General features: G+C 43.5%; 1 protein-coding gene, 3 long non-coding RNA genes and 2 pseudogenes across 9 annotated transcripts; 2 read left to right on the plus strand and 4 right to left on the minus strand.

Moving 5' to 3' along the window:
- Positions 1 to 10,161: 10,161 nt before the first annotated feature.
- On the minus strand, positions 10,162 to 18,793 carry LOC123485050. Its single transcript, XR_006658838.1, has 3 exons — positions 18,742 to 18,793; positions 18,553 to 18,652; positions 10,162 to 10,235 (listed from the first exon to the last, which is right to left on the minus strand). It is a non-coding gene; the product is annotated as an uncharacterized LOC123485050 (long non-coding RNA).
- A 3,861-nt stretch (positions 18,794 to 22,654) lies between these two features.
- Positions 22,655 to 30,687, plus strand: LOC123485042 (annotated as a pseudogene).
- Positions 30,688 to 33,843: 3,156 nt separating this feature from the next.
- LOC123485049 lies at positions 33,844 to 34,532 on the plus strand. The gene is made up of 3 exons (XR_006658837.1): positions 33,844 to 33,923; positions 34,147 to 34,215; positions 34,505 to 34,532. It is a non-coding gene; the product is annotated as an uncharacterized LOC123485049 (long non-coding RNA).
- Positions 34,533 to 50,693: 16,161 nt separating this feature from the next.
- On the minus strand, positions 50,694 to 93,350 carry LOC123485043 (annotated as a pseudogene).
- A 12,118-nt stretch (positions 93,351 to 105,468) lies between these two features.
- On the minus strand, positions 105,469 to 111,813 carry LOC123485044. 6 transcript variants are annotated; one of them, XR_006658832.1, is made up of 7 exons: positions 111,752 to 111,813; positions 111,430 to 111,527; positions 111,057 to 111,140; positions 110,873 to 110,935; positions 110,671 to 110,745; positions 110,457 to 110,517; positions 105,469 to 106,331 (listed from the first exon to the last, which is right to left on the minus strand). It is a non-coding gene; the product is annotated as an uncharacterized LOC123485044 (long non-coding RNA). The 6 variants fall into 6 exon arrangements; XR_006658831.1 differs by lacking the exon at positions 105,469 to 106,331 and adding an exon at positions 107,227 to 107,267 and having other exon boundaries at positions 110,671 to 110,742; XR_006658829.1 differs by lacking the exon at positions 105,469 to 106,331 and adding an exon at positions 107,227 to 107,267.
- A 1,924-nt stretch (positions 111,814 to 113,737) lies between these two features.
- On the minus strand, positions 113,738 to 116,799 carry LOC121555276 (piggyBac transposable element-derived protein 4-like). Its single transcript, XM_045215895.1, has 4 exons — positions 116,574 to 116,799; positions 115,666 to 116,151; positions 114,350 to 115,420; positions 113,738 to 113,754 (listed from the first exon to the last, which is right to left on the minus strand). Exons 1-4 carry the CDS (start codon positions 116,797 to 116,799, stop codon positions 113,738 to 113,740), a joined length of 1,800 nt encoding a protein of 599 aa, XP_045071830.1.
- Positions 116,800 to 144,179: the final 27,380 nt, after the last annotated feature.

Genomic DNA, 144,179 nt, shown 5'->3' on the forward strand with positions numbered 1-144,179 from the left:
TTGTATGCCCTTGTAATAGTGGATAGCATTTAGTGAGTAACTGCGCACGAGCATCTATTTTCCGCTGTGAGAATGTGCTGTCCACAAGTCTGGTGACTGGTGCTCACTAGAGATAGTAGCTGGCTTTTCAGCATTGCTTTGAATTAGCCTTGACAGGCATGAGCTAGCTCATTAAATGCCTCGTGGCTAATGGCTAGCTGAAGTAAGCAGTGTTTATGAACGCTATAGCCATTTACATTTTATTCATTTAGCAGACGCTCTTATCCAGAGTGACTTACAGTTAGTGAGTGCATACAGTGGGGGGAAAAAGTATTTAGTCAGCCACCAATTGTGCAAGTTCTCCCACTTCAAAAGATGAGAGAGGCCTGTAATTTTCATCATAGGTACAGGTCAACTATGACAGACAAAATGAGGAAATTCCAGAAAAAACAGACAAAAATTCCAGAAAATCACATTGTAGGATTTTTAATGAAATTATTAGCAAATTATTGTGGAAAATAAGTATTTGGTCAATAAAAAAAGTTTCTCAATACTTTGTTGTATACCCTTTGTTGGCAATGACACAGGTCAAACATTTTCTGTAAGTCTTCACAAGGTTTTCACACACTGTTGCTGGTATTTTGGCCCATTCCTCCATGCAGATCTCCTCTAGAGCAGTGATGTTTTGGGGCTGTTGCTGGGCAACACGGACTTTCAACTCCCTCCAAAGATGTTCTATGGGGTTGAGATCTGGAGACTGGCTAGGCCACTCCAGGACCTTGAAATGCTTCTTACGAAGCCACTCCTTTGTTGCCCGGGCGGTGTGTTTGGGATCATTGTCATGCTGAAAGACCCAGCCACATTTCATCTTCAATGCCCTTGCTGATGGAAAGAGGTTTTCACTAAAAATCTCACAATACATAGCCCCATTCATTTTTTCCTTTACACGGATCAGTCGTCCTGGTCCCTTTGCAGAAAAACAGCCCCAAAGCATGATGTTTCCACCCCCATGCTTCACAGTAGGTATGGTGTTCTTTGGATGCAACTCAGCATTCTTTGTCCTCCAAACACGACGAGTTGAGTTTTTACCAAAAAGTTCTATTTTGGTTTCATCTGACCATATGACATTCTCCCAATTCTCTTCTGGATCATCCAAATGCACTCTAGCAAACTTCAGACGGGCCTGGACATGTACTGGCTTAAACAGGGGGACACGTCTGGCACTGCAGGATTTGAATCCCTGGCGGCGTAGTGTGTTACTGATTTCTCCTGGCGGCGTAGTGTGTTACTGATTTCTCTTTGATACTTTGTGTTACTGATACTGTTACTTTGATACTTTGTGTTATTGATTTCGCTTTGATACTTTGGTCCCAGCTCTCTGCAGGTCATTCACTAGGTCCCCCCGTGTGGTTCTGGGATTTTTGCTCACCGTTCTTGTGATCATTTTGACCCCACGGGGTGAGATCTTGCGTGGAGCCCCAGATCGAGGGAGATTATCTGTGGTCTTGTATGTCTTCCATTTCCTAATAATTGCTCCCACAGTTGATTTCTTCATACCAAGCTGCTTACCTATTGCAGATTCAGTCTTCCCAGCCTGGTGCAGGTCTACAATTTTGTTTCTGGTGTCCTTTGACATCTCTTTGGTCTTGGCCATAGTGGAGTTTGGAGTGTGACTGTTTGAGGTTGTGGACAGGTGTCTTTTATACTGATAACAAGTTCAAACAGGTGCCATTAATACAGGTAACGAGTGGAGGACAGAGGAGCCTCTTAAAGAAGAAGTTATAGGTCAGTGAGAGCCAGAAATCTTGGTTGCTTGTAGGTGACCAAATACTTATTTTCCACCATAATTTGCAAATAAATTCATAAAAAATCCTACAATGTGATTTTCTTCCTCAATTTGTCTGTCATAGTTGACGTGTACCTATGATGAAATTTACAGGCCTCTATCATCTTTTTAAGTGGGAGAACTTGCACAATTGGTGGCTGACTAAATACTTTTTTCCCCCACTGTACATGATTATTATTATTATTATTGTTATTTATTTATTTTCATACTGGCCCCCCGTGGGAATCGAACCCACAACCCTGGCGTTGCAAACGCCATGCTCTACATCCCTGCTGGCCATTCCCTCCCCTACCCTGGACAACGCTGGGCCAATTGTGCGCCGCCCCATGGGTCTCCCAGTCACGGCCGGCTACGACAGAGCCTGGATTCGAACCAGGATCTCTAGTGACACAGCTAGCACTGCGATGCAGTGCCTTAGACCACTGCTTCACTCGGGAGGACAGCCGTGAGGCTAGTGTAAGCGTTAGCTAGCTATCAGCCACCTCGTGAGGGTAAGGATAAGCTATAGCTAGCAGAATGCTAGCCGAAGGGAACAGCGTGGGTGCAGTGTTCAAATTCGGACTCAAAATCTCAGATGACTGTAATGTCATGAGGGTAAACCGGTCAGGCTAGTCATCACAAACAAGTGAATGTAAGTTGTACTAAACGAGAGAAGGGAGCTAGCAATACTACTGTCTGGGCAGATAGGGAACTCGTTTCCGATGTATCTAGCCATGCTAATGCAACTGTATAGTAACATGTAAGCTGGTAAGCACCTTAGGTATGCTGAAGCTTCTGAGGAGAGAACAGCTCATAATAAATGGAATGACATGAAACAACTGGAAGCCATGTGTTTGATGTATTTGATACCATTCCACTGATTCCGCTCCAGTCATTACCACGAGCCCATTCTCCTCCAATTAATGTGCCACCAACCTGCGGTGGCTGTAGCTAGCATGGTGCTAGCTGAAGGGAACCGCATGGGGGCAGTTCAATTTCGGGTAGGTATTCTCACACAATCACGGAGCCGTGAGGGTAGCCAGTCAATATAAAAATACACACAAATAAGCGTAGGTTAACTAGACGAGAGAAGGGAGCTAACAATATTACTGTCTAGCAGGTAGTAATGCTGGTGTGGTTAGTTTGTCTTGGGCGTTAGCTAGCTAGCTAGCAGCTACCTCGTGGTGAAGGTGGTAGCTTGCTCGGCTAGCTCAGTGCTGGCTGAAGGAAACCGTGTGGGGGCAGAGTTAGCCTTTAGATAGTGTGCTCCCGCGACAGAAAGAGCCGTAAGGCTGAGATGGTCAGTCTAGTAAATTCTTAAGAGTTGATTGACGCACGCTTCTATATCATTAACACATGAACATTTTAGTCATTTATCAGACACTCTTATCCAGAGCGACTTACAAGAGCAATTAGGGTTACATGCTAAAATGACATATGGAATAGTTTTAAGATGCTCATACCATTTATCATTTAGTGATTTGATTTTGAATTTTAGGCCCCTTTAGTTATCATATGTCAACAACTTTTTGGGGGGATAAAATATTGATTTTGGCCTTTATTACTAAAGCTCAGTGCCGAGTCCCGTGACAATTGTTGGGGTCGTAGAGCAAAACGGAGAACACCACCGTGTTCATGAGAGTTTCCCCTTTCCATAGTGGTCATACGCTACAGATGTTTATGTGAGAAGACCAATGTTCGGTCTCTAGCTCTGACGCCTTTCATCGCAGATGCGGAAGTGTGACACTGGCGGATGCAATGGATTGAGACGCATCCAATGCAAACAAACCCCAGATTTATCTAGCTTAAATTGACAGATTTTGATCTGGATATTTTTGTTATGTAACTTAGATTGACGCACCGGTGAGTCAATCGACTCTAGGGGATTGCAGGAAACAGGGATCCAGTCAATCTGAGGAGAGCTTGAGAGTAATACTCTTTGTGAGGAAAAGTGAGAACACTCAGAGGGAGGGAGATTGGCTCCTTTTATGGAGTTGAGTGACTCACCTCACTCGCCACTCCACCTGTCTGTCTCCAATAGACCCTTGATAGGTTCTTCTGAGAGTAGGTTTTCCTATGAATTCCCATTTACAGATACCGAAACAAATAATTGAAAGAGAACCCAAAATATATGGTTATTTTATTACAATTATTGTAAACATCTTAGATGAATGAATTTCCCTAGCCCCATGCCTCAGCCGTATACCACAACAAGTGGCAGGGTGACGGTTTTGTGATAGTTTGAATTACGGACTGAAGCTTTAGTAAATGTGCACTGACTTCCCATTTTCAGCACAAAGAGTACAGAGACAAAAAACACCAAAACAACACTCATTAATCTCTTGGCACGGTTTACAATAACTGTAGCAAAGGAACTCTCAGCCATTTACAATATTTATAACTTTATACTACGACACATCCAAAAAATATTTCATTTCGCATTCAACGCTACTCTTTAGTTCCTGAGTGGTGACCTAGTTAAATGCACACCACCACACTAACCAGAGGGGTATACTACAAAGTAGGATCAATGAGTTAGCCAGATAACTTTGCTTAACAACCAGAAATAACTATTGATTTTAGTTCATTAAGAAAGCTAAACTTAGATATGTGCTTTTGCCTTTTAAGTCAATTAGACCATTCCCATTTCAGCTGAATCTTTCTGGAAAAATGGTATGTTACTTCAGAATATTTAGTCAAGTAAACTGGCTAACTAGTTGATCTTGCTTTGTAGAATGCCCCTCTGGTCTGCATGGCATCTGTCACGATCGTTCAAGGAAGTGACGGACCAAGGCGCAGCGTGGTAAGCGTACATTTTATTTAATTAACGTACTTAACACACACAAACAAAAACAACAAACCAAACGATACCTGAAGTCCTAGGTTAACACCAAAACAAACCATACGGAACAAGATCCCACAATGACTAGTGCCAAACATGCTGCCTAAGTATGGTCCCCAATCAGAGACAACGAGAAACAGCTGGCTCTGATTGGGAACCACCCTGGCCAACATAGATCTACACGATCTAGATCAACAACATAGAAAATACAACATAGACACTACACACCCTGGCTCAACATTGTGTGTCAGGGTAATTGTTCATTAATTTTGCATGTGTGTGTGTGCGTGCCTGTGTGTGTTGTGTTGTGTGTGTGTGTTGTGTTGTGTGGTTGTGTGTGTGTGTGTGTGTGTGTGTGTGTGTGTGTGTGTGTGTGTGTGTGTGTGTGTGTGTGTGTGTGTGTGTACGTCAGAGGCATACACATGCATTACCACAGACCAGAGATGGGACAGGTTTCAAGGCCAAGGTAGGGGAGGGTTCGTTTCCCACAGGGGGCCGTATGGAAAAAACAAAAACATGTATGCATTCACTAACTGTAAGTTGCTCTGGATAAGAGCGTCTTCTAAATGACTAAAATGTAAATGTACCTGGGTGAATGAACCTAAATATTTAAGCATTTTCCATTTTTTCCCAACAATTTACCTTTAAATATATGAAAGTGTATTTGTGTACAGTGTAGAGTTTGTGACACACGTGTAACATGTGAAGGAGCAAACATAAATAGAGAGAGAAAGGTTAGAGGGAAAAGCAGTCAGACTTCACCCTTTTGTGGGTATAGTCTGGTAAACATTTGGGGTTTCTTATCGCCCCCCTTCAGGGACAGGCCTGTAACTACTCCACATTCTAGTGGATCACAACATAGAAACTAATATGGTCATTGGTCACATAGCAACACCATAAGCCCTCAGTCTACTGGGTCTGCCCTCTTATTCCTTCCTCTCTCTATCTCATCATAATAGTACAGACATGGAACACTTCTGTATGGGTTCATATCAGTAGAAGTCAAATCTGAATGTGATTTACAGAAGACTGACAGCACTATGGTGCATAGAGATTTTGTTAGAAAGTGTTGCTTTACATAATAAGAAATGTATAGAAACATTCAAGATGTAAATGCATTGTTTCAACTCAGAAATACAGAGAGTAAAATGAATACATCCTTAAATCAAGTTATATTTCAAAGCAATACAATTATGTGGTGAATAATCACTTTTTATTTGATATGAGAATTAATACAAAATACAACACACCTTCTCCATTTTAAGATCCATAGTGGAACACTCATCTGGCTCCTTTAACAACAACTGAAACCATTTTACAAGAGACTTACATGTTGAAAATATATATCTGCTGTCAAATTTAAACAGTATAGAAAAAATGAATATAACTAAAAAGTAAGGAGTTTAAACGTAGACTCAGCGATATGACGTAGATGTAGAAAGTAAACTGCACAGTGGTTCAATTTCCACAACATCTAAGATTGTTGAAGCATGAGGCTCAACTTCTCATCTGTTTTGGTCTTGTGGCTACCACACTGTGAACAGAGTGAAGTGAACCCCTACATATGCACAGATACTGTGTGGGACTGTGTGAGAGTGAAGTATTACATCTCACTCATCTCAATATCTGTGGTGCTACTCGTGGCAACGTCATTTCTCTGAGTCTACCTTTAATATAAAAATAAGCATTAAAGCTGCATTATGTATATATACATTTTTTTTAAACAAACTATAGCTATGTGTTCCATCTTAACTGTTATAGTTGGTCTGCCAACAAAGTATAAACACATCTTTAGTATTTTAAATTAGAATTAAAAATTGAAAAGATTCACATACTGTATATAGCCACCAAAACAGGCACTACACTATTGTTTAACAAACTGAAATAAAGACAGGTAAGTGTAATATTTCAAGAAAAATCAACATCAATCAACAATTACAAAGGAAAACATACAAGCCAGCAAAAGCTGAAAACGTCAACTTACAAAATCAGTTGTAAAATTCTATTCAATGATATTAAACTGAGTAAACACTCATATATAAATGGTAAAAACTTTACAATCATAAAAATGGTTATTCAGCTTACAGTTCATACTGTAATGTTCACACTGATGATTTGTTCTGTTCGATGACATCATCACATCGTATCTGGTCTTGAGGAGATTTGACTGTTGAACACAAACCTACAGGAATATAACGGATGGAAAGTAGCATTAGAGTTAAACTGATCCAACTGCTCTTTCAACTGTACACAGCTATAACATGTACTCCATCAGAGAGTATTACATAAAGAAGGTGATTATCAAGCTGGATAAACTGATTGTAAATACACTGAAAGAAAGTTCTCACCTCGAGCCCTGCAGCATTTCACCATCATCACTATGGACACCAGTAGAAAGGGAGACACCACCAGTAGACCACACAGCAGCCTGGGCAGAGAGATGGAGACAATGGAACCTGGAGGGACTAGCAAAACACGTGTTTTACCATCAAGACACTTGAACATTTACATTTACATTTACATTTTAGTCATTTAGCAGACGCTCTTATCCAGAGCGACTTACAGGAGCAATTAGGGTTAAGTGCCTTGCTCAAGGGCACATTTACGTCATTTAGCAGACGCTCTTATCCAGAGCGACTTACAAATTGGTGCATTCACCCTATTGCCAGTGGGAAAACCACTTTACACTTTTTGAACACACACTGCTCTTCTGACCTCTAGCTGTTGAACCCCATCGAAGTAGAAGAAGACTTTGAACTGCACTGTATGAGCGGTCGCAAGTAGATGAGCTTGATTTGAGCTCAAAGAGAGAGCTGAATGTAGCAAAGTCTACACATTTGTTCATATTCTTTGCTAGTTAGTGAGTTATTAGCCCAGTTACAGCTAATTTCGAGTCAACAATGGGGGAGGGGTTGCTTCCTACAACAGCACAACATGTGTACATTTCTAGCCATCTTTGAAAGGGAGTCAGATAAAGAGCTTTTTTTAGGTCTTAAAGGGGCAGTGTTGTATTTTGAGACAGTCTTGAATAAGCTTAGTAGCCAATAAGCAGAGCGTACCATAACTTGTTGGTTAATAATGGTATGGGAATAATAATGAATTTTTTTGGTAAAGTGGTTTCTTGAATTAAACAACACAACATTTTCAGTCACCTCCTTGTCTGAAGGACAAGTGGATAAACAGGTTAATGTCAAGCCCTGCATGTTTTTTTCCTCAACATTTACTGGGATGTAGGCTCACATTGAACACCACATATTGGCTGCTACTGTAGGCTGAATTATAGGTTTTTGGTATTTTATTAGGATCCCCATTAGCTGTTGCAAAAGCAGCAGCATCTCTTCCTGGGGTCCACACAAAACATGAAACATTACATAATACAGAACATTAATATACACGAACAGCTCAAGGACAGAACTACATCAAAATAATGTTAAAGGCACACGTAGCCTACATATCAATACATACACACAAACTATCTAGAACAGATATGTCCATATTAACATGTTATGGGATGCATTTTTCTCCATTATTTGCCACAGTAGCCTACTTGGCCACTGTTAATACTGTAACTCAAAGTGGGTACAGTCTCAGTGTTCACAGTAAACGCGCACGGAAGTTGAACAGAATTTCCACAATGTTCAAGTTTGCGCTCAGCAAATATGAAATTTGCTCAGTGCCCCAAAACATTTTAGGGAACATTGCACACAGACCATGTCTACATACACTCAGTGTACAAAACATTAGGAATACCTGCTCTTTCCATGACATAGACTGACCAGGTGAAAGCTATGATCCCTTATTGATGTCACTTGTTAAATCCACTTCAATCCGTGTAGATTAAGGGGAGGAGACAGGTTAAAGAATGATTTTTAAACCTTGAGACAATTGAGACATGTATTGTGTATGTTTGCCATTCAGAGGGTGAATGGACAAGAACAAATATTTAAGTGCCTTTGAACGGGGTCTGGTAGTAGGTTGCAGGCACAGCGGTTTGAGTGTGTCAAGAACTGCAACACTGCTGGTTGTTATTTATGCAGACTTGAAATTGGCTCAGTGCTGAAAGAAATTGAAGGAACATTGCACACAGACCATGTCTACATACACTGAGTGTACAAAACATTAGGAACACCTGCTCTTTCCAGGATTAGACTGACCAGGTGAATGCTATTATCCCTTATTTATGTCACTTGTTAAATCCACTTCAATCAGTGTAGATGAAGGGGAGGAGACAGGTTAAAGAAGGATTTTTAAACTTTGAGACATGGATTGTGTATGTTTGCCATTCAGATGGTGAATGTGCAAGACAAGATTTAAGTGCATTTCAACGGGGTATGGTATTAGGTTCCAGGTGCACCAGTTTGAGTGTATCAAGAACTGCAACACTGCTGGGTTTTTCACACTCAACAATTTCCTGTGTGCATCAACAATGGTGCACCACCCAAAGGACATCCAGCCAACTTGACACATCTGTGGGAAGCTTTGGAGTCAACATGGATCAGAATCCTTGTGGAATGCTTTGGAAACCTTGTAGAGTCCATGCCCTGATGAATTGAGGCTGTTCTGAGGGTAAAAGGGGGTGCAACTCAATATTAGGAATGCATTCCTAATGTTTTGTACACTCAGTGTCTATATAATATGATATAAATAGTGTCCATCTCTAAGACAACAAAACAGACAAAGTAACTCACCATTCAGGGTGATGGTGACAGGATCACTGATGATTGATGATATGGATCTGGACCAGATCTCTCCCTGACACCAGTAGAGACCCTGGTCAGACTCAGCAACACTACTGATGGTGAGGGTGTCTCCTGTTATAGTGTGTCTGACAGACTGGGATACTACATTATCATTCCTGTCTTTGTACCACTGATAGCTCCAGCTACTGTCAGACCCTACTGAACACGTCAGAGTAACTGTCTCTCCAGTGTATGCAGGGTTTGGCTTCACAGTCAGTGTAGCTTTGGGCAGAGCTGAGAAAATACGGATTAGACATATTACCTAAACTGGATACATGGTTATCAATTTTTAAAAAATTCAAAAAGAATTATGGAACATCCAGTTAGTGATGGAGCATCAATAGTGAACTCACCAGTGACAGTGATGAAGAGGAAGTCACTAGGTTGTGACCTCTTGGGTCGACGTGCCGACCTTCCCTCACATCTATACGGACCAGCCAGACCAGTCAGAGTGATGGGGATGGTTATTTTGATTGCTTTACTCATCACATTGGGAAGCTGTTTGTTGTTTTTGAACCAGTGGTACGTCCAGTATGCGTAGTATTGTATGACACACTGCAGAGTGACTGTCTCTCCAGGGTAGAGGAGACCCTGTGGAGAGATACTCACTGAGGCTCTGGGCAGAGCTGTAGAAACACAGTTAAATGAAGACAAATACTCAATCATTCTTAAATTATTACATTAAGTGAGAATGACAAAATGGAGGAATCCTGGAAAGACATCAGGCTTTACTTACTGTTTATTTGAACCAAGTGTGTTTGTATCGGGTTAGAGTGATGAAATGCAGACAAATATGTATTGATTACTTACTCACCTTTAGTGTGTCCACAGATGAATAATGCACTCAGCACTGAGAGAGAGAGAGAGAGAGAGAGAGAGAGAGAGAGAGAGAGAGAGAGAGAGAGAGAGAGAGAGAGAGAGAGAGAGAGAGAGAGAGAGAGAGAGAGAGAGAGAGAGAGAGAGAGAGAGAGAGAGAGAGAGAGAGAGAGAGAGAGAGAGAGAGAGAGAGAGAGAGAGAGAGAGAGAGAGAGAGAGAGAGAGAGAGAGAGAGAGAGAGAGAAAGACTGCTTTAACACAGGATCTATTTTGCCAGTACAATAAATCTGCCCCTTTAAAAACAGGCCCATTTTTACCACATTCTTGACTTCATACACCTTATATACCACCCGTTCGCATGTCGGCATGCCTGTGAGGAGTGGTAGTAGTGCTGTGCAGATATGGGAATATACACCATCAATAATAAATTCATTCTTAATTCATTTAGACAGGTGTAATAAATGTATTTTAAAACCAATAGAATGGCATATTTAGAATTGAATTATGTTAGGTCCATTATTTTGTTCACTAAGCATACAAGACACACCTACCCTGATCAGTCAACACCCATATATTTTGTAGTATGATTATAATGAAATTTAACTTGTGTCACAGGAACATTTGGAACCGCTGTCATATAAAAAAAAGTGATATTTTGCATGCATGCTTAATGTTTCTGATCAGGTGATAGATGAGCAAACGAACAGATGAGCTATACCACCTTCCCTTATTTGTCCAGCCAGAAACCAATTAACCAAATAGCCATACAGATGGAGATTCAGTGAAACAAAATCACGTTGATTGAGACAAGTCAGTGAAGTCACAGGCTTTTGGTCGGGACTAGGAGTAGGGTACACTTGTTAAACTACATAACATGCTGGCAAAATGTTCTAATAAATGAGCCAACTAGACAAGATGATCATGGGCAGCTCTCACCTCGACTTAATTGTAGCCTAACCAATATCCAAATGGAGATTCAGTGAAAACAAAAATCTGACATTGATAGATTTAGCAGTGCGATGGTGCTGTCCCAATCAAAACGGTGTTGAAATGACCACACTAATTGCCCAGCCAGAAACCAATCCAATCTAATTGACCACACACGGGTAGGCTATTGCTTCACATGTATTACAATGATTGGATGACTTTAGAAGTTTCAGTAAGCAACAGTTGGATACATGCCTTCTATTGCATTAGCCTACTTTAGTCCAATGTTTTCCTATTTATTCTCACAGTAATTCTTTACAGATCCATCCAGTTGTGGTTAAAAAAACAGTGCATGCTTAGTGGCAGGCTATGTGAAGAGATGAAAGAAGTGACATGTCTCGCATAGTTTAGAGCTGGCAGGAGGATGGTTACCTGGAGCTGTCTAGCAGCCATCAAAGGTGTACAGTGCCTTCAGAAAGTAGTCATACCCCTTGACTTATTCCACTTTTTGATGTGTTACATTCAAAATGGATGACTTTTTTTTCTCACACATCTACACACAGTGCCCTATAATGTCAAAGTGAACATATGTTTTTAGAAATGTTTGAAACATTATTGAAAATGAAATACAGAAATATCTCATTGACATGTATGCACACTCCTGAGTAAATACTTTGTAGAAGCACCGTTGGCAGCGATTACAGCTGTGAGTCTTTCTAGGTAAGTCTCTAAGAGTTTCCACACCTGGATTGTGCAACATTTTAGGTTATTGTCCTGCTGAAAGGTGAATTCATCTCCCAGTGTCTGGTGAAAAGCAGACTCAACCAGGTTTTTCTCTAGGATTCTGCCTTTGCTTAGCTCCATTCCGTTTCTTTTTTATCCTGAAAAACTCCCCAGTCCTTAACCACTATGCTTGAAAATATGGAGAGTGGTACTCAGTAATGTGTTGTATTGTATTTGCCCAAAACATAACACTTGGTATTCAGGACAAAAAGTAAATTGCTTTGCCACATGTTTTGCAGTATTACTTTAGTGCCTTCTAGCAAAGAGGATGTATGTTTTGGAATATTTTTTTTCCGTACAGGCGTCCTTCTTTTCACTCTGTCAATTAGGTTAGTATTGTGGAGTAACTACAATGTTGTTCATCCATCCTCAGTTTTCTCCTTCAAAGCCATTAAACTCTGTAGCTGTTTTAAAGTCACCATTGGCCTCATGGTGAAATCCCTGAGCGGTTTCTTTCCTGTCCGGCAACTGAGATAGGAAGGACGCCTGTATCTCTGTTGTGACTAGGTGTATTGATACACCATCCAAAGTGTTATTAATAACTTCACCATGCCCAAAGGGATATTCAATATCAGCTTTTTTTATTTGTACCTATCTACAAATAGGTGCCCTTCAATGCGAGGCATTGATTAACCTCCCTGGTCTTTGTGGTTGAATCTGTGTTTGAAATTCACTGCTCAACTGAGGGGCCTTACAGATAATTGTATGTGTGGGTTACAGAGATGAAGTAGTCATTCAGAAATCATGTTAACTACATGTCCATGCATTTCTAGGGGGGTAGATTAGCTTTAATATTGTAGATAGATTGTAGCTTCCATTAATGTAATTGTCTGTGTCATTTCCAATCCCATAAATATTTTTTTGTTAATATACACTACTGGTCCAAAGTATTAGAACACCTACTCATTCAAGGGTTTTTCTTTATTTGTTTTACTATTTTCTACATTGTAGAATAATAGTGAAGATATAAAAACTATGAAATAACACATGGAATCATGTAGTAACCAAAAAAACATTTTATTTTTGAGATTCTTCAAAGAAGCCACCCTTTGCCTTGATGACAGCTTTGCACACTCTTGGCATTCTCTCAACCAGCTTCATGAGGTAGTCACCTGGAATGCATTTCAATCAACAGGTGTGCCTTGTTAAAAGTGAATTTGTTGAATTTCTTTCCTTCTTAATGCGTTTGAGCCAATCAGTTGAGTTGTGACAAGGTAGGGGTGGTATACAGAAGATAGCCCTATTTGGTAAAAGACCAAGACCATATTATGGCAAGAACAGCTCAAATATGCAAAGAGAAACGACAGTCCATCATGACTTTAAGACATGAAAGTCAGTCAATACAAGAACTTTGAACGTTTCTTCAAGTGCAGTCGCAAAAACCATCAAGCGCTATGATGAAACTGGCTCTCATAAGGACCGCCACAGGAATGGAAGTCCCAGAGTTACCTCTGCTGCAGAGGATACGTTCATTAGAGTTACCAGCTTCAGAAATTGCAGGCCAAATAAATGCTTCATAGAGTTCAAGTAACAGACACATCTCAACATCAACTGTTCAGAGCAGACTGCATGAATCAGGCCTTCATGGTCAAATTGCTGCAAATAAACCACTACTAAAGGACACCAATAAGAAAAATAGACTTGCTTGGGCCAAGAAACACAAGCAATGGACTTTAGACCGGTGGATATCTGTCCTTTGGTCTGATGAGTCCAAATTTGAGATTTTTGGTTCCAACCGCCGTGTCTTTGTGAGACGCAGAGTAGGTGAACGGATGATCTCCACATGTGTGGTTCTCACCATGAAGTATGGAGGAGGAGGTGTGATGGTGTCGGGGTGCTTTGCTTGTGACACTGTCTGTGATTTATTTAGAATTCAAAGCACACTTAACCAGCATGGCTATCACAGCATTCTGCAGCGATACGTCATCCCATCTTGTTTGCGCTTAGTGGGACTATAATTTGTTTTTCAACAGGACAATGACCCAACAGTGCTGCATCATATGACCTGGTCTCCACAATCACCCGACCTCAACCCAATTGAGATGGTTTGGGATGAGTTGGACTGCAGAGTGAAGGAAAAGTAGCCAACAAGTGCTCAGCATATTTGGGAACTCCTTTGGGAACTCCTCCTCAAGACTGTTGGAAAAGCATTCCAGGTGAAGCTGGTTGTGAGAATGCCAAGAGTGTGCAAAGCTGTCATCAATGAAGAGGGTGGCTACTTTGAAGAATCTCAAATATAAAATATATTTTGATTTGTTTAACACATTTTTGGTTACTACATGATTCCATATGTGTTACATATAGTTTTGATGTCTTCACTATTATTCTACAATGTAGAAAATAGTAAAAATAAAGAAAAACCCTTGAATGAGTAGCTGTGTCCAAACTTTTGACTGGTACTGTATATATACACACATATTTAAAAAATATATATTTTCCATCATTATTTTCCGCTAACCCTACCACCCCTCCCCTAATTGGAGTAAACTAATGAACAACAACAATTTGGCTTCTACTTCCAGCTTATACATACTCTATACATTTGACGGACACAATCTATTTTACAATATTTTGAATGTTTTTCGTCCTGTCCTTCCTCTACCCTCAACCTCTCCCATCTATTTCTGATGTCCTACCAGTTTGATTTCTATTTGCCATATACTTTTAACTGTGCTGTTTCACAAAAGTTCTGAACCTACAGTGAGGGAAAAAAGTTTTTGATCCCCAGCTGATTTTGTACGTTTGCCCACTGACAAAGAAATGATCAGTCTATAATTTTAATGGTAGGTTTATTTGAACTGTGAGAGACAGAATAACAACAAAAAAATCCAGAAAAACGCATGTCAAAAATGTTATTTGACCCCCTCTCAATCAGAAAGATTTCTGGCTCCCAGGTGTCTTTTATACAGGTAACGAGCTGAGATTAGGAGCACACTCTTAAAGGGAGTGCTCCTAATCTCAGCTTGTTACCTGTATAAAAGACACCTGTCCACAGAAGCAATCAATCAATCAGATTCCAAACTCTCCACCATGGCCAAGACCAAAGAGCTCTCCAAGGATGTCAGGGACAAGATTGTAGACCTACACAAGGCTGGAATGGGCTACAAGACCATCGCCAAGCAGCTTGGTGAGAAGGTGACAACAGTTGGTGCGATTAATCGCAAACGGAAGAAACACAAAAGACCTGTGGCATCAACTCAACTCACCGTGTTTGGAGGAAGAGGAATGCTGCCTATGACCCCAAGAACACCATCCCCACCGTCAAACATGGAGGTGGAAACATTATGCTTTGGGGGTGCAAATACTATTTGCATTTTAATGAGGGAAATAAGTATTTGACCCCTCTGCAAAACATGACTTAGTACTGTGCCTTCTGTGTCCTCTGTTTGCTGTGTTTTATCTCCACTATGTTGATTGAGTTCCAGTTCCTTATATTTGAAGATGTATTATTTAGCTAATTATCCTTTCTTCTAATGCTGTCTTATCAATTTGTAAAATACTATAAATGGAAAGTCTAATATTAATTATTTTCAAACATTATAGTTTAGTTGTAGTTTATTTCTTTAACAATTGTTGTATTTTATTTCTTTTCTATATATTTTTTTTATTACAATCCCTACCATGGCTAGTATTGGGTGTTCCATTATTTGACTCCTCTATGGGAACTTTGTCATATTTAGAATAACCATGGAGTAGTCTTTGTGTCTCTGAACATTTGGATATCAATATACAGTTTATCGACTACGAGAGCTACACATTTCACTTTTAATCTATTCTCCTTGAAGATGGGGTACAGAACTTTGTGCTGTTCAGATATTTCCTTCAGGAACTGGTCGTTCATGTAACGATTGGGCGCTCAGATCTCTTATGAGCGCCCAATATGTGACTTGTTAAGCAAATGTTTATTCCTGATTCCTATTTAGGCTTGCCATAACAAAGGGGTTGAATACTTATTGACTCAAGACAGTTCAGCTTTTCATTTTCTATCAATTTGTAAACATTTCTAAAAACATAATTCCACTTTGACATTATGGGGTATTGTGTGTAGACCAGTGAAAAACCAATCTCAATTTATTTTAAATTCAGCCTGTAACACAACAAAATGTGGAAAAAGTCAGGTAGTGTGAATACTTTCTGAAGGCACTGTAATTGGCAAGCATAGAGCGTGCCAATGCAGCCTCAGCATTACGGTTACGTTTCATACTAAACCGTAGACAAAAGTTTACCGAAATTATTAAAAGGTCGTTAGGTGGAAATAAGACGTTCTGCTTTGATACCGGCAATACCTTTTAGATATAAGGAAAAGGCAGAAATAAAGATGGCGGTATGGTAAATTTGACTGAAAAACGTCTTAGTATGAAAAGGATATACAGTGGGGGAAAAAGTATTTAGTCAGCCACCAATTGTGCAAGTTCTCCCACTTAAAAAGATGAGAGAGGCCTGTAATTTTCATCATAGGTACACGTCAACTATGACAGACAAAATGAGGAAAAAAAATCCAGAAAATCACATTGTAGGATTTTTTATGAATTTATTTGCAAATTATGGTGGAAAATAAGTATTTGGTCAATAACAAAAGTTTCTCAATACTTTGTTATATATCCTTTGTTGGCAATGACACACGTCAAACGTTTTCTGTAAGTCTTCACAAGGTTTTCACACACTGTTGCTGGTATTTTGGCCCATTCCTCCATGCAGATCTACTCTAGAGCAGTGATGTTTTGGGGCTGTCGCTGGGCAACACGGACTTTCAACTCCCTCCAAAGATCTTCTATGGGGTTGAGATCTGGAGACTGGCTAGGCCACTAAAGGACCTTGAAATTCTTCTTACTAAGCCACTCCTTCGTTGCCCGGGCGGTGTGTTTGGGATCATTGTCATGCTGAAAGACCCAGCCACGTTTCATCTTCAATGCCCTTGCTGATGGAAGGAGGTTTTCACTCAAAATCTCACGATACATGGCCCCATTCATTCTTTCCTTTACACGGATCAGTCGTCCTGGTCCCTTTGCAGAAAAACAGCCCCAAAGCATGATGTTTCCACCCCCATGCTTCACAGTAGGTATGGTGTTCTTTGGATGCAACTCAGCATTCTTTGTCCTCCAAACACGACGAGTGGAGTTTTTACCAAAAAGTTATATTTTGGTTTCATCTGACCATATGACATTCTCCCAATCCTCTTCTGGATCATCCAAACGCACTCTAGCAAACTTCAGACGGGCCTGGACATGTACTGGCTTAAGCAGGGGGACACATCTTGCACTGCAGGATTTGAGTCCCTGGCGGCGTAGTGTGTTACTGATGGTAGGCTTTGTTACTTTGGTCCCAGCTCTCTGCAGGTCATTCACTAGGGTGAGATCTTGCGTGGAGCCCCAGATCGAGGGAGATTATCAGTGGTCTTGTATGTCTTCCATTTCCTAATTATTGCTCCCACAGTTGATTTCTTCAAACCAAGCTGCTTACCTATTGCATATTCAGTCTTCCCAGCCTGGTGCAGGTCTACAATTTTGTTTCTGGTGTCCTTTGACAGCTCTTTGGTCTTGGCCATAGTGGAGTTTGGAGTGTGACTGTTTGAGGTTGTGTACAGGTGTCTTTTATACTGATAACAAGTTCAAACAGGTGCCATTAATACAGGTAACGAGTGGAGGACAGAGGAGCCTCTTAAAGAAGAAGTTACAGGTCTGTGAGAGCCAGAAATCTTGCTTGTTTGTAGGTGACCAAATACTTATTTTCCACCATAATTTGCAAATAAATTCATTAAAAATCCTACAATGTGATTTTCTGGATTTTCTTTCCTAAATTTGTCTGTCATAGTTGACGTGTACCTATGATGAAAATTACAGGCCTCTCTCATCTTTTTAAGTGGGAGAACTTGCACAATTGGTGGCTGACTAAATACTTTTTTCCCCACTGTAATTGAGCTAGAAGAGCAAAACTCTATGAAAGTTATGGTGAATTTTCCAGGAAGTAGCCTTGTAGTTTTAAAACGTTTGACAGCTTTTTGAATGGTATTCAATGGCCCAAAACTTAATAAAAGGCATCTGGCAGAAGTAAATTCATCCACAAACACAAATTTCATTTTTATATATATATATATATATATATATATATATATATATATATATATATATACATATATATATATATATATATACATATATATATATATATATATATATATATATATATATATATTTATATATATATATATATATATATATATATATATATATATATATAAAGATATATATGACCTTGTTTTCACAAATTTTATGATATAATCATCAAGCCATTCAAAAGATTATGGGACAGGAACTGGATAAATGACGTAGGATGACATCACTTGCAAAGGGTAAACTATAAAATGTTATTGAATCAAAATATATTTTTGGTATAAAATGACACTATATAGATTCCTAGTGTTTCTCGGGCTCATGCTATAACCTGGTTGATTACAAGCTGCGATGGCCAGCAACTCCATTCCTCTGTTGACAGTAAACATAGTGTAACCAAACAACGTCCTCATCTGGTGCCACATTTATTGTGCATGTATGACATACTTCATATTCTATAAATGAAACAAATAGTTAGCTAACAACATCAATTAATACAGATAAATACATTCATCATTATGTAATACTCACAGAGCAGCATATAAAGTGAAGTGTGCTCCATTCTGAGCCTCTGGTAAGGGACTGAAGACACCAGCGTTTCCTCCGGACTGGACCCCTACAGTTCCTGTGGCTGTGACACAAATTGGGCTTTGTCAGAATTAGAAAGTTACAGATCCTTAAAGAAAAACAGAGTAAATGAGCATCTGATGTCATGTTCACCTTGACTCAACTTCCTCTTTCTGTAAAAGGAGTGGACACAGCAACATTGTGGTCTTTCTGTGGGTGGAAGAGAGAACTAACAAAACTTTTGACCTTATGGGAGATCTGTCGATGTGCCCTTGAGCAGGGCGTTGACCCTGGTTGCTTCTGTGGGAGTCTGTTAGATGACTAATGTGATGTAGATGTTGAGCGGCTTCACTGAAAGTAGATTGTATGTTTTAAATATTCAGTAAAAAAATACATAATAAAAAGGAAAGATCTGAGGAAGGACTTTACTGGATAAAAACAGATTTGTGCAAAAGTCAATATTGCATTGACCATACCCGGTCATGTTTACATTTTCAGTAGAATCTGTAGTGTCACTAGGAGAGGTGGAGAGGGGTCAAAGGTTTGACTTCATGGCACATGTGACATTTATCATTTTGTTCAGGATGTAAAGTGGGGTCTGAAATTATTGACACACTTGATAAAGATGAGCAATAATGACTTTATCAAATAAATAATTCAAATACAGAGCTATAATGTATGCACCCCAAAAAATGGGGAAATGAAATTATTTTATACTTATACAATTGCTCAGAGAAAGAGATTTTGTTTAACAGGTAATACAATAAATTCTCAAAAAGGTAGGGGTCAAAATGATTGACACCCCTAAGATTCTTATGAATAAAGCAGTCAAAAGTGTATTATTTGGTCCCATTTTCCTAGCACTCAATAACTACATCAAGCTTGTGAATCTACAAACTTGTTGGATGCATTTGCAGTTAATTTTGGATGTGTTTGAGATTATTTTGTGCCTAATAGAAATGAATGGTAAATAATGTATTTTTGGAGTCACTTTTACTGTAATTAAGAACCTCCCCTGTTTTTGGTAATTGTGAGAGGTTAGCATGTCTCGGGGGTATGATCTTTGACACTCTGTAACTTTCTCACTCATCATTATTCACAATTCAATCAGGATTATCCTTAATCATGTTAGCAGCCACATTAATATAGAAGTGTTTAGAAACATATTATATTCTTATTTATAATCAAACTGACTTCAAAATGACACAACATATTATTTACCATTCATTGCTGTTGGCACAAAATAATCTGAAACACAACCAAACTAACTGCTAATGCATCCAACAAGTTTGTAGAGTCGCAAGCTTGATATAGTCATTGCGTGCTAGGAATATAGGACCCCACTAAACTTTTGACTACTTTATTTAGAAGAATCTTTAGCGGTGTCCATAATTTTGATCCCTACCTTTTAGAGAGAAAAGACTACTTGTTAAACAAATGTATTTCTCTGAGCAATTGTATTAGTGGTAAATTATATAATTTCACCCTTTTTTTTGCTTACAATATAGCTCAGTATTTGAATTATTTATTTTATACAGTCATTATTGCTCATCTTCATCAAGGGTGTCAATAATTTCGACCCCACTGTAGCTATTTGGAGGTCAACTGTGTGTAGATGAGCTTGAGAAATGAATATGACAAGTGAAATACAGTATACTGTATTCTAAAATAACATTGGCAAAAAAAGCCCCACACACTTGTCCCATGCATAGGCCTAATCATCAGCAACAACCATTTCTCTATTTGTCTCTCTCTGCCCACAATGGAAAAATACCACTTCACAGACAAACCCTCACTGCTAAAGAGGAAGAGATCAAACCATAACCACTCAACTCATCTCTGGTTGAGGAGGGTTGTTGGTTTGTGGTAACTATGACAACCAGTGTAAAGTTTCTCAGCCTTTGTGCACAGTATTTTGTGTCTTGAGAGGCATACACACAAACAACTGACTTAAGTGGTCCAGCCTTTGTTTTGAATGGTCAAAAAGCGTACCATTAAAAAATAAATCTATGTTCCAATCTGCTTAATACTGAAATCCAATATTCAGAAATTGCTTCACCATTTCCTGGTTGCAAATGTTGTTATATTTTGCCTAATTTCAGTATATGTGACAAAACAAGCGCTGTATAGTATAGAAAATAATTGAACCATCTAAACCACTGTGAAATATATTTTCAGTAACCACAAATATTATATTTTCAGATGTTTGAAGCTGGTGTACAAAGAAAAAACGTAACTTAAGAACTGGGAGGATAGAAACAGCGCCCATAGAACATATCTACCACATCTTAGATATGCTTTCAATGAGAATGACAGAGCTATAACTCACATTTCTATGTGAATTTGGTCGGGTTGCCCAAAAGGTTGCATATTGAAGCTAAAAGGGGTGGCTCTCCCATAGACACCAATGTGATAGCAGCTGGATCTGATCTGCTTAATTCATTGACTGACTGTATATGAAGCACAAAAAAGGAGCAAGTGAAATGTCTCGCTTGCTCTTACGTCTCTGCTACTACCACTGTTGTTTATGTAAATATTGTAAATAATGGGACTGATGAGACACCTAGTGGAATGTATTGGATGTACACTACAGCATACACAGTATCATATGAATGTAATGTGGACAACTGAGAATGTTATCCATTCAGTAAGATGGTTCTGGATCTCAACATGTCTTCTCCATGCAACACATTATAGAGTTCTTTCATCTGACAACAATACCATGACATTGGTGCACTGGTACACATCTCTCTTTTTGTTGAGTCCTGCTAGAATAACACAGTGATATAGTAATGTTTGAAAAATGTAATGTAGGACATATTGATACAGTAGTAGTAGTAGTAGTAGTAGTAGTAGTTGTTGTTGTTGTTGTTGTTGTTGAGTATTTCATATTGGTTCATATTTGGTCATTTTAAAACCATGAAAGAGGACCAAATTACTAATTCCTAATCTGAACACACCTCACCACATCATTTACCTGTCTTGGACAACAGTCAGCAGAGACAGTATGTTAATATGAGAATAGTACCACTTTCATAGTGTCAGTGGTTATACAAATATATTCACAGAAAACAACAGTTGCTTCCACAGCTGTCAGTATCGTGCTTCAAGAGAGCCCACACAAATAGTCGAATTGACAGGAGCTGTCATTATGAAATGATTATTATAAAACATTATTTGATGATATATGATGTGATATATTATATTAGGATTATGGAAATAATGTATTATCTGCTGTCTCTCTTTAACCATGTCACGCCCTGACTCAAGGGACTCGTATATGTTGAGTCAGGGTGTGTATGTTCTATGTTGTATATTTCTATGTTGATGTTCTAGTATGTCTATTTCTATGTTGGCCGGTGTGGTTCCCAATCAGAGGCAGCTGTCGCTCGTTGTCTCTGATTGGGGACCATACTTAGGCAGCCTTTTGGCACTAGTTAGTGGTGGGATCTTGTTAGTTTATTGTTTTGTCGTTGTGTTTATTCGTTAAATAAACATGTTGGCATATCACGCTGCGCCTTGGTCCTTATCGTTCATCAACGATCGTGACAAACCATCTATCATGAATGATACTTAACTGACAGATAATATGTTATATCTCTATATAATTACAGCTAGCTAGAATCCTACCTACTGTAAATTCTACAGGCCATGTTTGAATGAGCATGACAAGTCAACTGTCTTGGCTCTGCCTTTAGAGATGGCATCAGTATGTCTACAGTACGTTGACTAGGTTGCCAGTTTACAACATATTTAAATTAAGTTCTAGTTTACCACATATTCAAATAAAGACCAGCGAAAACTAGGAACTGAATATGAGTTCTGTATTTTAACTCACCACCCCACTCAGCATTCTCCTGGGACGTGTGTCCGTGCCTGTAAGCGTGTGTGTCTCTGTGCATGTTCTTTGCATAACATTCTGTGTATTCCGAAACAGTTGTGTTTGTGTACTACTAGTGTGTGTGTGCTTGAGTGTGTGAGTGTTTGTGGGATTTTCATGAGTGAGCATGTGTGATGTTAAGGGACTTCTTCCTCTTCTGGTCTCCACTCTGAGAGAGGACTTAGAGTAGTGATGATGTCTGGTGAAATCGTCTACTCCGATGTTACATTCACTCGGCATCAGAACCAAGATGCTGGAGCAGAAAGTGAAGTTTCTAAAGGTGAATCTCTCCTCCTCTTTATTCTCTCTCATTTATATCATTATATTAGTTTTCAAACATACGTTTACAATACAACATTTCATCACCTTGGGGGGCGAGGGTTGAAATGTCATAATTCAACAAGGAGTTAGTAACAGAAGAAGGCTGTATATACTGAGTGTGTAAAACATGAAGAACACCTGCTCTTTCCATTACATACACTGACCAAGTGAAACCAGGTGAACGCTGTGATCAATTATTGATATCAAATGTTAAATCACTGTAGGAGACGAGTTAAAGAAGGATTTTTACCCCTTGAGACAATCGAGACATGGATTGTGTACGTGTGCCATTCAGAGGGTGAATGGGCAAGACAAAAGATTTGAACGGGGTATGGTTGTAGTTGCCAGGCGCACCGGTTTGTGTCAAGAACTGCAACACTGCTGGGGTTTTTACACTCAACAGTTCCTCGTGTGCATCAACAATAATGATCCACCACCAAAAGGACATCCAGCCAACTTGACACAACTGTGGGAAGCATTGGAGTCAACATCGGCCAGCATCCCTGTGCAATGCTTTCGACACCTTGAAAGGCCTCTGTATGTATAAAAATTATATTATAATAATTTGATAAAATATTGAATTTGGCCTTTACTACTATAGCCCATAGAAACACATTGAAAAACACATTCAAAATGGCAAAAAAAAAGACAGTCAAAGAACAAATCATAAGGAATATTTTTATTTAATTGTCACGTTCGTTTAAGGACGGGTCAGACCAAGGCGCAGCGTGAAATGCATCCATGTTTATTTTAAAGATAAACACACAAACAAAACAACGTAACGTGAAGTCCACAGGCTAAACACAACACAAGCCTCTACACGGAACAAGATCCCACAACAACTGAATGCAAACAGGCTGCCTAAGTATGATCCCCAATCAGAGACAACGAGCGACAGCTGTCTCTGATTGGGAATCACACCCGGCCAAACATAGAAATACAACACCTAGACTGAGGACATAGAAAATACAACATAGAACTCCACACCCTGACTCAACATCCTAGAGTCCCATACGTCAGGGTGTGACAGTACCCCCCCCCCCCCAAAGGTGCAGACTCCGACCGCACAAACCTTACATAACAGGGTAGGGTCCGGGTGGGCATTCCACCTCGGAGGCGGATCCGGCTCCGGGCGTGACGACCACATTCTCTCAGCCTCCCCGTTACGCCCCTGGTCTGGTCTGGACCTCGGCACGCTGCTTCCCCTCTCCTTCCTCCCACGATGCACCAAGCCCTGTCTGGACCCTGGTGTGGGAGACCCCGAACCTGGAGAGGGACTGACATCTGGCTCTGGACTGGAGCCGCTGACCGGAGTTGGACTGGGCACCGGTGGAGCGAACTGCTCTGGCTCCGGACTGGAGCCGCTGACCGGAGCTGGACTGGGCACCGGTGGAGCGCACTGCTCTGGCTCCGGAGTGGAGCTGCTGACCGGAGCTGGACTGGATCCTGGTGGAGCGGACTGCTCTGGCTCCGGAGTGGAGCAGCTGACCGGTGCCGGCACCGGTGGAACGGGCACGGGCCGTGCCGGACTGGACACACGCACCACTGGCTTGGTGCGAGGAGCAGGCACGGGCCGGGCCGGACTGGCGACACGCACCACTGGCTTGGTGCGGGGAGCAGGCACGGGCCGGGCCGGACTGGGAACACGCACCACTGGTCTGGTGGGAGGAGCAGGATCGGGCCGGGCTGGACTGGAGACACACACCACAGGTCTGGTGCGAGGAGCAGGAACGGGCCGGGCTGGACTGGGGACACGCACCATTGGCTTGGTGCGGGGAGCAGGCACGGGCCGGACCGGACTAGGAACACGCACCACTGGCTTGGTGCGAGGAGCAGGGACAGGCCTTACCGGACTGGGAACACGCACCACTGGCTTGGTGCGAGGAACAGGAACGGGCCGGACTGGGAACACGCACCACTGGCTTGGTGCGGGGAGCAGGCACGGGTCGTACCGGACTGGGAACACGCACCACTGGCCTGGTGCGAGGAACAGGAACGGGCCAGGCCGGACTGGGGAGACACACCACAGGTCTGGTGCGGGGAGCAGGAATGGGCCGGGCCACTCTGGAGACACGCACCACTGGTTTGGTGCGAGGAGCAGATACGGGCCGAACAGGACTGGTGAGGTGCACTGGAGACCAGGAGTGTTGAGCCGGCACTACCCGTCCTGGCTGGCTGCCCACTTTCACACGATACGTGCAGGGCGCTGGCACAGAACGCACTGGGCTGTGCATGCGCACTGGCGATACAGTGCGTATCTCTGCATACTTGGGTTCCTCTATTAACCCGCGCTCCTTATGTTGCCTAACCAGCTCCTCTCTCCGTGAATCTACTTCCTCCTTCTCCCTACGATCCTCCTGCAGTGCCTCCTCTTGAATGGAGCTCTCCCGCTCTATTCTCGCTATCAGCCCCCGTAATGTGGTGGCCTCCTCTCTTACCCTGCAGATCTGATCCTTCTCTCTCTCTCGGCACTCCTCCTCCAGTGAGGACTCCTCCGGGAGCCCCCACGAGTTAGGGAACAGAAACTCATCGTCGTCGTCGTCATCCTCCGACTCCTCAGTATAAAACTGTTCCCACTCTTCTTCCCCATGGTCGTAGGGACTCAACCTGGAAACCCACCAGGTGCAGTGGTCGGGCTCTTCTCTCTCGCTCCCCGACCACTCCTTTAGCCCCCCCCAAAAAATGTATTGGGGGCTGCCTCTCGGGCTTCCTCCTCGGCCGGCGCCTTCTGTGTTGCCGTTGCTCCTCTCCTGCCTGGGCTTCCTTCTTCGCCCAGGGTCCTTTCCCCGCAAATATCTCCTCCCAAGACCAAATCTTCCCCACCTGTGTCCAGGGTGTTTGCTCCTGGGCACGCTGCTTGGTCCGTGTTTGGTGGGATCTTCTGTCACGTTCGTTTAAGGACGGGTCAGACCAAAACTGTGTAAACCCAGGGACTAGAGGGAAAATAAGACATATTTTGGTTGGGATCAATATGAGCTTTTCTGAAGTGTGTTTGTATCTGTACTTGAGGATAAATATGAATTAGTACTAAATGTTTAACATGTGGTATTGTGTGAGTCACTGGGCATCTCTTTTAGAATGTATTATAGCATTATTATGTATAGTGCAATGTTTTTGTCCATTTCCTTTTGAATATATTCCATAGGGCCTCAACAATGGTTCTCCATATAGAATCCTGTTTTGAAGGATATGTACAGTATTAGTGCAATGTAAAGGGCATGAGAAGATGACAGTTCCATGTAAAGTAGATGTTATTCGTCACACTCTGGACATGTCTGTTGGATTTCACACTGTGAACCAACTTCCAGACAGACATACAGACAGACAGCATCAACCTGTAACACTTTGTTCATGGCCAAAAGTGTTTCCTCATTTCTCTTGACAATAAGTTAGCTTTTCTTCAGATGTGCTGAATTAGAATATTAGATTGGTTAGTTACCCTAACAGTTAATAAAATGGTTTGCATGTTGGACCTTCCAGTCAGGGGACTCTAACCTAGTAGAGCTCAAAGGAAAGAATATTGAGATAGTGGATTGTAAGAGAGGAACTAGAATGGGACATTTCTTATAGAATGTTGAGATAGTGGATCGTGAGAGAGGAAATAGAATGGTACATTTCTAATAGAATGTTGAGATAGTGGATTGTGAGAGAGAGGAACTAAAATGGTACATTTCTAATAGAATGTTGATACAGTTGATTGTGAGAGAGAAACTATACTGAACAAAAATATGAATGCCACAAGCAACAATTTAAAAGATTTTACTGAGTTACAGTTCATATAAGGAAATCAGTCAATTGAAATTAATTAATTAGGCTCTAATCTACGGATGTCACATGACTGGGAATACAGATATGCATCTGTTGGTCATAGATACCTACAAAAAAATGGGCCTTACAATGACCTCAAGATCTCGTTACGGAATTTTTGTGCATTCAAATTGCAAATCGATAAAATACAATCGTGTACGTTGTCCGTAGTTTATGACTGCCCATACCATAACCCCACCACCACCATGGGGCACTCTGTTCACAACGTTGACATCAGCAAACTGCTCACCCACACGACACCATACACAAGGTCTGCGGTTGTGAGGCCAGTTGAACGGACTGCCAAATTATCTAAAACGACATTTGAGGTGGCTTATGGTAGAGAAATGTGTCCGTGGCATTGTGTTGTGTGACAAAACTGCACATTTTAGAGTGGCCTTTATTGTCCCCAGCACAAGGTGCACCTGTGTAATGATCATGCTGTTTAATCAGCTTCTTGATATCCCACACCTGTCAGGTGGATGGATTATCTTGGCAAAGGAGAAATTCTCACTAACAGGGAAGTGAACATATTTGTCTACATAATTTGAGAGCAATAAGCTTTTTGTGCAAATGGAACATTTCTGGGATCTTTTATTTCAGCTCATGAAACATGGGACCAACACCTTAGATGTTGCGTTTATATATATTTTCAGTGTAGACCGATACATTGCTAATATAATATTGATATAGTGGATTCTTAGAGAGGTACTAGAATGGTACATTTCTAATAGAATGTTGAGATAGTGGAATGTGTGAGAGAAACTAGAATGGTACAATACTAATAGAATGTTGAGATAGTGGAATGTGTGAGAGAAACTAGAATGGTACAATACTAATAGAATGTTGCGATAGTGGAATGTGAGAGAGAAACTATAATTGTACAATTCGAATAGGGGTTAACCACCATGAGGTTGGTTTTAGGGAAATAATATAATCACGCATGGGGTGCAATATATATAAAATAAATGAAAAAAAGAACAATTTCTTTCTTCATATCTCTGTAACCATAGGAGTAGCCGAACGTGAAGAGGATGTCACATACTCTGAGGTCAGAAAACCAGGAGGTAGAGCTAGAGAGCAGGAGGATCCTGGGAAAGGTGAGGTGTGTGTGTGTGTTACAGTTAGCAAAGGTTTACATTAAGTACCCCTTATTTAACCTTATGACCTTATAACCTCTGACATCCACTCCTTTTCCAGGAAGTGACCCTGACACTAGTGACCCCTCTCCCCCAGTGGGGTCAAAGGCTGCAATCCCGGAGGGAGGGGTCTGGGAGTGTTCCCGTGGTGACCCTGGCGTGTCTCTGTGTTCTACTGCTGGGTCTGGCTATCACTCTGGGAGTCCTCTGTGAGTATAGAACCATTTTACTGAACCCTGACCCTTTTACACTACTGAACCGAACTAGTTATGCATCCACTGTAGTTGTTGGCCTGGAACTCTGCTGAAAAGGACAATGTGCAGAGAAAATATCCAAGCCACCCCAGACCAGTACATTTCAGGTTGGTACGATAGTGTGATACACAAGAGAAGAACAATTACCCTCCATCTTGTCTCCTTGTCTCTGTTCCAGATTCTTCCAACATGACTAGTCTTCAAGCTGAGGAGGCTCGCTTTGCCCAGATGAAAGAGAATCTAACAGGTGAGAATATCAATGATCCAGAGGTCTTTACCATTATCAACCCCTTCTATAAATGTTTGAGAAAATCCATATAAATCATTAAGGTGCAGTTTGTCAATGGGGGACTGGCTCAGATTCAAATACTGCCGTTTCACTGTAATATATGAATAACATATTGTTTCATTTTAATAGGACTATGGTTAGATAATAGGTAATTCTAGCTTGGACAAGGTTTACTTTCTTACTTTATTGTTAGATATGTAAATAAATGAATGTTATTCATCCATATTATTTGCTCTTTCATAACAGGGAAACTGCATGAACTGCAAGACAACTATAAGAGACTACAGAATGAGAGCCACAACATAACAGGTAGGTAGTCTAGAGCAGGACTCTACTGACATGGGACTGACTAGCTGCTGTTATCCTATTCATATCACAATATTGTCATAACATATCTGTAATTATTGAAGTGCTTTTAAAGGCTGGTCATGACACACATTAACACCATCATCCCAGACAGCCTAGACCCACACCAATTCACATGCACTACAGATCCACAGATGAAGCAATCTCAATTGCACTTCACACTGCCCTCTCCCACCTGGACAAGAGGTGAAATAACTATGTGAGAATGCTGTACATAGACTACAGCTCAGCGTTCAACACCATAGTCCCCTCCAATATCATTACCAAGCTAAGGACCCTGGGACTGAACACCTCCCTCTGCAACTGGATCCTGGACTTCCTGACAGGCCGGCCCCAGGTGGTGAGGGTAGGCAACAACACCTCCACCACGCTGACCCTCAACACGGGGGCCCCTCAGGGGTGTGTGCTTAGTCCCCTCCTGTACTCCCTGTTCACCCACGACTGACCCACATTCACATACACTACATACACACACACACACAAACATAACACACAGATGCAGACCGACACAACAAAAACACACATACATACACATTACACACACACACTTTTATACTCATAATTTGCTGCTGCTGCTACTCTGTTCTTCATTTTACTCTTATTATGATCCATCCTGATGCCTAGTCACTTTACCCTGCCTTCATGTACATATCTACCTCAAATACCTCAGCATATTGATCTGATACTCGTACTCCCTGTATATAGCTCCATTCTTTTGTATTTTATTTTATTCCTCTTGTGTTACTATTTTGTTTTTATTTTAAACTCTGCATTTTAGGGAAGGGCTCATAAGCAAGCATTTCACGGTAAAGTCTACACCAGTTGTATTTGGCGTGACAAATAATACTTGTTTGATTTGACATACTAATGTAAAGGGGAAGTTGAACCCAATTTAACTAAAACTTCTCATTTCAATACAAAGTTCCATGTTATCAAGATTAGGATTACATTTACACTGCAGTAGTATTGCTTCCCCAAAACATGTTTGAATATTGTATATGCTATCATTGCACTGTATATGAGGAAGGAGAGGGGTTTTTCTTGACCAGGGAAAAGTCCTGCCCTAATGGAAACTTAGTCATATGAGTGTGGTGAAGTGCGTTGGAACGTCATTTTGTACTTCAAATGATTTATGCGCCAAATGCATACCTTTGTATTATGGCCTAAATTCAACAGTTATTTTATAATAAAGAAAAATATGTTTACAAAATAATATATATATATATTTACAAAAAATATGAGGGATTGGAAATGATGCAGACAATTACATTGATAGAATCCACACTCTATCTACAACATTAAAGCTGATTTGCCCCCTAAAACAATTTATACAATAAATAAACAGTTATTTTGTAGGTCACTCTTTCATTTGCCAAATGCCCTACATTATGGCTCGAATTCAAGAGAATTACACTGTCTTCTAATAAGATATCAATCTCTTCTGTTCTTAGTCCAGAGAGAGCTGTTATTCTCAGAGCTTCAAGACTGTAAGGCCAACCTGACTAGGGTCAAAGATCTCCTGGCAACCATCCAAGGTTAGTTCTGTCCTCCCACGCATGAGAGTACAAAAGTGGATGCCTTATGTACAGTTATAATATACCATATATTCTAATACTGAATATTATACTGTATACTTATATTATTATACGGGATATACAGGATACACATATACATATAGGATATCATATAGTACTGAATATTATACTGTACACTTATATTATTATACTGTATATACTGGCTACACATATAAATATAGGATATACTGTACTACTGTAAGTCATCAAATACAAATTGCATCTCATTGTCTCTTGTCTCCTTGTCTTCTGGTGTGTTCTTGTCTCGCCTCTCTCTCTTACAGGGAGTCAGAAGAGATGTAATACCAGTCAGCTGTGTTCTCCTGGCTGGGAGTTCTACAATGGATAATGTTACTACTTCTCTAAAGACAAACTGACCTGGGAACAGAGTCAGTACGCCTGCATCCGCGATGGAAGACACCTGGTCATCATAGAGAGTCAGCAGGAGCAGGTAAGGTTGGAGGTGTAGTACACTACACCGGTCAAAAGTTTTAGAACACCTACTTTTTCAAGGGTTTGTCTTTATTTTTACTATTTTCTACATTGTAGAATAATAGTGAAGACATCTAAAATATGAAATAAAACAAATAGAATCATGTAGTAACCAAAAAAGTCTGGAGACACGCACCACTGGTTTGGTGCGAGGAGCAGATACGGGCCGAACAGGACTGGTGAGGTGCACTGGAGACCAGGAGTGTTGAGCCGGCACTACCCGTCCTGGCTGGCTGCCCACTTTCACACGATACGTGCAGGGCGCTGGCACAGAACGCACTGGGCTGTGCATGCGCACTGGCGATACAGTGCGTATCTCTGCATACTTGGGTTCCTCTATTAACCCGCGCTCCTTATGTTGCCTAACCAGCTCCTCTCTCCGTGAATCTACTTCCTCCTTCTCCCTACGATCCTCCTGCAGTGCCTCCTCTTGAATGGAGCTCTCCCGCTCTATTCTCGCTATCAGCCCCCGTAATGTGGTGGCCTCCTCTCTTACCCTGCAGATCTGATCCTTCTCTCTCTCTCGGCACTCCTCCTCCAGTGAGGACTCCTCCGGGAGCCCCCACGAGTTAGGGAACAGAAACTCATCGTCGTCGTCGTCATCCTCCGACTCCTCAGTATAAAACTGTTCCCACTCTTCTTCCCCATGGTCGTAGGGACTCAACCTGGAAACCCACCAGGTGCAGTGGTCGGGCTCTTCTCTCTCGCTCCCCGACCACTCCTTTAGCCCCCCCCAAAAAATGTATTGGGGGCTGCCTCTCGGGCTTCCTCCTCGGCCGGCGCCTTCTGTGTTGCCGTTGCTCCTCTCCTGCCTGGGCTTCCTTCTTCGCCCAGGGTCCTTTCCCCGCAAATATCTCCTCCCAAGACCAAATCTTCCCCACCTGTGTCCAGGGTGTTTGCTCCTGGGCACGCTGCTTGGTCCGTGTTTGGTGGGATCTTCTGTCACGTTCGTTTAAGGACGGGTCAGACCAAAACTGTGTAAACCCAGGGACTAGAGGGAAAATAAGACATATTTTGGTTGGGATCAATATGAGCTTTTCTGAAGTGTGTTTGTATCTGTACTTGAGGATAAATATGAATTAGTACTAAATGTTTAACATGTGGTATTGTGTGAGTCACTGGGCATCTCTTTTAGAATGTATTATAGCATTATTATGTATAGTGCAATGTTTTTGTCCATTTCCTTTTGAATATATTCCATAGGGCCTCAACAATGGTTCTCCATATAGAATCCTGTTTTGAAGGATATGTACAGTATTAGTGCAATGTAAAGGGCATGAGAAGATGACAGTTCCATGTAAAGTAGATGTTATTCGTCACACTCTGGACATGTCTGTTGGATTTCACACTGTGAACCAACTTCCAGACAGACATACAGACAGACAGCATCAACCTGTAACACTTTGTTCATGGCCAAAAGTGTTTCCTCATTTCTCTTGACAATAAGTTAGCTTTTCTTCAGATGTGCTGAATTAGAATATTAGATTGGTTAGTTACCCTAACAGTTAATAAAATGGTTTGCATGTTGGACCTTCCAGTCAGGGGACTCTAACCTAGTAGAGCTCAAAGGAAAGAATATTGAGATAGTGGATTGTAAGAGAGGAACTAGAATGGGACATTTCTTATAGAATGTTGAGATAGTGGATCGTGAGAGAGGAAATAGAATGGTACATTTCTAATAGAATGTTGAGATAGTGGATTGTGAGAGAGAGGAACTAAAATGGTACATTTCTAATAGAATGTTGATACAGTTGATTGTGAGAGAGAAACTATACTGAACAAAAATATGAATGCCACAAGCAACAATTTAAAAGATTTTACTGAGTTACAGTTCATATAAGGAAATCAGTCAATTGAAATTAATTAATTAGGCTCTAATCTACGGATGTCACATGACTGGGAATACAGATATGCATCTGTTGGTCATAGATACCTACAAAAAATGGGCCTTACAATGACCTCAAGATCTCGTTACGGAATTTTTGTGCATTCAAATTGCAAATCGATAAAATACAATCGTGTACGTTGTCCGTAGTTTATGACTGCCCATACCATAACCCCACCACCACCATGGGGCACTCTGTTCACAACGTTGACATCAGCAAACTGCTCACCCACACGACACCATACACAAGGTCTGCGGTTGTGAGGCCAGTTGAACGGACTGCCAAATTATCTAAAACGACATTTGAGGTGGCTTATGGTAGAGAAATGTGTCCGTGGCATTGTGTTGTGTGACAAAACTGCACATTTTAGAGTGGCCTTTATTGTCCCCAGCACAAGGTGCACCTGTGTAATGATCATGCTGTTTAATCAGCTTCTTGATATCCCACACCTGTCAGGTGGATGGATTATCTTGGCAAAGGAGAAATTCTCACTAACAGGGAAGTGAACATATTTGTCTACATAATTTGAGAGCAATAAGCTTTTTTGTGCAAATGGAACATTTCTGGGATCTTTTATTTCAGCTCATGAAACATGGGACCAACACCTTAGATGTTGCGTTTATATATATTTTCAGTGTAGACCGATACATTGCTAATATAATATTGATATAGTGGATTCTTAGAGAGGTACTAGAATGGTACATTTCTAATAGAATGTTGAGATAGTGGAATGTGTGAGAGAAACTAGAATGGTACAATACTAATAGAATGTTGAGATAGTGGAATGTGTGAGAGAAACTAGAATGGTACAATACTAATAGAATGTTGCGATAGTGGAATGTGAGAGAGAAACTATAATTGTACAATTCGAATAGGGGTTAACCACCATGAGGTTGGTTTTAGGGAAATAATATAATCACGCATGGGGTGCAATATATATAAAATAAATGAAAAAAGAACAATTTCTTTCTTCATATCTCTGTAACCATAGGAGTAGCCGAACGTGAAGAGGATGTCACATACTCTGAGGTCAGAAAACCAGGAGGTAGAGCTAGAGAGCAGGAGGATCCTGGGAAAGGTGAGGTGTGTGTGTGTGTTACAGTTAGCAAAGGTTTACATTAAGTACCCCTTATTTAACCTTATGACCTTATAACCTCTGACATCCACTCCTTTTCCAGGAAGTGACCCTGACACTAGTGACCCCTCTCCCCCAGTGGGGTCAAAGGCTGCAATCCCGGAGGGAGGGGGTCTGGGAGTGTTCCCGTGGTGACCCTGGCGTGTCTCTGTGTTCTACTGCTGGGTCTGGCTATCACTCTGGGAGTCCTCTGTGAGTATAGAACCATTTTACTGAACCCTGACCCTTTTACACTACTGAACCGAACTAGTTATGCATCCACTGTAGTTGTTGGCCTGGAACTCTGCTGAAAAGGACAATGTGCAGAGAAAATATCCAAGCCACCCCAGACCAGTACATTTCAGGTTGGTACGATAGTGTGATACACAAGAGAAGAACAATTACCCTCCATCTTGTCTCCTTGTCTCTGTTCCAGATTCTTCCAACATGACTAGTCTTCAAGCTGAGGAGGCTCGCTTTGCCCAGATGAAAGAGAATCTAACAGGTGAGAATATCAATGATCCAGAGGTCTTTACCATTATCAACCCCCTTCTATAAATGTTTGAGAAAATCCATATAAATCATTAAGGTGCAGTTTGTCAATGGGGGACTGGCTCAGATTCAAATACTGCCGTTTCACTGTAATATATGAATAACATATTGTTTCATTTTAATAGGACTATGGTTAGATAATAGGTAATTCTAGCTTGGACAAGGTTTACTTTCTTACTTTATTGTTAGATATGTAAATAAATGAATGTTATTCATCCATATTATTTGCTCTTTCATAACAGGGAAACTGCATGAACTGCAAGACAACTATAAGAGACTACAGAATGAGAGCCACAACATAACAGGTAGGTAGTCTAGAGCAGGACTCTACTGACATGGGACTGACTAGCTGCTGTTATCCTATTCATATCACAATATTGTCATAACATATCTGTAATTATTGAAGTGCTTTTAAAGGCTGGTCATGACACACATTAACACCATCATCCCAGACAGCCTAGACCCACACCAATTCACATGCACTACAGATCCACAGATGAAGCAATCTCAATTGCACTTCACACTGCCCTCTCCCACCTGGACAAGAGGTGAAATAACTATGTGAGAATGCTGTACATAGACTACAGCTCAGCGTTCAACACCATAGTCCCCTCCAATATCATTACCAAGCTAAGGACCCTGGGACTGAACACCTCCCTCTGCAACTGGATCCTGGACTTCCTGACAGGCCGGCCCCAGGTGGTGAGGGTAGGCAACAACACCTCCACCACGCTGACCCTCAACACGGGGGCCCCTCAGGGGTGTGTGCTTAGTCCCCTCCTGTACTCCCTGTTCACCCACGACTGACCCACATTCACATACACTACATACACACACACACACAAACATAACACACAGATGCAGACCGACACAACAAAAACACACATACATACACATTACACACACACACTTTTATACTCATAATTTGCTGCTGCTGCTACTCTGTTCTTCATTTTACTCTTATTATGATCCATCCTGATGCCTAGTCACTTTACCCTGCCTTCATGTACATATCTACCTCAAATACCTCAGCATATTGATCTGATACTCGTACTCCCTGTATATAGCTCCATTCTTTTGTATTTTATTTTATTCCTCTTGTGTTACTATTTTGTTTTTATTTTAAACTCTGCATTTTAGGGAAGGGCTCATAAGCAAGCATTTCACGGTAAAGTCTACACCAGTTGTATTTGGCGTGACAAATAATACTTGTTTGATTTGACATACTAATGTAAAGGGGAAGTTGAACCCAATTTAACTAAAACTTCTCATTTCAATACAAAGTTCCATGTTATCGAGATTAGGATTACATTTACACTGCAGTAGTATTGCTTCCCCAAAACATGTTTGAATATTGTATATGCTATCATTGCACTGTATATGAGGAAGGAGAGGGGTTTTTTCTTGACCAGGGAAAAGTCCTGCCCTAATGGAAACTTAGTCATATGAGTGTGGTGAAGTGCGTTGGAACGTCATTTTGTACTTCAAATGATTTATGCGCCAAATGCATACCTTTGTATTATGGCCTAAATTCAACAGTTATTTTATAATAAAGAAAAATATGTTTACAAAATAATATATATATATATTTACAAAAATATGAGGGATTGGAAATGATGCAGACAATTACATTGATAGAATCCACACTCTATCTACAACATTAAAGCTGATTTGCCCCCTAAAACAATTTATACAATAAATAAACAGTTATTTTGTAGGTCACTCTTTCATTTGCCAAATGCCCTACATTATGGCTCGAATTCAAGAGAATTACACTGTCTTCTAATAAGATATCAATCTCTTCTGTTCTTAGTCCAGAGAGAGCTGTTATTCTCAGAGCTTCAAGACTGTAAGGCCAACCTGACTAGGGTCAAAGATCTCCTGGCAACCATCCAAGGTTAGTTCTGTCCTCCCACGCATGAGAGTACAAAAGTGGATGCCTTATGTACAGTTATAATATACCATATATTCTAATACTGAATATTATACTGTATACTTATATTATTATACGGGATATACAGGATACACATATACATATAGGATATCATATAGTACTGAATATTATACTGTACACTTATATTATTATACTGTATATACTGGCTACACATATAAATATAGGATATACTGTACTACTGTAAGTCATCAAATACAAATTGCATCTCATTGTCTCTTGTCTCCTTGTCTTCTGGTGTGTTCTTGTCTCGCCTCTCTCTTACAGGGAGTCAGAAGAGATGTAATACCAGTCAGCTGTGTTCTCCTGGCTGGGAGTTCTACAATGGATAATGTTACTACTTCTCTAAAGACAAACTGACCTGGGAACAGAGTCAGTACGCCTGCATCCGCGATGGAAGACACCTGGTCATCATAGAGAGTCAGCAGGAGCAGGTAAGGTTGGAGGTGTAGTACACTACACCGGTCAAAAGTTTTAGAACACCTACTTTTTCAAGGGTTTGTCTTTATTTTTACTATTTTCTACATTGTAGAATAATAGTGAAGACATCTAAAATATGAAATAAAACAAATAGAATCATGTAGTAACCAAAAAAGTGTTAAACAAATATATTTTCTATTTGAGATTCTTCAAATAGCCACTTTTTGCCTTGATGACGGTTTTGCACACTCTTGGCATTTTCTCAAACAGCTTCACCTGTAATGCTTTTCCAACAATCTTGAAGGAGTTCCCACATATGCTAAGCACTTGTTGGCTGCTTTTCCTTTACTCTGAGGTCCGACTCATCCCAAACAATCTCAATTTAGTTGAGGTCGGGGGATTGGGGAGGCCAGGTCATCTGATGCAGCACTCCATCCCTCTCCTTCTTGGTAAACTAGCCCTTACACAGCCTGGAGGAGTGTTGGGTAATTGTCCTGTTGAAAAACAAATGATAGTCCCACTAAGCCCAAACCAGATGGGATGGCATATCGCTGCAGAATGCTGTGGTAGCCATGCTGGTTAAGTGTGCCTTGAATTCTAAATAAATCACAGACAGTGTCACCAGCAAAGCACCCCCACACCGTCACACCTCCTTATCCATGCTTTACGGTGGGAAATCCACATGCTGAGATCATCCGTTCACCCACACCGCGTCTCACAAAGACAAAGCGGTTGGAACCAAAAATCTCCAATTTGGACTCCAGACCAAAGGACAAATGTCCACCGGTCTAATGAACATTGCTCGTGTTCATTAGCCCAAGCAAGTCTCTTCTTGTTATTGGTGGCCTTCAGTAGGGGTTTCTTTGCAGCAATTCGACCATGAAAGCCTGATTCACACAGTCTCCTCTGAACAGTTGAAGTTGAGATGTGTCTGTTACTTGAACTCTGTGAAGCATTTATTTGGGCTGCAATTTCTGAGGCTGGTAACTCTAATGAACTTATCCTCTGCAGCAGAGGTAACTCTGGGGCTTCCATTCCTGTGGCGGTCCTCATGAGAGCCAGTTTCATCATAGCGCTTTATAGTTTTTGTGACTCCATTTTCAAGTTCAAATTTCCCGTATTGACTGACCTTCATTTCTTAAAGTAATGGTGTACTATCGTTTCTCTTTGCTTATTTGAACTGTTTTTGACATAATAGGTGTTCAACCTTCCCAAGTTCTCTCACGTAACCCCGCTCTTCCGCACACTCCACTGTCTTCCAGGTAAAGCCCACATCTGCTACAAGACCATGGTGCTTGCCTACGGAGCTGTGAGGGGAACGGCACCTCCATACCTTCAGGCTCTGATCAGTCCCTACACCCAAACGAGGGCATTGCGTTCATCCACCTCTGGCCTGCTAACCCCCCTACCTATGCTGAAGCACAGTTCCCGCTCAGCCCAGTCAAAACTGTTCGCTGCTCTGGCACCCCAACTGTGGAACAAGCTCCCTCACGACGCCAGGACAGCGGAGTCACTCACCACCTTCCGGAGACTCTTGAAACCCCACCTCTTTAAGGAATACCTGGGATAGGATAAAAGTATTCATTATACCCCCCCCCCAAAAAAAATAATAATAATATCTATACAGTGAGGGAAAAAAGTATTTGATCCCCTGCTGATTTTGTACGTTTGCCCACTGACAAAGAAATGATCAGTCTATAATTGTAATTGTAGGTTTATTTGAACAGTGAGAGACAGAATAACAACAACAAAATCCAGAAAAACACATGTCAAAAATTTTATAAATTGATTTGCATTTTAATGAGGGAAATAAGTATTTGACCCCCTCTCAATCAGAAGGATTTCTGGCTCCCAGTTGTCTTTTATACAGGTAACGAGCTGAGATTAGGAGCACACTCTTAAAGGGAGTGCTCCTAATCTCAATTTGTTACCTGTATAAAAGACACCTGTCCACAGAAGTAATCAATCAATTAGATTTCAAACTCTCCACCATGGCCAAGACCAAAGAGCTCTCCAAGGATGTCAGGGACAAGATTGTAGACCTACACAAGGCTGGAATGGGCTACAAGACCATCGCCGAGCAGCTTGGTGAGAAGGTGACAACAGTTGGTGTGATTATTCGCAAATGAGAGAAACAAAAAAGAACTGTCAATCTCCCTCGGCCTAGGGCTCCATGCAAGATCTCACCTCGTGGAGTTGCAATGATCATGAGAACGGTGAGGAATCAGCCCAGAACTACACGGGAGGATCTTGTCAATGATCTCACGGCAGCTGGGACCATAGTCACCAAGAAAACTATTGGTAACACACTATGCCGTGAAGGACTGAAATCCTGCAGTGCCCGCAAGTTCCCCCTGCTCAAGAAAGCACATACAGTGGGGAAAAAAAGTATTTAGTCAGCCACCAATTGTGCAAGTTCTCCCACTTAAAAAGATGAGAGAGGCCTGTAACTTTCATCATAGGTACACGTCAACTATGACAGACAAAATGAGAAAAAGAAATCCAGAAAATCACATTGTAGGATTTTTTATGAATTTATTTGCAAATTATGGTGGAAAATAAGTATTTGGTCAATAACAAAAGTTTCTCAATACTTTTTTTTATACCCTTTGTTGGCAATGACACAGGTCAAACGTTTTCTGTAAGTCTTCACAAGGTTTTCACACACTGTTGCTGGTATTTTGGCCCATTCCTCCATGCATATCTCCTCTAGAGCAGTGATGTTTTGGGGCTGTCGCTGGGCAACACGGACTTTCAACTCCCTCCAAAGATTTTCTATGGGGTTGAGATCTGGAGACTGGCTAGGCCACTCCAGGACCTTAAAATGTTTCTTATGAAGCCACTCCTTCGTTGCCCGGGCGGTGTGTTTGGGATCATTGTCATGCTGAAAGACCCAGCCACGTTTCATCTTCAATGCCCTTGCTGATGGAAGGAGGTTTTCACTCAAAATCTCACAATATATGGCCCCATTCATTCTTTCCTTTACACGGATCAGTCGTCCTGGTCCCTTTGCAGAAAAACAGCCCCAAAGCATGACGTTTCCACCCCCATGCTTCACAGTAGGTATGGTGTTCTTTGGATGCAACTCAGCATTCTTTGTCCTCCAAACACGACGAGTTTAGTTTTTACCAAAAAGTTCTATTTTGGTTTCATCTGACCATATGACATTCTCCCAATCCTCTTCTGGATCATCCAAATGCACTCTAGCAAACTTCAGACGGGCCTGGCTTAAGCAGGGGGACATGTCTTGCACTGCAGGAATTGAGTCCCTGGCGGCGTAGTGTGTTACTGATGGTAGGCTTCGTTACTTTGGTCCCAGCTCTCTGCAGGTCATTCACTAGGTCCCCCCGTGTGGTTCTGGGATTTTTGCTCACCGTTCTTGTGATCATTTTGACCCCACGGGGTGAGATCATGCGTGGAGCCCCAGATCGAGGGAGATTATCAGTGGTGTTGTATGTCTTCCATTTCCTAATAATTGCTCCCACAGTTGATTTCTTCAAACCAAGCTGCTTACCTATTGCAGATTCAGTCTTCCCAGCCTGGTGCAGGTCTACAATTTTGTTTCTTGTGTCCTTTGACAGCTCTTTGGTCTTGGCCATAGTGGAGTTTGGAGTGTGACTGTTTGAGGTTGTGGACAGGTGTCTTTTATACTGATAACAAGTTCAAACAGGTGCCATTAATACAGGTAACGAGTGGAGGACAGAGGAGCCTCTTAAAGAAGAAGTACAGGTCTGTGAGAGCCAGAAATCTTGCTTGTTTGTAGGTGACCAAATACTTATTTTCCACCATAATTTGCAAATAAATTCATAAAAAGTCCTACAATGTGATTTTTTGGATTTGTTTTCCTCAATTTGTCTGTCATAGTTGACGTGTACATATGATGAAAATTACAGGCCTCTCTCATCTTTTTAAGTGGGAGAACTTGCACAATTGGTGGCTGACTAAATACTTTTTTTCCCCATTGTATACAGGCCCGTCTGAAGTTTGCCAATGAACATCTGAATGATTCAGAGGAGAACTGAGTGAAAGTGTTGTGGTCAGATGAGACCAAAATGGAGCTCTTTGGCATCAACTCAACTCGCCGTGTTTGAAGAACACCATCCTCACTGTCAAACATGGAGGTGGAAACATTATGCTTTGGGGGTGTTTTTCTGCTAGGGGACAGGACAACTTCACCGCATCAAAGGGATGATGGACGGGGCCATGCGTTTTTTTTGGATTTTTTTGTTGTTCTTCTGTCTCTCACTGTTCAAATAAACCTACCATTAAAATTATAGACTGATCAGTTCTTTGTCAGTGGGCAAACGTACAAAATCAGCAGGGGATCAAATACTTTTTTCCCTCACTGTATATATATTGTAAAGTGGTTGTCCCACTGGCTATCATAAGGTGAATGCACCAATTTGTAAGTCGCTCTGGAAAAGAGCATCTGCTAATTGACGAAAATGTAAATGTAAATATGTACATGTGGGTAGAGTTAAAGTGACTATGCATAAATAATTAACAGAGTAGCAGCAGCGTAAAAACATGTGGTGGGGGTGGGGGGGCAGTGCAAATAGTCTGGGTAGCCATGATTAGCTGTTCAGGAGTCTTATGGATTGGGGTAGAAGCTGTTGAGAAGCCTTTTGGACCTAGACTTGGCGCTACGGTACCGTTTGCTGTGCGGTAGCAGAGAGAACAGTTTATGACTAGGGTGGCTGGAGTCTTTGACAATTTTGAGGGCCTTCCTCTGACATCGCCTGGTATAGAGGTCCTGGATGGCAGGAAGCTTGGCCCCAGTGATGTACACACTACCCTCTGTAGTGGAAAGCCTTCCCAGAAGAGTGGAGGCTGTAATAGAAGCAAATGGGGGACCAACTCCACATTAATGCCCATTATTTTGGAATGAGATGTTTGACGAGCAGGTGTCCACATACTTTTGATCATGTATTGTAATTAATTGCTACATCACTCTCACATAAAGTGCAGACTTCAATAAACGTTCAGCCATCAAGGCTTTCATCAGGATGAGAACCATTGGTCCATTGGTTGATTAACGTGTGGTTTCCTCCATAGGAGTTTATAAAACAGAGAGTGGTAACACTGGGAATTGATCCTTATGAACACATCCTCTGGATAGGATCGACAGATGAGAAGCAAGAGAAAGTGTGGGTCTGGATGGACAATACAACTCTTAATGAGAACATCAAATAAGGATGTTTTTAAGGCATTCATTCACACACATCTACACATACAGGCACGCGCACACACACACACACACACACAACTCAGCTGTACACTCAAAAGCAAAACATTGTATACATCGTTTTGTAAGCCTTGTACAGTTGCGGCCAAATATATTGGGACCCTTGCACTTTTCTTAAATAATTCCCTATTTCTTCTCAAATAAGTTGAAATAGAAAAAATACCTTTGATCTCCACACCTTGTTATTGGATTTTCAACATTGCAGAACATAAGTTTGCTGAAAACAGCAGTGTAGGGCACCCCTCAAACATTGAAGAATTAGAGCAGTTTGCTGCTGAAAATTGGGCCAAATTGCCAGTAGAAAGGTTCAGAAAGTTCATTGAGGGCTACAGGAAGCATTTGTCAGGAGTTATCTTAGCCAAAAGCTCTGCTACCAAGTACTAGCTCCAGGGGGCTAATCATTTAGTCCATGCCATTTGTCTTTATTTTCTAAATATATATGTTTTCCTTCTGCTGCGACATACTGTATGGAGTAATGGTTTCCCTTCTCCATTCTCTAGGTACTGGGACTCCAACGAACCAAATAACCGTGGGCCTAAAGGTGAAATAGAAAACTGTGTCCCAATTGGTCAACACTGTTACAGAGATTGAACTTGTTGGTTTGACTTTCCATGTGCCGAACCATCTAAGAGAATCTGTGAGAGTCATGCAGCCTCTCCATAGTATTGCAAAATGTAGTGTATTGAATGAGTAACCTGCACAATCAGGCACCACATTGTTGGGTAGAATATAGGACCAGTTGCCTAGACACATATTAAACCTAGCCCTGGACTATGAAGCATATTCAATGGAGATTCCCCATTTAGAGTGTTTTTAGTCTAGGACTAGGTTTAATATGTGTACAGGAAACCGAGCCATAATGTATCATTTGGGTTAATGCAGAGGACTAGCTTCAGAGCTTTTTGTTTGTCTGAATTTGTGGGTTTTACACACCAGCCAAGCATCTGGGAGAGCACGATTGTTACCTTTTGATTAGGTCCTCCACATAGCCAGCTGGATGTGACAGATCCTACTGAATTGAATTTAACTTTTCTATTGGTATTTGTAAATATGCTTTCTCATGTAACATTTAAATTTGACATTTTAGTCATTTAACAGACGCTCTTATCCAGAGTGACTTACAGTTAGTGCATTTTAGAAAATAATTAGATATACAGTAGTATTAGATACATTATTATTGTAAAGATGCTATATACTGGTTTAGCCTGCATGGTTTAGCCTGCATGGTTTAGCCTGTATGGTTTAGCCTGTATGGTTTAGCCTGTATGGTTTAGCCTGCATGGTTTAGCCTGCATGGTTTAGCCTGTATGGTTTAGCCTGCATGGTTTGGCCTGTATGGTTTAGCCTGTATGGTTTAGCCTGTTATCTCAACCTCTTTCCAGGAAAATATAACTTGTTTGTTGGAGATGGGTTCTAACAATGGGATTCGTTAATCCAGCTGTTTCTATAGATTTATTCGTAACAATGGGATTCATTAATTAAGCTGTTTTTATATATGTATTTGTATGTGCAGGTCTAATAGATGGAATTAGACATTAAGTAATACATGAATAAACATTTCATGATCTAAATGTTTTATGGTCACAGTTTTCCATATTTGCGGTTCGGTATCTGAGTCTATGTCAAGTCTTAGTCAATGTAACAACGGGGTTTCTGATAGGGATGGAGGGTAGTTTAGTAGGGGTCTCTGAAAGGGATGGAGGGGTAGTTTAGTAGGGGGTCTCTGAGAGGGATGGAGGGTAGCTTAGTAGGGGGTCTCTGAGAGGGATGGAGGGTAGTTTAGTAGGGGGTCTCTGAGAGGGATGGAGGGTAGTTTAGTAGGAGGTCTCTGAGAGGGATGGAGGGTAGTTTAGTAGGGGTCTCTGAGAGGGATGGAGGGTAGTTTAGTAGGAGGTCTCTGAGGGATGGAGGGTAGTTTAGTAGGAGGTCTCTGAGAGGGATGGAGGGTAGTTTAGTAGGGGTCTCTGAGAGGGATGGAAGGTAGTTTAGTAGGAGGTCTCTGAGAGGGATGGAGGGTAGTTTAGTAATGGGTCTCTGAGAGGGATGGAGGGTAGTTTAGTAGGAGGTCTCTGAGAGGGATGGAGGGTAGTTTAGTAGGAGTTCTCTGAGAGGGATGGAGGGTAGTTTAGTAGGGGGTCTCTGAAAGGGATGGAGGGTAGTTTAGTAGGGGGTCTCTGAGAGGGATGGAGGGTAGTTTAGTAGGGGGTCTCTGAGAGGGATGTAGGGTAGTTTAGTAGGGGGTCTCTGAGAGGGATGGAGGGTAGTTTAGTAGGGGTCTCTGAGAGGGATGTAGGGTAGTTTAGTAGGAGGGTAGTTTAGTAGGGGGTCTCTGAGAGGGATGGAGGGTAGTTTAGTAGGGGGTATCTGAAAGGGATGGAGGGTAGTTTAGTAGGGGGTCTCGGAGAGGGATGGAGGGTAGTTTAGTAGGGGGTATCTGAGAGGGATAGAGGGTAGTTTAGTAGGAGGTCTCTGAGAGGGATGGAGGGTAGTTTAGTAGGAGGTCTCTGAGAGGGATGGAGGGTAGTTTAGGAAGGGGGTCTCTGTGCACCAGTCCCTCCTGCAGCAAAGCACCTCCACAGCATGATGCTGCCACCCCCGTGCTTCACGGTTGGGATGGTGTTCTTCGGCTTGCAAGCATCCCCCTTTTTCCTCCAAACATAACGATGGTCATTATGGCCAAACAGTTCTATATTTGTTTCATCAGACCAGAGGACATTTCTCCAAAAAGTATGATCTTTGTCCCCATGTGCAGTTGCAAACCGTAGTCTGTCTTTTTTATGGCAGTTTAGGAGCAGTGGCTTCTTCCTTGCTGAGCGGCCTTTCAAGTTATGTCGATATAAGACTAGTTTTACTGTATAGATACTTTTGTACCTGTTTCCTCCAGCATCTTCATAAGGTCCTTTGCTGTTGTTCTGGGATTGATTGACTTTTCGCACCAAAGTACGTTCATCTCTAGGAGACAGAACGCATCTCCTTCCTGAGCGTTATGACGGCTGCTTGGTCCAATGGTGTTTATACTTGCGTACTATTGTTTGTACAGATGAACATGGTACCTTCAGGCGTTTGGAAATTGCTCCCAAGGATGAACCAGACTTGTGGAGGTCTACAAAAAATTTTCGGAGGTCTTGGCTGATTGCTTTTGATTTTCCCATGATGTCAAGCAAAGAGGCACGGAGTTTGAAGGTAGGCCTTGAAATACATCCACAGGTACACCTCCAATTGACTCAAATGTTGTCAATCAGAAGCTTCTAAAGCCATGACATCATTTTCTGGAATTTTCCAAGCTGTTTAAAGGCACAGTCAACTTAGTGTATGTAAACTTCTGACCCACTGGAATTGTGATACAGTGAATTATAAGTGAAATAATCTGTCTCTAAACAATTGTGGGAAAAATTACTTGTGTCATGCACAAAGTAGATGTCCTAACCGACTTGCCAAAACTATTGTTTGTTAACAAGAAATATGTGGAGTGGTTGAAAAACAAGTTTTAATGACTCCAACCTAAGTGTATGTAAACTTCCGACTTCAACTGTACTTTTCTAAATGATTTAAACATACAATATAGCTCAGTATTTGTATTATACAATATTTTTTGATAATATTTATCAAGGGTGTCAATAATTAAGGACCCCTCTGTATATATACATGATTTGCCTGCTGGGGGCAGTCTACAAACATATAGGTTATTAACCCTTAGAAATAAATTACTTCTGTCATGAAATAAGAAAAAAATACAGGACATAACTACAATTTAGGATTTACAGGATCTGTAGTTGTCCTTGTCCTGAGGACATAACTACAATTTAGCATTTACAGGATCTGTAGTTGTCCTTGTCCTGCAGTGTAACTTATTATTTACCAGTATTCTTTTGCTTAAAACTTCCGGAGCATGTATTTAATTTAAAAGTCACAAAATGGATGTACCAATCACAGATTAACCCTTTAACTCACACATTGAGGAGCCCAATAACTTTATTAGGCTGAAGGGAGGGCTGGCCAAAGTAGGTTGTATGAAAGAGTTGACAATGATGACAACATCCATTTATGTAAGAAAGCACTAATGCCATCTCGTGGATGAAAAACTAAAGTTTATTTTTAAAAAGCACAATGCATAGATATTCAAAAAGTAGAGTTGAATAGAAGAAAACATGTATAAAACATATATTCTGTAAAATTCATAAAATATGTTAATCTATCATCTGAATGACAGAAATAATGAATCAAAGACAATACATTTCAGACATTGTTATCATAGACAATAAAAATTGTGCCATGATGGTGCTGCTATGGAAGCCATGGATGATCGCTCCCATAATTGTTTGTACATTTAATAATACTTAGTTAAATGCAGCCATTTTTTTCTCAATATCAAATCTGGGTAACAGTTAAGTATCTTACCGTGATTGTTTTCAATTAAAATCGCCAAAAAGAAAAAAAAATAGTTTCCAAGCTAAGAGCAATTTGTCAAGCAAGAATTTTGCAAGGACTCTCTGGGAGTGGTCTGAGTGGAAAGGGGAAAACTGAATATTAGGTAGGTGTTCCTTATGTTTGGTATACTCAGTATATATAAAACACAGAAAATCATGTTTTTGACTGCACTGGGCTTTTAAGTCTTTTTGTATTGCCATTTTTCTGTCAGCTTTTAGTTTTTTGATTGCTAATTCAGAATGCGTAATTAATTGGTCATCCTGGATGAGTTTTAAGTTTGAATTTGCCCGTTTTGGCTCACTTGCTACATACCAAGCTAGCTTGGAGACGGTTTGGATGTGAATAAGTTAGAATGCCACAACACCGGCTTGGAGAGAAGCAGAAGAAGTGAGAGGACTGCATGAGGAGATGGCTGGGACTAGTGGATAAGATACTCTGACTGCTAATGTTATGCTTCTAGTGCCTTTGAGGCAGCATAATAGCATCACCCAAGTGGTGCTACATGGAGTTAGTGGAGAGGAGTGGCTAGCCAGCTAAGCTAACTATCACCAACCCAGAGCACGGAGGACATGGGGGGGCAGCTGCTGACTGTCTCTCTACTCTGACAGGCTCCCTCCTCCACTCATAGGATCATCAGACCATCAACGCTTCCTCAGTTCTCAATGCCGTCGGATCCGCTTCCCTGATCATCCATCATCTCTTCCAATTCCATTACTCTCAAAATGTACAGATTGTTCTGTTTGTTCTTCTATAAGCAATTCAGCTTTAAGCTGCCATTTAAGCAAAATAAATATACTTAACTAGGACAACAGGTAGCCTAGTGGTTAGGAGCAACCAAAACGTTGCTGGTTCAAATCCCTGAACCTATGAATTGAAAAATCGGCCTGTGCCATGGAGCTAGGCACTTAATCCTAATTGCTCCTATAAATCACTCTGGATTAGAGTGTCTGCTAAATGACTAAAATGTAAAAACTACAAAACTAACCAAAAAACAATACAATTCAATACACAATACAAAGCAGATACATTTGCTGCAGATAAGATTCATCATCATTACAACATATAATTGTTTAAAAAGCTGTTACAGTAATAAACAATTTAACCATTATTCAATAAAATATTTTTGTTTTTTTGTTTAAAAATCCTTAATCTACAATGTGTTATTGTGTGTGTGTGTTTTTGTGTGTTTGTGTATGCATGTGTGTGTGTGTGTGTGTGTGTGTGTGTGTGTGCATAATCCATGTTCAGAGTTTCTCCTGCTCCTCCTCTGATGGTGTATCCCTCCATCTCCCTCAAGGACCTGTAACATATCACCACACAAAGTTATTTATCCCTCCATCTCCCTCAAGGACCTGTAACAGATCACCACACAAAGTGATGTATCCCTCCATCTCCCTCAAGGACCTGTAACATATCACCACACAAAGTTATTTATCCCTCCATCTCCCTCAAGGACCTGCAACATATCACCACACAAAGTGATTTATCCCTCCATCTCCCTCAAGGACCTGCAACATATCACCACACAAAGTTATTTATCCCTCCATCTCCCTTAATGACCTGCAACAGGTCATCACACAGCGTTTCTTAGAGGTATACTTTAAACAGGTACAGTATACTTTGATAACAGAGCATTAGTTCCTTAAGTATAATAGACCCCCTCCCGAGTGGCACAGTGGTCTGTGCCACTAGAGATCCTGGTTCGAATCCAGGCTCTGTCGTAGCTGGCCGCGACTGGGAGACCCAAGGGGCAGCGCACAATTGGCCCAGTGTCATCCAGGGTAGGGGAGGGATTGGCCGGCAGGGATGTAGCTCAGTTGGTAGAGCATGGCGTTTGCAACGCCAGGGTTGTGGGTTCAATTCCCACGGGGGGCCAGTATGAAAAAAATTAAATAAATAATGTATGCACTCACTAACTGTATGTCACTCTGGATAAGAGCGTCTGCTAAATGACTAAAATGTAAAATAAGATAGGTGTAGCATCCTAATTTGATGACCCTGTTGTTGCAGATATTTCCTGCCTAGTCTGACCTCTCTTCTTCTTGGCTTTGACATTCTTTTGGAGGTCAACCTCAGCATAGGTCACATCAACAGGTCCAGCTGCTGCTGACAATGGACATTTCTAGTCAACAAATGAAGGAATTAGCTTAATACATATCCTACCTCTTAGTCCCAAACTCAGAAATTGCGAATTAAGGTTTTAATAACTGCCAACCTGTAGAATGGTTCTTACCTGTGGCTTTCCCTATCTTCACCTCAGAGTAGACTGTATTTTCTTTTGGATAATCTATCTTTACTGAGGAGGAGTAAGAGCAGAGAATTTGTAAATATATTTACAGTGGGGAAGAAAAGTATTTAGTCAGCCACCAATTGTGCAAGTTCTCCCACTTAAAAATATGAGAGAGGCATGTAATTTTCATCATAGGTACACGTCAACTATGACAGACAAATTGAGATTTTTTTCTCCAGAAAATCACATTGTAGGACTTTTAATGAATGTATTTGCAAATTATGGTGACCTACAAACAAGCAAGATGTCTGGCTCTCACAGACCTGTAACTTCTTCTTTAAGAGGCTCCTCTGTCCTCCACTCGTTACCTGTATTAATGGCACCTGTTTGAACTTGTTATCAGTATAAAAGACACCTGTCACCAACCTCAAACAGTCACACTCCAAACTCCACTATGGCCAAGATCAAAGAGCTGTCAAAGGACACCAGAAACAAAATTGTAGACCTGCACCAGGCTGGGAAGACTGAATCTGCAATAGGTAAGCAGCTTGGTTTGAAGAAAACAACTGTGGGAGCAATTATTAGGAAATGGAAGACATACAAGACCACTGATAATCTTCCTCGATCTGGGGTTCCACGCAAGATCTCACCCCGTGGGGTCAAAATGATCACAAGAACGGTGAGCAAAAATGAATGTCATATGGTCAGATTAAACCAAAATATAACTTTTTGGTAAAAACTCAACTCGTCGTGTTTTGCATCCAAAGAACACCATACCTACTGTGAAGCATGGGGGTGGAAACATCATGCTTTGGGGCTGTTTTTCTGCAAAGGGACAAGGACGACTGATCCGTGTAAAGGAAACAATGAATGGGGCCATGTATCGTGACATTTTGAGTGAAAACCTCTTTCCATCAACAAGGGCATTGAAGATGAAACGTGGCTGGGTCTTTCAGCATGACAATGATCCCAAACACACCGCCCGGGCAACGAAGGAGTGGCTTCGTAAGAAGTATTTCAAGGTCCAGGAGTGGCCTAGCCAGTCTCCAGATCTCAACCCCATAGAAAATCTTTGGAGGGAGTTGAAAGTCCGTGTTGCCCAGCGACAGCCCCAAAACATCACTGCTCTAGAGGAGATCTGCATGGAGGAATAGGCCAAAATACCAGCAACAGTGTGTGAAAACCTTGTGAAGACTTACAGAAAACGTTTGACCTGTGTCATTGCCAACAAAGGGTATATAACAAAGTTTTGAGAAACATTTGTTATTGACCAAATACTTATTTTCCACCATAATTTGCAAAATAAATTCATTAAAAATCCTACAATGTGATTTTCAGGATTTTTTTTTCTCATTTTGTCTGTCATAGTTGTCGTGTATCTATGATGAAAATTACAGGCCTCTCTCATCTTTTTAAGTGGGAGAACTTGCACAATTGGTGGCTGACTAAATACTTTTTTTCCCCACTGTATGTACTGTGACGTCACGAGAGGCTACACAGCTTTCAGCGGGATTGCTCAAGTAGTGCAAGGAGACAAGGTTCAAACAAAACAAGGATTTTATTATAGGTCTTGGGAAATTAACGAAAATATAACAAAATTCTGTTCTCTTGTGGCTCTTTAAGGGTTAACAGTTCAGGGAGGTCTCTTCCACATCCAAAATCATAATTCTCACTCGCTCAGATAACTTTTCCCCAGCCTTACTGTAGTCCACGTTGCAGCTAGTGGCCAACCCAGCAAAAAGTCCTTCCAAATGTCCCTCACGTATTTCCACAGGTGCATATATCCAAAGGTGAGTATTTCCCAAAGGTAAGTATCTCCAAATCCTTATATTCCTCATGGAAGTGGACGTGCAGCACTCTTGTCCTCCAGCGAGCCCAGGTTGGAGACTGTGTCTCTTCCCTTCCCAAACCTTCAGCTCATCAGCTCCTCATTTGTTTCAGCTGCGTGGGAAGATTGGCCATAGAGGGGTGGAGTTCCCGACCATACCAGCAGATGGAGCCATAGCTGTCTGGGTTTGCAGCCACCTCAGGGGGATGTAACGTCCCTCCAGGACACAGCCTCTCGTGACATCACAGTACACATTGTAACTCGTCTTAGATCCACTGCTACATTTCTTTCTCAATATATGTCACAGTTGAGAGTTACCTTTCTTTTTGTTGTCCAACTTGTTCAGTTGAATCTGGGCGTAAGTCACATGACTTGGTCCAGCAGCAGAAGCACCAGCAGCATCTGAGACATAATACACAAACACCTCCACTTAGTCAAACTCTACATGTCATATTAAATGAAGAGAAGCAGGCTACTACACATTCATACTGAAAACATTACATTACACTACCATTATCATTGTTGTCTGAGGGATTTATCGTATCGTAGATGTTAGCGTCACCTGTTGGTCGAAAAAGAGAGAATTCTTAGTTTGGTTATTCCTCAGCTTGCCTATGAACATATAGTATGATAACATGTTGTATACAAAGTGGATGTTGATGAGCCAGTGTATGAGGTTACAGAGAGAGGAGAGTGGTAGAGGTCTGGGCTGAGAGACTGACCATGCTGCTGATGTGTATACCCAGTATCAGGAGCCTGGCCCTGGGTAGATCCTTGGTCCTGTTGGGGGTCCTGGTTGGTGCTCTGGGGCTGAGGGGGCCTACAGGGAGAGAGATACTCAGCATAGGAAGCACAGAGAAGATGTTATACTGTACGTATCAATATAGTTGAGAGACAGGTGTACTCACCAGAAAATTCTGTTGAAACAGGAACCTGTAATGACAAACACATTGTGTTATGTACTGAACTTTCTTCACCTATTTCGGAATAATACTTGATACGTAATAATACATTTTCCATTAAATGAGAAATAGTAAAAGTATCACCTTTGCTGTTTTGATATCTACACAGCAGGACCAGGAGAATGACCAGTAGAACACCAGCAACAACCAGACCCACAACCACTCCTACTAGGACTGATGTAGATGATCGAGGAGCTACGACTGGAGAGACTGGAGAGAGAACAGCACAGACTCTGATAGAGGTTATATAGGTTTAGAGTATAGAGCATGAAAAGAAAGTAGGATGGCCCATCTTTTGACAATTTAGTTGAGAGATCATATTTTCTAGGGGAGTGCAAATCCAAAAGGATATTAACATCAACACTTAAATCACATGTTTTTCACACAGATAATAAAAAGGTAACTAACTTGTGATAATACATTTTTTCTCACCTCTCACAGTCACGCAGCTCTCTGGTGATTCTCCTTGACCAGATTTGCACTTATAGAATCCTTCACCTGACTTGGATACTGTAGGGATGATCATCTCTCCTGTGGTCTTATCTTCATGAGTACTCCATCTTTGTAGAAATCAGCTTTGAAGTTTGAGCTGACTGTCCGGTATTTACAGCGCAGAGTCAGAGAGTCTCCTTCAGTCACGGGATGGACAGGGCTCTCCAGGATCACATCACCATCTGTGTAACATAATATATAAATAATACTGTAAATCTGGAGTCATCCCTCACAATACATTTACATCTTATGAGCTTGTATTTATGAGATGCAATCATTCAGTTACAGAATTGAACATCCTATCATATATATGTAAAAATGTTAGTGAGTGTTGTACAATAGATGTACCATGTACTGTGATGTTGACAGCAACATCACTCTCCTGATCCAGACTCACACCAGAACACTCCATTGGACCATGTGTATGTGTAGCTGATGGTACATGTGGACCCTGTTATCGATCCCCAGTTAGAGACACACCCTGACCTCACTCCTCTCTCTCTGTGGCTCATCAGTCTCCATCCAGTAGAGTTCCCCTTCTCCTCACAGCTCAGTGAGAGAGACTTTGATGTTAAGTGTTGAGTTGTGTTGGGACTTATTCTGAGAGACACTGAAGTCTGGAGATCTGAAACAAAGAGAGACAGAGTCAAACCTATAGTTATATACACACATGAGGGTGACTTAAATATGATTCAATACAGTTTCAATGCAGTTAGTTACCTCCTGACCAGAGAAACGGAGGTTCACTGTAGAGTGTGTCATGGACTGGGTCTCCTCTCCCAGCTCTACACACATATCCTCCTGTGGGAGTAGGAACAGCAGTGATCAGAGTGTAGGAGTCTTCAGTAGTCCCATTGCCTGCTTCTGCTAGACGCTGAAAAGAGTAGGACTGCTCTGTTAAAGTGGGAACCGTCCTGTACCAGGAGAACCTCCAGCCTGTAGACGTCTTGTCAACTTCACAGCTCAGAGACACTGAGTCTCCAGGGTTCAGCCACTGAGGAGAGATACTCAGGACAGCCTTGGGTTGATCTGTGATCAGATCAGAAGTTTTCTAACTTTCAGTCTTAGCAATGATTCTTGTTACCCATGGAGATGTTTAAATGATTAGATTACTCACAAGACACAGTCAGTTGTACAGCATCACTGGTCTTGGAGAACTTGTTTCACTTTACAACCTTACAGGTATATGAACCACTGCTAGACATGTAGACAGGACTGATTCTGTACTCAGACTTTCTATTAGAGTAGACTGGATGACCATTCTTATACCACTCATACTGCCATTCAGTGTCGCCTCCTCCCTGTATGTCCCATCTCATAGTGACAGTCTCTCTAATGAATATCTGGGTCCAGTTGAGTTTGAGGGTCAGAACAGCAACAGGTCTTTCTGCACAGACACAACACTGTCACGGTTTCGGCCGAGGCTGCTCCTTCTCCTTGTTCAGGCAGGCTTCGGCGGTCGTCGTCTCCGGAGTACTAGCTGCCACCGTTCTATGTTTCGATGTTTGTTTGGTTTTGTCTGTTTTGTTACACCTGTTCCTTGTTAGTGTTAATTATGCGTCCTATAAGTTCTCTTGGGTTTTGTCATGTGTTGTGTGTAATTGTTCGTGTCATGTTGGGATGCTAGTTCGTTTATTCTCTCTGTATTGTTTTTGAAGAGAGTTCCGCACAGTGTGTGCCTTTTGTTTGTACTTTACCGGTGTGCGTAAAGTTCGCTTGCCTGCCAGGTTGTATTTAGCCGTGTTTGGCTTGTTCTTTTTGTCTTCACTAAAGACGTTAGTACGAAGCCTCTGTGTGTCCTGCGCTTGATTCCACACCACATCTACACTCAACCTTGATAGAATTACACACCATTCACCATGGAATCAGCAGGAGCAGCCGCACCTACCGAGGTTATTGAGGAGTGCCTTCGTGGACAGGAGGACAGGATCAACCAGATTGGGCACGCTCTGGATAGAGTGATGAACACCCTGCATCGATGGGAGACCAGCGGGGTACCCACGCCCCCACCTACCACACCATCACCATCGGTCAGTCCATCTGTCCAACTTCCGGAACCCAGTGGGATTCGGCTCTCGCTCCCGAGGGCGTACGACGGCACCGCTGCCGGGTATCAGGGTTTCCTGTTGCAAGTCGAACTCTACCTCGCCACCGTACACCCGGCGCCCTCGGGACACGAGAGCGTTTCCGCCCTCATCTCCTGTCTCACCGGCAAGGCGTTGGAGTGGGCCAACGCCGAATGGAGGAGGATAGACGCCGCAACGATCACCTATGCGGAGTTCTCCCGCCGCTTCCGGGCAGTGTTCGACCATCCACCTGAGGGGAAGGCGGCGGGGGAGTGTCTATTCTACCTCCGGCAGGGGATGAGGAGCGCTCAAGAGTTTGCCCTGGAGTTTCGGACTCTAGCGGCAGATGCAGGGCGGAATGAGCGGGCCCTCATAGATCACTTCCGCTGCAGCCTCCGGGAGGACGTCCGTAGACAGTTGGCGTGCAGGGACACCACTCTTACGTTTGACCAATTGGTTGACATGGCCATTCGGCTAGACACCCTGCTCGCCACCCGCGGACGTCCTGGGTGGGGGTCGCCCATTCCACCCTCCAGCACCTCCGAGCCGAGTCCCATGGAGCTCGGGGGTGCTAGCGCTAGAGAACGGAGGAGAAGGAGCCCGAGGGGGGCCGTCCCCTGCACCAACTGTGGCCGTGGAGGGCACACCGCGGCTAGGTGCTGGGGAGGGTCTCCTGGAGGACGAGACGGCAGGCCACACATTGGGGAGTCCTCCCAGGTGAGTAGGCGCCCCACTTACCCAGAGCTTTCTGTCGTGCACATAACCATACCTGTTTGTTTTTCACAGGTTGCACCTAGTTCCCAGCATAAGGCGCTAGTAGATTCAGGCGCAGCTGGGAATTTTGTAGATCGTAAATGTTGTATAGAGTTAGGGATCCCTCTCCTTCCGGTTAATAATCCCTTCCCTGTACATGCCCTAGATAGCCGTCCGTTAGGATCCGGGTTGATTAGGGAGGTCACAGTGCCACTTAGGATGGAGACGCAGGGGGGTCATGAGGAGACGATTCAGCTATATCTGATCGACTCTCCTGCGTATCCGGTGGTGCTTGGGCTTCCCTGGTTGATTACTCATGATCCTACCATTTCGTGGCGAGAGAAGGCTCTTAAGGGGTGGTCTGCCCAGTGTGTGGGGCTATGTCTGGGTGTTTCCGTAGGGGCGACCTCGGTGGAGAGTCCAAACCAAATGCCCGCAATGCACGTTCCCCCCGAGTATGAGGATTTAGCACTCGTGTTTAGCAAGGCGAGGGCGGCGTGATTGCCACCTCATAGACAGGGGGATTGTGCGATAGACCTCCAGGCAGGAGCTGCGCTCCCGCGGAGCCACGTGTATCCTTTGTCACAAGAGGAGAAGAGGGCGATGGAGACATACATTGCCGAGTCTCTGAGACAGGGATACATACGGCCCTCCACTTCCCCTGTGTCCTCGAGCTTCTTTTTTGTGAAGAAAAAAGATGGAGGTTTGCGCCCGTGTATTGATTACCGCGGTCTCAATCAAATTACTGTGAAATATAGTTATCCACTCCCTCTGATTGCGACTATGACGGAGTCATTACACGGGGCACGGTTCTTCACAAAATTGGACCTCAGGAGCGCATACAACTTGGTGCGCATTAGAGAGGGCGATGAATGGAAGACAGCATTTAGTACTACCTCGGGTCATTACGAGTATCTCGTCATGCCATACAGGTTAATGAATGCTCCATCAGTCTTCCAATCCTTTGTGGATGAGATTTTCCGGGTCAGGCAGGGGCAGGGAGTGGTCGTGTAGATAGACGATATTCTGGTGTACAGTTCTACCCAAGCCGAGCATGTAGCCCTGGTGCGCCGAGTGTTGAGGAGGCTGTTGGAGCATGACCTGTATGTCAAGGCAGAGAAATATCTGTTCTTCCAGGAGTCGGTCTCCTTTTTGGGTTATCAGTTGTCCGCGTCAGGGGTGAAGATGGAGGTTGACCGTGTGTCAGCCGTGCGTAATTGGCAAACCCCAACCACGGTTAAAGAGGTGCAGCAGTTCTTGGGCTTTGCGAATTGCTACCGGAGGATTATCCGGGGTTTTGGACAGGTGGCTGCCCCCATAACGTCCCTTCTGAAGGGGGGTCCGGTGCGCTTGCGGTGGTCAGCTGAGGCGAACAGGGCTTTTGGGAGACTGAAGGACCTGTTTACTTCGGCTCCGGTGCTGGCGCATCCGGATCCCGCTTTACCATTCCAAGTGGAGGTGGACGCGTCAGAAGCCGGTATCGGGGCCGTTCTCTCGCAACGGTCCGGCACACCACCTAAACTCCGCCCCTGTGCTTTTTACTCGAAAAAGCTCAGTCCGGCGGAGCGAAATTATGACGTAGGGGACAGGGAGCTGTTAGCCGTGGTACAGGCCCTAAAGGTGTGGAGGCATTGGCTTGAGGGGGCTCAACACCCTTTTCTCATTTTGACTGACCACCGTAACCTGGAATACATTCGGGCAGCTAGGAGACTAAATCCTCGCCAGGCTCGGTGGACTATGTTTCTAGCCCGGTTCGTGTTTAAGATCACTTACATCCCTGGGTCCCAGAACGGGAAGGCAGACGCCCTGTCTCGGCGGTATGACACAGAGGAGAGGTCCGTTGAGCCCACCCCCATACTACCAAAGTCTTGTCTGGTGGCACCGGTGGTGTGGGAGGTCGATACAGAGATCGAGCGGGCGTTACGCACCGACCCTAGCCCTCCACAGTGTCCGGTGGGTCGGACGTACGTTCCGCTCGAGGTTCGGGATCGACTCATTTATTGGGCTCACACGTCACCCTCCTCTGGGCATCCAGGTATTGGCCGGACAGTGCACTGCCTTAGCACAAAGTACTGGTGGCCAACGTTAGCCAGGGATGTGAGGGTTTATATCTCCTCCTGCTCGGTGTGTGCCCAGTGTAAGGCGCCCAGACACTTGCCCAGGGGTAAGTTACAACCCCTGCCCGTTCCACAACGACCCTGGTCTCACCTCTCGGTGGATTTTGTTACAGACCTTCCCCCCTCACAGGGGAATACCACCATCCTGGTCGTTGTGGATCGGTTCTCGAAGGCCTGTCGTCTCCTTCCCATGCCGGGTCTTCCTACTGCCCTACAGACCGCTGAGGCACTATTCACCCACGTCTTCCGGCATTACGGGGTACCCGAGGATATAGTGTCTGACCGAGGCCCCCAGTTTACCTCCAGAGTCTGGAGAGTGTTCATGGAGCGTTTGGGGGTTTCGGTGAGCCTTACCTCGGGTTACCACCCGGAGAGCAATGGGCAGAGTCGAACGTGTAAACCAGGATGTGGGTAGGTTTCTGAGGTCGTATTGCCAGGGCCGGCTGGAGGAGTGGGCGAGGTATGTTCCCTGGGCCGAGATGGCACAGAACTCTCTCCGCCACTCCTCCACTAAACTAACTCCTTTCCAGTGTGTGTTAGGGTACCAGCCGGCTCTGGCACCTTGGCATCAGAGCCAGATCGAGGCCCCTGCGGTGGAAGAGTGGGTGCGGCGCTCGGAGGAGACGTGGAACGCTGCACACGTCCATCTGAAGCGGGCCATCCGTCGACATAAGACGAGTGCCGATCGCCACCGCAGTGAGGGGCCGGTGTACACACCGGGAGATCGAGTCTGGCTCTCGACCAGAAACCTGCCCCTCCGCCTGCCCTGCCGGAAGCTGGGTCGGCGGTTTGTGGGGCCTTTTAAAGTCCTGAGGAGATTGAACGAGGTGTGTTACAGGTTACAACTGCCAATTGATTACAAGAATATTAACCCCTCGTTCCATGTGTCTCTCCTCAGGCCGGTGGTAGCTGGTACACTCCAGGACTATGAGATAGAAGAGACTCCTCCGCCCCCGCTGGACATCGAGGGGGCTCCGGCGTACACTGTTCGGTCCATCCTGGATTCGAGACGCCGGATGGGGGGTCTCCAATATCTCGTGGAGTGGGAGGGGTACGGCCCGGAGGAGCGGTGCTGGGTGCCGAGGAGGGACATCCTAGACCCGTCTCTTCTGACCGAGTTCCATCGTGGTCATCCCACGCACCCTGCTCCGCGTCTTCCTGGTCGTCCTCGAGGCCGGGGTCGGCGCACGGCTGGAGCCGCGCGTCAAGGGGGGGGTACTGTCACGGTTTCGGCCGAGGCTGCTCCTTCTCCTTGTTCAGGCAGGCTTCGGCGGTCGTCGTCTCCGGAGTACTAGCTGCCACCGCTCTATGTTTCGATGTTTGTTTGGTTTTGTCTGTTTTGTTACACCTGTTCCTTGTTAGTGTTAATTATGCGTCCTATAAGTTCTCTTGGGTTTTGTCATGTGTTGTGTGTAATTGTTCGTGTCATGTTGGGATGCTAGTTTGTTTATTCTCTCTGTATTGTTTTTGAAGAGAGTTCCGCACAGTGTGTGCCTTTTGTTTGTACTTTACCGGTGTGCGTAAAGTTCGCTTGCCTGCCAGGTTGTATTTAGCCGTGTTTGGCTTGTTCTTTTTGTCTTCACTAAAGACGTTAGTACGAAGCCTCTGTGTGTCCTGCGCTTGATTCCACACCACATCTACACTCAACCTTGACAAACACAGACAACTAACTGAATAAACAGTTGCACAATTCTAAATGTATGTATTGTTCAATAGATCTACTCATGACTATAGCTTCAAGTTAGCTATAATTGTTGTGAAACAATGAGCAGATAAAATATTATAACCTAGATTACTTTATATCCATATACAATAGCAGCCGTTTATCATAAAACTGTTTTAGACTCACCAGTAATATTTATCTGGACTGGGTCACTGTACAGGGTATAGTAGACTGGGTCTCCTCTCCCAGCTCTGCACCAGTACTGTCCTCCATCAGAGACACTGACCCTGCTGAGTGTGTAGGAGTATCCAGAGGTTGAGGTTACTGGTGTAGAGTCTGGTCTGTGTCTGTACCAGTAAAACTTCCATCCATAAGACTCTACTGTACAGGTCAGTGTCACACTGTCTCCTGTGAATACGTTCGCTTGATCTAAACTCAGTGTAGCCGTCGGATGACTATCTGTTGGAATCAAGGAATGTGTGTGATGCATCTGGAAAACATGGATCTGATCTGCTGCATGATATGTCCTCTTGATGGATAACTGATCAAAATTCACTGAGGCAGAAAATATTATAGACCCACAGAACATGTCTAATTTATTGACTCAACAACAACAGTGTCTATCTATCTGTATGTCCAGAGAGAGAACAGAACAAAGTTATGTACCTTTTACAGTGAGTGTAATAGTATTACTTGGTAGTGAAGATGTAGGTCTAGACACTCTGTTCCCTTCACACCAGTACTGACCCTGGTCAGACATACCAGCTCTACTGATGGTGTGAGAGACTCCAATGTTACTGTAACCAGACTGGGATACTACATTATCATTCCAGTCTTTGTACCACTGATAGCTCCATCTACTGTCAGATCCTACTGAACACGTCAGAGTAACTGTCTCTCCAGTGTATGCAGGGTTTGGCTTTACAGTCAGTGTAGCTTTGGGCAGAGCTGTGAAATAAAGCCGAACACATCAGGATACATGCCTGGTAATTCAGCTGTTTCTGTAACGTTGTAAGTAAAGTCTATTTCACGTATGGTATGTTGACTCCATTCAGTTAGAATTGACAGTGTATACAGTATATTTATATTAAGTGTGTCTACGGTGTATACATTTATATTAACCCTCAGTGGCTCTGAATTTAGAAAGTCTAGATTGAAGACAAACAGTGAGCTCACCAGTAATGATGATGGGGAGAGCTGAGCTGAGATATGACTTCTGGGGCCGACCGCTGCTTGTCCCAACACACTTGTACTGACTAGCCTGGTCAGGTGAGAGATGGTGATGGTGTTTCTGGTCTGAATGGGAAGCTCTTGGTTGTCTCTGAACCAGCGGTACGTCCAGTCTGTATAGTCTGATATGTCACACTGCAGAGTGACTGTCTCTCCAGGGTAGAGGAGACCCTGTGGAGTGACTATCTTCACTGAGGCCGAGGGCAGAGCTGTGGAAACAGTTATATGAAGACAAATGCAGTCAGAGCACCAATCTTTTCAAAGTATGATCTGACTTCAGTGAGTAGTACGGTAACTATTATTTTAGACATTACACGATATATACAAAAGTATGTGGACACCCCTTCAAATGAGTATATTTGGCTATTTCAGCCAAACCCGTTGCTGACAGGTGTGTAAAATCGAGCACACAGCCATAAAATCTCCATAGACAAATATTGGCAGTAGAATGGCCATACAGTTACATATAACTGTGCCCCTGCACATTAACTCTGTACCGGTACCCCCTGTATATAGCCTCCCTACTGTTATTTTAATTTTACTGCTGCTCTTTAATTATTTCTTATTTTTATTTTTTACTCATCTATTTTGAACTTAACACTTATTTTTCTTAAAAATGTATTGTTGGTTAAGGGCTTGTAAGTAAGCTGTTGTATTCAGCGCATGTGGCAAATAAAATTTGATTTGATTTGAAGAGCTCATTGACTTTCGACATGGCACCGTCGTAGGATGCCACCTTTCTAACAAGTCAGTTCGTCAAATTTGATAGAGCTGCCCCGGTCAACTGTAAGTGCTGTTATTGTGAAGTGGAAATGTCTACGAGCATCACCGGCTCAGCCGCAAAGTGGTAGGCCACACAAGCTCAGAGAATGTGACCGCCGAGTGCTGAAGCGTGTAGTGCGTAAAAATCATCTATCCTCGGTTGCAACACTCACTACCCAGTTCCAAACTTCCTCCGGAAGCAACGTCGGCACAATAACTGTTTGTCGGGAGCTTCATGAAATGGGTTTCCATGGCCGAGCAGCCGCACACAAGCCTAAAATCACCAAGCACAATGCCAAGCGTCGGCTGGAGTGGTGTAAAGCTTGCCGCCATTGGACTCTAGAGAGGTGGAAGCGCTTTCTCTGGAGTGATGAATCACGCTTCACCATCTGGGAGTCCGGCGGACAAATCTGGGTTTGGCGGATGGCAGGAGAAGCTACCTTCCCGAATACCAACTGTAAAGTTTAGTGGAGGAGGAATAATGGTATGGCGCTGTTTTTCAATGTTCGGGCTAGGCCCCTTAGTTCCAGTGAAGGGAAATCTTAAATCTACAGCATACAATGGCATTCTAGACGATTCTGTGCTTCCACCTTTGTGGCTACAGTTTGGGGAAGGCCCTTTCTAGTTTCAGCATGACAATGTCCCTGTGCACAAAGCGAGTACCGATTACATAATAATGCCCATGATTTTGGAATGAGATGTTCAACGTGTCCACATACTTTTGGTGATGTAGTGTACTTACACTCAGAGCATGTCTACATGATTGACTCAATATAAATAGTGTCCATCTGTATGACAACATAGTAACTTACCATTCAGGGTGACTCTGACAGGATCACCGATGATTGATTTCATGGATCTGGACTGGATCTCTCCTTGACACCAGTACTGACCCTGGTCAGACACACCAGCTCTACTGATGGTGAGGGTGTCTCCTGTTATAGTGTGTCTGTCAGACTGGGATACTACATTATCATGCCTGTCTTTGTACCACTGATAGCTCCAGCTACTGTCAGACCCTACTGAACACGTCAGAGTAACTGTCTCTTCAGGGTACACAGGGTTTGCCTCTACTGTCAGTGTAGCTTTCGGCAGAGCTTCAGAAACACACAACATACATTTTTTAAACAACTAAATAGAATCCTTATAATGGTGCCAAATGAAGTGGTTATAAGTATGGAGGCACTGATGTGAATGAGAGATAAGATGACTTACCTTGTCACTGTCAGTGTGACTACATCACTCCACCCAGAATATTTCTGCTCATCAATATGTGTACCCAGACATATGTAGTCACCACTGTCGGAAATCTTAGCATCACTGATCTCATGTTTATTCTTCTTAGTGGAGGAGTCCGAATTACCATTCTTGTACCATGTGTATTTCCAGTCAGTGAATCCTCCCCCTGTACGTCACATCTGAGAGTGACAGACTCTCCACTGAATATCTGGGAGCTGTTGGGGTGTATGGTCAGAACAGCCTTTGCCGCTCCTGATCAAAATCAAACCAGCATGATACAATTGACTTACATGTTATTTTGAGACACTAAAAACACAAAATATATCCAGCCAAAAGCAACTTTAAAAATCCACAAATACAGAAATAGAATGAAGCATCAAGAGATGGAGGCTTGATGAAGTGAACAAATATCTAGCATCATCATCTTCAGAGTGTCCTGAGTTGATGAGTGTACTCAGCACTGCAACAAAGAAAGTCACATTTCACCAATATTAGATTGGAATAAATAACAACATGCCATATTCATGTTACTGATTACCAAATCTTCCTGAGCTTTATTTTAAAGGAGCAATTTGTGATTTCTACATAGATTTTTGCACTTTTAAAGGAATAATAGCCATTAATTCTAAAAGAGTATATCTTTTAATAACCTCATTAGCTTACCATTATGAAAAAAACACATGATTCCACAGTAGGAAATCACGTTTTGGAACACTTAACGTGATGATATTTCACATGAAGTTTCACATGTGGATCTTCACATGTGATGACATAACCTTTCACATGTGAAATCATGTAAAACCACGTGGTTTTGGAACACTTCACATGTGATCGTATTTCATATGAAGTTTCAGATGTGGATATTTTTCACATTACATTTCACAGGTGATGCACTGCAGACTAAAATTTGTCGTTAGGATATCCCCAGAATGTCACGCAGTCTCAATGTTTTCAACTTTCATATTTGGAACACTTTGACATAAATGATTACATTGTGTTTGTTTATTTATACTGAAATTATTATTCAAGATGTCCATTATCATCCTCTTGACCAAGAAAGGGAAAGTAACTGAACTGAATGACTACCGACCCATAGCACTAACTTCAGTCATTATGAAGTGCTTTGAGAATCTTGTCAAAGACTACATCACCTCCTCCCTCCCCTCCCCGACACACTCAACCCTCTACAATTCCCCTACCGCCCCAACAGATCCACGGACGACACAATGGCCATTGAACTGCATGCTGCCCTCTCCAACCTGGACAAGAGTAATGCATATGTGAGGATGCTGTTCATCGACTACAGCTCGGCCGTCAATACCAAAGTGCCCTCTAAATTTACCAGCAATCTCACAGCACTGGGACTGAACTCCTCCCAATGCAACTGGGTCCTGGACTTCCTGACAGGCAGCCCCCAGGTGGTGAAGGTAGGCAACATTATCTCCTCAACACGGATTCTCAACATTGGGGCCCCACAACGGTGCTTCCTGAGTCCCCTCCTGTACTCCCTGTCTACCTGGTTCATCCTTGGGAGCAATTTCCAAATGCCTGAAGGTTCCACGTTCATTTGTACAAGCAATAGTACGCAAGTATAAACACCATGGGACCACGCAGCCGTCATACCGCTTAGGAAGGAAGGAGACGCGTTCTGTCTCCAAGAGATGAATGTACTTTGGTGCGAAAAGTGCAAATCAATCTCAGAACAACAGCAAAGGACCCTGCGAAGATGCTGGAGGAAACAGGTACAAAAGTATCTATATCCACAGTAAAACAAGTCCTATATCGACATAACCTGAAAGGCCGCTCAGCAAGGAAGAAGCCACTGCCACTGCTCCATCCGCCATAAAAAAATCCAGACTACAGTTTGCAACTGCACATGGGGACAAAGATCGTACTTTTTGGAGAAATGTCCTCTGGTCTGATGAAACAAAAATAGAACTGTTTGGCCATAATGACCATTGTTATGTTTGGAGGAAAAAGGGGCAGGCTTGCAAGCCGAAGAACACCATCCCAACCGTGAAGCACAGGGGTGGCAGCATCATGCTGTGGGGGTGCTTTGCTGCAGGAGGGACTGGTGCACTTCACAAAATAGATGGCATCATGAGGAAGGAAAATTATGTGGATATATTGAAGCAACATCTCAAGACATCAGTCAGGAAGTTAAAGCTTGGTCGCAAATGGGTCTTCCAAATGGACAATGACCTCAAGCATACTTCCAAAGTTGTGGCAAAATGGCTTAAGGACAACAAAGTCAAGGTATTGGAGTGGCCATCACAAAGCCCTGACCTCAATCCTATAGAAAATATGTGGGCAAAACCGAAAAAGCATGTGCAAGCAAGGAGGCCTACAAACCTGACTCAGTTACACCAGCTCTGTCAGGAGGTATGGGCCAAAATTCACCCAAACTTATTGTGGGAAGGATGTGGAAGGCTACCCAAAACGTTTGACCCAAGTTAAACAATTTAAAGGCAATGCTACCAAATACTAATTGAGTGTATGTAAACTTCTGACCCACTGGGAATGTGATGAAATAAATAAAAGCTTAAATAAATCATTCTCTCTACTATTATTCTGACATTTCACATTCTTAAAATAAAGTGGTGATCCTATCTGACCTAAAACAGGGAAGTTTGACTAGGATTAAATGTCAAGAAATATGAAAAACTGAGTTTAAATGTATTTGGTTAAGGTGTGTGTAAACTTCCGACTTCAACTGTATCTGTAATGTCCCTAAGTCGAGAAGTGAATTTCAAACACAGATTCAACCACAAAGACCAGGGAGGTTTTCCAATGCCTCTCAAAGAAGGGCACCTATTGGTAGATGGGTAAAAATAAAAAGAGCATACATTAAATATCCCTTTGAATATGATGAAGTTATTCATTACATTTTGGATGGTGTATCAATACACCCAGTCACTACAAAGATACAGGTGTCCTTCCTCACTAAGTTGCTGGAGAGGAAGGAAACCACTCAGGGATTTCACCTCGAGGCCAATGGTGACTTCAAAACAGTTACAGAGTTGAATAGCTATGATAGGAGAAAACTGATCGATCAACAACATTGTGGTTACTCCACAATACTAACCTAATTGACAGAGTGAAAAGAAGGATGCCTGTACAACAGATATTCCAAAACATGCATCCTGTTTGCAACAAGGCACTAAAGTAATACTGCAAAACATGTGGCAAAGCAATACTATTATTGTCCTGAATACAAAATGTTATGGTTGGAGCAAATCCAATACAACACATTAATAATGAGTACCACTCTTCATATTTTCAAGTGGTGACTGCATCAGTTTATGGGTATGCTTGTAATCGTTAAGGACTGGGGAGTTTTTCAGGATAAAAAAAGAAACTAAGTTAAGCACAGGCAAAATCCTAGAGGAAAATCTGGTTGTCTGCTTTCCATCAGACACTGGGAGATGAATTCACCTTTCAGCAGGCCAATAACCTAAAACACAAGGCCAAATCTACATTGGAGTTGCTTACCAAGAAGACAGTGAATGTTCCTGAGTGGCTGAGATACAGTTTTGACTTAAATCTACTTGAGAATCTATGTCAAGACCTGAAAATGGTTGTCTAGCCATGATCAACAAACAATTTGACAGAGCTTGAATACTTTTTTTAAGAATAATGGGCAAATGTTGCACAGACAAGGTGTGGACAGCTCTTAGAGACTTACCCAGAAAGACTCACAGCTGTAATCGCTAACAAAGGTGATTCTATAAAGTAATGACTCAGGGGTGTGAATACTTATGTAAATTAGATTTTTTGGTATTTAATTTTCAATACATTTGCAAACATTTCTAAAAACATGTTTTCACTTTGTCATTAAGGGTATTGTGTGTAGATGGTTGAGAAAAATACATAATGTAATCAATTTTTAATTCAGGCTGTAACACAACAAAATGTGGAATTAGTCAAGCGGTATGGATACTTTCTGAAGGCACTGTATCACTCCTCACCTCTCCACCTAATAGCTGATGTGTGGTGAGCGTTCTGACACAAAAAATGGTGGCCGTGCATCACCCAGGTGGGTGCAACGCATTGCTGGTGGATGAGGTGAGTTTCCCCCTACTATGTAAAGCGCTTTGAGTAACTCAGTTGGTAGAAAAGCACTATATAAATCCAATCATTATTAATTATTTTATCACAGTAACTTCTCACAAGATCACATGATCACATGTGATCACGTGAAATTCATGTGTTTTTTCCGTAAGTGTAGTACAACTGTCATATCTCAAGTCGCTCTGGATAAGAGCGTCTGCTAAATGACTAAAATGTAAATGTAAATATCTCATCATAACATAAAATATACTGTTATTTTATGACAATGTTTGTTAACATGGTGAATTACGGACTGCAGTTTTAAATGGCCATTGACATGTTCTGCAGCAGGTTTGCATTTATTAGGATGACTCATGTACTGGAGGCAGCTCTGCAGGGAAGTCACAAGCTGGCACAGCCACAAAGTCATCAAATCGGATTTGAAACCTAACCCTAACCTTAACCCTAACTTTTACCACACTTCTAACCTCATGCCTAACCCTAAATTCGTACCAAAAAGCGTATTTTGTTTACATTTTTTTCCCCCGATATGTAGACAAGTTAGACTGCAGCTGGCCCATCTAGTGAATATAGCTCAGCTCTGCCTCCATCAAAAGATTCATCCCAATAAAAGTAAACCTGCTGTTCTGGACATAGAGAAAGTACAGAGACCAAAAACCACACAATCTCTTAGTACAGTTAACTATAACTGTAGCGAAGGAACTCTCAACCATTTACAATAATCACAACTTTATACTAGAACACATCCAACAAATATAGCATTTTGCATTCATTGTCATTGACAGCACATTTTGCAACCACTGAGTTAGCGCTACTCTTTAGTTCCTGAGTGGTGACCTGGTTAAATGTACACCACACCACCACACTACACAGGTCTGCATGGCATCTACTATATAAACTCAGGCTCTCACAGAGATGCATCTTCAATGTAAGGGGGTCATTCAACCCCACCTCATATACAGATATATGATCGTAATTTAAACTAGATTGTCACAGCAAAATAATCCTGAAGCAACAGGATTTGAAAAACTAGTCAATAATCTTGCTTGATTGGTGGTTAGGCTATTAGTTGGCCAAAAGTAGGCTACATGAAAAGTGCAATACTGTTAATGCTGCAATATGTAACTTTTTGAGAGACCTGACAAAATTCTAATAGAAATGTGAGGTATAGATCTGTCATTCTCATTGAAAGCAAATATAAGAAGCGATAGATCAGTTCTATGTTCACCTTTTCTATGGTTTCCGTTTTTAAGTTTTGTTTTTTTATCTTTTACTTTTGGTTTTAAACACCAGCTTCAAACAGCTGAAAACACAAAATTGTTCCTTATGGAAAATATATTTTCACAGCGGTTTAGATGGTACAATGATTCTCTACAGTATACCTGCTTGTTTTGTCACATAAACTGAAATTAGGTGAACTATTAGAATTTTAGCAACCAGAAAATGGCAGAGCGATTTCTGCATACTGTGTTCCATTCTGTCCTGCCAACGATCTCTGAACTACAGTTCTTCTGACAAACCCCTCTACTTCCTATAAGATGACAGACCAATTAGTTGGGATCACCACTTTATTTTAAGAATGTGAAATGTCAGAATAATAGTAGAGAAAATGATTTATTTTAGCTTTTATTTCTTTCATCACATTCCCAGTGGGTCAGAAGTTTACATACACTCAATTAGTATTTGGTAGCATTGCCTTTAAATTGTTTAACTTGGGTCAAACGTTTCGGGTAGCCTTCCACATCCTTCCCACAATAAGTTTGGGTGAATTTTGGCCCATACCTCCTGACAGAGCTGGTGTAACTGAGTCAGGTTTGTAGGCCTCCTTGCTCGCACATGCTTTTTCAGTTCTGACTGATGTCTTGAGATGTTGCTTCAATATATCCACATAATTTTCCTTCCTCATGATGCCAACTATTTTGTGAAGTGCACCAGTCTCTCCTGCAGCAAAGCACCCCCACAGCATGATGCTGCCACCCCCGTGCTTCACGTTTGGGATGGTGTTCTTCGGCTTTCAAGGACCCACTTTTCCTCCAAACATAACGATGGTCATTATGGCCAAAGTTCTATTTTTGTTTCAGACCAGAGGACATTTCTCCAAAAAGTACGATCTTTGTCCCCATGTGCAGTTGCAAACTGTAGTCTGGCTTTTTTATGGCGGTTTTGAAGCAGTTGCTTCTTCCTTGCTGAGCGGTGTAGTGTCGAGACAATGATGCTGATCATGCTGTGATGACAAGAAATCCGCTGACACTGTCCTTGATTATAATGGTTTATTACATCAAATATTACAGTATTAATTTACAGACTCCTGCAGAAGTCCGGAGAACAACTGACCCAATCTCTAATATGTTGTTCTTTCGTCCTTTGTTCAAAACATGGTATTTATATCCTATGTAACATAAGATGGGTGGTTTTTTATAGACCAATCCCTGGCCTCCTCATATCTCCAAATGTCCTCTATTCCAAGAAGCCTATGTAGTAATTCTTTCCAGATGTTTCAGCAAAGCAGAGTAAAGTTCATCTATCACACCATTTGCAAACGTCAGCAAAATCATAGACTTTCAGATACTACATATTTCCCCCCTTCGAGACTAATTAAGTCTCGAAAACAAAAATAATAGGATTTTGTTCTTGAGTAACTTTAGCAATAAACCAAAATGTATGGAGAGTAAACACATTTTTATATAGACATTTTTGTATGGAGTGTAAATAAATTGTTATGGAGTGTAAATAAATTGTTATGGAGTGTAAATAAATTGTTATGGAGTGTAAATAAATTGTTATGGAGTGTAAGAGTGAAAAACCTGCCTGGCAGCTTTCATTCCAAATATCCATCAATCAATCAAGACAGGAAAATTCTCTCACGGCCCCTCTGCCCCAGGCGACCACCTAAGTACTCCAGATCAATTTATAAATCTTTATCAATGCATTTTAAGCTATGATGCAATTGAATACACATGAAAACCTCAGAAAACAAAATACAATCAAGAATGTCCACATTCAGGCTGGTCGACCCATTGGACCCTCCTGTGGATTCTCTCTGTCCCTGCCTAGACCCAATATCCCTAAGCTTCAATCAAATAAACAAAAACATCTGAGGTCCCCACATGCATCCAACAACAGAAAACATCATTCTTCAAAAATTAATACAGAAAGAATATAACACTGGAATGTAGTCCACTACACTGCAGCTCCTCCACAGTGTCGACTTTCAACACCTTCCTTGTTCCACTTCCTCCAGTCCATTCATATTGTCCATGTTTGAGTATTTGAATCCCACTCTACAAATCCCTATATACTTTTGGAAGAAAAGAAAACACCAACCAGTATCTTTTGCAAAACAACACATGCAAATTAAAACATAAATATCAACAATAATATAAAAATGATATATAAAATGATATATAAGATGAATCACATTCCATTTCCCCCTTTGATTCATAAGAAAATACTAAATATCACAATAATATGTAAAGACATGCGAAAATTATCACACAATCAGATTTTTTCCCCAATTTTTTCAAAAAACATTTAACTGATTTATCCACAAAACTCTTTCCCATTTTCTGAGGATATTAAATCGGGAAATCCCCACCTGCTTATGACTTCTTTACACAAAAACTTACCAACCGACTGAGCATCTTTTAGCTTAGTTGGACATCTTATGCACCTCTTGGTGTAGGAATGTAACCAGGAATAATAGTCACACCCTGCAAACATTATTTTTCAGACAGATTGTGCACCTGCCTATGACATAGTCAACCTGTTAAAGCAAATATGGTGCCCAAAAATCATACTCCTTTGTGATCTTTCTCCTAACCTCCCCCCTTTCAACATGAGCTAACCCATGTGCTTCCTGAATCATCAGACCTAATAGGTCTAGAGGCGCTACTATCAACCCCTGATGGTTTCTCCAAAGACAACAAAGGCATGTTACTCTGAGGATTTTTTATTGTCCTTAAAACACCTGCTTTCGAAAGTCCTTCAATTTGTGGTTCAATCCCTTGGATTGCTTCATCTTTCAATGGATACTGATTCTTCCAAGGAGGTCTGGCTCCTGGTCGAAGTTCAACTTTCACCTCAATTGGCCTGATTTCACAAGTCCAATATCAGTACTGTGTTGAGACCACAAACATTATGGAACTTGTTGCAACATCTCCTCTTTCATACGGTCTGAATCCATCTTCGCACTGCAAACAGATTCATGTGTCATCCATACAGTTTGTGGCTCTCCTTGTCCTTGAGCCGAAATCATGATTTTGAGAAATCGCTGATCTTCACTCCTCCAAATCGCCAAATTATCTTTCATCGCTACGAAAACAGCTTTCTCTGCTTCTGTCATCATTTCTCTTATATGCTTCTGCTCATAGCCTTCAGAAACCAACAAAGTCACATGTGGCACACTCTTCTCAATCTCAAATTCTTTATCCAGATAATCGTCTGTGTTTATCTTCATAGCTGCTCCTTGTGGTCCTAAAATTATGCAACATGAGCAGAGTTGAACTTTCTTTGGTTGATGACTGAACCATTCCTCTGAGTTCGATTGGGCATCATTCATGAAATACTTGAGCGTACAATGAAATGGATATTCCGGAAGCCTCGCATCTGGCATATTTGCCACAATGAATTTCTCCCATATCTTAGCCTGCTTCAAAAAATCTTCACTGAGATTTCCAATCCAGAATACTGAAGAAGAATCCATCTCTGTCGTCATCAACAATTGGTAAACCTTTTCCTTTGGCACTTCTACCAGACAGCAGTCTGGTGTACATTTTATTGTACAGTTCAATTTACACAATGCATCTCTTCCCAACAATGCGATAGGTGTATGTTCCGATACCAGTATGGGTATTGTAATTTTCTGATTTTCATAGCAGAGCTCAATTGGTTCCGTAAGAGGAATCAGCTGTTTCACTCCCTCAAATCTGATTGTCCTAATTAGTTGATTGGACATAGGGAGATGTGTAGCATCTTCAGGCCGAACACAGGTAAAAGCAGCTCCGCTATCCGCCATCACTTCCAATGGTCGTTTGTTTACTTTCACCTCAATTGTTGGATCTTTTTCCGGTCCTGATGCTACCAGCTGACACCCCCCTTTCGGATCTTCTGGGCACCTCTAGAATCCTTGCTGCGGGCCCCTATAAGGGTTCACCGGTCCTCCAGATGATCTTGACTGGCCCCTGTATCTTCCTCTGAAATTCCCTCTGGTGTTTCCTCCTGGCCCATTACACTCACGGGCAAAGTGACCAACCTGTCCATAATTATACAGTGGGGAAAAAAAAGTATTTAGTCAGCCACCAATTGTGCAAGTTCTCCCACTTAAAAAAATGAGAGAGGCCTGTAATTTTCATCATAGGTACACGTCAACTATGACAGACAAAATCAGAAAAAAATATCCAGAAAATCACATTGTAGGATTTTTAATGAATTTATTTGCAAATTATGGTGGACAATAAGTATTTGGTCAATAACAAAAGTTTCTCAATACTTTGTTATATACCCTTTGTTGGCAATGACACAGGTCAAACGTTTTCTGTAAGTCTTCACAAGGTTTTCACACACTGTTGCTGGTATTTTGGCCCATTCCTCCATGCAGATCTCCTCTAGAGCAGTGATGTTTTGGAGCTGTCGCTGGGCAACACAGACTTTCAACTCCCTCCACAGATTTTCTATGGGGTTGAGATCTGGAGACTGGCTAGGCCACTCCAGGACCTTGAAATGCTTTTTACGAAGCCACTCCTTCGTTGCCCGGGCGGTGTGTTTGGGATCATTGTCATGCTGAAAGACCCAGCCACGTTTCATCTTAAATGCCCTTGCTGATGGAAGGAGGTTTTCACTCAAAATCTCACGATACATGGCCCCATTCATTCTTTCCTTTACACGGATCAGTCGTCCTGGTCATTTTGCAGAAAAACAGCCCCAAAGCATGATGTTTCCACCCCCATGCTTCACAGTAGGTATGGTGTTCTTTGGATGCAACTCAGCATTCTTTGTCCTCCAAACACGACGAGTTGAGTTTTTACCCAAAAGTTATTTTTTGGTTTCATCTGACCAAATGACATTCTCCCAATCCTCTTCTGGATCATCCAAATGCACTCTAGCAAACTTCAGACGGGCCTGGACATGTACTGGCTTAAGCAGGGGGACACGTCTAGCACTGCAGGATTTGAGTCCCTGGCGGCGTAGTGTGTTACTGATGGTAGGCTTTGTTACTTTGGTCCCAGCTCTCTGCAGGTCATTCACTAGGTCCCCCGTGTGGTTCTGGGATTTTTGCTCACCATTCTTGTGATCATTTTGACCCCACGGGGTGAGATCTTGCGTGGAGCCCCAGATCGAGGGAGATTATCAGTGGTCTTGTATGTCTTCCATTTCCTAATAATTGCTCCCACAGTTGATTTCTTCAAACCAAGCTGCTTACCTATTGCAGATTCAGTCTTCCCAGCCTGGTGCAGGTATACAATTTTGTTTCTGGTGTCCTTTGACAGCTCTTTGGTCTTGGCCATAGTGGAGTTTGGAGTGTGACTGTTTGAGGTTGTGGACAGGTGTCTTTTATATTGATAACAAGTTCAAACAGTTGCCATTAATATAGGTAACGAGTGGAGGACAGAGGAGCCTCTTAAAGAAGAAGTTACAGGTCTGTGAGAGCCAGAAATCTTGCTTGTTTGTAGGTGACCAAATACTTATTTTCCACCATAATTTGCAAATAAATTCATAAAAAATCCTACAATGTGATTTTCTGGAAAATGTTTCTCTCATTTTGTCTGTCATAGTTGACGTGTACCTATGATGAAAATTACAGGCCTCACTCATCTTTTTAAGTGGGAGAACTTGCACAATTGGTGGCTGACTAAATACTTTTTTCCCCCACTGTAACACACTTCTGAAGATTGCTGGAAGTATGGCTTAAATCTTCCTCCTCTTCCTCTTCCTAAGCCTTCTCGTCCTCTTCCTCTCCAATTCTGTGTCTGTCCAGAAACTGACTGTGGATATGAAACAACTGATACCGCTATTGGTGGCTGGTACAATTGCGGTTGGAACTGGTTCAGTTGAAGCTGTGGCAGTGATTGTTGATTTGGTGCACACTGATTCTGCATAACCAAAGCTTGTTTCTTCTCCTTCTTATTCTCCACCAGTTGTATTTGATTGAGTTTTCCGAGAGTTTCTTGGTCCTGTTCTTTCTGGTTGTGTTCCTTTTTCCGGTACAGATCCACTTGATGGGCTATATGATCTGTATAGACACCTTTTGTCATGCTTCCAAGTCCAACCACCTCTGCCAGTTTGCTCCTTACTGGTGAGGGCAGTCCCATCTGCAGTTTAGCTCTCAAAATTGACTGCTCTATTTGACTCACATCTGGATCATTTTCGGTAATATTTCTCCACACTTGATGAACTCTTGACACATAGGCTCTCGGATTTTCTTGTTGTCCTAGTGGGTCAATCAGAATGTTGTCAGGATGCACATTTGTTGGAAATGTATCTTTCAGTGCTCTCCACAGCCGATTTCTACTTGCAGCCAACAATTCAGGATCATTCACCGCAGTCCCCACATATCGATGAAGTCCAGCTCTCTGAAAAAATGTCTTCCATACCTGGAATCCCAAGGAGATTAGCCAAAAGTCTCTTATTGTCTCCTATGGCAGACTGTGTTCCCACCGTAATTTCTTCCAATTTTGAAATCCAAGGATATGTGGTCCTCTGTAGCTCAGCTGGTAGAGCACGGCGCTTGTAATGCCAAGGTAGGGGGTTCGATCCCCGGGACCACCCATACACAAAAATGTATGCACGCATGACTGTAAGTCGCTTTGGATAAAAGCGTCTGCTAAATGGCATATTATTATTATTATATGCTCCATCTTGAAGAGTAAGCAGTTTCTCAAGTATATCTGACATATCGGTATTCTGCAAAGGCTTATACTCCAGGTTCTGTCCTCGAATTATCACTGGCATCATCTTCCTCCTTCATTGTAGGATAAAATCCTCTTGAACATGAAGCACTTTTTAATCTCCCAATCTTCATCGCTGTCTCCATCTTCACTTTCATCAGAGATCGAATCTCTTGTATTCTTCTTCTTCCAACTTCCATCACCCCTTCTTTCCGCTCTGGCCAACCTCTGTCTGATCACAGGGTCATATCCACCCATGATCTCTTCTGAATCCCTCTGATCATCATCATCATCATCTTCAAGTTCCTTCCTCCTGAACCTCACTCCACCCTTAGTTTCCAGACATCTCATTTTCTTCTTACTCTTGGAGTTTGGATTAATCTCTATGGTCGTTTCTGCCCGTCCTCTCTCCACCATTCGTTCATCTTCATCTCCGATGCAATAATCACCCTCCTGAATGATCACTTGAAGCTGAGGACAGACGTCCCCAAACCCTACTTCTTCCTCGTAAGGTGGGGGTCTTTTTGTTGTTCTGCTTGTCCCTTTTCCCATTGTAACAACTCTTTTATATTCCTTTATTGTGAATTATTTTATTATTATTATTATTTTAAACCAACTAATTCGTAAACCAAAAAATACTTTAGACTATGTAGCTTATGTTTCCCTCCTTTTTTTAAATTTATTTTTTAAATTAATTAATTACTTTTTATTTAATTAATTTTACAGAATAATGTCAGTGCTGGATTTCCAACACAACTCTAATCAAACAAAGTTTCTTATCTTCACATATTCTAATCTGCAGATTTATAGTTATTTTCTTATCCGTTACAACTAATCGTCCTCCCAGGGGCTCATAGTTTTTTAACAATTATTAAACGTTCTCTTCTATAGAATCAAAGGTCCTCCCGGTGGTTCATATATAGTTAACAATTATTAAACGTTCTCTTCTATAGAATCAAAGGTCCTCCCGGTGGCTCATATATAGTTAACAAGTATTAACGTTCTCTCTAATGGAGACTCATAAGGTTTTAACCTTAACTAACATATTTCCTTACAAAAAAAACTAAAACCCCTGTTGTCATAGCTTTAGTCGACACACAGCAGAGACCTCCCCTTTTACACACACACGCATAGGCTGTCTTCCTCTCACACACACACAATTCAAGAGGAATGCATCCGTTCATACAATACACTAAGCATGCTACCGTCGCTCCTTCTTTCTCATTGTTCCTTCCTAAATTTCTGCTACCTCGAGTTGCAGATATTCAATGAGAGGTTACTTCGAACATATACCTCGTCAACTATATGTCGAGAGGTAACGTGCAATTGAATGTATCTTCCACAAACTCACAGTTCCCAGAACTGACCCGAAAGTCAACCTAGTGACTCTCCTAGGATTTATAGCCGATCTTAATGATCGCCTCGTTTGAGGGCTTCCTTAAATCAGCAACGTCCTAAAAGTATACTTTTTCCTTATTTCCTGGCCTTATTCCTTCATGCTATTCCTGGACACTCCTTTTAATTTTATTCAAGCCAAATATCCGTGTGCCCAGTGTTAACAATTCCTATGGACACTCCCCCCTGTTTGCGTTGTTCCCAACGCAAACAAATGTAGAAATTTAGAACAGATTTAGAACAAATACTCAAACAACGACAATATGAAGGGACAATATGACTGGAGGAGATGAAACAAGGAGGGTGTGGCCGATTCCATCATCAACAGTCCATTGGAAGAGGAGACTACAGGGAGATGAAGTGTAGTGGACTACATTCCAGTGTCTGCAATGAAATATAGACATGTGTAATACATAATTGTGTCATATTTTTAGGTATTAATTTTTGTAGAATGATGTTTGATGTTATTGAATACATGTGAGGATCTTAGATGTTTTTGTTTATTTCGTGAATGTTTAGGGACAGGAAAGTCTAGGCAGGGAGAGGTTCACTGTAAGGTCCAATGGGTTGACCAGCCTTACAATGGATGTTTTTGGATAGGATTTTGTTTGCAGGGGCTTACATGTGTATTTAATTGCATCATAGTTTCAAATGCATTTACATGGTTTATGAGGTTATCTGGAGTACCGAAGGTGGTTGCCTGGGGCAGAGGGACCGTGAGAGAATTTTACTGTCTTGATTGATGGATGGAAGGTTGCCGGACAGTTTTTCGCTCTTACACTCCATAGAGATTGGTTCATATTTCATAGTAATGTATTCACACTTCATAAACAGTTATTTCATAGAAAGGTATTTACACTCTAGAGGATAATGTTTTTGGTTTAATGTTAAAGATACTCAATAAGATAAATTGTTACTAGTCATAATCCTATTCTGTTTGTTTTCGAGACGTTTAGTTCGTCTCGAAGGGGGGAAATGTGGTGTATTAACATTATGACTGTTTTGGAGGAACAAGGAATGTTGTTTATGTTAGTTTCAAAAGGGAATGTTTTAGGGTGACGCCCCAGGGGAGACTGGTGATTGGCCAGAAGAGGGAGCATCATTGTTATAAATAGGGGGGAAAACGAAGGAGAGGGCAGAGCGAGCAGCCATTCTGAGGCGTCACTCTCCGGGTGTCATGTCACCTGTCACTCATGCTGAAGCTTGTGGTCTGAATAAACCTTATGATCAACGTTCAGTATGAGCAGACTCCTTTTGTTCATCAGTAATAATTGCCACCACTCACTCGATACGACAATAGATAGATAGATAGATAGATAGATAGATAGATAGATAGATAGATAGATAGATAGATAGATAGATAGATAGATAGATAGATAGATAGATAGATAGATAGATAGATAGATAGATAGATAGATAGATAGATAGATAGATAGATAGATAGATAGATAGATAGATAGATAGATAGATAGATAGATAGATAGATAGATAGATAGATAGATAGATAGATAGATAGATAGATAGATAGATAGATAGTGTGGTGTATTAACATTATGACTGTTTTGGAGGAACAAGGAATGTTGTTTATGTTAGTATCAAAAGGGAATGTTTTAGGGTGACGCCCCAGGGGAGACTGGTGATTGGCCAGAAGAGGGAGCATCATTGTTATAAATAGGGGGGAAAACTAAGGAGAGGGCAGAGCGAGCAGCCATTCTGAGGCGTCACTCTCCGGGTGTCATGTCACCTGTCACTCATGCTGAAGCTTGTGGTCTGAATAAACCTTATGATCAACGTTCAGTATGAGCAGACTCATTTTGTTCATCAGCAATAATTGCCACCACTCACTCGATACGACAAATGGCGAGCTTGCCAGGAGGCGTCTGCAATCTCTCCTCTGCTGCATTTGGAGCCGCCAAGCTAACTCAAGCTAACTTCGGTCTGGAGTCATGACCCGACCAAACACAGCTAAGTTGTTAGTTTTGTTACTGCTTGTGTACACTGGAGGAATGTACCATTACGACCGTGCCTCTGGTTGTTGACTGGGAGTCTGAAAAATATTCTAAATTTGGTTGATGTGTAAACGGTAAAGTCTAGAACAAATGGATTGGTAGAGAATAAAGGCTGGGATACGTATGTATATTTAGGGCACCGTGAATCTGGTAAAGACCTCGAAGCGAGGCGATTCTTTAGGAATGGGCCATGAAATCCTTGCAACGCGTTCGGTGTGGTAAGGTTGATTCTGGGAATTATAAGCTGGACGGATTATATGTATATTATGCTCATCTTATAGTTGACGAAGTATTTGTGTGGGGTAACCTCTCTATGATTATCCAGAACTTACGGCAGCATAAAGTTAGGCGGAGATATGGATAATGATGGACAATGATTTGGCCACGGTGCAGGTTACTTAGGGCTGGGTAGGCCGCAGTTAGCTAAAGGCTAAGGCTAATGTTAGTGCTAAATGGGAGTGTGTTTCATGCTACATGGTACATGGCGGCTAATGCTAAATGCTAATTGTGTTGTGTGCTACATGCTAATGTATCCTTAGAGGTCCCATTGCAATGGACTAAGCCTCTTAAAATATGTATGTGTGTGTGGAATTTAAAGTTCTACGCAAATGTGAGCTCTGTTATGTGTAATTGTGTGAGTATAAGGTATAAAATAGTGACGCTGTAGCGTAATGCTATCGTTCTATGGTGGAAAAAGCATGGGGTTAAATGGATGTGCGCATGTGCATGATTTTACGGGGCTAAAACTACGACATGAGGTTGTGCTAAGCCTACAAAACACTGCATTATGGGTAAAGGTCATAGGTCCCATCTGGGGACTGCAGGGGGAGACAGAAATAGACAGACAGAGGAGAAATTTTAACACGAGTATTCTAGTTGTTACATCGGCGGTTGGTTAAAGATGAAACTTGTTTTGTGACCTATTGAATTTATAAATTAGATATATGGTAACGGATTATAATAAATTGAATTAAATAATTAAAAGACGATTAAAATTAAATAAAATGTTTTTGAGCGATCTATTTAGTCATGGGTTCAGTCTTGTAGCAAATATGAGTGGGGGAATATTGAATGTGGATAACTGGGTTAAGTGTATAAGCTTTAAATGCTTGTCTGTACCGTTTTGTTCCCTTGTCATGAGAGACAGGAGAGGAGATACAGGAAGTACTGACGTGCGTCACGTGACAAGGTGTGACGCGGCAGAGGCAGACGATCGGATCAGATATCAGGCTAGTTCACAAAATCATCCTTTACAAAATATGTGATGTTATGACGATTTTACATAGGCTTGGCAAATGATTCATTAAAAATTGCATTTTGGAGGCTCTGTGCATCACTGGGGTTTGATGGGAGTTGTGTTGGGAATCAAGGACTGACATTATTTTGTAAATTTAAGATAATTATGTGCCTATAGAGCAAGGGGGTTTATGGGAATTGTAGTATTGAAGGGTTAGAGGCTTTGTTTATGGGTATTTTAGTTTGAAGTTGACTAACTTACTTGCATTTGATGGGTTGTGGTAAGATGGCCAACACTAATTGATAAGTTAGGATATAGAAATACAACATTGGTTTTAAATTATTCATAATTTTTAATTGATTTTTTGATTGATTTTTTATTTTAATTAGAAATGGTTTTTGAATAAAACATTTAATTGAATTTTTTCATATTCATAGTTTAGTTGATTTAATTTTTGGTAAAAAATGGAGTTGTTAGTTTTATATTAATAATTACAGGGGGGAAGCCATAGGCTATACAGTCTAAAATAAAATAATTCACGATAAAGGAATATAAAAGGGTTGTTACAATGGGGAGAAAGGACAGCAAGGCTAGATGAAGGTGATTACACCGATTTATATAGGGAAAAAATTGTAATCCTTTAACTAAAGTAGTGTTAGAAAGTAGTGTTAGAAAAACTAATGGCAGAAGTTAGTACACCTTTCTCACATACGGATTCAGCAAAAAGTAGCTTTCGGTGATCATCCAGCAGGGTGATTGTTGCATCAGAGATGAAGATGAATAATAGATAGAGGACAAGCAGAAACGACGATGAAGATGAATCAAAACTCCAGAAGGAAGAAAATGTGATGTCTGGAAGAAAAGAGGGAGGTTAAGGAGGATGGAACTTAAAGAAGATGAGGATGATGAAGATGAGTGATGATGAAGAGGTCATGGGTGGATATGACTCTGTGATCAGAAGGAAGTTGGCAAGAGAGGAAAGAAGAAGGATACTAGAGATTTGATCTCTGATGGAAGTTGAAGGAAGAAGGATACACGAGATTTGATCTCGGATGAAAGCAAAGATGAAGAAAGCGATGAAGATTTGGAGATTAAAGGTGCTTTATGTTCAAGAGGATTTTATCCTACAATGACTAGCAAAGAAGAAATAGAAGGAGATATAGACCGATGCTTATCATGCCTGGATAAAGCAAATAGTTTAGAAGAAGTAACACAGCTGAAGATACAGAAGAGGAGAAACTGCTGAGAAAAGGATCCCAAGAATTGGAGAAGAAGAAAGAACAGGACGAAGAAACTCTGGGAACTCAATCATACAACTGGTGGAGAAGATAAGGTTTGGTTATGAAGAATTAGAGTGAACCAAATCCACAATCACTGTTACAGCTTCAACTGAACAATATCAAATGCAATTGTACCAGCCAAGGGGGTACCAAATGTTCCATATCCACAGCCAGTTTCTGGACAGACACAGAATTGGAGAGGAAGAGGACGAGAAGAAATAGAAGGAGGAGGAAGATTTCAGCTACACTTCAGCAACTTTCAGAAGACTGTTATAATTATGGACAGGTTGGGTACTTTACCTGTGAGTGCAACAAGTCAGGAGGAAACAGAGAACATTTTTAAGGAAGATACAGGGGGCAATTCAAGATCACCTGTTCTCCAGGTGAACCCTAAAGATTCTAGAGTGCCTAGAAGATCCGGAAGGGGGGGGTGGCAGTTGATAGCACCGATTAGAGAAGAAGACAAATTATCCAACAATTGAAGTTAAAACATCCGACCATTAGAAGTGATAGTGAATAGTGTAAAAACGTATCTGTGTTCAGCCTAAAGAGGTTAAACATCTCACTATGTAACCTTGACTAATTAGGGTAGAGGATTTTAAAGAGTCTGGGTTTACATTCTTACACCAAGAGATTTCAGGCTAGGCTAAAAGGTGTTTAGTTTGCCAAGTCTGTGTGTAAAGAAGTCAAAGGCAGGTGGGGACTTTCTCTATCACATATTCTAAAAATTTGGTGGTAAGGGATTTTGTGAATAAATCAGGGGAAAACGTTTTTAAATGTTATGAGAGAAAAGATTAGATTAAAATAAGTTAGGAGAACTAGGGTTGAAGGAACTCTAAGACAGTAAGCTAAGTTTCAAAGTTAGTAGTAAGAGAGAGAACAATGGTGAATGACACTTTAGAGTAGGAAGATCAAGGTAATTATAGGTGTATTTTTTATAATCAAAAGTTTGAAAGTCAGGGATTAGAGAAAGGACTGAGATTTGGGGAAAAAGTGACACTAGTGGTGATAGATGGAAGTACAAGCAAAGACAACTTTTCTTTGGGGAACTAAGGACATTAACACTTCAGTCTATTAAAACAACAGTGAGAAGCAATTTAACTCTTTCAACATTGATAGTTATTAAAGCCATAACTATATCGCATTTGATTATAAGGGAACCAATAGAGCACCAATTTTAGGGAAAAAATACTTATTAGGGTTAGGATGGGGACGTTTCTCTCATATGGAGAGATAATTATGGAGAAGAAGTATACTTATCTAGGGCAAGCATTAGAAGTTGTTCCGGTTAAGAATTATTGGTTAAAAGGACATGTAATTCGTAAAGTGACGCTTATGATGGAAGATTTGAAATCTGTTGAAGTTCCACAGTCACCAAGGGAGTTCAGGAAGAATATGTTACAGTAGTCACTCCAACAGTGAATAATACACAGAGGATATCGGTAGCTTTCCTACTAGAAGTGATTAGGGTTGATACATCAACTACTTTAATGGTAACTTTGGAAGGGATTAATGATACGATGGCAATAGCAAATGTAGGGAGTATGACACCGACAACAACTTTTCTGAAATTAAAGGGGGTCGCAAGAAAGACTCATGGGTTATGTTACGGATGGAGAGTGCTGTCAATGATAGTACGAATAGGGTTAAAATAGGAGACGGTCGCTCGACCTCTATCAAGTATGTGTCAATCTTATGCGTTGTCATGACTGTTGTATCAGCAGCAACAGTCAGTAACAGATAAAATAATGTCGTTGTCAAAACATTTGTTTAAGCCTAGGTTTAGGTGTTATTGGATTAAGTGAATTAAAACTTGTGTGAATTTGTTAGATGGAAAGTAAAATCAGGTAACAGCGTAACTGAAGCATTTGAGGTGTAACCATGGAGGGCTAAAAGTTGTTTTTGTTCTAATAAAACATATGAGGTAAGGGGTATGTTTATGGGAATATCAGATTGTGATGATAATATGATGACTTTGGATAAGCATGAACATAAGGTTAGAGATGACAAATATAATGTAATTTTTATGTACCAGGTAGTAAGAACAGCAGGACTTTGATGGTTAAAAGAGTAGCTTTTGCCAGACAATGTGACTATGGGGATTTTAGAGATATTTTGAGGGTTTGTGGTGATAAAGCATGTATATTCTGACACTATGGATAGACAGGATTTTGTTACATGTCAACGTTGAAGCTTCCATATGAGGTTTTTACCATTATAAGAGGGATAGCACCGGACACAGCTAAATCTAGGGTTAAAAGGGTGACATGGCGACAGGTCAATAGTGTTCAAGCCTATCATTGAAGGATAAATCTAAGGGAGAAGGGGGGATTTTTTTCCATGGTATGGTGTAACATTTGGGAAGATTCTATTGAGGATAATAGTTATACTTTGAGTCCAGATAGTTCAGATAGTTATATATGCATTGAAGAATATAAGGGATGCATTTGGGAGATCTGAGAAGACTTGGTTGCAAGATCAGTTAGGCCCAGTAGGGGCAGTGATGGGTCAGATTTTAGTTTCAGCTTTGATAGCACTGTGTGTGAGGTTTGTAATTTGTTACTGACATTTGAGAAAGCTATGATATTGAGATAGGTTGGAGAGTGATGCCGTGGAGACAACACTCAGATGCCGGTGTTGACTGTTCCTGATCCGGATAAAGATGGACCAGTGGAACTGAATGGATAAATATCATTTTTGATTATTTGATGATTTTTCAAATGTTTTTTTTTTTCAATATTAGGGTGATGTTGGTATGATTTATGAATCAAAGGGGGGAATAGGTTTATGTGATTCATGCATCATTTATATATCATTGTTATATTCTTAGTTGATATTGATGTTTAATTTGAAAGTGTTTGTTTTGCAAAAGATACTGTTTGGTCGTTTCTTTTTCTTCCAGAAGCATTTGGGGGAACATATGGAGATTGAAATACTCAAACAACGACAATATGAAGGGACAATATGACTGGAGGAGATGAAACAAGGAGGGTGTGGCCGATTCCATCATCAACAGTCCATTGGAAGAGGAGACTACAGGGAGATGAAGTGTAGTGGACTACATTCCAGTGTCTGCAATGTAATATAGACATGTGTAATACATAATTGTGTCATATTTTTAGGTATTAATTTTTGTAGAATGATGATTGATGTTATTGAATACATGTGAGGATCTTAGATGTTTTTGTTTATTTCGTGAATGTTTAGGGACAGGAAAGTCTAGGCAGGGAGAGGTTCACTGTAAGGTCCAATGGGTTGACCAGCCTTACAATGGATGTTTTTGGATAGGATTTTGTTTGCAGGGGCTTACATGTGTATTTAATTGCATCATAGTTTCAAATGCATTTACATGGTTTATGAGGTTATCTGGAGTACCGAAGGTGGTTGCCTGGGGCAGAGGGACCGTGAGAGAATTTTACTGTCTTGATTGATGGATGGAAGGTTGCCGGACAGTTTTTCGCTCTTACACTCCATAGAGATTGGTTCATATTTCATAGTAATGTATTCACACTTCATAAACAGTTATTTCATAGAAAGGTATTTACACTCTAGAGGATAATGTTTTTGGTTTAATGTTAAAGATACTCAATAAGATAAATTGTTACTAGTCATAATCCTATTCTGTTTGTTTTCGAGACGTTTAGTTCGTCTCGAAGGGGGGAAATGTGGTGTATTAACATTATGACTGTTTTGGAGGAACAAGGAATGTTGTTTATGTTAGTATCAAAAGGGAATGTTTTAGGGTGACGCCCCAGGGGAGACTGGTGATTGGCCAGAAGAGGGAGCATCATTGTTATAAATAGGGGGGAAAACGAAGGAGAGGGCAGAGCGAGCAGCCATTCTGAGGCGTCACTCTCCGGGTGTCATGTCACCTGTCACTCATGCTGAAGCTTGTGGTCTGAATAAACCTTATGATCAACGTTCAGTATGAGCAGACTCCTTTTGTTCATCAGCAATAATTGCCACCACTCATAGATAGATAGATAGATAGATAGATAGATAGATAGATAGATAGATAGATAGATAGATAGATAGATAGATAGATAGATAGATAGATAGATAGATAGATAGATAGATAGATAGATAGATAGATAGATAGATAGATAGATAGATAGATAGATAGATAGATAGATAGATAGATAGATAGATAGATAGATAGATAGATAGATAGATAGATAGATAGATAGATAGATAGATAGATAGATAGATAGATAGATAGATAGATAGATAGATAGATAGATAGATAGATAGATAGATAGATAGATAGATAGAAAGAAAGATAGAAAGATAGATAGATAGAAAGATAGATAGACAGGATGCTTGTAGACCTCAACTCAAACCTTTGCTAAATAGTCAGGTGGCAAGCCTAGCCAGCTACCCTCAGTTGTTGTACTGCCCACAAAGGAAATTGGACAACTTCAGCCACACACACGCGTTCACGTACGTGCATGCACCCACACAAACACACACATACAAACATGCCACACACACAGACTCATTCCTTATTTTCATTTGTCTTGTGTGTTTGTTCTACCTTATCTTACTTTTAGTATTCCATTGTTATTGATTACTGCATTGTTGGGTTTAGAGCTTGCAAGAAAGTCATTTCACTGTACTTGTGCATGTGTTTGGTACTTTGTGTGTGTGTGTGTGTGTGTGTGTGTGTGTGTGTGTGTGTGTGTGTGTGTGTGTGTGTGTGTGTGTGTGTGTGTGTGTGTGTGTACTGGAGCGGAATGAATGGAATGGTATCAAATACATCAAACACATGGATTCCATGTGTTTATTACCATTTAATTCACTTCATTCTGGCCGTTATTACAAGCCGTCCTCCCCTCAACAGCTTCCTATTGACCTCTGAGGCATGGCTGTAGGGAGTTCATTACCACAGACCAGAGATGGGAGGCGTTTCAAAGCTGTAACTAGGTTTCCATTTTGCTTCACATCATTACATTGTTGTGGTAGATGAATTAATCATGTTATTTTTACATTTTCCCATTTATTCCAACAATTTACCTCTAAATATATGGAAGTCCAATGACGCTATCTCTTTCATTGTTACCCAACGCTTAGGGTTACCTGAACTGTACTCATATCCTTCCATATCCTTTTCTGTACATAATGCCCTGAATCTTTTCTACAACGCCCGGAGAACTGCCCCCTTTATTCTATGTACCCAACGCACTAGAAGACCAGTTCTTAAAGCCTTTAGTCGTATCCTTATTCTAGTCCTCCTCTGTTCCTCTGGTTATGTAGAGGCTAACCCAGGCCCTGCAGCCCCCAGTATCACTCCTACTTCCCAGGAGCTATCATTTGTTGACTTCTGTAACCGTAAAAGTCTTGGTTTTCTGCACATAAATATCAGAAGCCTCCTTCCTAAGTTTGAGTTATTCACTGCGTTAGCACACTCCGCCAACCCTGATGTTCTAGCAGTGTCTGAATCCTGGCTTAGGAAGGCCACCAAAAATTCTGAAATTTCCATCCCCAACTATAACATTTTCCGTCTAGATAGAACTGCCAAAGGGGGTGGAGTTGCAATCTACTGTAGAGATAGCCTGCAGAGCTCCATCATACTATCCAGGTCTGTGCCCAAACAGTTTGAGCTTCTACTTCTAAAAATCCACCTTTCCAGAAATAAATCTCTCACTGTTGCCGCTTGCTACAGACCCCCCTCAGCCCCCAGCTGTGCCCTGGACACCATATGTGAATTGATTGCCCCCATCTATCCTCAGAGTTCGTACTGCTTGGTGACCTAAATTGGGATATGCTTAACACCCCGGCCATCCTACAATCTAAACTAGATGCCCTCAATCTCACACAAATTATCAACGAACCTACCAGGTACAACCCTGAATCCGTAAACATGGGTACCCTCATAGATATCATCCTGACTAACTTACCCTCTAAATACACCTCCGCTGTCTTCAACCAGGATCTCAGCGATCACTGCCTTATTGCCTGCGTCCGTAACGGGTCCGCGGTCAAACGACCACCCCTCATCACTGTCAAACGCTCCCAAAAACACTTCAGCGAGCAGGCCTTCCTAATTGACCTGGCCCAGGTATCCTGGATGGATATAGATCTCATTCCGTCAGTAGAGGATGCCTGGTTGTTCTTTAAAAGTAATTTCCTCTCAATCTTAAATAGACATGCCCCATTCAAAAATACAGAACTAAGAACAGATATAGCCCCTGGTTCTCCTCAGACTTGACTGCCCTTGACCAGCACAAAAACATCCTGTGGCGTACTGCATTAGCATCAAATAGCCCCCGCGATATGCAACTTTTCAGGGAAGTTAGGAACCAATATACACAAGCAGTTAGGAAAGCAAAGGCTAACTTTTTTCAAACAGAAATTTGCATCCTGTAGCACTAACTCCAAAAAGTTTTGGGACACTGTAAAGTCCATGGAAAATAAGAGCACTTCCTCCCAGCTGCCCACTGCACTGAGGCTAGGAAACACTATCACCACTGATAAATTTACAATAATCGAGAATTTCAACAAGCATTTTGCTACGGCTGGCCATGCTTTCCACCTGGCTACCACTACCCCGGCCACCAGCTCTGCACCCTCCACTGCAACTTGCCCATGCCCCCCCCGCTTCTACTTCACACAAATCCAGACAGCTGATGTTCTAAAAGAGCTGCAAAATCTGGACCCCTACAAATCATCTGGGCTAGACAATCTGGACCCTTTCTTTCTAAAACTAGCCGCCGAAATTGTTGCAACCCCTATTACTAGCCTGTTCAACCTCTCTTTCGTAACGTCTGAGATCCCCAGAGACTGGAAAGCTGCCGCGGTCATCCCCCTCTTCAAAGGGGGTGACACTCTAGACCCAAACTGTTACAGACCCATATCCATCCTGCCCTGCCTTTCAAAAATTTTTGAAAGCCAAGTCAACAAACAGATCACCGACCATTTCGAATCCCACCGTACCTTCTCCGCTATGCAATCCGGTTTCCGAGCTGGTCATGGGTGCACTTCAGCCACGCTCAAGGTCCTAAACGATATTATAACCGCGATCGATAATAGACAGTACTGTGCAGCCGTTTTCATTGACCTGGCCAAGGCTTTCGACTCTGTCAACCACCGCATTCTTATTGGCAGACTAAATAGCCTTGGTTTCTCAAATGACTGCCTCGCCTGGTTCACCAACTACTTCTCAGATAGAGTTCAATGTGTCAAATCGGAGGGCCTGTTGTCTGGACCTATGGCAGTCTCTATGGGGGTGCCACAGGGTTCAATTCTTGGGCCAACTCTTTTCTCTGTGTATATCAATGACGTCGCTCTTGCTGCTGGTGACTCTCAGATCCACCTCTACGCAGACGACACCATTTTGTATACATCTGGCCCTTCATTGGACACTGTGTTAACAAACCTCCAAACGAGCTTCAATTCCATACAACACTCCTTTAGTAGCCTCCAACTGCTCCTAAACACTAGTAAAACTAAATGCATGCTCTTCAACCGAACGCTGCTTGCACCCGCCCACCCGACTAGAATCACTACTCTAGACGGGTCTGACCTAGAGTATGTGGACAACTACAAATATCTAGGTGTCTGGTTAGACTGTAAACTCTCCTTCCAGACTCACATTAAGAATCTCCAATCCAAAGTTAAATCTAGAATCGGTTTCCTATTTCGCAACAAAGCCTCCTTCACTCATGCTGCCAAACATGCCCTCGTAAAACTGACTATCCTACCGATCCTTGACTTCGGCGATGTCATTTACAAAATAGCCTCCAACACTCTACTCAGCAAATTGGATGTTGTCTATCACAGTGCCATCCGTTTTGTCTCCAAAGCCCCATATAATACCCACCACTGTGACCTGTACGCTCTTGTTGGCTGGTCCTCACTACATATTCGTCGCCAAACCCACTGGCTCCAGGCCATCTATAAATCACTGCTAGGCAAATCCCCGCCTTATCTTAGCTCATTGGTCACCATAGCAACACCCACCCGTAGTCTGCGCTCCAGCGGGTATATCTCACTGGTCATCCCCAAAGCCAACACCTCCTTTGGCCGCAATTCCTTCCAGTTCTCTGCTGCCAATGACTGGAACAAATTGCAAAAATCTCTGAAGCTGGAGACACTTATCTCCCTCACTAACTTTAAGCATCAGTTGTCAGAGCACCTTACTGATCACTGCACCTGTACACAGCCCATCTGAAATTAGCCCGCCCAACTACCTCATCCCTATATTGTTATTTATTTTGCTCATTTGTACCCCAGTATCTCTATTTGCACATCATCTCTTGCACATCATTCCAGTGTTAATACTAAATTGTAATTATTTTGCACTATAGCCTATTTTATTGCCTTACCTCCATAACTTGCTAAATTTGCACACTGTATATTATATGTATTTCTGTTGTATTTTTGACTTTGTTTTGTTTTACCCCATATGTAACTCTGTGTTGTTGTTTTTTATCGCACTGCTTTGCTTTATCTTGGCCAGGTCGCAGTTGTAAATGAGAACTTGTTCTCAACTGGTTTACCTGGTTAAATAAAGGTGAAATAAATAAATAAATAAAATAAAGTGTATTTTTCTAGAGTGTAGAGTGTATGACTCACGTGCAACATATGAAGGTGCAAAAAGAAATAGAGAGAGAAAGGTTACAGGGGAAAAGCAGTGAGACTTCACCTTTAGTGGGTCTAGCCATGTAAACATCTGGGGTTTCTTACCGCCCCCTTCAGGGACAGGCCTGTAACTACTCCACATTCTAGTGGATCACAAAATATAAACTAACTAACTACTTGCAAATATTACAACACATTTTAGTTCAAGTTTAAGCATCAGCCAATTGACTTAGTTACATGTAAACAAAGGCTACATGTTAGCTGTCCCCATTGCATAACCTGGCACATTCAGCCCTATGCTAACCTCACCAGATGGCCCTGATTATATATGGTTCAAATACCATATCACCCAATTAAAATTGTTGACCTAGTTGGACGTGATCAAACACTTGTTCATAGAAGCGTCCTTAACAGAAGTCCAACGGCACGTTCTTATAATCAAAGCAACTATGTCACATGCATTTGACTGACTGGTCAAATGGCTCTCTTTTTTCAGTGACTAGCTCCATGTAATTGTCACAGATTGTGACAAGGGTTCAAATCTCACAATAGTTTTTTTCCCCCATTGAAATGTAGAATTACATTTATTGTGTTAGTGTGTTGAGAAGGGAAGTAGTCTACAGCCAACAAGTAGCCTACAGCCAATCAACAAATGAAGATTAAGAATACATTTAATAAGGAGCTACGTCTTTAGTCAGCCTTGCAGACAAACCCACTGCTATGGCCTAATAATCATATTGCATAGGCTATATTACATGGACGTGTACACCTAAATGTAGGCCTTCAACATTTTATATGCATTTTATAATCATCTGCTTTGTCACATATGTGTTATTTGACTCGAGGACATTACAAAGTGTAATAGGATTACAGGTTGCACTCTCCTTATCATCCTACAGATGGCAGTTTTTCAGTTATTTTAAAGAAGTTTATAGTGAATCCAACCTCGAACCCACACTTAGCCTACCGTATGTAAAATATTCCAAATCAACAGTCTTAATGGAGGAAGACACTTGGCTGTATCAGTATCAGGCTTAAACTTGAACTAAAACTAAAACTTTTTCTAATGTTCACAAGTATGGCCCAACTAATATGGTCATTGGTCACATAGCAACAGCATAAGCCCTCAGTCTAGTGGGTCTGCCCTCTTATTCCTTCCTCTCTCTATCTCATCATAATAGTACAGACATGGAACACTTCTGTATGGGTTCATATCAGTAGAAGTCAAATCTGAATGTGATTTACAGAAGACTGACAGCACTATGGTGAATAGAGATTTTGTTAGAAAGTGTTACTTTACTATATAAGAAATGTATAGAAACGTTCAAGATGTAAATGCATTGTTTCAATCAGAAATACAGAGAGTAAAATGAATATGTCCTTAAATCAAGTTATATTTCAAAGCAATACAATTATGTGGGGAATCAACACTTTTTATTTAATATGAGAATTAATACAAAATACAACACACCTTCTCCATTTTAAGTTCCATAGTGGAACACTCATCTGGCTCCTATAACTACTACTGAAATCATTTTACAAAAGACTTACATGTTGAAAATGAATATCTACTGTAAAAAATATTTTGGCCAAATGCTTAGACAGTAGACAATATTTCAAGTCAAAAGTAAGTGACGTTTAAAGGTACACTCAGCGATATGAAGTATATGCAGAAAGTAAAACAGGACATTGGTTCAATTTCCGCAACAACTAAGAGCGTTGAAGCATGAGACTCAACTTCTCCACGGTTTTGGTCTCATGGCTACCACGCTGTGAACAGTGTGAAGTGAACCTCTGCATATGTGCAGATACTTTGTGTGATTGAGTGAGAGTAAAGTCTTGCATCTCACTCATCTCAATATTTGTGGTGCTACTCGTGGCAACGTCATTTCGCTGAGTTTACCTTTAATATAAAAATAAGCATTAAAGCTGCATTATGTAAATATACATTTTTAATAACAAATTATAGCTACATGTTCCATCTTAACTGTTATAGTAGGTCGACCAACCAAGTATTAACACATCTTAAGTATTTTAAATTTGAATTAAAAACGGAAAAGATTCACGTACTGTATATCCACCTACATGTAAAAAGCATGACATTATGTAAAATACAACATTATAAAAATGCAATAAATTCCAGTTGTATAAAAAAACAGGCACTACACTCTTGTTTAATTAACAATCTGAAATAAAGACAGGTAAGTGTAATATTTCATGAAAAATCAAAATCAATCAACAATTACAAAGGAAAGCATACAAGCCAGCAAAAGCTGAAAACGTCAACTTACAAAATCATTTGTAAAATTCTATTCAGTGATATTAAACTGAGTAAAAACTTTCATATATAAATGGTAAAAACTTTACAATCATAAAAATGGTTATTCAGCTAACAGTTCATACTGTAATGATGACAAAGATGATTTGTTCTGTTCGATGACATCATCACATCGTATTTGGTCTTGAGGAGATTTGACTGTTGAACACAAACCTACAGGAATATTTACATTTACATTTTAGTCATTTAGCAGACGCTCTTATCCAGAGCGACTTACAGTTAGTGAATACATTTTTTTATTTTTATTTTTTTCATACTGGCCCCCCGTGGGAAACGAACCCACAACCCTGGCGTTGCAAACGCCATGCTCTATCAACTGAGCTACATCCCTGCCGGCCATTCCCTCCCCTACCCTGGACGACGCTGGGCCAATTGTGCGCCGCCCATGAGTCTCCCGGTCGCGGCCGGCTGCGACAGAGCCTGGATTTGAACCAGGATCTCTAGTGGCACAGTTAGCACTGCGCAGCAGTGCCTTAGACCACTGCGCCACTCAGGAGACAATATAACGGATGGAAAGTAGCATTAGAGTTAAACTGATCCATCTGCTCTTTCAACTGTACACAGCTATACAATGTAACCCATCAGAGAGCATGACATAAAGAAGGAGATTATCAAGCTGGATAAACTGATTGTAAATATACTGAAAGAAAGTTCTCACCTCGAGCCCTGCAGCATTTCACCGTCATCATGATGGACACATGTAGAAAGGGAGACACCACCAGTAGACAACACAGCAGCCTGGGCAGAGAGATGGAGACAACGGAACCTGGAGGGACTAGCAAATCAAGACACTTGAACCCAGACACTGCTCTTCTGACCTCTCACTGTCACCCAGCTCTGGTGATTCTACTTCATCAAATTTACACTTATAGAATCCTTCATCTGACATGGATACTGTGAGGATGGTAAATTCTCCTCTGGTCTCATTCTTGATGAGTACTCCATCTTTATAGAAATCAGCCTTGGGGTTAGGATTTGTTTCTTGATATCTAAATGTACAGCTCAGAGTCAGAGAGTCTCCTTCAGTCACGGGATGAGCAGGGCTCTCCAGGATCACATCACCATCTGTGTAACATAATATAGAAATAATACTGTAAATCTGGAGTCATCCCTCACAATACATCAACATCTTATGAGCTTGTATTTATGAGATGCAATCATTCAGTTCCAGATTTGAACATCCTATCATATATATGTAGAAATGTTAGTGAGGGTTGTACAATAGATGTACCATTTACTGTGATGTTGACAGCATTACTGTACTCTCCTGATCCAGACTCACACCACAACTGCTGCTCTTTAATTATTTCTTATTTTTATTTTTTACTTATCTATTTTGTACTTAACACTTTTTTTTTCTTAAAAATGTATTGTTGGTTAAGGGCTTGTAAGTAAGCATTTCACTGTAAGGTCTACACCTGTTGTATTCGGCGCATGTGGCAAATAAAATGTAATTTGATTTGAAGAGCTCATTGACTTTCGACATGGCACCGTTGTAGGATGCCACCTTTCTAACAAGTCAGTTTGTCAAATTTGATAGAGCTGCCCCGGTAAACCGTAAGTGCTGTTATTTTGAAGTGGAAATGTCTAGGAGCAACAATTGCTCAGCCGCAAAGTGGTAGGCCACTCAAGCTCAGAGAATGGGACCGGCGAGTGCTGATGCTCGTAGCGCTTAAAAATAATCTATCCTCGGTTGCAACACTCACCACCCAGTTCCAAACCTCCGCCAGAAGCAATGTTGGCACAAGAACTGTTCGTCGGGAGCTTCATGAAATGGGTTTCCATGGCCGAGCAGCCGCACACAAGCCTAAGATCACAATGCACATTGCCAAGCGTCGGCTGGAGTGGTGTAAAGCTTGCCGCCATTGGACTCTGGAACAGTGGAAATGCTTTCCTTGGAGTGATGAATCATGCTTCACCATCTGGGGGTCCAACGGACAAATCTGGGTTTGCCGGATGCCAGGAGAAGCTACCTTCCTGAATACCAACTGTAAAGTTTGGTGGAGGAGGAATAATGGTCTGGGGCTGTTTTTCATGGTTCGGGCTAGGCCCCTCAGTTACAGTGAAGGGAAATCTTAAATCTACAGCATACAATGACATTCTAGACAATTCTGTGCTTCCAACTTTGTGGCTACAGTTTGGGGAAGGCCCTTTCCTGTTTCAGCATGACAATGTCCCCGTGCACAAAGCGAGTACCGACTACAGAATAATGCCCATGATTTTGGAATGAGATGTTCAAACGTGTCCAAATACATTTGGTGATGGAGTGTACATACACACAGAGCATGTCTACATGATTGACTCAATATAAATAGTGTCCATTTGTATTACAACAAAGTAACTTACCATTCAGGGTGACTCAGACCGGATAACCGATGGTTGATTTTATGGATCTGGACTGGATCTCACCCTGACACCAGTAGAGACCCTGGTCAGACTCACCAGCTCTACTGATGGTGAGGGTGTCTCCTGTTATAGTGTGTCTGACAGACTGGGATACTACATTATCATTCCTGTCTTTGTACCACTGATAGCTCCAGATACTGTCAGACCCTACTGAACACGTCAGAGTAACTGTCTCTCCAGGGAACACAGGGTTTGGCTCTGCTGTCAGTGTAGCTTTGGGCAGAGCTGCAGAAACACACAACATACAATTTTAAAACAACTAAATATCATCCTTAAATTGGGGCCCAATGAAGTGGTTATAAGTATGGAGGCACTTATGTGAATGAGACATAAGATGACTTACCTGTCACTGTCAGTGTGACTACATCACTCCACTCAGAATATTGCTGCTCCTCAATATGTGTACCCAGACATAGGTTGTCACCACTGTCGGAAATCTTAGCAGCACTGATCTCATGTTCATTCTTCTTACTGGCGGAGTCAGAATTACCATTCTTGTGCATTGTGTATTTCCAGTCAGTGACTCCTTGCCCCTGTACGTCACATCTGAGAGTGACAGTCAGGCTTCGGTGTTCGTCACCTCATCACAGGAGGATTGCAAGCAGGTAAATTACTGCATTTAAATATGAAAATGAAATGCGCCAATAACTTTACCAAACATTTCCTCGCACAGTAAATACTCAAATAAAACTGGAAAACCACAACAATATATATGTGGAGAAATTAATTCATACATACATGTTGAAAACATGAATGTGCCAAACTATTTATAAGGGGTATTAAATATGTTCATTCATTACGAGAGCGGCTGAGAGTCCACTTCGTCCCAACATAGGCTATTTGCTGTCCAGGGTCACTACACAATCTTCTTGGTAAATTGGTGTAGACCTGTGTCTTCTTTTAACTGAAACACATTCTCAGCCACATCATGTATAATGTTGCAGAAGCTTTTGCTGACCCATGATGTACTTAAATTAAGCAAACCTGTGAGTAGAATTGCCACACTGCAAACTACTACCACAGATGGTGGATAAATTATGTCTTACTCAGGCCTTTTACCATTGAAAAAAAATTGTCACATTTCCGGTCTGCTTAACCCTTAAAGGTGCAGAAATCGCTTAGCCATTTTCTGGTTGCTAAAATTCTAAAAGTTTGCCTAATTTCAGTTTATGTGACAAAACAAGCAAGTGTAAAAAATCATTGTACCATATAAACCGCTGTGAAATCTCTTTTCAATAACAAGAAATATTGTATTTTCAGCTGTTTGAAGCTGGTGTACGAAACTGAAAGTAAAAGACGTAAAAAATAAACTTTAGAATGGGAAGGATAGAAAGAACGTCCAATAGAACAGATCTAACGCTTCTTAGACATGCTTTCAATTAGAATTTGTTTTTGTTTGTTTATTTAACCTTTATTTAACTAGGCAGGTCAGTTAAGAACACAATCTTATTTACAATGACATATCTATAACTCAAATTTCTATGTGAATGTGGTCGGGTCGCCCAAAAAGTTACATATTGCAGTTTTATGGAGTGACTCTCCCATAGACACCAATGCGATAGCAGCTGTGTCTGGTCTGCTTAATTCATTGACTGACTGTATAAGAACCACAAAAAAGGAGCAAGTCAGATGTCTCGATTCATCTTCCATCTCTGTTACTACCACTGTTGATGACAACGAAAAGAGATGTGAGTCAGTGCACCAATGTCATGATATTGTTGTCAGATGAAAAAACTCTAATGTGTTGCATGGAGAAGACATGTTGAGATCCAGAACCATCTTACTGAATGGATAACATTCACAGTTGTCCACATGACATTCATATGACACTGTCTGTGCAAATTGTAGTGTACATCCAATACATTCCTCTAGGTGTCTCAGCAGTTCCATTATTCACAATATCTACAAGTCATGCTAGAATAACACAGTGGGCTATTGTGCTATTTGTAAAATGTATTGTAGGACATGGTGATACAGTAGTAGCAGTGGTGGTAGTAGTAGTATATTAAAAGTAGTAGCATTAGCAGTGGTAGTAGTAGCAGTAGTAATAATAATAGTAGAAGTAGTGGTGGTGGTAGTAGTATATTAACAGTAGTAGCAGTAGTAGTAATAATAAAAGTAGTAGTGGTAGTGGTATATTAACAGTAGTAGCATTAGTAGTGGTAGTAGTAGTAGCGGTAGTAGTAGTAATAATAAAAGTAGTAGCAGTGGTGGTAGTAGTAGTATATTAACAGGAGTAGTAGTAGTAGTGGTGGTGGTGGTGGTAGTATTATATTAACAGTAGTAGCATTAGTGGTGGTGGTAGTATTATATTAACAGTAGTAGCATTAGTAGTGGTAGTAGTAGTAGCAGTAGTAGTAGTAGTAGTAGTAGTAGTCGTAGTAGTAGTAGTAGTAGTAGTAGTAGTAATAATAATAATACAACTAGTAGTGGTGGTGGTGGTGGTGGTGGTAGTAGTATATTAACAGTAGTAGCATTAGTAGTGGTAGTAGCAGTAGTAATAATACAAGTAGTGGTGGTGGTGGTAGTAGTGGTAGTTGTAGTAGTATTATTATTAGCGGTAATAGTAGTAGTAGTGGTGGTGGTGGTGGTGGTAGTATTATATTAACAGTAGTAGCATTAGTAGTAGTAGTAGTAATAATAAAAAAAATTGTAGTAGTGGTGGTGGTAGTAGTATATTAACAGTAGTAAATGTAATGTAAATGTAGTAGCATTAGTAGTGGTAGTAGCAGTAGTAATAATACAAGTAGTAGTGGTAGTAGTAGCTCTGGATAAGAGCGTCTGCTAAATGACTAAAATGTAAATGTAGTAGTAGTAGTAGTAGTAGTAGTAGTAGTGGTAGTAATTGAGTTTCAGACACATTGGTTCATATTTGGTCATTTAAAAAACTATGAAAAAGGATCAAACGATGAATACCTAATCTGAACACACCTCACCACATCATTTACCTGCCTTGGACAACAGGCTCCATAGACAGTATGTAGACATGAGAATAGTGTAACTGTCACCGGTTATTCAAATAGATTCACAGAAAACAACAGTTTCTTCCTCAGCTGTCAGTATCGACCTCCAAGAGAGCCCACAAAAAGAGTCAAATTATGAAATGATTATTATAAAACATTATTTGATGATATATGATGTTATATATTAGGAATGTAGAAATAATGTATTATCTGCTGTCTCTCTTTAACCATCTATCATGAATGATACTTAACTGACAGATAATGTTATATCTCTATATAATTACAGTGTCACGATCGTTTACGAACGAGAAGGACCAATGTGCAGCGTGATATGCATTCATATTTATTTACGGCTAAACACACGACAAAACAACAAATGAGTCCAAGGTAGCATACAAACAACATACCTTACACGGAACAAGATCCCACAACTAACAGGTGTCAAAAGGCTGCCTAAGTATGGTTCCCAATCAGAGACAACGAGCTACAGCTGCCTCTGATTGGGAACCACACTGGCCAACATAGATCTACACATTCTAGATCTCAACATAGACACTCAACACGACACAGAAAATACACACCCTGACTCAACAAATGAGAGTCCTCAGAGTCAGGGCGTGACAGTACCCCCCCCCCCCCAAAGGTGCGGACTCCGACCGCGCCACCTAAACATAACAGGGTAGGGGCCGGGTGGGCATTCCGCCTCGGAGGCGGATCCGGCTCCGGGTGTGACCACCACTTACTCTCCACCTCCCTGTTGCGCCCCTGGTCTGGTCTGGACCTCGGCGCGCTGCTTCCCCTCTCCTTCCTTCCACGACGTACCAAGCCCTGTCTGGACCCTGGTGTGGGAGATCCCGAAACTGGAGAGGGGCTGACGTCTGGGTCTGGACTGGAACCGCTGACTGGAGCTGGACCCGACGACGGTGGATCGCACTGCTCTGGCTCCGGAGTGGAGCCGCTGACCGAAGCTGGATCAGGCACCGGTGGAGCGGACTGCTCTGGCTCCGGAGTGGAGCCGCTGACCGGAGCTGGACTGGACCCCGGTGGAGTGGATTACTCTGGCTCCAGAGTGGAGCAGCTGGAACAGGCACGGGCCGTGCCGGACTGGACACACGCACCACTGGCTTGGTGCGGGGAGCAGGAACGGGCCGGACCTGGCTGATGACGCGCACCCCTGGCTTGGTGCGGGGAGCAGGAACGGGCCGGACTGGGCTGACGACGCGCACCACTGGCTTGGTGCGGGGAGCAGGAACGGGCCGGACTGGGCTGACGACGCGCACCACTGGCTTGGTGCGGGGAGCAGGAACGGGCCGGACTGGGCTGACGACGCGCACCACTGGCTTGGTGCGGGGAGCAGGCATGGGCCGTACCGGGCTGGCGACGCGCACCACTGGCTTGGTGCGAGGGACAGGAACAGGTCGGACCGGGCTGGCGACGCGCACCATTGGCTTGGTGCGAGGGACAGGAACAGGCTGGACCGGGCTGGCGACGCGCACCACAGGCTTGATGCGAGGAACAGGAACAGGCCGGACCGGGCTAGCGACGCGCACCACTGGCTTGGTGCGAGGGACAGGAACAGGCCGGACCGGGCTGGCGACGCGCACCACTTGATTGGTGCGAGGAGCGGGACTGGGTTCCTTCATTAACCCCCGCTCCTTCTGCTGCCTAACCAGCTCCTCTCGCCGTGCCTCTACACTTTCCTTCTGCTCCCTCTGAACCAATGGCCCCCCTAATTTGGTGGCCTCCTCTGCTAAACAGCGGAACCGCTCTATCGCGGCCTCCCGCTGCCTCGTCGTCCACGGCGTGAGCCCCCCCCTAAAAATGTTTTGGGATTGTCTCTCCCCCGTGATCATGGCCTCCATCCCTCTTGCCAGACTCTCGCTCATCTCCTCCCAAGTCCATCCTCTCTCCTCGTCACGCTGCTTGATCCAGGATTGGTGGGATCTTCTGTCACGATCGTTTACGAACGAGAAGGACCAATGTGCAGCGTGATATGCATTCATATTTATTTACGGCTAAACACACGACAAAATAACAAACGAGTCCAAGGTAGCATACAAACAACATACCTTACACGGAACAAGATCCCACAACTAACAGGTGTCAAAAGGCTGCCTAAGTATGGTCCCCAATCAGAGACAACGAGCTACAGCTGCCTCTGATTGGGAACCACACCGGCCAACATAGATCTACACATTCTAGATCTCAACATAGACACTCAACACGACACAGAAAATACACACCCTGACTCAACAAATGAGAGTCCTCAGAGTCAGGGCATGACATACAGCTAGCTAGAATCCTACCTACTGTAAATTCTACAGGCCATGTTTGAATGAGCATGACAAGTCAACTGTATTGGCTCTGCCTTTAGAGATGGCATCAGTAATACAGTTCAATGACAGGGTTGATAGTTTACAACATATTCAAATGAAGTTCTAGTTTACAACATATTCAAATGAAGTTCTACTTTACCACATATTCACATGGAGCCCAGAGGTAAATAGGAACTGTATATTCATTTTTTACTGCACCTCAACACCCCTTACTCAGCATTCTCCTGGGACGTGTGTGTGTGTGTGCATGTTGTTTGCATAACATCCTGTGTAATCCGTAACAGTTGTGTTTGTGTACTACGTGTGTGTGTGTGGTTGAGTGTGTGAGTGTTTATGGGATTTTAATGAGTGAGCATGTGTGATGTTAAGGGACTTCTTCCTCTTCTGGTCTCCACTCTGAGAGAGGACAGAGTAGTGATGATTAATTACTTTCAGACATGTCCATTTCCTTTTGAATATTTTCAATAGGGCCTCAACAATGGTTCTCCAAATAGAATCCTGTTTTGAAGGATATGTACAGTATTAGTGCAATGTAAAGGGCATGAGAAGATGACAGTTCCATGTAAAGTAGTTATTCGTCACACTCTGGACATGTCTGTTGGATTTCATACTGTGAACCAACTTCCAGACAGACATACACACAGAAAGACAGCATCAACCTGTAACATTTGGTTCATGGCCAAAAGGGTTTCCTCATTTCTCTTGACAATAAGTTAGCTTTTCTTCAGATATGCTGAATAAGAATATTAGATTGGTTAGTTACCCTAACAGTTAATGAAATGGTTTGCAGGTTGGACCTTCCAGTCAAGGGACTCTGACCTAGTACAGCTCAAAGGAAAGAATGTTTGGATAGTGGATTGTAAGAGAGGAACTAGAATGGGACATTTCTTATAGAATGCTGAGATAGTGGATCGTGAGAGAGAGGAACTAGAATGGGACATTTCTAATAGAATGTTGAGATAGTGGATCATCAGAGAGAAAATAGAATGGTACATTTCTAATAGAATGTTGAGATAGTGGATCGTGAGAGAGAGGAACTAGAATGGGACATTTCTAATAGGTGGTAATCACCATGTTAGTTTTAGTGAAATAATGTAATCACGCAATAGAAACAAAAGAAGGAACTCCATCTTTTACTTCATCTTACTGTAACCATAGGAACAGTGGAAGGTGATGAGGATGTCACATACTCTGAGGTCAGAAGACCAGGAGGTAGAGCTAGAGAGCAGGAGGATCCTGTGAAAGGTGAGGTGTGTGTGTGTTACAGTTAGCTAAGGGTTACATTAAGTACCCCTTATTTAACCTTATGACCTTATAACGTCTGACCCCCACTCCTTTTCCAGGAAGTGAACCTGGCACTAGTGACCCCTCTCCCTCAGTGGGGTCAAAGGCTGCAATCCCTGAGGGAGGGTCTAGGAGTGTTCCCGTGGTGACCCTAGTGTGTCTCTGTGTTCTACTGCTGGGCCTGGCTATCACTCTGGGAGTCCTCTGTGAGTATAGAACCATTTTACTGAACCCTGACCCTTTTAAAATACTGAACCCTTTTACACTACTGAACCCTTTTATACTACTGAACCCTTTTACACTACTGAACCATTTTACACTACTGAACCCTTTTACACTACTGAACCCTTTTACACTACGTATCCACCATAGCTGCTGGCCTGTAACTCTGCTGGAAAGGACAATGTGCAGAGAAAATATCCAAGCCAGCCCAGACCAGTACATTTCCGGTTGGTACGATAGTCTGAAACAGAAGAGAAAAACAACTACCCTCCATCTTGTCTCCTTGTCTCTGTTCCAGATGCTTCCAACATGACTAGTCTTCATGCTGAGGAAGCTCGCTTTAACCAGATGAAAGAGAATCTAACAGGTGAGAATATCAATGATCAAGAGCTCTTTACCATTATAAACTTCTTATATACATTTGGAGAGAATCCTTCATATAAATCATTAAGATCCTGGTTCGATAACGGGCTGTGTCTCAGCTGGCCGCGACCGGGAGCCCCATGAGGCGACGTACAATTGGCCCAGCTTCGTCCGGGTTAGGGGAGGGTTTGACCGGCCGGATCGTCCTTGTCCCATCGCGCTCCAGCGACTCCTGTGGCGGGCCCGGCGCATGCACGCTGACACGGTCGCCAGGTGTACGGTGTTTCCTCCGACACATTGGTGTGGCTGGCTTCCGGGTTAAGCATGCATTGTGTCAAGAAGCAGTGCGGCTTGGCGGGGTTATGTTTCGGAGGAAGCACGGCTCTCGACCTTCGCCTCTCCCAAGTCCGTACGGGAGTTGCAGCGATGGGACAAAACTGTAACTATCAATTGGATATGACGAAATTGGGGAGAAAACGGGGTAAAAAATAAATACAAATTAAGATGAATTTGTCAATGGGGGACTGGCTAAGATTAAAATACTGCTGTTTCACTGTAATAGATAAATAAAATATGATTTAATTTGAATATGACTATGGTTAGATAATAGGTCATTCTAGCTTGGACAAGGTTTACTTTCTTACTTTATTGTTAGATATGTAAATAAATGAATGTTATTCATCCGTATTATTTGCTCTTTCATAACAGGGAAACTGCATGAACTGCAAGACAACTATAAGAGACTGCAGAATGAGAGCCACAACATAACAGGTAGGTAGTCTAGAGCAGGACTCTACTGACATGGGACTGACTAGCTGCTGTTCTCCTATTCATATCAGAATATTGTCATAACATATCTGTAATTATTGAAGTGCTGTTAAAGGCTGGTCATGACACACATTAACACCATCATCCCAGACAGCCTAGACCCACACCAATTCACATACACTACAGATCCACAGATGAAGCAATCTCAATTGCACTTCACACTGCCCTCTCCCACCTGGACAAGAGGTGAAATAACTATGTGAGAATGCTGTACATAGACTACAGCTCAGCGTTCAACACCATAGTCCCCTCCAATATCATTACCAAGCTAAGGACCCTGGGACTGAACACCTCCCTCTGCAACTGGATCCTGGACTTCCTGACAGGCCGGCCCCAGGTGGTGAGGGTAGGCAACAACACCTCCACCACGCTGACCCTCAACACGGGGGCCCCTCAGGGGTGTGTGCTTAGTCCCCTCCTGTACTCCCTGTTCACCCACGACTGACCCACATTCACATACACTACATACACACACACACACAAACATAACACACATTTACATTTACATTTACATTTTAGTCATTTAGCAGACGCTCTTATCCAGAGCGACTTACAGTTAGCGCATACATTATTTTATCGAACCCACAACCCTGGCGTTGCAAACGCCATGCTCTACCAACTGAGCTACATCCCCTGCCGGCCATTCCCTCCCCTACCCTGGACGACGCTGGGCCAATTGTGCGCCGCCCCATGGGTCTCCCGGTCGCGGCCGGCTACGACAGAGCCTGGATTCGAACCAGGATCTCTAGTGGCACAGCTAGCACTGCGATGCAGTGCCTTAGACCACTGCGCCACTCGGGAGAGACACACACACGCAGACCGACAAAACACAAACACACATACATACATATTACACACACACACTTTTATACTCATAATTTGCTCCTGCTGCTACTCTGTTCTTCATTTTACTCTTATTATGATCCATCCTGATGCCTAGTCACTTTACCCTGCCTTCATGTACATATCTACCTCAAATACCTCAGCATATTGATCTGATACTCGTACTCCCTGTATATAGCTCCATTCTTTTGTATTTTATTTTATTCCTCTTGTGTTACTATTTTGTTTTTATTTTTAACTCTGCATTTTAGGGAAGGGCTCATAAGCAAGAATTTCACGGTAAAGTCTACATCAGTTGTATTCGGCGCATGTGACTAATAACACTTGATTTGATTTGACATACTAATGTAAAGGGGAAGTTGAACCCAATTTAACTAAAACTTCTCATTTCAATACAAAGTTCCATGTTATCAAGATTAGGATTACATTTACACTGCAGTAGTATTGCTTCCCCAAAACATGTTTTAATATTGTATATGCTATCATTGTACTGAATATGAGGAAGGACATGGGTTTTTCTTGACCAGGGAAAAGTCCTGGCCCTAATGGAAATTTGGTAATATGAGTGTGGTGAAGTGCATTGGAAAGTAATTTTATACTTCAAATGTTTTGTTTGCCAACTACATACCTTTTGTATTATGGCCTTAATTCAACAGAACTACACTGTATTCTAATTTGTTGTAAATCTCTTCTGTTCTTAGTCCAGAAAGAGTTGTTATCCTCAGGGCTTCAAGACTGTAAGGCCAACCTGACTAGGGTCAAAGATCTCCTGCCAACCATCCAAGGTCAGTTCAATCCTCCCTATGTACTGTGGTTGTGACTAGATGGATTACAGCTACAAATGAGATTACCATACAAATAAGAATGGAATCATGGATTCATGGAATATAATCATTCTTATACCTATGGATTTACCATTTAACTACTGCGAGAGTTTGGACTTAAGTTTTGAAGCCAGATAACGACTCAGAGTAGGATATAACTTTTTGTTGCTATGGCGATAGATAGCTAGATGCTAGCTAGAGGTAGGGCAGCAATGTGCAGATAGCTGGTGGTCAATATGTACAGAGTTTCAATTTGAAAAGACCACATTTAGGATGCATTGGCATTTAGCAGGACAAATTGGCTTGGTTATATTGTATCTCTGCACTGGCAATTTATTTGAAACGTTATAGTTTATTTCCTACCTCCACCGGAATGTGGCAAGCACGATTACATGATAGGATAGGATGTATATGATTAAATGCAGTATACACTGTTTGTTTACCTCAATATTGATTTAGCTAGCATTGTGAAGCAGTGTCTACGCATACAAGAAACAGTTCATTGATATTTCATCAAAAATAAACAATCGCCAGTGAAACTATTCATTTTTACTTTGAGAAAATCAAAGTGATATCCGACTCTGACTCATCATCTGGCTTCCAAACGCAAGTCCAAACTCTCGCAGTGCTCAATGGTGAATCTCGTCCGTAGCTGTACTCCATCTAGTCACAACCATATACTCTAACCTATGACAGAATGAGCGTGGATGTCCAATGGCCAGTAGTTCAATTATAGGATATGTGGTGGAGCTGTTCTTCAACTTGTTACCCAGTCAGGCCAATTCTGATCTTTTTTCCCACTAATTGGTATTTTGACCATAGGAGGTTGGTGGCACCGTAATTGGGGAGGACGGGCTCAAGGTAATGGCTGGAGCGGAATTGGTGGAATGGTATCAAATACATCAAACACATGGTTTCCATGTGCATGATCCCATTCCAATTACTCCCTTCCAGCCATTATTATGAGCCGTCCTTCCCTCAGCAGCCTCCACTGCTTTTGACCAATCAGATCAGCTCTTTTGCTGATCATTTGCCCAATTATTGTCAAAAGATCTGATTGCTCAAAATACCAATATTTGTAAATATGCGTTCTCATGTAACATTTTACATTTTAGTCATTTAGCAGACGCTCTTATCCAGAGTGACTTACAGTTAGTGCATTTTAGTAAATAATTAAATATACAGTAGTATTAGAGAAATTATTATTGTAAAGATGTTATTTACTGGTTTAGCCTGGATGGTTTAGGATGCATGGTTTAGCCTGTATGGTTTAGCCTGTTATCTCAACCTTCTTTCCAGGAAAATGTAACTCGTTTGTTGGAGATGGATTCTAACAATGGGATTCATTAATTAATCTGTTTTTATAGACTTATTTGTATGTGTTGGTCTAATAGATGGAATTAGACATGAATTAATAAATAAATAAACACTTCATGATCTAAATGTTTTATGTTCACAATTTTCTGTATTTGCGGTTCGGTATCTGAGTCTATATCAAGTCTTAGTCAATCTAACAACGTGGTCTCTGAGAGGGATGGAGGGTAGTTTAGTAGGGGTCTCTGAGAGGGATGGAGGATAGTTTAGTAGGGGGTCTCTGAGAGGGATGGAGGGTAGTTTAGTAAGGGGTCTCTGAGAGGGATGGAGGGTAGTTTAGTAGGAGGTCTCTGAGAGGGATGGAGGGTAGTTTAGTAGGGGGTCTCTGATAGGGATGGAGGGTAGTTTAGTAGGGGGTCTCTGAGAGGGATGGAGGGTAGTTTAGTAGGGGGTCTCTGAGAGGGATGGAGGGTAGTTTAGTAGGGGGTCTCTGAGAGGGATGGAGGGTAGTTTAGTAGGGTGTCTCTGAGAGGGATGGAGGGTAGTTTAGTAGGGGGTCTCTGAGAGGGATGGAGGGTAGTTTAGTAGGAGGTCTCTGAGAGGGATGGAGGGTAGTTTAGTAGGGGGTCTCTGATAGGGATGGAGGGTAGTTTAGTAGGGGGTCTCTGAGAGGGATGGAGGGTAGTTTAGTAGGGGGTCTCTGATAGGGATGGAGGGTAGTTTAGTAGGGGGTCTCTGAGAGGGATGGAGGGTAGTTTAGTAGGGGTCTCTGAGAGGGATGGATGGTAGTTTAGTAGGAGGTCTCTGAGAGGGATGGAGGGCAGTTTAGTAGGGGGTCTCTGAGAGGGATGGAGGGGTAGTTTAGTAGGGGGTCTCTGAGAGGGATAGAGGGTAGTTTAGTAGGAGGTCTCTGAGAGGGATGGAGGGTAGTTTAGTAGGGGGTCTCTGATAGGGATGGAGGGTAGTTTAGTAGGGGGTCTCTGAGAGGGATGGAGGGTAGTTTAGTAGGGGTCTCTGAGAGGGATGGATGGTAGTTTAGTAGGGGGTCTCTGAGAGGGATGGAGGGTAGTTTAGTAGGGGTCTCTGAGAGGGATGGAGGGTAGTTTAGTAGGGGTCTCTGAGAGGGATGGAGGGGTAGTTTAGTAGGGGGTCTCTGAGAGGGATGGAGGGTAGTTTAGTAGGGGGTCTCTGAGAGGGATGGAGGGTAGTTTAGTAGGGGGTCTCTGAGATAGATGGAGGGTAGTTTAGTAGGGGGTCTCTGAGAGGGATGGAGGGTAGTTTAGTAGGGGTCTCTGAGAGGGATGGAGGGTAGTTTAGTAGGGGTCTCTGAGAGGGATGGAGGGTAGTTTAGTAGGGGGTCTCTGAGAGGGATGGAGGGTAGTTTAGTAGGGGGTCTCTGAGAGGGATGGAGGGTAGTTTAGTAGGGTAGTTTATCTCCTATTGTAAAGTACACTGTGTCTGGTTTGTTGACATCATTCTCAAAATATATTTTTTATAGCTATAATTGACTGTCTTACTTCTGTATATCTCCATACAACCAGCTGGATGTGACAGAAGTTACTGAATTTGAGATTTTTTTATATGCCTCATCTTATTAATAATTAGACATACAGTATATATTAGAAAAATAATGATATACTCAGATGACTGATTGGTTGGTTGGTTGATGGAATAGTTGATTTATTGATTAATTGGGTCCAATTCAGGAAGTAAACTGGAAGTCCAATTCAATCAATGACTTCTCAAGTCAGTTCAATGGAAATGCACTATAGCAGATAATGGCACACATGCATAAATATGGCAGAATTCAGATATGACATCATTATTTTAGCATTATCCACTGAGTTTTTAAATGACGGCGCACGACATGGTTCAATGAAGCACAATCTACTTTTTGAAATTGCTGGCGTCTTGAAGCTAACATTTATATTATGTATATTGTGCTAATGAACTTACAAAGAAATATTAATGGAGAGCAATGCAAAATACGCTGAACTTAGCCAAACAAAGAATGTGTGGTAAGTGCATGGAGGCCGCCATCTTTATGGACCTCCTCTATTGTCACATCTATTTTCTATGCAAACTTGCTAAATGTTAACAAAAGATCACTGGACAAATTAATGGAAACCTAGCTATGGAGTGGGATGGAGGGGTAATGTATCTCCTTTTGTCCAGTACACTGTCTGGTTTGTTGAAGTTATTCCATTCTTTGTCCACTCGATGGCGTTGTGCTGCAGCTGGTTTCTATACGGTGCTGTAGAAGACTATAGAAGAATGATGTAGGCTCTGCCTCAGAAGGGCTCTGTGATTCTGTCCTCTCTTCTGGTGAAGTGTACTCTTTGTCTCCTGGATGGACTTCTTCTCCTCCTGCTACTGCTGGTACTGCTGCTCCTGGTCTCCCTGCAGTGTCGTGGATTGATGTCACCTTCAGAGATGGAAGAGGGCTGTGGTTCTGGCCTCTCACCTGCTGGAACATTCACTAGGCTGTCAGCTTCTAGAACAACAACCTGTTAGGAGATGAGAAATCACAATGTAAATTATCACTTTTTTTATCCTGTGAAAACATAGATAAATAATTGAAAGAGAGGATATCTGCAGTAGCTGTTCTTCTTTAGTGGATGGAGGTGTTTTGCCAGATATGATCCATCCTACAACAACTAACACACCAACGAAGAACACCCCAATAACACTGCCCACAATGGTTCCAACTGGTGATGCTGCAGTTTGCCCATCCTTCTCTTCGCTTCTTGTGATTGGTCAAAAGACCAATTAGTGGAAAAAATATCAAAATTGGTCTGTCTGTCTAAACACAGCCTTTGTGTAATAATAATAATAATAATATAATATGCCATTTAGCAGACGCTTTTATCCAAAGCGCCATACAGTCATGCGTGCATACATTTTTGTGTATGGGTGGTCCCGGGGATCGAACCCACTACCTTGGCGTTACAAGCGCCGTGCTCTACCAGCTGAGCTACAGAGGACCACTGTGTAGAGAGAGAGTAGTTCACTGGGTTATAATCCACCCACTAAAATGTAAGAACAAAATGACTAACCAACAAACAATACAATACAAATCAATACGCAATACAATTGCTGTAGCTGCAGATAAGATCCATCATCATTACACCATATCATTGTTTAAAAAGCTGTTACAATAATACACAATTAAACCATGATTCAATAAAATATATTTGTTTTAGTAAAAACACAAGAGAAAAATCCTTCATGTACAATGTGTTATTGTGTGTGTGCTTGTGTGTTTGTGTGTGTGTGTTTGTAAGTGCATGCATGTGTGTGTGTGTGTGTTTTTGTTTGCAAGTATGTGTGTGCGTGTATGTTTGTGCATGGCTCTGTGTGTGTGTGTGTGTGTGCATAATCCATGTCCACAGGTTTCTCCTGCTCCTCCTCTGATGGTGTGTCCCTCCATCTCCCTCAAGGACCTGTAACATATCACCACACAAAGTTATTTATCCCTCCATCTCCCTCAAGGACCTGTAACATATCACCACACAAAGTTATTTATCCCTCCATCTCCCTCAAGGACCTGTAACATATCACCACACCAGTGGCGGCTCCTGAAAAAATTCTCAGGGGGGGCAATTTTTCTGATGATTTAGGTGACCTACACACATTTTCAAAAAGATATGTCCAGCAACAACATGAAGACAGGGGCAGCATATAAGTCAATGCCAGAAGCATTTATTGACTGATCTCAAAAGTGTTGGCTTACAAAAGCAAAATAAGTTATCACAGTAAAAATAATCAAGGGTGTTCTTTCACATTCCTCAACACTGCATAAACAATATGCATTTCCATAAACAAATGAAATATCAGCTGAAAATACAGCATCTTGGTATTTGTTCAGATTGCAGGATCAACAAGAGCTTTTACCACATTTTTTGCCTCATGGTTGAATTGGAAATATGTGCACCTGAGCATAATTCACAACAAGCAAGCAGGAGCTTTTGATAGAGGCTACTGAAAACATTGATGCAAGTTATTGGTAATAATAAATTTTTATAGACTTCCATATTCTGCCCTCTTGTATATATTTGTGAAAATGAACAGTGATAGACATTTTGCCTGAAAACAGAATTTGAAAATAATTTCTAGAAAAGGTAAACACAGCTATCTGTATGGCTTTGTAAAAATGAACAACCATATTCTGGCCAATTGTATAGATTTGTAAATATGAACAACCATATTCTGGCCAATTGTATAGATTTGTAAAAATGAACATGAACAGATTATTATTATTTTTTTTTAATGAAAAATAACTATTTTAAACAACATCAACTGTGAACTGATTTGGGCGTGTGTGTGTTAAAGAGACAGACAGGGAGGGACAAAGAGAGAGAGAGGCTACATTACTTGTACTGAAACTGTTCTCTTCTCTCTTTCAATGCAGCAAAGCGGTCAATGACTTTCTCATTGAAATCAGGCATGCTGAGGACTAGTTCCCTCTCCATGGAAAGCATGGCCAGTGCATTCAGACGTTCCTGGCCCATTGAATTTCGCAGGAATGTCTTAACTCGTGTCAAAGTTGAGAAACATCTCTCAGCTTCAGCTGTTGTCATTGGAGTAGTTATGAGGATGTTCAACAGAGTCACAGTCTCAGAGAACGTCTCCTGGAGGTTGTAGCTCATGAGAACCTGGTACAGTGCCAGTGCACCACAGTTTGACTTTCTCGTCATCGGCAAAAATACCGTTCAGTCTCTCCAAAAGCACACTGGCGATTGAGACTGAGGTTGATTCCGAGATGGGAAGGAACTCAAAAAAGCGCTCCTGCACTTTGTGGTTGCTATCTATGTACCTCAGCACAAGCACCAGCTGTGTCTGTGTAGAAACGTCCGTGGTCTCGTCAGCTTGGATAGCTACGAAGTTCGCCGACTTCACCTCATGACCGCTAGCATACACTCCAGTAGCTCGTTTTGAATGGTCTTTGATGTGAACTTCTTTCAAAGAGACAATCGAGTTGCACTGAACGTTAGCCATCTTGATAGTAGTACGTGGATTGATTGACGCTGCTACCCGCTCTTTTCTTAGTTACGTTCATGGTTATGTTACGTATGACGAAAGCGCGTAAGTGCAAGCCCTCAGAAATCCATAGAGATTGTATTGAAAGCTCTGATATTAGAATTTTTTTTTTTTACATGAGAGTCTATGAGAGACTTCTGGGGCGATTTTCAACCTGACTGAAATCGCCCCAAAAGGGGGGCATTTGAAGCACGACTTTAGCCTGATTGGACATTTAGTGGCAGATCAGACGTCTAGATTAGAACACTGATAACTACTGTTGCCGTGATATAATTGATTAGAAAAAAATCCCTTCCTTTTCCCGTTTGGCAGTGCGTCGCCCATATCGCCCTAATGAACACACCGCCCCTGCACCACACAAAGTTATTTATCCCTCCACCTCCCTCAAGGACCTGTAACATATCACCACACAAAGTTATTTATCCCTCCATCTCCCTCAAGGACCTGTAACATATCACCACACAAAGTTATTTATCCTCCCATCTCCCTCAAGAACCTGCAACATTTCACCACACAAAGTTATTTATCCCTCCATCTCCCTCAAGGACCTGCAACATATCACCACACAAAGTTATTTATACATCCATCTCCCTTAAGGACCTGTAACATATCACCACACAAAGTTATTTATCCCTCCATCTCCCTCAAGGACCTGTAACATATCACCACACAAAGTTATTTATCCCTCCATCTCCCTCAAGGACCTGTAACATATCACCACACAAAGTTATTTATCCTCCCATCTCCCTCAAGAACCTGCAACATATCACCACACAAAGTTATTTATCCCTCCATCTCCCTCAAGGACCTGTAACATATCACCACACAAAGTTATTTATCCATCCATCTCCCTCAAGGACCTGTAACATATCACCACACAAAGTTATTTATCCCTCCATCTCCCTCAAGGACCTGTAACATATCACCACACAACGTTATTTATCCCTCCATCTCCCTCAATGACCTGTAACTTATCACCACACAACGTTTTTTATTGGTATAATTTAAACAGGTAGAGTATACTTTGATATACTTTGGGCTCCCGAGTGGCGCAGCGGTCTAAGGTACTGCATCTCAGTGCTTGAGGCGTCACTACAGACCCCCTGGTTCGATTCCAGGCTGTATCACAACCGGCTGTGATTGGGAGTCCCATAGGGCGGCGCACAATTGGCCCAGCGTCGTCCGGGTTTGACCAGTGTAGGCCGTCATTGTAAATAAGAATTTGTTCTTAACTGACTTGCCTGGAAAAATAAATATCAGAGCATTATTTTCATAAGTATAATACAGGTGCAGCATCTTAATTTGATCACTCTGCTGTTGCAGGAAATGTCCTGCACAGCAGGAAATGCAAACTCGTAGTGTATTCTAGATCTAAAAAAGGCTTCTAAAGTTTGTAATTTCTACTAGAATTTCAGACTTCATTTTCCTTAACTACAAATGTATCAAGCCCTACAAAAATTTCCATTAATTATAATACATACAATACTTCAAATTTCCTTTTGCTGCAGGATTATTTTCTTTCTTTGAGAAACTGGTGAAATTAAGATCCTTCACCTGTATTAGTGTCAATAGCATATGGCTATTAGTCTTACCTGGGGCTGTGTGTGGCTTCACTTGAGAAAAGACAATCTGCCGCTGGTGGGGTTGCTTTTTCTGTAGGAGGATGAACATCAGCATAATACGATACTTATATCCAGAATAATATCCAGAATAATATCCAGAATAATATACAGCTATTCAATATGGGGTCAAAGAGGAGTGAGGTTCTGATAGGGGGAATATGGAGGGAGGGATGTCTAGTCTTACCTCTCTTCTTATTGGCTTTGACCTTCTTTTGGAGGTCAACCTCAGCATAGGTCACATCAACAGGTCCAGCTGCTGCTGACAATGGACATTTCCAGTCAACAAATGAAGGAATTAGCTTAATACATATTCTACCTCTTCATCACAAACTCAGAAATTACGAATTAAGGTTTTAATGACTGCCAACCTGTAGAATGGGTCTTACCTGTGGCTTCCCCTGTCTTCACCTCAGAGTAGACAGGATTTTATTTTGGATAATCTCTCTTTACTGAGGAGGAGGAAGAGGAGCAGAGAACTTGTAAATATATTTATATATATGTACACATTGTAACTCATCTTAGATCCACTGCTACATTTCTTTCTCAATATATGTCACAGTTGAGAGTCACCTTTCTTTTTCTTGTCCAACTTGTTCAGTTGAATCTGGACGTAAGTCACATGACTTGGTCCAGCAGCAGAAGCACCAGCAGCATCTGAGACATAATACACAAACACCTCCACTTAGTCAAACTCTACATGTCATATTAAATGAAGAGAAGCATTCATACGGAAAACGTTACATTACACTACCATTATCATTGTTGTCTGAGGGATTGATCGTATCGTAGATCGAAAAAGAGAGAAATCTTAGTTTGGTTATTCCTCAGCTTGCCTATGAACATATAGTATGATAACATGTTGTATACAAAGTGGATGTTGATGAGTCAGTGTATGAGGTTACAGAGAGAGGAGAGTGGTAGAGGTCTGGGCTGAGAGACTGACCATGCTGCTGATGTGTATACCCAGTATCAGGAGCCTGGCCCTGGGTAGATCCTTGGTCCTGTTGGGGGTCCTGGTTGGTGCTCTGGGGCTGAGGGGGCCTACAGGGAGAGAGATACTCAGCATAGGAAGCACAGAGAAGATGTTATACTGTACGTATCAATATAGTTGAGAGAAAGGTGTCGTCACCAGAATATTCTGTTGAACTAGAAACATTGTGTTATGTACTGAACTTTCTTCAAATATTTATATTATATTTAGACATTTCTCTCCTAAACATGTAATTGAATGTTTTGAATTAAATGAGAAATTTTAAATGTCTCACCTTTTGCTGTTTTGATATCTCCACAGCAGGACCAGGAGAATGACCAGTAGAACACCAGCAACTACCAGACCCACAACCACTCCTACTAGGACTGATGTAGAGGATCCAGGAGCTACGACTGGAGAGAGAACAGCACAACACCATCAGACTCTGATGCAGAAAATAAATAAAGTAGTTTAATTCCTGTATGTATCTGAGTCTGATGACTTGGAGATCAGAGATGATAAGAGAGGGATGAAATGTTTTACTCTGTTCTCCTCACACACGGTCAGGGAGAGCAGCTGATAAGCAGCAGTAAGGTACGGCTCACTGTGACAGGTAAGGGTCTCAATCACAACCGTGCCCTGTTTTAAATGTGCACTCTGTAGGATTTATGCTAGATTTGCCTCTAGGGGCGCAAGTGAGACAAAATGCAATCATTGGACATAAGTGACCCTCCACACCCAGAAGTAAAAGTTTAGGAATTTCATATTTTGTACATGTCACTAGTTTGATAGCCTATTTATTATAGGCAAAACTGTTATTTCAAATCATTTCAAAGTGTTGCTAAATTTTATCTCTACATTATTCAAATTTCATTGCACGTTTTGTTTTTGTAAAATGTGTTATCTATTCACAAGACCTTCCTTTGTTTCTGTTCAAATGTCCAGAGCGTCTCGTTGAGCCTAGTGTTTGTAAGGTCTTCAGCGTTTTGAAGGACGGCCACTGTGTGATGGCTCTTCAGTGCTCCTCTACAGTGAAGGACACCAGCTTTTCTTGGGAACCAGAGGCTTTGTTTGACGGCTCCTTCTGGAGGGGGAGTCCCAATGCCAACATATCTGTTGTCTGGTCATCTTACAGCCCCAACAGAAATGTCACCTTCATCTGTATTGCCAGCAACGGGCTCACTAACGTCTCTAGGGTTGTGAGGGAGACATGCCAAGGTACAGTCATTTCTAGGGCCAGGATTTATTTCTGTAACACATGACCTGACCAGGAAAAACTGGTGTATTCATGAACCTTTGGGCAGGGAATTCTTAGGCCAGCCAGCTATGCAGTAAGACAGGGAGGAATTATTGTAGATGCTGGTGAAGCTTGCGGTTGAATTTGTGAACAAAGTGAGGCATTATTTGTGTTCTTACCTTGTTACCACACTCTTTTGTTCTCTCCTATGTCCTCAGATGAACAGCCCAAGCCTGACGTGGTGGTGGAGGGGGAGACACGCGTCCCTGGGATCATAATGTTGCTCTTAGGATTTCTGTTCGGATGTCTTAACATATATTTTCAGAGGTGAGTGGGAGTTAAAAATTACAAAAAAAAATCATTTCTATCAAATTTCACAGTGTCTTGTGTATAAATAAACGCTCCCTTAATTTAAGTTCTAGCTGAAATGAAGACGTGTTACAACCTATATTTTGTGTGCTAGGTGCAAAATAGAAGATATCACTGACTGCCTTGTTTTATGTTTGTCATAGAGTCCTTCACATGCATTTACATTTTCGTCATTTAGCAGACGCTCTTATCCAGAGCGACTTACAAATTGGTGCATTCACCTTATGATAGCCAGTGGGACAACCACTTTACAATATATCACTTTTTTTGGGGGGTGGGGTAGGGGGAGGGTAGAAGGATTACTTTTATCCTATCCCAGGTATTCCTTAAAGAGGTGGGGTTTCAAGTGTCTCCGGAAGGTGGTGAGTGACTCCGCTGTCCTGGCGTCGTGAGGGAGCTTGTTCCACCATTGGGGTGCCAGAGCAGCAAACAGTTTTGACTGGGGGTCACGCCAAGGTTCTTTGCACTCTGGGAGGAGGACACAACGGAGTTGTCAACCGTGATGGCGAGATCATGGAGCGGGCAGTCCTTCCCCGGGAGGAAGAACAGCTCCGTCTTGCCGAGGTTCAGCATGAGGTGGTGATCCGTCATCCACACTGATATGTCTGCCAGACATGCAGAGATGCGATTCGCCACCTGGTTATCAATCAGGTTCAACAAGTAAGCAGCTTTACTTTAGAAACAACTTCCTCCTGTGCACAGACATCAAACAGCTCAACGTCTAGTTTTGATTTACGTTTGGTTGAGTTGTCAACTAATGTGAATTCAATGTGAAATCAACCCCAAAAAATCAATATGTCATTGGATTTAGGTCTAAGGTTGGTGAAAAAAATATGAAATGCCTTTACATTACAGATTTTTTTCAAATCCATTCACTTTTCCACGTTGCTTCAATCTCCTCACATAGATTGTTTTGATTGAAATGTGGAAACAATGTTGATTCAACCAGTGTTTGACTGTTTGACCAGTGGGTATGTACATCAAATGTCTATACCAAGGTTTGTTGGTATTTTTTGGTGTTTTTACAGGCGTCGAAGCATCAACCAGGTCGGTACTACACTTTCGGGAACTGAAAAAACTCCAGCCTACCTATAGAAAGGAGCTGAACATGGTAGTCGACAAAGTGCCTGAAGAAGAGCACCTGCCCTGACTGAAATGTCTCCCTGACTCCCCCACTCAAGCTACTGCCTATACATACTGCCTCAATGCCTTATCATCTGAAGCTGTTGAATCCAATCGCCCAAGAATCTGCCAGATCCTTTTGTTTTTGTGATAGTTTTTTTTTAACCCTCCCGTTGTCCTGGTATTCTGTACACACGCCGTGCCCTCCGGGTCGAACTGTCCCCCTCTCACTAAAGGCCCAGTTGGAACATGTGGGACAGTATGGGTGCGAACAGCCTTTGCAGATGTATTTGTTACACCTGGTGCACACCGTGTGTGTTTTACAGTCCTTCTTTGTGGGGCAGACCTGACACCTCTTCCTCTTACTGGGTTGTGCGGGGTTGGGTGCTTGGGCCGGTGCTGCGTGGTCCGGTGCTGCGGGGGCGTGATCCCGCCTGGGCTGATCACGATACGTAGCCCTCTGAACAGCTTTGACGAGCGCCGCAGAGGCTTCGGTGCGAGGGAGACGGGCCCTTCTTTGTATGAACGGAGTCACTAGTGCCTTTCCCAGCTGCTCGAGGAACACCCTCCTCTTGTTTCGCTTGCCAGGCATCCAAGTGGGGTTGAGCTCTCGCCATATGACAAAAGCGTTGTAAGAGGACACGTCAAGGATGTTGTGGAAGATGACCAGGGGCCAGCGCGCGGTCATCCTCCTGCAGCTGTAGGTTCCAATCACCTTGTCTAGGTTGTCCACACCTCCCTTGTTGCTGTTGTAGTCTAGGACGATGGCCGGCTTCTTGTCCTGGCGACGGCTAACGTGAGCCTCGGTGTGCAGCGTGCTCAGGAGTAAGACGTTCTTGTTTTTCTTTGCCAGGTAGGACACTAGAGCGGTGGTGGGCGTGAAGGCGAACTTGGAGGAGAAGAGGAGCCTGTCCTTTGAGGCGAGCAGCGCCTGCGGGAGCTCTGGCTTGTTCTTTCTGACTGTGCCGACCACGGTGACGTTCCTGGTCAGGAGCTGGCGCGCGAGCTCGTATGAGGTGAAGAAATTGTCGCAGGTGACGTTGTGACCCCTGAGTCCCTGCGTCAAATCGAGCACGACCCTCATCCCCTGGTTCTTCTCGGGGCCTCCGCATGTGGCCTTGCCGGTGTAGACCTGCATCTTCCAGGCGTAGCTGGATTTGGAGTCGCAGGCCACCCATGTCTTGATGCCGTATTTGGCCGGCTTGCTTGGGATATACTGGCGGAAAGGACATCGGCCTGGAGGAGAGAGAGAGAGAGAGAGAGAGAGAGAGAGAGAGAGAGAGAGAGAGAGAGAGAGAGAGAGAGAGAGAGAGAGAGAGAGAGAGAGAGAGAGAGAGAGAGAGAGAGAGAGAGAGAGAGAGAGAGAGAGAGAGAAAAGACAAGAGATTAGCTTTAGCGTGTTGTGTTGTGTTGTGTTGTGTTCAGTGTTGTGTTCAGTGTTGTTGTTGTGCTCTTGTACGGTGTTGTTGGCCCCGGCACACCTCTGAAAGGGACCAGTTGCTCGTCCACCGTCACGTCGGCCCCGGGGTTGTAGAGGAGCGGCAGCCTCTCGACCCACTTGTCCCAGACCTCTCTCACGGCCGCAAGTTTGTCACCGCCGCCTGCTGCGCGTCTCTCGGCTCTGGTCTGGCGGTCGTCGAAGCGAAGGAGTCTCGAGTAAGCGTGAAAGACTTTGAGCGGCATGGTTGCGCGGAAAATGGTCCTTCCGCTCTCGGCGTCCCAGAGCCTAGAGGCCGCTTCGCCTCGGGACCTGTACACGCCGGCTAGGATGAGCAGCCCTACGTAGGCTCGCAGGTCTGTGGAGTCCATCGCTTTCCAGCGGCCGCCGCCGCCGCGGTCGCGGTCTTCGTGGTCTTCGTGGCCGTCGTCGTCGGCGTAGTGGCGGTCGTCGCCGTCGCCGTCCCCGTCGCCTCGGGCTCCGTATTTTCGAACGCCCTCCAGATTGGTCATCTCCAGGATGATGTCTTCTATCTCGCGTGTGAAAAACAAGCGAAACGTGGAGAGGATGTCGCGGGCTTGGCCTACGGCCTGCCTAGTAGGCCCGGGCCTCATGTCCTCCGGCACCTCAGCAACCGGCCTGTTACTTTTTGCCGCTGCGGCGGCCCCTCCGACGCCCCGATTGTTGTCACAGGGCACCGAGCACCATTGGATTTGGCCGTTTCTCGACACGAATGTCTCTCTTTCCACTCGAGGGATATCGTGTTGTGTTCTGCGGCTGATCCTCGGCGGCGGCTGCGGCAGCGGCGGATGTCTCCTCGCTCTCCTCGCTCTCTTTCACCTTCCCCTTGTTCTTCCCCTTGTTCTTCTTCTTCTTCTTCTTCTTCTTCTTCTTCTTCTTGTTGGTCGTCGTTGTCGTCGTCATTGTCTCGTTCGTCTTCTACGCCTTGACCTTGTTCTACTTGGACATTGTCCTCGTCGTCAGCGGCGGCAGCGGCTGCGGCGTCGTAGTCGTCGTCGTCGTCGTCGTCGTCCTCTGTGGTCTCCTCGTCCTCTGGGTTGTATTCCTCCCCGTCTTCGTCTTCGGACGCTTCCTCGTCCGCTTCCTCGTCGCAGTCAGAGTCATTGGAAAATATCTGTTCTAGGACCTGTTTGGCCGTGAATCGCACAGCACTCATAATAGCTTCGGCACCCAGGCTGGGGAAGTCCCCAAGACCTCTCTCTTCGGCACGTGTCCGGACATGCCACGGAGGCAATATTAGTAGTAGTAGTAGTAGTAGTAGTAGTAGTAGTAGTAGTAGTAGTAGTAGTAGTAGTAGTAGTAGTAGTAGTAGTAGTAGTAGTAGTTGTTGTTATTGGTGTTGGTGTTGGTGTTTGTTTACGGCTTACCTAGTACCTCTGGCTCAGAGCTTATGCCTCTAACGTGTAGCCTGGGTCGTTTTGACCCAGACAGGACAGGACAGGACAGGACAACGCTAGGGGTTATACAGCAACTCGCTCAAACACATAGGCTCTGACACGTAGCCTGGGTCTTTTTGACCCGGTCAGGACAGCGGGAGGGGATATACAGCCACTAGCTCTAACACCTAGGCTCTGACACGTAGCCTGGGTCTTTTTTGACCCGGACAGGACAGGACAGGACAACGCTAGGGGTTATACAGCCACTAGCTCTAACACCTAGGCTCTGACACGTAGCCTGGGTCTTTTTGACCCGGACAGGACAGGACAGGACAAGGCTAGGGGATATACAGCCACTAGCTCTAACACCTAGGCTCTGACACGTAGCCTGGGTCTTTTTGACCCGGACAGGACAGGACAGGACAACGCTAGGGGTTATACAGCCACTAGCTCAAACACATAGGCACTGACACGTAGCCTGGGTCTTTTTGACCCGGTCAGGACAGCAGGAGGAGATATACAGCCACTCGCTCTAACACCTAGGCTCTAACACGTAGCCTGGGTCCTTTTGACCCGGACAGGACAGGACAGGACAGCGGGAGGAGATATACAGCGAGCCACTCGCTCTAACACCTAGGCTCTAACATTAACCAAAAAAAAAACAATAAATGAATATAATATAATTTATTATTTTTATGGGAGTGGTCATTGAATCCACAATATAACAGGTTCGTGTCTCACAGACAAACAACATCCATCGAAGCTATGTCGACTTTCCAGAACACAGAAAAGGCAAAGGGCGATTCTCGCTGCATCACTGCAGTGTTTGACATACACACGTCGGACTCCAGTCACGTAACTACTACTACCGACAATACCACCACCACCACCACCTTTGTCGGCACCGTGATCGGTCTGGGCATCGGAGGGTCGACTCGACTGAATCTGAGCACCATCAACTTCAACGACATCTATTCTGCGTTCAATCGAGTAGTGAACAACATACCCATACTTCTCGGGTACACGGTGAAAAGCCTCTCGGTCATGCCCAACAACAAACTGGAGGTGAGACTATTTGTCGAACCCAAATATAGTCTGTTGAGGTATGAGCTGTGGCTCGTTCGGGTCGTAGGACAGGCTCTGCTCTTGTGGTTTTACCACGGTGCAGTGTCACACATCATGGTGACACACCGGGACCATGTGCAGAAGATACACCGTGAAGCTGTGGGATGGTGTCCCTGTGCTGCAACGTTGACCGGTTTCGACGACAGCGAGTCTTGTACTTGTGCTTTGTACTACGACATGTGGGACATGGACGTTCGTCACAGCCACGTCCGAGACCATTTGTTGACATATTATCGGACATATCGGCAAATGCCATGCGACATCTCATCCGTGTGTAGCGGTGTCCACATGACAGATCTCTCAGATGAGGAACAGACACTTCTGATGAAGAAAGTCGCCTGGATATTTCAAGGCTTTTCTGTTGGCCCCAAACAACACGCCATGATGGGGATCCGTTCGAGCTTAGGCATACCTTGTGATTTCACGAAAACCCAAAATGTTGTACCGCAAGTATACAAGTTGACAGACTGTCAGAATGAAACACGTGCGGAGATGTTCAATTGTCAGCAAGCCGAAGAGCAGATGAAATATATTCACTTGTCGAGGAAATGGTTATCTTGGGTTTCCAGCATTGTCCTCGAGTAGTGACACACACCTACAATATTACAAGGAAATCACCAGATTCTTTACCAAGTAAAAATTTCACTGTAATGTCTGTACCTACAATGTGACCAATAAAAGTTTATTTAATTTCATTTGCAAGGGTCCCGTTCACAGCACACACTCGCTCTAACACTCTAACACGTAGCCTGGGTCGTTTTGACCCCAGCCAGGACACGAGAGGACAACGCTAGGGGTCATACAGCCACTCGCTCTAACACATAGGCACTGACACGTAGCCTGGGTCTTTTTGACCCCGGACAAGACAGGACAACGCTAGGGGTTATACAGCCACTCACTCTAACACGTAGCCTGGGTCTTTTTGACCCGGACAGGACAACGGGAGGGTTATCAAAGACCTATCATTTTACAGCGGTACAATGCCGACATCTAGTGGTCATACAACATACAGGGTGAATGAAAACACATGCAAAAGCAACGCATAACCGCCAGGGGGGCTTCACCGGCTTGTGGACTGTGCTTTTCTAATAACTAATAGCTTTTCTAACACGCTGTCCTTGGACAGTTGAATGGAACCTAGATTAGGCTTCACTGAGCCTTGCAATGATCATGAGCACATTTACCTAGGTGTGCTTGTGTGTGTGTGCATTCTCATTGTCTCCCCCTAGCGTTCCTATAGTGTCTTTATCTATTCAGGCATAGGCAATAGCGGCTGCAACGATGCTTTTCTAATAACTTCACTCTAACACGCTGTCCTTGGACAGTTGAATGGAACCTAGATTAGGCTTCACTGAGCCTTGCAATGATCATGAGCACATTTACCTAGGTGTGCTTGTGTGTGCATTCTCATCGTCTCCCCCTAGCGTTCCTATAGTGTCCTTACCTATTCAGGCATAGGCAATAGCGGCTGCAATGATCTGATACAAGTGTAATGAATATGCTAGTTCGGATATGATAGCAATAATGGAGAGACAGATCTAAAGGATAAATAAACATAAACAATGAAATGAGAGACACAGACGTGTTCAATGACATGTTTAGTTGTTTACGTTTATTCGGTGTCATTGACATACAACATGCTGTACGGGGAACTGGGGTTGGTATTAGTGATCGGCCTCAGCTGGTGCTCCGTCATGGCTGAGGGATTCCACATTGACACGGTCCAGGGTTTCCTTCTCGTGATCTGTCAGGGTCCTGTTCTTCAACAGGAGACAGTTGTACCACGAGGCCATTGCGTTAGTCGATTTGGTGGGTGATCCTGGTGTAGATTACTGGTGGCGATGTAGGAGTGTATAGGAGGTCTGCTTGGGTTATCCGAGGTGGGTTTGATGAGAGCGCAGAGCGAGTTGTTGTCACAGTGATCGACTGGGCAGAGTTTGCTGTGCCCAGATAAGGTTTCCCCAGAGGAGCGCTCAGTGACAATCGCTCTCGAGCCTAACCCGTATATAGTTCCTCATGCGGTCCCGGTGATTTTCGTCTAGACATCTAGATATTGACGGCTCTACCTGAAGTAACCTCATTTGGAACCGTTTGGCATTGACTGCAACCCGCGTCCAATATGATGAGCGTGCCTCCCTGGAGTCTTCCGACATGGACACGAACTGTACCTGGGCTATGGGGTTGCTGAACTGTACACTGCGGTGTTGGTCTTGTTGCTTCTTGTTGTTCTTCTCATTCACGGTTGTCTCCACTTGATCCTCGCCCGGTACCAGGTAACGTCCGCGTCTGCGTCTGCTTCCGCCTCTGCGTCTGCGTCTGCGTCGTGGACGAGTTTCGTGATTTGAGCACTCGTTTTGCATGTCACACAGGGCATTGCATTGGGTTGTCATGGAGGATTGGGCTGTCTCGGTAGAGAGGTTGTGATCGTTGTGCCCCGAGCACCGTTTCTTGGTAATCGGTCTGGGTTTAGGTCTGTGTGTATCGATATTGGCCTCGTGAGACATCATGTATGCTGTTCGAAACCTAATGACTCGGTTCTATGATTATACTGTAGCGTCTATGGGATCCGTGTGTGTGTGTGTGTATATGGGTAATGTAGTGTGGTGTGAGATGTATTAATGTGTGCCATTCGCATGTACAAATATATACGTCCGTACACACTGCACGCATAGCCCTATAGTGAAGGTCTTTACACAGTCTACCACTATCCTATCTGCCACGCTTGTCCGGTTGGAATAAAGAAGTGGCGTGAGTCGGTAATATGTACCCAGCTCATGTACGCTTTCATATTATCCCTACCTACACCTGTGAATGTTGTCTATGTTCCTATGCATAGTATTGTTATGTTGAAGTGATGAACCTGTGTCAATAAAGGATACACCAGAGGCTAAGACGATTTGTTCCTTGTCATTTATTCACTGTCATTTACTCACATTTACACCACAAAAATCACATATATATATATATTTCAGGTTGAAATGCACACGGGAGGGTAGTCCACTAGTGGGACACGTAATGTTCATCGCCAACAACCAAGTAACAAAGGCACAATAGGGACAACATGTGTTAAGCTACACAACTGATTTTACATTGTAAGGAGACCTAGGGTCTATCCATGAGGGACAGTGTCAAGATTGTTTTGCATTCCTTCTGAAGCTCCGGGTCTTGTAGACAGCTTTGTGTTTCGGGCGATGCAGATCTTTACACCGGGGACTGGGGCTGTAAACACAACGCACAACACCGTGCACAACGCTCAACATACTCTGGGTTCCATGAAAATATCACTACTATAGCCATACCAAACGGTCTGGGTAAGGTCTAGCGCTACCATCCCCTCGGTTCTCAGCTCAGACAGAGGTGGAGATTACAGAGACGATGGATGGAGGTCCTTACATGAAGCTGGACTGCGAATTGTAAGGGTTGACGTTTCTGCTGCTCATGTAGTCTCGAGCTGAGGAGGGTATGGAACTGGGGTTGGTATTAGTGATCGGCCTCAGCTGGTGCTAGATCCAGGGTCCAGGAAATCTTGTGGTGTTGGTTGTTTCCAACGATGACTGTTGCCCCTGTCATCTTCTTTACTTTTAGTCTTGTGAAGGTTGGACTAGGAGTTGCTGCGGTGCTGCAAATTGCACGTGTCTCACGGGGTAGTCAGACAAGCTTTTCACTGACGGGTCGACGTAGCTCGCAAGCATGGCTAACAGAGAGTCGAGATGGTGGTAGTGTGTCAACTCTAGGTACATGGGTCTTGTGAAGGGACTGTCCTTGGGTCCTATCATTGCATTGACTCCGTCATGGCTGAGGGATTTCACATTGACACGGTCCAGGGTTTCCTTCTCGTGATCTGTCATGGTCCTGTTCTTCAACAGGAGACAGTTGTACCACGAGGCCATTGCGTTAGTCGATTCGGTGGGTGATCCTGGTGTAGATTACTGGTGCCGATGTAGGAGTGTATAGGAGGTCTGCTTGGGTTATCCGAGGTGGGTTTGATGAGAGCGCAGAGCGAGTTGTTGTCACAGTGATCGACTGGGCAGAGTTTGCTGTGCCCAGATAAGGTTTCCCCAGAGGAGCGCTCAGTGACAATCGCTCTCGAGCCTAACCCGTATATAGTTCCTCATGCGGTCCCGGTGATTTTCGTCTAGACATCTAGATATTGACGGCTCTAACTGACGTATCCTCCTTCGGAACCGTTTGGTATTGACTGCAACCCGCCACCAATATGATGAGCGTGCCTCCCTGGAGTCTTCCGACATGGACACGAACTGTACCTGGGCTATGGGCTTGCTGAACTGTACACTGCGGTGTTGATCTTGTTGCTTCTTGTTGTTCTTCTCATTCACGGTTGTCTCCACTTCATCCTCGCCCGGTACCTGGTAACGTCCGCTTCGGCGTCTGCGTCGTGGAGGACTTTCGTGATTTGAGCACTCGTTTTGCATGTCACACAGGGCATTGCATTGGGATGTCATGGAGGATTGGGCTGTCTCGGTAGAGAGGTTGTGATCGTTGTGCCCCGAGCACCGTTTCTTGGTAATCGGTCTGGGTTTAGGTCTGTGTGTATCGATATTGGCCTCGTGAGACATCATGTATGCTGTTCGAAACCTAATGACTCGGTTCTATGATTATACTGTAGCGTCTATGGGATCCGTGTGTGTGTGTGTGTATATGGGTAATGTAGTGTGGTGTGAGATGTATTAATGTGTGCCATTCGCATGTACAAATATATATGTCCGTACACACTGCACGCATAGCCCTATAGTGAAGGTCTTTACACAGTCTACCACTATCCTATCTGCCACGCTTGTCCGGTTGGAATAAAGAAGTGGCGTGAGTCGGTAATATGTACCCAGCTCATGTACGCTTTCATATTATCCCTACCTACACCTGTGAATGTTGTCTATGTTCCTATGCATAGTATTGTTATGTTGAAGTGATGAACCTGTGTCAATAAAGGATACACCAGAGACTAAGACGATTTGTTCCTTGTCATTTATTCACTGTCATTTACTCACATTTACACCACAAAAATCACATATATATATATATTTCAGGTTGAAATGCACACGGGAGGGTAGTCCACTAGTGGGACACGTAATGTTCATCGCCAACAACCAAGTAACAAAGGCACAATAGGGACAACATGTGTTAAGCTACACAACTGATTTTACATTGTAAGGAGACCTAGGGTCTATCCATGAGGGACAGTGTCAAGATTGTTTTGCATTCCTTCTGAAGCTCCGGGTCTTGTAGACAGCTTTGTGTTTCGGGCGATGCAGATCTTTACACCGGGGACTGGGGCTGTAAACACAACGCACAACACCGTGCACAACGCTCAACATACTCTGGGTTCCATGAAAATATCACTACTATAGCCATACCAAACGGTCTGGGTAAGGTCTAGCGCTACCATCCCCTCGGTTCTCAGCTCAGACAGAGGTGGAGATTACAGAGACGATGGATGGAGGTCCTTACATGAAGCTGGACTGCGAATTGTAAGGGTTGACGTTTCTGCTGCTCATGTAGTCTCGAGCTGAGGAGGGTATGGTCACCACATCCGGGATGTCTCTCTGACAATCAACCGGGATCCTTTCGTGCTTCCCCTTTAGGATGGTAGATGTCAGCACCATGGTCACCACGTACATGAGATAGATTATGATATTGAACACGGCGATAGCGCACTCCATGTTATGCAACCTCTGCTGGTTGCTGATCAGAGGTCGGTACAGCAACTCCATGCAGCCTGCGATCACGGCCATGAACAGCTCAATGTTCATCATGATCAGGCACGTCAGCACGGTCCTGGTGCTATTGGTAGACTCCGGACCCCCGTAGGAGCCCCTCGGAGTCGTCCAGTTTCCTTTTGCTCTTGGCTGCGAAGTAGCTGAGCACTATGCTCACCACCATGGCCAGGCAACCGAGCGTGATGAGGGCTATCCCTGCGTGGATGTAAGCGTGCTGGTATTCGGGTCTGCCTTCGGAAGGAGGCGACTACGTTGCGGCTGAGTCCAGCCGGCCCGTGGTCCTGGTAACGTGCCTGTTGTCAATGAAGTAGAGAACGTTGTTGGGAATGGTGAGAAATCCCACGATGAGAGAGGTGATGACTGCAATGGCACCTCCCAGCTTGCCCCTGAAACGGACCTTGCTCAGCATGGGGCCGTTAGGTACCGCTGACATTCTGCTGTTAAACAGATCTTTGCTCTTGGATATCAATGACTCGAAGCCTCCAAGGCTTGGTTTCTTGCGATTAATTTCTCTTTTAGGGAATCGCTGTCCTCCTCCCTGGGTTCCTAGGTTACCCGGGTTCTCTTTGTCCTTCCTTACTTACTCACGTTGCGAGACTGGGAGTACCCGAACGGTCCTCTTTTCTGTGGTTTTGTTTATCAATGGGATCCGGTTATAGTATCAGCCTAGCAATCCTTGAACATTTAATACAATGAAGCTCCAAGACCCCGTGATCGAGTTCTTAGGCTCAGGAGGTGAACGATGTGCGAAGTCTACAGGCGACCACCGTTGGTACAAGGTTCAGGGTATCACCAAAACCATACACTCCATGGTGTACTGCAGGAAGCGGACATCCGGTCACAACATGATAAGCATGGATCTGTTCACCAGGGTTGTAAAGGACCTGAACGCCAACCCGGAGAGCTCGCTCCAGTGGGTGCCTGAGTATGTAAGAAACCTGAATGCTCCCGAGTCAAAGGGCACCAAGTTCACGGAAGACCTGCTGCAACTGGTGAGGTCTAAAGCCCTGACCCCAGATGCCTGCAGACGCCTGTGGGACAGGAGCCGTATGTCCACCGGTATAGGCGTTGCGGTAGACGCACAGTGCAAGGACGTGTTCAACGGAAAGAAGAAGATAAGTGACGCGGGGCCCGTGTCTCGCCTCATTCTCACACAGCTCGAGGCCCTGTGCCTGACTCCCATTTGCGCAGGCCTCAAGGTTGCCGGTTTGCCCACGCCCGACATGTTCGGTGAACCCGGATCCTACACGTACCACAATGGCTGTACGCGAGGCTGCAAGGCCATCCGTGACACATGGGGCTCCTACACCGAGGTGGACCTTGTTGCCCACGACACAGTAAATGACAACATAGCGCTGCTGGAGCTCAAGACCAGGAACAATGACATTATCGACCAGACTACCCTGTGGCGATACAACACTCAGCTGTGGCTGACCTGGGTGATGTTCTCGCTCACGTACCCGAGCATGGCAGAGCGGTCAGCAGCATACCTTGTGATAATCAGACCGGGGACCAACCAGGTTACCATACGGAGTTGTTTAAGGCCCACGATATCTAAAAGTATACGCAGCAAGTTCCCGTGGCTCAACTGTTTCTGCACCCAGGTGCTTAATTGTCTAGCCCCTATGTGTGTGAACATGAGAGTCGAAACTCAGCTGGCCTCCTCGGCAAGTAGACGGGTATCCTGGTTAGACCCTAAAGACCTGTGTTATAGGAACGTAATGTTCAACCAGGAAAAAATGAAAAACAGGAAGACTGTAGATGGGCCATTTACCTGGGTTTCGGATGATGTCTCTCGTGTTGACATCGACCAAGATCACGACAAGGAAGATCACGGCTAAGAGGAATAAAAACGTACATGCGGTGTACATTTTACATGTTCTCTTTGTATAGTCCTTTAGCAGGACTCTCCCTACGCCACAACACCACAGCAGCAACCAAGCACCAAGGAAAACACTTACCGAACCAGGACTAACGTCTCCACACGTAGAGCGTGTAGCCCAACTAGGGCTCATTTGACCAACCCCGGGCCCCTAGCCTAGAGCATTTGTCAAAGGGTGCATAACCACATCCAACCAAGGTGTGCACTGGGATGAAATGTGGGCCAGGTTAGACTGTCCGTGTGCACAGACTATAGACCTACTCCATTTGGCTGTTACTCGATCAGATAACGCTTTGAACCGAAATGGGGTTGAAGCACAAGGCTATCCACGCAATGCTCGCAAACCCTCACCTGGCACCGTTCGAATTGATCGACAGACCCTGCAAGCGACAGGATTGGACTCTGATAGACCATCTCATGGTAATCCACAAAGTGAAGGAAAGTGACTACATCGAGGGTGATTCTCAGGCGTCCATAGTGAACATGGCCAGAACTCTGGCACTTTGCTACATCTCTGAGACTGCAGCCAGCCTGTGTGTAGTGCTCGTAAAGGACGGTTCCGGGGCCCAGAAACCATCCGTGAGGGAGCTCAGACTCAACCGAACCCCTGTACCTCACATAGAGTTCTGTAAGCGTAATCTGTGCGCCATAGAATACACCATGATGAAGCTGTTGGCCGACATGGGTATGAAAAACGACTTGTTTCTAGTGACCGGTGCCAAGGGAGACTCCTCCGAGGGCGAGCTCCTAAAGGGAACCTCGGTCGATAACCTGGTGTCTTTCCACCAGAAGTACCTGGAGTACCGGGAGTGCCAGGACGACATGTTATTCGCATACATGCTCGACCGTTTCGAAGATCTGAATCCCGCAGAGTGTCAACTCTCCGCCGTAGATCCCGCAGACGGCTCGATAGACAGACCCGAGGGACTCGAGGGCGTCTTTGTGGCGACCTTCGCGGACCCCGAGACTATACAAGTGTCTGTATTGCGGGACGCGTGTCTACGGTGTACCACCACAGAGGCCGACACGCTGCTCGTGGAGTTGGCAAACATTCTGAAGGGTAGTGTGACCGTGTGCACCGGAGATTCAGATGTGGTGGCCGTGCTGACGGCTTGCGGCCGCGAGGGCATTACCATGAGGCTAGACAACAAGAGCTACCACGAGGATCGAGACATGCACATGTCAACCTTTGGAGAGCTGCTGTTTGCCATTCCCGAACACAGCACCCAAAGAAACATGGCATTTGGGGAGCTGGCTTCGAGCGAGAATAGGTTCCGAGTGCTTTCCGACATCTCAGCCGAGGAAGAATACCTGCTCCCGGCGCCTCGAAAACAACACGACGCTTTGGAGGTCATTCTGGATGATCACGGCAATGTCAACTTTAAAGAGAAACTAGCTAGGTACCTTTACCTAGGCGGGATCAGGGATCTCTCTACTGCACCTTTCTGTATAGGTTCTTTGAGTCAACCGCCCGGAACAGATTGCACGGTTTGGCCCTGGCTGTAAACAACGGCCGTCTCTGTGCCGAAACAGCCTGTTATATCTTCGAAACCCTGTGCCCCACATCTGACGAGAGTCCGCTATCGAGATCCGAATCGGATAACCCCCCGTCTACCGGCAAGAAGAGGACGATCTCCTGTGTCGAGGGACACCAAGTCCCCGACCTCTACCTAGACAAAGACGCAGAATATAAGGTGGTCCTGATGAAAGAACAGACAAATGTAATGAATTGCCTCAAGCGGTTGAGTAAAGCGTACATGAACGGGATGATACCGAGGGGCAGTTACGGACGTTTCTTGAGGTTGAACCGATCAGGGCCCCACTTCTACATGCGCGTGAAAGGAGATGTACTCCGAGACGAGACAGACCGAACGGAAAAGCTGGTTTTCATGATTCTATGTGGGACCGATTATAACATCGTTCCTATGGGACTAGGGATGAAGAGATTGCTGACCGGAGTGGTGACCAACTACCAGTCATTTTCGTCTTGGTGCAAAGAGGTGAAGATGCTACTGTGGGGAGCAGGATCTCCTCGGGAGTGTGACTATCACACTATGGGTATGAAGCTGGCTAATATCACAAAGATCCCAACAAAGACCCGGTCTAGGTACTGGACAGAGTTGAATTGCGGATTAATGGCTAAGACCATGAAATATGTCTGGGAATTGTGGAACCTGGAGAGGCCTAGACCCGGACCCAACTATGGGTTCTCTGTACACGACGGCGGTGGCATAGTCCGCTTTGACTGTGACCCCTCTAATGAAATGGAACCTTGAGGCCGTGATGATGATGTTTTACATGCTGTTCTCTATGGACAGCAGAGGATGTGAGGTGACTGTGGTCTGTCTGTACGAAGTGTGTTATGCTGTATACAATAAACTCTATCATACCTATCTGACTGAAATACATCTAGTCTCTTACTCTAGTCTCTTACTTATAAAGCTTGTCATTTGATAAGGTCTGGAACATCACGGGGCCCTTGTCAATGTGCACCACATGTGCCCTAATGTGGACAGTAATGAGGACAACATACGATAACATACATATGACAATATGTATAGGATATACTATACTCGCTAAGGTATACGTGCACATGCAATAACATCTTCTCTGAATGGTCTGAATGGTGTAGTAGATGCACACATACCCATGCTTGGATATATGAGCGAGGATGGACCCAAGATAGGCTGGCATATCAGACCACTTACCACTGTTAGACTGCCTTTGACAATGGAATAATTGTATGGATGTAACCTTTTGGCCTTGAAATGAACAAGGAGACACAGGTGTTTCACTCTTTCCACTCACAGGTGTTTATTTCGTTTGTAGTACACAGATCTTGGTTGGTTTGGTAAAGGACTCAGCTCTACTAGTCAGGCACTACATAACACAAAGACATCTTCCATAGACATTGTTGGCATATCAAACACATGCATGTTAAACGAAAACACTACCAAGGAGATGAAACTCCTATTGGCCTCAGGGACCGTAGTGAAGGGTGTTTTGCCCCTGAACAGTTGTTCCAGTGTATTAATCAATGCCATTTGATCTTTTCGGTGTACACGGAACTCTGATTCTTCTTCAGGAAGCAGTTGACCATGATCAATCAGTACTTCTATTGCGGGCATGATACTAGTGATCCTCTGGATGTAGGAACACATCGCAGGCATAGACAGTAAATCGTAGACTCTATCACCAAGTGCGCGTCGCACCTTGGTTGTGAGGTTATATTCGGGAGGATCCGTCCTGACTGAAACAGACACACAGACACATAGAGTACCTTAAGTTAAGAGCGAGTCATGATCAACATATCCAGGCCTTGACTTCACAGTACAGTTGTTTGCACTCACCGAATTTTCCCCCTGGTCCGCACATAAACAGGTCATCATATAGGTAGCGATCTCTCTCACGTATAACCTCGAGGAATCCAAATGCCCGTTCCTCGGTCTTGAGGCAGTGGTCGATTAACTTGTACATCGTCGTGACCCTATTGGTCTTACTGTCATATGACCTGAGTGTATCCCCACCATCCGGGTATCGCGTGAGGACTTGTTCAACGGTACCTCCGATCACTGTATGCCTCTCTGCTATGTCATCCTTGAACCGCTCCAATGTATTACGATACTCCATTATACAGGCTGATGTTGTTTTGTGACCGTGAATGTATATGTGGTAAAGGGGTTACTCCTTCATATGTGTGACTGTGAATGTATATGTGGTAATGCGTTACTCCTTCATATATATATACCCCATGTCTGGATGAATGGTCTAGTAGAGGTACCCCTGTTTGGATACAAGAGCCGTGAACTTGGATGTACCCAACCTCTGCTGAAATATCAGCACCTTTGCCAATTGCATACTTGTATAATGTTTGTGGTTACTCAATGCATCATCGGCTAATAAACATCCACAGGCATTATGTGTAGTGAGGTATTCCATCATTTATTTTGTCTCACACATATAAACACAGCAAGGACATGATGATTACAGATATATGTTGTATATAGTGTATTGTATGTACATCCGACAGTTGTGTTGGTGAGAAGAAGAAGAAGAAGAAGAAGAAAAGTCCCAGGGTGTAGAAGGGCTAGGACGAACGCTGTCTTCCTAACCACGGGTCTCGGTGTCACACGATCTTTTCAGGTTCTGTAGAGTGAAACACAGTGTGGGAGTGAGACAACCGTAACCTGACCACTGGTCACAGTTGCTGCTTTTATATGTACGAACGTAAGATGTCCTTACCCCTTTCCACAGCTCCGATCACCGACACATCTGTAGCGCAGATGACATGTACGTCCTCCTGCATGTTTGTCACATCATACCTCGTATCGCCAAACGAACAAGTCGTGGGAACGTACACAGGGTGGTACAAAGGTGAATGTGGACTCGAACATGGTTTATAAATACGGGACCGTCTGCTACGGGTCCAGTAGGTGATCAACACCAGCCCAAAAACAATTAACAATGGAGCCCCGATCAAGCTTATTTTGAGCCACCCGTCTTTGTTGTTACTCCACCAAGACTTAGTACTGTAGTAGTCGTAGTAGTCAACCATTGTGTCAACTATTGTGAAGAGCTGAGAGCCCACTACTTGGTGTAGCTTACTTGAATCCAAATTTCATGCCCTAGACATATACTTTTTTTTTAAATCACCGATTGTTAGTAGTTTAGACAACCCCACACCTGCACTGACAGTTGTTTTTTTTTATGTCCGCTTTGACAATGACCACTCGCCACACACTATTAGTATATAAATAATTATTTCATTTTAATATACACAGGTGGCACATACATCGTGACAGTACATTGGAACCGCATTGCAAGCAAATAGCCTTCAGTGTTGTCCATGGTTTAAACAGTGTGCGGTGTCGTTGCAGCTCCATTAAAATCAGTGTAGTCACCCGGGATCACTGTGTTGTTGATCTGTCCGCAGCTGAGGTTAGTTCCACAACCAGGTCAATTTCCTCGAGATAGGTGAAGATCAGACTCATCACAACCAATGTGCGTTTATGGTGATGGGATACAATCATGTCTGCTAGGTCACAAACGTCTAGCCTCTCACTACGTCCGTAGGGAATAGGCTCATACCCCTTGATGATTTCCCATGTCAGCAACAGTTTCACTCGTTTCACAGTAGCATCACTGAGGTTCCACATTGTGTCTTGAAATGATGTCTTTATCTCCGGGTTCCAACGCATATCATACTTCACAAGTTTCTCAAGGCCGTGAGCCTCGAGATCCGACACTTTGAAGTCAGGGTTGTGCCTTTTGAGTATGTGGACCAGAACATCCCAGGCTACATTATTGTTCAGATAGGCCTCCATCATATGGATCAGCTTCTCGGGGTGTTTCATATCAGGCCTCAGCTTCCTTTTCATCATGGCAATGCTGTCTGTCAGTTTACCATCTAGGCCAAGACCTTTGTGGTCTTGTATAGCTGCCACTACTTTATCATAGACATCTTTATGTCTCATTAGGTAGTTGGCCATTTTGAACTTCTGAGTCAGTTCCATTCTGTGTGTCTGCTCTGGCCTCTCAGAGAGCTGGACATGCAACTGTGTAAATACTGTATGTGATCCTGTTATATCGTTGTATCGGTCCTCCAACCCTGTGTAATACATCCAGACCTTACCGCATGGTGAGAGACAAAGTGGAAAGTGGACAAAGTCTAGAGGTCCCATAGATGCTGTTACTTACCATTTTATACATCTCGACCTAGGTTAATGTAGACTACCCACAGTTGCAAGTCATGGCTGTACACGTATACCTCAAGAGATGGAATCAATGTCACCTGAGTGACAAACTCAAGGATGTCACATTCGATAGGTTCCTAGCCATCCCAAACAAACAGGTGATGGCTGAATACGGAGAAGTTTTCGCTAAGCACCATCGGAACCTTTGCGATACTCTACGAAAAGCGTTGATGCAGAAACTGTTGGTAGATCGGACAGACGCTGTTACACCTACGCCATGGAAAAGTACAGGCACAGATCCCAGCGGTCTAGCGTCGACCATGAAGAGACTATCGGTCAAGGATCGACTGGGCGTCAGGAGAATATTCTTCAACTCTTCACCCCGTGACACAGACATGGGTTCCACTGTCACCAACTGTGAGCGACGTGTCTTCGCAAGGGACCGAATGGGGGTCCCGTGGAGAGCCAACAACTGGAGGCGAGAGAGAGGATTCAGATTGAGACCGGTGCACAGGATGGGTAACAAGCACTCTGAGTGTACTGGTACCAACATGGTCACTGGCAGACACAGTAGCCATAGAGCTCACCCTCATCGACCTCACCCTCATAGAGAACGTTCACGTCGAGGCGGAGACCCTGGGCACAGAGCTAACATGTTGAGATTCAGAAACAACTACAATGACTGACCTGATAATGGCTGACTGAGGGCGCAGCTCTCAGGCATATGCGTATGTGTGATCGGGTCCTTGTAATGTGACAATATGTGAAAATAAAATGATGTCTACACAGAGGTGTGACTGTGAGCAGTTTATTTATTTCAATTCATTCTTTACATGTCAATGCAATACTCGACAGTACACTACATAGGGATAGATATACCAAATCTCCACTCACTACACACGGTCAAAAGTGGTGTATATAAAGGTGTGTATTCAACATGTATATTCTAAATTGACATTCACAAAAGAGGACATCAAACCTGCCTATCTAACTACCTATCACAGAGAAAGACAGTCCATCCCTGGGGGTGTGTGGAGCTATAGCACTTCAGCCCAGTCCTGTAGCCTTCTGAATGTGTCAACAATCTTCTTCCATAATGCTGACCAACATCTCTGACAGGCCAAGGGGATACACATACCCCTATTCCGGCTCTTGTGTAGCTCTCCTGCTGAACAAGACAAGTGACATGCCAAGGGGATACTCGTACCCCTCTTCCGGCTCTGGTGTAGGTGTCCTGGGAACCGCACAGCTCCAGATCATCGGCATTGTGTTGGTCAAATTACTCTGGGGATTGGAACCCACCCGACGGTGGTGTTGGTAGAAGCAGGTTGAGCCGAAGCGGCACGTCCCACGGCCTTCATCGAAGTATCGGCACGGTTTACTCGCCATGTAGTCCTTGTATTTCTGGATCAGTTTCTGCTTCTCGTCTTTATCTTCGACCCAGTGGTTACTTGGGATGTAAAAGCTCGATCTGGTTCTACACGCTGGGCACAATTTAACTTGTTTGGCATCGAGGAATGTCACTCTCCTCCATGTGCGGATGCACCCCAAACAAAAACAGTGGTTACAGTTGGCCAGAATTCCGAATCTCCGCTCCCTCGGATTGTCTTTGTTCAACACAACATCCAGGCACACACAACACACCTTGTCTCTACTGTGCTGGATGGCAATGGGGATGCCCTCGTCAGTCTCCATGTGTGTCTCTGAGAGCTGTCTCTCCACATTTGCGAGCTCACTGGGACCACGGTAAGGTTGTCCCTGACCACACACTGCAACCGTTACCCAGTCCATCACATCTTGCCCCGTAGATGTTGCTGCTGCCATTGCCATTGCTATCTGTAGGGATTAGCCTGGCTGTTGTGAACAGTACCACTGTTAGTGGTAGTAAAGTAAACTAATGTCTCCAACCATGGACAGGGTATCAGCCCATGCTAACAAGGAGTGTTGTCTATTGTGTGGTATTACATTGACTAAGGGCTACATAGTCTATTGTGACAATTAGAACTGAAATGGTCCGTACCAATGTCATTGGTACACACCGGATGGTACTATGTGTCGATGTGTACCCTTTGTTAAGTGTACACGTTTTAACCACTCAAAATTCATCCTCACTCTCCAAGTTTGAATCATAACATCCTTTGAGAAACACAGTTCTTGGTTTAGTATCTGGCTTACGATCCGGACCTTTGAAAGGTTTGCCATGTGTCCTGCCTCTATATCGCTGATCTGTCAGGTCTGGATACAATTGGTTGTTGTTGCTTTGCAACTGGAGCCCTTGATCATTTTGCTTGGTGTAGTCCATCTCTTGCGTATACTCTCGAACCGAATTTGGTGGCTGCTGTTGTAATGTCTGCTGCGGAAGACTGTGCTGCCGAAGCTGTGGATACCGATCATTGTCCTGAGTCTGGGGTAGCTGCTGATGCGGCTGCTGAAGTGGCTGCTGAGGTGGCTGCTGATGTAGCTGCTGATGTGGCTGCTGATGTGGGCACTGCTGATGCTGTAAAGTTTGGGGTAGCTGCTTAAGCGGTTGTTGGGGAAGGTAATTGGGGATCCTGCTAATGAAATTGCCTTCTGGGATAGGTGGAGCAGAAGGGTAGGTTGTACACATTTTATTCTGGAGCCAGCCCAGTGGTACATCCACTAAGGGAGCTGAGATGTTCTTGGGTTCAAACAGTGATACATGGACCAGGCGGTTGGACCCCAATCCCTGCTGGTTGTATGGCTTAAGGCATGCTGAGCTAATGCAATACCGAAACAACAGATATATGTAGTATCTGGACAGTTTGCCAGCCTCAAACAATATCGGATCCGGTATAGGCGTTCCGCAACGCCCAGTGCTACTGCATTCCATGCGGTGTAGTGAATCTACATCAGCTCTGGGAATGTACAACATATCAGCTCTTTGCCACATATCCCGCAAGACCCGCAAGGTCATCTGGAGGGTGTCTCTGTCTTTGGACACTGTATATGTCATCAACCCAGTAGCTGGCGCACCTGCCACTATGAGGCACTCGAACAGCGACACGGACGCATGTTCAGAGAACACGATCTCTCTACGACCCGAACCGTTCATCTCCTATTTACTACCCCAGATGTGTTACAGAGACCTAAGCTATATCGTAACACGCTTTTACGTGTGACAGAAATGGCAGAGGAGAGGCTTCACACCAGGAGCTGCGCAGAAAGGTTGCTCGACTTGGTAGAGCGTTACAATCTGTATCACGTTAAGACCTTACATTACAGCGATGTGACAAGCGTGCTGCAGTGGCTTGGCGTAAACACGGGGGAATTCACCTTCGCCCACTATGAAGACACCGTAGCGGTACTCAATAGGGCTGTGGGACAGTGTAAACTCCGGAACGTAGGAGTAATGGGTATTCACGAGGAACCTCAGGTCGAGGGGAGAGATCGCTTAGTGGTACACATAAAAAGAGACTACAACACAGAGATCAGGACCTGTAAGTATGACTCCGTCGTACTGTTCCTGGTGATCCAATGCAATACGAGAGCCCCGTACTCTCATGAGCTGACCAAGTTGATCCGAGACACACATACACTGATCGGGAATCCCCAGACCCCCACATTCCCCACGTTTGCCAGGTGTTATCCTCAGCACGTCGAAGCCATCTCTCAGCAGGCGCAACCGGTTATAGACGGCTTCTTGCCCTCGAGCTATAAAACGACCACACCCAGGACGTCCACGGTGATCATAGACAACTTTGGCCGCAAATACGAGCTTCTAACATCTACCGAAGAGGCCAAGCCATGGAGTGTGTACACAGACATAGCGGTACCCCGGGATTCGAAATGTGAATTCGACATAGAAGAACTGATAACAACGCCAAACAAGGTGATGGGTAGAGGAGGCTTCGGGGTGACCGTGCCCATCAGCGATAGCATGGTCGCAAAGACCAACCTGTTTCCGGAAATGGTGAACTGGAGCGTTCCTTTCGTAGACAAGGAATTCAATCGCTACGCGCATATCGCTTCTCAGGTGGAGGAGGTCATGATCGGCGTCTCCATAAAACACCCAAACATCCTGCGCACATTCGGAGGTTTCTGGTGCGACATTCCCGGCTACCAGTTGGGAGGTAGAGCTGTGCTGGTCATGGAACGAGCCCTCTTCTCGCTGCAGGAGTTCATGTGGCATATACGCGAAAACTCTAGCTCTGTAGTGCCCGCGGTCGAACTGGACACCCTAAGAGGGCTGGAGTACCTGAGATCCAGAACGATCCAGCACAGAGACTTCACGTACAGGAACGTCTTGGTCTGTCACCAGCCGGACAGGAAACCATTACCCTTTGCTTTCAAGATCAGCGACTTTGGCACATCGTGCAACTTCTCTACCCCAGATCAGCCTAGGGGCAACCGCACTAACATGGCTCCAGAAGTGCTGTGGTGCTTGAACTCAGCCACCGGGAGTGATATATTCAGCTGGTACTGCGTGATGTGGGAGTTACGCAGTGGCTTGCCCCTGGTAAATTACAAGGCTTCAGATCACACATATTGTAAAAAGACATACGCTGAGAATCTCTCCAAGCTGGTTGGGGTATACAGCCCTGAAAAGGATTCAGCGTTCGAGCTCAGCCACATGAAAGCGATCAACGGTCGCGCCCTTCATGCCAAACACAAAAACAAAAGGCCAAACGTAAAGAGGATACTGGACAACCTCCATCAGATGGGACATGCCATAGCGGACAGGACCTTTATCTGTATGGGAGTGCTTTGCATTACGCTGTTCCCTCAAGAGAGGTGGTCTCCATCCCAACTGCTGGAGCTCACTCGATACCAGTGTTTGAGTGGGGATATCAGTGACGCACGGTTACCTTCCGAACAGATGCCGTTGTCCGTACAGGTAGGGGAGTATAGGTCGACCGACATCATAGTCGGAGACGACTGCGTCCCCGAGGGACTCACTAAATTGGTGTCAGATGGATCGGCGACGGGATCCACCATTTCAGTGATCACGTCCGACTCAAAAGTGTACTACGGGATAGACTTTATGAGGTTGGCTCCTGATCTTATCCAGCCTTACACCTGGTACTCAAAGAAGGTGAAAGCGCTGGAAGATGTATATAAGAGCAAGTATAACAAACGCAAGGCTGGTGACAACGACAACCTTGTAGGGGAAAGGCTGTCGAAAATGGCTCCTGGAGGTAAGGTAGTAGACAATTCAAGACAAGAGGGAATTTCCAGGGTCCTCGGACTAAGACAACAGGTTCCTTTTCAACCAGCCGTTACGGATGTGACACAGGCATCCCACCCGGAGGACGAGCTGCTGCCCGTACCAAACACCGATGCTCACCGCGCGGAAAGAGATATTGGAAAAGCCGGGGCCCTCATCCTAGATTACACTGACCTACAACGCAGCAACGCCTCGGTACAAATGTTGACCTGTAGTGATGCTGGTGATGCGATACTCAGCAGTGGCGATGATGCCAACATGTCTTTCATGAGCGATACCGCAGACAGCACTCTAAACACTGTGTCAGGTCAACTGACATCCCGTGTCATATGCGGCAGGGCCCAAGGGCAGGACATTGAAGCTTGTCTCCAAGATGCCCCGCAACCACAACCACAAAGAGAATTGGCCGAGGACCCAGTCCCGCTAGCCGTAGAAGAGCAGTATGGTTCAGTCATTTTGCGAGGCAAACAGATTGACGGGGAGATAGACACGACCATGGTCATTCTCAAGAGCCACAACGAGAAGGAGATAGCACGTTTCACAGACAACGTAGTTGTCCAGTCTCAGGACATGACCCGAACGCACCCTCTCATATTCGCTGGTCCCAGAGACGGATTGTGTAGGTGCTCTAGGCGCAACGGCATGTTCATCTTCCAATATGCCCAGTTCTTCCAGGGGTGCAAGCAGGTGTTGAACTGGAATGAGTCGGAATCACCTAACTCGGTACACGCCTTCCTGCAACAGGTTTTTCTCACACTCAAGGCATCCGTAGACCTGGAGCTGGTGCCCACTCACATGACCGAATGGAGGGATGTCCTGATCGGTAAAGGGGCCGTGATGATCGACATTGTCCCTTATCTCAGCAGGAACTTCAACATGCCCCAGTCCTCGATGTTTGGCAAAGAATGTAGGAGCTTGGTCAGTCTCTGTACTACTATGGTGGCAAAGCACTTACCCAAATCCAATCTGTGCAAATGGCTTTGCAACCTGAGCACCGGTACGTCCTCCTCGCATGTGCTGACCAATGCCATCCAGTGGTTGAGACAATTCGATATCATCGAAAGGACTACTCCATACTTGTCGACCATAGACGGTAACTGTTTCACGTTCAGGGATTATTTGTCCGACATACCAAACTGGCTGACACACCTGGGTGAGGAAGAGGAAGCTTGTAATAGAAGCAGCGCCAAACTCGTGGTGTACGGAGACCCGAAGCCTTCCAGAGGCAACCAGACAGCAGAGGGTATGGGTGATACCAAGATGAATGGACTGGTTAGGAACATAGTGCTCAGGATGAGAGTCAAGATATTCGGCTCATCGAGGCTCCAAGTGACCACACTGGATTGCACGCAGGGGTTGGCGAAGGTGACTCTCAACAACTCTGCACTCTCTGGGATTTCCAGCGTAGATCACCTGGACCGGTCGAGTTTACTCAACCACAACGGCGTATGTTTTGCACATGACTCAGTTTCGCAGAGTGAGTCCAAGTGGGCCCCAGTCATAATGTTCACAAGGTGTAAGAGACCGGGGCCTGTGCAGGAGTTCACTATCGAATATTACAGGATGACGATCCTGGTGGTTCTACTGAGCCAGCAGGGCTCGGTGAGATCTCTCAGAGAGCTGTTTGAAAACTTGGTGATGTTCAGCGTGACAGACTATTAAGTGCAAAGACAGGACACCCTAGGATGTGGTTGTTTTGTAGGTCATCCCCTTTTACATGTACCGATGTACTAAACCAGTCTTTACCATTACGCTAAGGATGTGTGACTACAATTGTGCATAATGCACACAATAGAACACAGATGGAAATCACCAGCAAGGTATTGACAATACCCCCCGGTTGTGTGTATGAGGATATGCCGGGTTAAAAACATTGGCAGAGATACCGCTGACATAGTGAAGGTGGAGAAGCGCTTTGCTTTCCCGGAGACTGTGAATCTGAAATACATTATGAAAGGCCAACCAGAAGCAGCTCTGTACGAGCTGTATGCAGTTGTAGCTCACCGTGGTACACCCTACTGTGGACATTACACAGCTTACGTGCGGGAAGATGACAGTTAGTATCTTGCAGACGATAGTTGCGTAAGGTTGTGCTCATGGGAGGATGTCATGTCAACCTACCAAGCGTTAGGCTCTACCTACAATGTCGGGGTAGCTTACATGCTGATGTACCACAGGATGCACAGCGATTGAACTTCTAGTGACATGTACAAATGTATGTGTGATGTTGTGATGTCTCTGTACAAATGTGATATACTATTGTTGATGTACCATGTCGATGTTGTACCATGTGTCTAACGTAATAAAGGTGTGTTACATGTACATTAGCCTCATCATTGCTATCCTGTGGCTTCTGTCAACGCATGTATGATTGATGACCCTGTCATTAGTCCAGCGCCGCTATGAGGCATTCCGTTCTTTCTACCAAAACACAATGTACTTATTTATATGTCATACTACACACCATAAGCTTGGTTATACTATTTGGTTATACTATTATACAATTGGGTTATAAAAAAGTATTCTAACGTAATAATAGTGTGTTAAATCGCAATTAGCCTCATTGCTATCCTGTGGCTCCTGTCAATGTCTGTATGATTGTTGACCCTGTCAGTAGTCCCACACACACCATACGCTGTGTTATACAAAGTAATCCATGTGTGTTATATCTGCATTAGCCTCATCTGTCACGGTTGCTTTCATTAGGCTTCTCTCATACAGTTGATGGTGCAGGTATATGAATGATTCCAAGAGATCGTCTTGATACTGATACATGTAATTCTTTTTATTATGTCATACACACAATACAATATGGGTTATACAATGGTTATACAACGCCCAATAGGATAGCTGTGTTACAGGGATGTGCTATACATACAGGCACACAGGTATAGAGCATCTAGCTAAGGTAGATGTCACACATTATGCAATCTGAATCACTTGTTAACAAAATACCTATCGAGTGTATTAAGAACAACCTTAGGTTTGTTTGCCTTGTGCTCTCGAATCGAATACTTGGATGACAGTACTACAGACGTGCATGGTGTCTCTAACTGAGACACACACACAGTGTTAGCCAGCACCTCTAAATATCGTATCATACAAGCACTTTGGGGCCCAGGTACAGGCTGCTTCTTTTTCACCGTATGGAAAGACATGATAACAACTCTCACATAGAGACAAGATATTCGTTGTCTTCGTCAAAGTCCGTTTCCTGGTCTTCAGGATCGCTATTACACCCTGTCCTTTCTGGACTGTTGTCTAGTCTATCGTTACCGTCGGACTCGAAGTCAAGATACTCTTCATCTGCATCTGCAGCAGATATAGCCCCAACAGGATGGGTGTCCTCTCTGTGTAGTAGCCCTTGCTCCTCACAATCCACCTCACTCTCACCGTCGCGATTGGATGACTGTTGTTGAAGGGTGTCAGTGGGCAATGCAGCTTGATGGGTGACCTTGGTCACCTTTGCAGCGTCTCCGCTTAAGGGCCGTCTCTTGGACTGTGAAAGACCTGGACTCCGATGTGAAGATGTAGAGCCTCCTGGTGGGTTGATGAGGTCGTGCGTTTTGACAATCTCCTGCTGATTGAGGGACCTCCCGCCCTCACTAGTTCCCTGTTTCTGTCTGGGCGTATTGGCCACTTTGCCCCTTTGAGTCTTCTTGCAGACTGTTATATCCTCGTGCTCAGAGTCGGTGTTGATGACGGGAGAGCGAGCGGAGTGTATCTTGGAACGATGTGCCCCCTTTATACATAGCTCACGTTTCTCCTCCCCTTCGTCGTAGACATCACTGTCGGAGGAGGAGGAGGACTGCATGTTTTTGTATAGAGGGGAATCTCGGTTGCTGGTCCCTGTGTTCATAGCAGGCCTTACTCTTTTGCACCTAGTGTCAGACTTGTCCTGTCTCTTTTTAGCATGAGTCTTCTCTTCCCTGTCAAAGGCCTTGACAAAGGGAACTTTGTTGACCACCTTGGCACTCTTGCTACGTCTATCGTCACTCTTGTCGAACTTGCGTTTGCCCTTTGTACGTTTGACACGCTTCACATCTGGCTTGATTGAATCCTCCGAGTCTGATTGCAGTGCTCGCTTATACACCAGACCGTCATCTTTTATACTGCTACAGCTAGGCTCAGGCGAGTACTGGTGCGTGTACTGGTATTCTTCGGACTCTTCGGACTCTGAAGAATACACAAGTCTACACTTGCGTCGCCGACTGACATTACTTGTCTTACATTTAGCCTTCTTTGCACTGCTTTGAACCTGAGCACAGAAAGCTTTGTCATCCTCATCCTCATCTTCGACGCTGTATTCATCCTCTGTGGATGCGTCGTCTATGAAGTCATCACTGTAATCGTATTCGTCAGGCATCTGGCTGTTGTCGTACATCATCGTATCCTCCAAATCTTCGCCCGGGGTCTCATGGTCATCTTCTGCAAACTCTTGAAGACTGTCATCATCTTCACTGTTCGCTTCCTCAGCCTCGCTCAGCCAAGGGTGGTCGTCGTCGCGACTGTACCTGAGGCGCCGGGAACTGTGTGCTGGCACATCGCGGGCCTTCTTGCCACTCTTGGACCTGGATGCCTTATAGGCTGAATGTTTAGTTGACTGTGAGGCAGAGGGATCTCGCTTCACCGATGTGGGGGTGGTGGTGGTGGGAAGGTGCTTGTTTCGTACCAAGTTTGCCAACACCGCTCTTGCTACGCATATCGCTCTTACTGCCTTTAGCAATAGGGTTGATCTTGGTTGACCTTTGTGGAGAGACCAGCTGGTCCGAAGTCACCCTGGGGTAATCCCGGGTGCCCTGGAAAGATGACAATACCTTGCGTCTCCAATTGTCGGTGGACGTAGACTCTAGGCAATTCACCAGAGCTATGCTGAGTCTGTCCTGCAAGCCGTACGTCTTGAGTATATTTACAACAGTTCGGTTGGTAATTACCCAGTCGCGAAGGATGTCACTATATCGCCTTTCCAGCAGAGTGTTGTCCAATCCCAGGAGGGTACAAACAGCTTCTCTCCTGAGATGGTCATCGTTCAACCAGGGTTCGCTCAGCAGCAGAGTCGACATGTTCTTGATCCATGTCGTAATCGGACTTGAATCCTGTGTGACGATAGAGTAGAGACGGTCATGTTTCTCACTGACTCCAGCCGCAGTAGCATCATCTTCCCTGTTATCCTCGACCTCAGCCTTACACTTAGAGGACGCATCTTGCGCTTCACTGGATGACTGCGGGGAGCATGATCCGCTCTCTGTATCACAGCGCTCTCCTTCTCCTAGTTTCTGAGCTTTCTTCATCCTGTTGTGATAAGTGCGGAGCTTTAGAAAGAGTACCTTGGCAGTGGCGTACGTGTGTACAAACTCATTGTCCTTGTTCTTGCCTGTATCAGGTTTGATCAGAGTGTGCCACATCCTCTGTGCTTTGGCTACGTTGTCCCCGGTCTTATGTTTGAACAACTCCTCACACGCTGAGACCATTGCGGTGTTCCCACTTTCACCATATCTCTTTCGAACGTAACCGGAGACGATTTCAGCCAAGGCCACCCAGTCCATTCTCATCTGCTCCTCCACCATACTGATACGCTTCTTTGTCACATTTGTGTGAATGGCGCTGTCAGAGGAGTGTACGTTCCAAAACGTCAGGTATTCTCGCACTTTGTCAAGTGGGCAATATAGCAACTCGGCCACTGCGAAGGCAGTTGGAATCTTGTTTTCCATGAATCTAATGGCCAATTCCACCACCTCTACCATGATAGGATCCACAATCATACTCTCCACGTGCTTGGGTATATAATTGCACCAGCTGTTTGGATTAACACGTTTGATGAACGCTGACAAGGCAGGATTGTGTATCTCCTGATACATGTCGGTTCCTGTGATAAACGTCTCCCTATCCAATTCCTTTAGCGTTTCATTCCAACACCCCACCAGCTCCCCGTTGCCCTTGACGCATAATTGCTTCACGGCCCGGCAGAACCTCAATGTCGTGGACACATACAGCTCAGGAGCCTGAGCCTGACCCTTTCTCAGAACGACAACCGGTACCAGGTTCACCCGCTTGCCATCCAGTAACCTACCGCTCCTTCTAACGTAGACGGCACGAGTGTCACCGGTCTCGTAGTGGAAGTGCTTCAGGTCACATATCACTTGGGGTTCCGTGAACCAATCGACACTGGCCTCACGCTTTCTCTTCAACATGTTGGCTGAGGCCGTGCCTAGCACGCAGCACATGGGTTTTATGACTTCCATGTGAGAGGCCAGCACCTCGTCGATGTTCTGGGTAGAGGAAGTTTTGTCCTCAGTGCGCAACAACTGCACAGGCTGGATTTGTTGAAATGCCGGGGTGAGAGCTGTGGAGTGCGTGGGCACCTCGAGTGTCATGTCCCAGAATTCAAACTTGTCACCGGTGACCACCTTCAGCAACTCAAGGCTCTCCAGTCCCGGGACACACAGTACCTCTTGCACGAAGTACGACTTACTGTTACATTTCCCGGTCGTAGGGATGACGACTGTGTAAGTTCCGACCATTGACCTGATGCTGTCGTAGTGCACAAAGGTGTTTGGTCAGAGTACTGTGTGACCACGGGAATCACCTTCTTGCCGTTGGCAACTGTCAGCTCTTTACTCGGTATATAGAAGGTGGTGTAGTTACCATATGCAAGCAGCACATGTTTTATACCAGCCCTGTCTACAGATGCCATAGACTCAAAGTTGTTCCCGCCTTCAATGTCCACTAGGTCCATCAGCGCAAGCAGCAGGGGGCGTGAAGGCCTTTGCTGTATAGTGTCAGCGTCCCGGATCACCATGTTCCTGATAGTCTTGTAGATAGTCTTCGGTTTGTACATCATCAGGTCCACCACTTTGTCGAACAGTCCTTGTGTACGTTTACAGCTAAAGCCATATTTGCAATCCGAGGTCAAATACCAAGGAGGGCGCTCTGTCACGATGTATGTCGTTGGTTTAGGCTCCATTCTGCTGTATGTCGTTCAATAAAGGCACTTGGTTTCAATGGGAATGTACAGTGTTGCGTTTTATATCAGCCAGGCTGTACACAATACTAAGCGCCCTGTAGTCTACCGGTGTAGAATGTGAGTCAACCACCTCTTCTCAGAAGCCTCACAGGCTGTAATGTCAATGGTGCTTGTGTGAGGGCTTATACATGCCAGACCTTGAACGAGATCATGAATGAAATCGCCTACCATTGGCTGGCTCAGAGACAGTTGAACCACAGACCACAGTACACTCAGCACTGTGTAGATGTACAGCCATGGCTGATAGATCAGCAAATGACTCGTATATCCTCCCCTTGTGTCAGACATCCAACCAAGTATCATTCATCCAGACCTTGCTTCATTTGTCCAACCAAGTATAATCAACCAAGTACCATTCATCCAGACCTTGCTTCATTTGTCCAACCAAGTATAATCAACCAAGTACCATTCATCCAGACCTTGCTTCATTTGTCCAACCAAGTATCATTCATCCAGACCTTGGTTCATTTTGTCCAACCAAGATAATCAACCAAGTACCATTCATCCAGACCTTGC

The sequence above is a fragment of the Coregonus clupeaformis genome, unplaced genomic scaffold (genome assembly GCF_020615455.1).
Source record: "Coregonus clupeaformis isolate EN_2021a unplaced genomic scaffold, ASM2061545v1 scaf0545, whole genome shotgun sequence".
Classification (NCBI taxonomy): Eukaryota; Metazoa; Chordata; class Actinopteri; order Salmoniformes; family Salmonidae; genus Coregonus; species Coregonus clupeaformis.

Excerpts from the sequence above, each read along its gene's own strand:
- LOC121555276 (XM_045215895.1), bottom strand. The coding sequence starts at position 116,799 with ATGAGTGCTGTGCGATTCACGGCCAAACAGGTCCTAGAACAGATATTT. Across the intron at positions 116,152-116,573 it reads CAATGTCCAAGTAGAACAAG|AAGACATCATCCTGGAGATG; the intron begins GTCAAGGCGTAG and ends CACGCGAGATAG. Across the intron at positions 115,421-115,665 it reads GCAACTGGTCCCTTTCAGAG|GCCGATGTCCTTTCCGCCAG; the intron begins GTGTGCCGGGGC and ends TCTCTCCTCCAG.